The sequence below is a fragment of the Sapajus apella genome, unplaced genomic scaffold, assembly GCF_009761245.1.
Source record: "Sapajus apella isolate SASKATOON/1434 unplaced genomic scaffold, GSC_monkey_1.0 scaffold110, whole genome shotgun sequence".
NCBI classification, from domain to species: Eukaryota; Metazoa; Chordata; class Mammalia; order Primates; family Cebidae; genus Sapajus; species Sapajus apella.
The window spans coordinates 5,506,405-5,647,549 of NW_022437050.1; the positions used below are offsets into that span (position 1 = coordinate 5,506,405).

General features: G+C 53.9%; 3 protein-coding genes and 1 long non-coding RNA gene across 20 annotated transcripts in view; 2 read left to right on the plus strand and 2 right to left on the minus strand.

Moving 5' to 3' along the window:
• The window catches only part of SLC29A4 (solute carrier family 29 member 4), a 28,304-nt gene extending 27,690 nt beyond the window's left edge, over positions 1-614 (plus strand). For all 8 annotated transcript variants that reach the window (XM_032259612.1, XM_032259615.1, XM_032259617.1 and 5 more), the window contains exon 11: positions 1-614. This exon is cut by the window's left edge and continues 558 nt beyond it. The gene's annotated coding sequence lies outside the window, so the exon portion shown is untranslated.
• Positions 615-2,426: 1,812 nt separating this feature from the next.
• On the minus strand, positions 2,427-115,123 carry TNRC18 (trinucleotide repeat containing 18). 10 transcript variants are annotated; one of them, XM_032259622.1, is made up of 30 exons: positions 113,820-115,123; positions 109,550-109,979; positions 89,955-90,110; positions 85,641-85,784; positions 82,853-84,514; positions 71,718-71,820; positions 71,168-71,373; positions 70,654-70,800; positions 69,834-70,024; positions 67,857-68,286; positions 63,959-64,945; positions 55,817-55,992; positions 55,095-55,231; positions 54,792-54,920; positions 52,639-52,810; positions 49,105-49,465; positions 43,554-43,829; positions 37,288-37,533; positions 24,544-24,977; positions 18,464-18,616; positions 17,656-17,797; positions 15,259-15,376; positions 14,681-14,756; positions 14,465-14,573; positions 10,412-10,528; positions 9,189-9,353; positions 6,757-8,105; positions 5,260-5,496; positions 4,993-5,067; positions 3,779-3,985 (listed from the first exon to the last, which is right to left on the minus strand). In XM_032259622.1, the coding sequence occupies exons 2-30, from the start codon at positions 109,734-109,736 to the stop codon at positions 3,779-3,781; spliced, it is 8,892 nt and encodes a 2,963-aa protein (XP_032115513.1). In that variant the 5' UTR covers positions 109,737-109,979; positions 113,820-115,123. The 10 variants fall into 10 exon arrangements, with proteins under 10 accessions (XP_032115520.1, XP_032115516.1, XP_032115515.1 ...); XM_032259619.1 differs by lacking the exon at positions 113,820-115,123 and adding an exon at positions 111,957-113,658; XM_032259621.1 differs by lacking the exon at positions 113,820-115,123 and adding an exon at positions 110,310-110,606.
• LOC116537454 lies at positions 110,608-111,645 on the plus strand. Its single transcript, XR_004263130.1, has 2 exons — positions 110,608-110,772; positions 111,307-111,645. It is a non-coding gene; the product is annotated as an uncharacterized LOC116537454 (long non-coding RNA).
• A 525-nt stretch (positions 115,124-115,648) lies between the features above and the next one.
• Positions 115,649-118,750, minus strand: LOC116537453. Its single transcript, XM_032259630.1, is given in 3 exon segments — positions 115,649-116,316; positions 116,319-116,402; positions 116,405-118,750. Coding segments are annotated over 3 exon segments (678 nt in total). The 5' UTR covers positions 116,735-118,750; the 3' UTR covers positions 115,649-116,052.
• Positions 118,751-141,145: the final 22,395 nt, after the last annotated feature.

The window sequence follows — 141,145 nt, forward strand, 5'->3', positions numbered from 1 at the left end:
TCTTCATGAACCCTGGGGCCCTGAGGAGAGGGGCAGCCCCCCGCCTTGGCACCCTCAGGCTTCCCCCGTCCTTCCTCCCTCTTAGAGACTGCTTCTCTCAAAAAACACGTTAGCCATGAAGAAATAGGAGCTCCAAATGGACCTGCCTGCGGTCTGCGTCATCCTCTCGGGAACCACAGTGGTGCTGCCAGCCGAGCATGTCAGGATCTCCCCACATACCCACACGATGCCACAGGCCAGGGGGCTGTACCTGACTAGGGAACCCCCCATTGCCTCTCTGGCCTGTGATAAGAGGAGATAGCTGTTTGGGGTCTGTGAAGCAGGGTCCCCACACCCTGGCTGGAGTCAGCTTGACCTAGGTATTGACCCTCATCTGGCAAGGGACCCAACAGACCAAAGGTGCTTAGCAACTAGGGAGGGGCTGGGGGTCACTCCAGCCTGGGTCCCCTGGAATGCCAGGCCCTTGTCGGGGGATTCCAAGGGTGTCCTTCCAGAGACCTTCCAGGGGGAGGATGGCCCACGCTTCCAGACCACCCTGCTGTGTCCCGTCACCCGTCTGTCCACTAACTGTACCGCACTGGCCATTAAAAGATGAAGGCAGACTGCTGCACCAACGCCTTGAAGCAGAGTTTGTGCATGGCCGGGGGCTGGGACGGCCAACGCAGGATGCCAGTGGGAATCAACCCGCCTTGCGTAAGCCGGGCCTCGGTCTTCCCATGGGTGAGGTGGGTCAGGGAGCAGGAGGGTGTCCCCACACTGGGTAGGCTTGGTTTCTGGGTAGGGCTGGGTGGTGGGGTGGGAGCTGGAAGCACTTGGGGTTTGTAGCTCACCTTGATGATCCCTGTCTTCATGAGGATCAGGGAGGATGGCCACATGCAGCCCATTTGAAGAGGGAAACAGAGCAAGTGAGGCTTGGCCCCAGCCTCTTGGGGACTGCACTGTGTCCTATGAGTTGGAGGCTCCTGGCCTTCAGCCTCAGCCCTTTCGCTGACCTGTGCATTTTGGATAAATTCCTACACTGTTCTGTGCCCTTTTTTTTTTTTTTTTTTATTTCTGGGATGGACTCTTGCTTTGTCGCCCAAGCTGGAGTGCAGTGGTAGTCTTGGCTCACTGCAACCTACGCCTCCTGGATTCAAGTGATTCTCCTGCCTCAGTCTCCCAAGTAGCTGGAAATACAGGTGCATGCTCCTATGCCAGACTAATTATTTTTGGTAGAGACAGGGTTTTGGCATGTTGGCCAGGCTGGTCTTGAATTCCTGACCTCAAGTGATCCACCTGCCTCGGCCTCCCAAAGTGCTGGGATTACAGGTGTGAGCCACGACACCTGGCCTGTGCCTCATTTTTAAAATTTCTCTGAGTCAGGCTCTTGCTCTGTTGCCCAGGCTGGAGTACAGTGGTGACATCACGGCTGGTCTCAAACTCTGGGCCTCAATAAGTGTTCGTCCTGCCTCGGCCTCCCAATGTGCCAGATTACAGGTATGAGCCAACACGCCCAGCCTGTTCTGTCCTTAGTTTCCCCAAGGAGTGGGGTTAGTCCACATTTTGACGTGGGTCCCTTAAAGGAAGGCACGAGGGCCACCACATGCTCCAGGTCTGCAGCCGTCAGGACCCACAGGGCAGGCATCCTCCCTGGGGCCCAGGCGTGTGGCCAGATGGGCCAAGTCTGTGCCAGGTGACACCAGAGTGTTTCCCAGAGCCCACGACGGGCCCTTCCCTTGCCTGAGGCCAGCTAGCTATCCTCCCTGGGTTACCCTCTTCACAAAGCCCCAAATGTCCTCTGCTGGCCACCCACACTGACCAGGCCATAGTCGCTGGGCAGCCAGACCCCGACCTACAGCTTTCCCAGGCCCCAGTGCAGAGATGCTGTCCACCCCCATCTGGGTGAGGGCTTCAGGCCACTCTTACTTACCATTAGTGTCGTTTTCTTCCGTTGTAGGCAGGGCTGGGAGCATGCAGATGCAGCTTTGCTTTTTTTTTTCTTTTTGAGGTGAAGTCTCGCTCTGTCGCCCAGGCTACAGTGTAGTGGCGCGATCTTGGCTCGCTGCAACCTGTCTCTTGGCTTCAAGTGAGTCTCTTGCCTCAGCCTCCTGAGTAGCTGGGACTATAGGCATCCACCGCCACCACGCCTGGCTAATTTTTGCATTTTTAGTAGAGACGGGGTTTCACCATGTTGGTCAGGCTGGTTTCAAACTCCTGACCTCGTGATCCGCCCGCCTCGGCCTCCCAAAGTGCTGGGATTACAGGCGTGAGCCACCTCGCCCAGCCGATTAGCTCAGATTTAGATGGCTGCATGTGGTCACTCTCCCTGTCTGGGTGGCACCCAACCTCCAGCTGAATCCTGCTTCTCGCTGCCCCGATGCGGCAGAATCCCCCTCCAGATACATACCACCCCTGCTCCAGCCCCTGAAATAAACCACTCCAAACAATTTTATTTTTCCAATTAAATCTTTTTCTTTGCTTTTCTTTTTTTATGAAAAAAGATCACACAGAATTTGCCAACAAAATTCCAAAAGAAACTTAAAAAACAATAATTCCCCCAAAAAACAAACCCAAAGTCTGGCTTCCTTCCCTCAAGATTGTCTGGTCGAGACCTTGGTTTCCCTGGAAGGCTTGGGGCCTGGTTAAGTGCTTTCTGGGGCCCAAGCAGGGACCACGGGCTCGGGCCGGCTCCTGCCTCTCTCCCTCTTCTCTCCCTAACTAACTCTTATCTAACCTGGGGGGCGAGTACAGTACACTTGGCGGGGTTGGGGATTGGGCAGGGAGTGTGCTGGGAACTGGGAGGCCGGTGAGGCCAGTGCTAGACACTACAATCTAACAGGAAATAAAAAATAATATTCTGCACGTCAGAATGTGTTCGCTTTTTTTTTTTTTTTTTATAATTTCATAGCTATTTTTCACAGTTTTAAAAAGTTTATATTTATATATATTTATATATATTTATCTTTATATATATAATTAAAAAGTTGACTCCATTTAAAGGCTTATGATACAGGGGCGGGGGCAAGTCTTTCTTGGTACAATAAAACTGTACAGGTTAAGAAGTGCCACCTCCCTCCTGGGTGGGGAGGGGCTGGACATGGCCGGGCAAGGGTTTCAGCACCATTGGGGTTTTCTGTAGTGTGAGGGTTTGGGCCAGGGTGGGCCTTTGCTGGGCCCCCTCCACCTGGCGCCTTTGATGCTCCCGGGCTGCACCCCGACCCAGCTCTGTTCCCCAAGTCCAGGCCATCCTGAGAAAGTAGGAGCCGGACGCCTGGCACGGTCAGGGAGGCCGGCTGGCATTGGACTGCCCTGTCCCATGCAACGTTGGGAGGCTATGGGGTGGGCTCCGTGCTAAGGGTGCCCGGGAGGCCTAGAGCAAGCGTCAGTTTGGTTCCTTAGAAGCCCCCTCCCCACCAAATCCCCAGTCTGCATGGGCCTCGGGGCCCCTGGGGCCCCACGCAGCAGCAGCCTGGAGGGCCGGCCTGGCCAAGTGCTTGCAACGTGCTGGGTAGGAAGGGGCCGGTTCCGGCCGAGGCTGCCCTGATGGGGACGGCAGAGCCATACCCTGACAGCTGAGAGGGGCCCCTGTCCTCGGGGCGCTGAGGGGTGAGAAGGTGGGGCGGGAGGCGTGTGGCATGCACACGGGCACACACATGCACACACACGCCCGGGCGTCCACGTGCATACCTGGCCCCATGCACACGCCCGCAGGCGCGCTCACATGCACACAACGCACGTGGTCCCCGCGCCGTGGCAGTGATGGAGAGGGGTCCCTGGGTGCCTGCAGGGCCTGGCAGGCTCAGCAGAGCACGGGCACGCCGTCCGTGGAGAAGATCATGCCTGTGGTGGGCTCGTAGGTGCCCGCAAGGTAGTACAGGCCCTCGCTGTCCTGGTACTTCTTGGTCTTCAGCATCTGCTCGTACTGCTCCAGGCCCACCACCAGGCACTTGTGCGACACTGTCTGCACGTCATTCTCGTCCACGTGCGAGGACTGGTACAGCGCGCGCTGCAGGCAAACAGGCACATCAGGACGGCAGGTGGGGGACACAGAGGCCGAGGGAGCCCCAGGGAGCCACGGGGGCCAGGACAGAGACACAGAGACAGAGGGTGAGGGAGATGCAGGAACTGAGACAGAGACCAAGGGAGAGACAGACCAACAAGAGAGAGAGACTGAGAGAGACAGAGACCAAGGGAGAGACAGAGACAGGGTGAGGGAGACCCAGGAACTGAGACAGAGACCAAGGGAGAGACACACCAACAGTAGAGAGACAGAGACTGAGAGATGGAAAGCAGATGAGAGACAGGACAGACCAAGAGATCCAAAGACCCAGAGATCCAAAGACCAAGAGAGACAGAGACCAAGAGAGACCCAGAGACTAAGAGACATGGAGAATGAGAGACAGACCAAGAGAGACAGAGATCGAGAGAGACCCAGAGACTGAGACAGAGACCCAGAGACTGAGACCCAGAGACTAAGAGAGACCCAGAGACTGAGACAGAGACTGAGAGAGACCCAGAGATTAAGACAGAGACTAAGAGATAGAGACCAAGAGACCGAGAGACCCAGAGACTGAGACCCAGAAAGACACACAGACTGAGACCCAGAGACCAAGACAGATAAGCCCCCAGAGACCAAGACAGATAGAGCCCAAAAGAGACAGAAACTGAGAGACATTCAAAGACTGAGACCCAGAGCCTGAGAGACAGAGACCGAGAGAGACACAGAGACTGAAAGACAGAGGTTGGGAGAGACCCGGAAACCAGGAGAGACCCAGAGTCAGAGGACGAGACTGGCCGGAGACTCAGAGAAGGACACCGGGAGAGTAGGAGAACCCCAGAGCCAGATGCAGAGATCGGGAGAGACAGAGAACAGGAGCCAGGCACTCAGAGTGGCAGGGACAGGTCAGGGGCTGAGGCAGACCACGGGGGACAGAGGCGCAGATGCCGAGTCTGGCCCTGCCTGAGCTGCCGGGAAGGAGCCAGCCACCCCCACCCCTCACCACCACCGCCTACCTCCATGAAGTCCTTCCTCTGGCTGGAGACCCGCAGGGCCGCCGGGAGGCTTCGGCTGGACTTCTGGTCCCAGTGCTATGTGGCGGACAGAGAAGGAGCTGTAAGTGAGCCTGGGGGCTGCCACACCTGACCCCAGGTCCCAGAACAGGGCTCACCCACCGGGCGGGGGCACTGATTCTCCAGCAGCTGGAATGCCTGGCCCGGAGGGGTCGGGGGGTCCCCAGGCTGCCCCTCGCCCCCCCGGAATGGGGGGGACCGCAGGCTCACCTGGCCCTGGTGGAACTGCTTGCCGGGGCTGGTCTCCTCGGGGTGGTAGAACCACTTGACTCGGACCACCATGTTGTTGCCCCACGACTCCCACATGCTCTGGATGCGGCCGATGTAGGGCAGGTTGGGGCGGCCGGCGGAGAGGAACACGGCGCAGTCCCCGATCCGGATCATCTCCTTGCCGCGTACGATGGCCTTGTAGAAGAGCTTGCGGGCCTTGCCCTTCATGCCACGCCGCTGCAACAACACGAGCGTCAGGGCATGGGGGGCCCTGGCCCAGCCCCAAGGAGCCTGCCACCTTGCAGGCTTGGCCGCTAGGGACTCCGGGCCCTTGGCCTCTCAGCCAGCCACTACCCAACTCTGGGGAGAGAAGCGCCCCTTGTCTCACTCTAATTGGGGAAGCCTCTCTTCCACCTCTTTGACATGCTGGGTCTCCAAGAGGGCCTTCACTGAACCTAAGCATTCTGCAGCTAAGAGACTTTATTTTTGAGACAGGGTCTCACTCTGCAGCCCAGGCTGGAGTGCAGTGGTGCAATCACGACTCACTGCAGCCACGAACTCCTAGGCTCAAGAACTCCTTCCACTTCAGTATCTGAAGAGCTGAGACTACAGGTGCACACCATGCCTGGTTAATTTATTTTAATTAATTAATTTAATTTATTAATTCATTTATTTCTTTTGAGATGGAGTTTCGCTCTTATTGGCCAGGCTGGAGTGCAATGGCACAATCTTGGCTCACTGCAACCTCCGCCTCCCAGGTTCAAGCGATTCTCCTGTCTCAGCCTCCCGAATAGCTGGGATTACAGGCAGACGCCACCATGCCCAGCAATTTCTGTATTTTTAGTAGAGACGGGGTTTCTCCATGTTGGTCAGGCTGGTCTCAAACTCCTGACCTCAGGTGATCTGCCCACCTCGGCCTCCCAAAATGCTGGGATTACAGACGTCAGCCACCATGCCCAGCTAAAATTATTATTTTTTTTAAAGACAAGGTCTCACTCTATCGTGCAGGTTGGAGTGTAGTGGCACAATCATAGTTCACTGCAGTCTTGAACTCCCAAGCTTAAGCGATTCTCTCGCCTCAACCTCCCAAAGTGCTGGGATCACAGACTTAAGCCACGGCAGCTGGCTAAGAGAGACTTCAACACGGTTCTAGAGCAGCTTTGGAAATGATGCCTGAGAGAGACCACAGACCCCTACCGGAACATGCAGGCACTCCTCCCCCACACCACTGCACACTGGGGGCTCACTGCCAGCCTGTGTGAACCACCCTCTTCTCTCACTGGGTCCTGCCATGTGGATGTGCCTGTGTGTGTACATGTTCGTGTCTGTGTGGGGCATACACATGTTCATGTGCACGCATGCATGTGCCTACATTTCTATACATGTGCAAGTGTGTGTGCGTTTGCATGAGTGTAGTATATTTGTGCGCATGTGTGCCCAGCAGCAAAAGACAAGGCCCCCAGCCCCTCAGCCCCGCCTGGGCGTGAGCTTGGTTACCTGGGTGGGCTTCCCGAACCATTTCCAGAGCTGCCGGGCGGGCAGGAAGGCGGCAATCTTGGGCCGGTTCTCCACAGACGGCAGGCGCTGCCGCTTGGCCAGCTCCTTGGTGGTGGGGAGGTGGACACCCTCTCTCTTCTTGGGTCGGCTCTTGGCCCCAGCCTGAGCCTTGGGCTGCAGAGGCTGTGCGGACTGTGGCGGGGGCGCCTGGGGCTGGGGCGCGGGTGTCTTCTTGCCTGGGGAGTGGGCCGAGGGCCGCGCCTTGCCGGCCTGCTTGGTGGCCTTGGTGGGGAGCGCTGGCTGTGCAGAGGGGCCAGCTGTGGGGGCAGGGGCTGCCTCATCATCTGAGCTGCAGGAAGAGTCCTCATCTGTGGTAGAGGAAGAGGAAGAGGAGGAGGAGGAGGAGGAGGACGAGGACGAGGAAGAGGAAGAGGAGGAGGATGACGAGGAAGAGGAGGAAGATGAAGATGAGGAAGAAGAGGAGGAGGAAGAGGAAGAAGAGGAGGAAGATGAGGATGAGGAAGAGGAGGAAGAGGAGGAGGAGGAGGAGGAAGAGGAGGAGGCCGGTGAGGCTGCCCTGGAGCTGGCAGCGCTGCAGTTTCGGCCCCCGGCGCTGCAGCCCCCGTCCTCGTTCTTGTCGCCTTCCTCCTCCCCTTCTGTCTCGGACCCGCTGCTGCTGCTGCCACTACTGCTGCTGCTGCTCTCCGATTCTTCGGCCCCATCCTGCTCAGCCTGGGCCTTGTCCGGGCTCTTGGGGTTCCCAGAGTCCTCGAACGTGAGCCCCGGCCCGGGGTCCTGGGCGAGGTCCCCATCCACCGCCTTGGGCCAGGGCGCCTTGGGCTCGCTGCTGCCGGCTGTCGGCGGGTAGCTGCCCAGGCTCAGGAGGCTCTTGGGCTCCTGCCAGCCCCCAGTCCCTGGGTCCTCCCGCAGCAGCAGGGCCTCTTTAGCCTTCTTGCTTTTGGGTGACGTGACGCCCTCATGGTCCAGTTTGACGAGCAGCTCGGCCTCCTCCCCTGGCCTCCGAGGGCCCTTGGTGCCCGACTCCTCAGCTGCCCGCGCCTTCTTGGGCTTGGGGCGTGTGGCAGGCATGGTGATGAGAGGTGCTGGGGCCAGGGCGGTGGCAGAGGCTGGCAGCTCCCCAAAGGGCTCGGGTGCTGGGCAGCTGGTGAAGGTGGGTGGCGCAGGGCTGGACTGCGGGGGTGCTGGGCGCGCCTTGGGGGCCTTAGCCCGCTTGTCCACAGGCTCTGGGGGGCTCTTCTTGGAACCTGGGGTGCTGCTCGGCTCCAGGGCTGAGGGGGTACTGGGGACCTCGTCTGCTGGGCTCCCCTCCTCCAGGGTAGCAGCTCTGTCTGCAAAAAATACAAAAGAAAACAGATGAGAGGCTGGGGTGGAGGCTTCCTGGCAGGAGATGACCTGTGGCTTTCATCAGAAAAGGCCTGCTTTCGTGGGATGCTTTTTTTTCCTTGAGATGGGGTCTCAGTCACCCAAGCTGGAGTGCAGTGGCATGATCATAGCTCACTGTAGCCTTAACCTCCCTGGGCTCATGTGATCCTCCTGCCTCAGTCTCCCAAGTAACCTGAAGTCACAAGCATGTGCCACTAAGCCTGGCTAACTTTTGTATTATCATTTTTTTTTTTTTTTGTAGAGACATAGTTTTACTATGTTGCCCAGGCTGGTCTTGAACTCCTAGGCTCAAGTGATCCCCGTGCCTGGGCCTCCTAGAGTGCTGAGATTATAGGTGTGGGCAGAAAGGCCTGGTTGAAACTACACCTGGCAGAAAGGCCTAGTTTCAACCCTGGGCTACTTCCTAAGCAGAACCTGGCTGCGGCCCTCTTGGATCTCCCTGAGCGGCTCCCCTGTATCAACTTTAAGGTATACTGGCCCCAAAGAGGGTCCTCTAGTAGCCTCTGCTTTCAGCTTGCACGAAGCATTTTCTCTGGAATCTGGAAAGAAACACAGGCCACTGCAGCTCAGCTCTGCCTCTGACAAATCAACCTACTTCCCTCAGCCTCAGTTTCCTCATTTGCCACCTGGTCAGAACAGCCCCACAGTGCAGAGTTTTTTATTTTTTTTGGAGACAGAGTTTCTCTCTTGTTGCCCAGGCTGGAGCATAATGGTGTGATGTTGGCCAACTGCAACCTCTGCCTCCTGGGTTTAAGCAATTCTCCTGCCTCCACCTCCCATGTAGCCGGGATTACAGGCGCCTGCCACCACACCTGGCTAATTTTTATATTTTTAGTAGAGACAGGGTTTCACCATGTTGGCCAGACTAGTCTTGAACTCCTGACCTCAGGTGATCCGCCTACCTTGGCCTCCCGAAGTGCTGGGATTACAGGCGTGAGCCACCACGCCTGGCCCAGAGTTCTTACAGAGATAGCAGGCAGGCACGGAGTCCCGCCCCCACCCCTGCCCTGGGGCCCAGGCCAACGTACCACCCTTGGCCTTGGTGCTGGGTTTCCGCCCACGCCCACGGGCCTTCGCTCCTGGCTCCTCCGACCCTGCTGTACCCCCATCTTTGCCCTCCCCGGTGTCTTTGCTGGTCTTCCGGCTGCGGCGCTTGGCACTCGGCACCAGGAGTGCCGGAGATGGCTCAGCACCTGCGGGACAGAGGACAGAGTGGCTCATCAGGCCTGGCTTCCCCAGCTTGGAGCGTCCAAGACCCTAGTCAGTCCCGGGGATCAGGGATGGGTCGGAAGCAACTGACGCCAGGTGGTTCACCCCGGGCAGTCTCCTGCCACAGGCTGTGAGGTCCAGCAGGGGAGGCCCCATCTACAGCAAGCAGCCAGAGGCTCCCGAATAAAGTAAAATAAAACACTTTGTGGAGCTGGGACAGGTGCATAAAGATGCTGGTGTTTTTTTTTTTTTTTTTGAGATGGAGTTTTGCTCTTGTTGCCCAGGCTGGAGTGCAATGGTGCAATCTCAGCTCACTGCAACCTCTGCCTCCCGGGTTCAAGCTATTCTGCCTCAGCCTTCCGAGTAGCTGGGATTACAGATGTGCACCACCACACCCGGCTAATTTTATATATTTAGTAGAGTTTCTCCATGTTGGTCAGGCTGGTCTTGAACTCCTGACCTCATGTGATCCGCTTGCCCCGGCCTCTCAAAGTGCTGGGATCACAGGGGTAAGCCACCGGGCCTGGCCTGTTTGTTTTCTAGAGATTGAGTTTCATTCTGTCACCCAAGCTGGAGCAAAGTGGTGCGATCACAGCTCACCGCAGCCTTGAACTCCTGGATTCCCCCACCTCAGCCTCCCAAGCAGCTGGGACTACAGGCATACACCACCATGCCCAGCTAATTTTTCTGTTTTTCATAGAGACAGGGGTTCACCATGTTGGCCAGGCTGGTCTTCAACTCCTGACCTCAGGTGATCTGCCCGCCTCAGCCTCCAGGCGTAAGCCACTATGCCCGGCCAATAACACTTTTTGATCAGCTTCCCATGGCCTGGGCCAATGGGCCTGGGAATGTCCTCATACACCCGGGACCCAGGACCTGGGAGCCCTGGGATCTCATGGGAGCCCCCACCCATGGTTTCTGCCATTTCCATCCCCTGTCACTCCAAATGACTTCAGACAGAGCCCAGAACTGGGCTGGGAGGGTGAGAGCCAGGGTGGGCGGCTCCTGGCAGGAGCCTGGGTGTCATGAGCTCATCACTTACACTGGATCTTATAGTCGGGGGGCAGGAGGCGGATGTGTGAAAGGGGGATCCTGCCTGTGTCTCCGTCGTCAAACTCCACGGTGATCAAGTCCCCATCGTCCTCCAGGTCCAGTAACCCTATGGGAGGAGGGGAGGCTCAGGAGAGGTCCTTGAACCTCCAGCTCCCTAAGTGACGCACGAGGGTGGGGACAGCAGAAACCAGCCCCTGAGCAGCCCTGGTCTCTATGGCACAGCAGCAGGACATGGGCAGAGGGTATACAGTGGTGCAGAGTGTGGGTGTCACAGCCAGGCCGTCTGGGCGGGAGAACTGGGTCTTCCATTTCTAGCTGACTTACTGAGCACATGAACCTGTGCCCGCTCACACCCAAAGTCCTCCCCACAACCACAGCAAAGGAGGGACATGGGTGTCAACCCTGAAAGACACCAAAAACGGGAAAGCGGAGGGCAGCAGCGGGAGACGGCGGTGTTTTGGGAGAGACGCCGGGATGAACGTGCAGGAGCAGGTTTTTATGTCCTAGGAGAAGGTGGCACCAATGATGAGGAGGTAGTTTTCCCAAGAGAATCCTAAGAAGGCTTGGGCTGGAGAGGCCCCAAGCACCTCCGGAGGCAGGACTGAGGGAGACCTCAACACTGAACGGGCTGAGGGTGGCCTGGCTGGCAGGAGCTGAGAGGTTCATCCCAGAGAGAGGCTCCCAACTGAAGGACGCCGAGCGCAGGGGAGGAAGCTGGACATGCCCCCCACCAAGAGTGACAGCCCAGCCTCCTTCCCAAACGCTAGATGCTGAGACTATATCCCCAAGGATGTGAGTCTTGGGGAATCTGAGCAGAACCTGGTCCCCTAACAAAACATTCCTGCCCACTCGCTGTGAGGACTGGGAGTGCGGAGCTCGCACTGGCTTGCTGACGTCTCCTTCATTCAGGGTCCCCAGACATCTGAGGGATTCTAATGAGAGGAAGAGCACAGCACCCAAAAACAGAAGGAGGGGGCACTGGGAAGACAGACGGAGCCACAGAAAGCTAAAATAAGGCTGGGTACAGGGGCTCACACCTATGATCTCAACACTTTGGGAGGCCAAAGCGGGCAGAGGCCAGCCAGGTCAACTCGGTCTCAAAAAAAAAAAAAAACCAGAAAGCTAAAATGAAAAACAATTCATATCTGCCTCAAAAAAAAAAAAAAAAAATTTGACTCTGTCACCCAGGCTGGAGTGCAGTGGCACGATCACAGTTCACTGAAGCCTTGACCACCTGGGCTGAGGTGATCCTCCCACCTCAGCCTCCCAAGTAACTAGGACAAAAGGGGCACATCACCAAGCCCGGTTAATTTTTTTTTTTTTTTTTTTTGAGACAGATTCTCACTCTGTCACCCAGGCTGGAGTGCAGTAGTGCTACCTTGGCTCACTGCAACCTCCATCTCCTGGGTTCAAGTGATTCTCCTGCCTCAGCCTCTCAAGTAGCTGGGATTACAGGCACCTGCTACCATGCCCAGCTAATTATTTTTAGTAGAGATGGGGTTTCACCATGTTACCCAGGCTGGTCTCAAACTCCTGACCTCAGGTGATCCGCCCGCCTTGGCCACCCAAAGTGCTGGGATTACAAGTATGACCCACTCTGCCTGGCCCAAGCCCGGCTAATTTTTGTATCTTTTTGTACAGTCAGAGGGTCTTGCTATGTTGCCCAGGCTGGTTTCAAACTCCTGGGCTTAAGCGATCTACCTGCATCAGGCTCCCACATTGCTGGGATTACAGATGTGATCCACACCTGTAATTATAGATGTGACCAACTGGTGGAGAATGTTTTAAATGATAGCAGAAAATTTTAAAATTCAAGAAAACAGAAGGGGTTAGAAGATAAAAGCAGAGGAAATCTCTAAGTTGAATAAAATAAAAAATAAACAATAACAGAAAACACACACACACACACACACACCAGGGGCCACGGGACTAGTGCAAGTTCCAGGGAAAACATGAAATTCACAAGAGAAGTTATCCAAGTTGTGCTACAAGTTAAGAGCTTCCGGGACTCAAGGAAATTTGCTTCAAAATCAACCCCCACCCAGCAGATACGCAGATACCCAGCACGATGAGAAAACACACACACACACACACACACACACACACACACACACACACACGGAATTCCAGATCTAGAGATAATGGGAAGATCCTAAAAGTTTCCAGAGAGAAAAAAAACAGCTCTCCAACAATGATTTGGGAATCAAAATGTTGACTGTCTTCAACAATACGGGAAGCGAGATAAAAACGGAAAAATGGCTTTGAAATGGTAAGAGGGAACTATTTCCAGTCTAGAATTTATACCCAGCTCAACTACCTCTAAAGAATAAGGTACCCAGCTCAACTATCTCTAAATAATAAGGGTAGAATGAAAATATTACAAACACATAAATATGTGAGAAATTTACCTCCCATGGACCCTTCCTCAGAAAGCTACTGAAAGATCTGCTGCTTAAAACAAGGAACCGAACCAAAAAAGAGAAAAACATGCAATGTAACAAAAACAGCTCTCAGGAAGAGGGACAAGGAAGGTCCAAGAATCCAGAATGATACCCATGAGGCAGGCCTAGAATCAGTACAGGGGGACAGAGTGTGCCAGGAAATCTGAATCTAAGGCCAACTTCTGCCTTATTAACAGCACTTTTGGAGTTTGGATGATAAATGTGTGACTAATAGATGGAAAAAAATAAATCTTCCCAGCCCAAGATCCTCTACTCAGGCTGGACCAGACATCTGTTGTTTTGCTGACCTGACATCTGTTTCCATCTTCTGGGTATGAATGGATGGTAGGCCAAGGGGTGGACTGTATTTGGCATGTGAGTGGGCTTTTCTTGTGGGGACGGGGGGTGTCTAATCAACATCCATACCCCCTCTCTAGGATACACTGCTTTTGTAAGAGCTAAGGGTTGGACCATTTGAGCATCTGTCTTTCTTGCCTGTCTGATATCCACAACTATATTTCTTAGGGTACCTGTTGTTTTCCTCTGTCCAATCTCCATTTTCTTTTTTTTTTTGAGACACAGTCTTGCTCTGTCATCCAGGCTGGAGTGCAGTGGTGCAGTCTCAGCTCACTGCAACCTCCACCTCCCAGGCTCAAGCAATTCTCCTGCCTCTGTCTCCCAACTAGCTGGGATTACAGGCACCTGCCACCACACCTGGATAATTTTTGCATTTTTAGTAGAGACAGGGTTTTACCACATTGGCCAGGCTGGTCTTAAACTCCTGATCTCAGATTAAGAACATCCTGGCCAATGTAGTGAAACTCCATCTCTACTAAAAATACAAAAAAATTCCTGGGCATGGTAGCACATGCCTGTAGTTCTAGCTACTCGGGAGGCTGAGGCAAAGAACTGCTTTAACCCAGGAGGCAGAGGTTGCAGTGAGCTCAGATCCCACCACTGCACTACAGCCTGGGCAACAGTGCAAGACTTCATCTCAAAAAAAAAAAAAAAACTCCTGACCTCAAGTGATCCACCTTGGTCTCCCAAAGTGTTGGAATTACAAGTGGAAGCCACCACGCCCAGCCTCATTCTCTCTCATTCTTATAGCATCTCCACTTTGCTGGGGAAGCCACCCTTCCATCCTTCTCAGTCCACGAATAAAAGGGAGGCGACCTCACTCCTGAGCCCCAGGGATGAGAATATGATCCAGGCCTGGGTGATCAGACTCACAGCAGTAGGATCAATGAAAACCATGTGGCCCAAGTCAGTTCACACTAGAACTTGTGTGGGAAAACTGGGACTGAGAAATTCTCCAATGATAAGATTTGTTAAGATGGTAAACTACAATCTCCAAGGAACTAGTGTGATGCCAGCACAGATGACAGCATTGATGAGACACACTCAGAGCTGGAGTCCTGATGACATCGTCTAAATGGCGCCTGGATCCAACCATGTCTAAGGCTACACAGTTTTCAGTTATGTGATCCCACAGGTCGTTATTCTTAAGCCAAACAGGGGTTTTATTAGCCAAATGAGTCCATATTGAGACGTTACGTGGCAGAGGAGAGCTGGGGAGGGCTTTAGGGGAGGAGGCACCTCACCTCGGACCACGGTGCCTGGATAGAGGCACCGGTACTGCTGGCTCCAGTAGGCTGCAATCCTGGTCCCTTGTGGCAAGAAGCGAGTGGAGGCCGGCCTCACATCGATGATCTGGGAGGGCATGGAGTGAGTGCCAGGTGTGGGTATAGTTGTGGCCATGGCCTTGGATACCCCAGCCCACCCCGAGCCTCCCGAGGCTCCGCCCCTCCCTCTCTCACCGCCTCCTGCAACAGCTGCTCCAGGCAGTAGATGTGGGGCCGGTTCCCACGCTCACCCTCCACCACCACGCGGTATCTGCCAGGGCAAACAAGGCGTGATGTGGCAGAGGATTAGAGCTCTCCAGAGAGCCCCGACCCCACCAGCACCAGCTCTGCCTCCTAGACCACTGGGAGGTGGCACCAGGACTTAGAGCTTTGCTGACTTGCTAGAAAGTGGGGAGAATTCTCCCCTTTTCTGAGCTCATCTTCCTTATAGAAGTAGGGGTTGCAGAGCACACGCCGGGCCGGTGCAGTCCAGATCCCGAGAGGCCAGCAAGCTCCCTCTCTCACCGCTTCCCGCTGCGGCTCCTGCCATGAAGCAGCCGCACCCAGCCCTTGGCAGGGCTCACTCAGTACCCCCACAAAATGCCAGAGCCTGTCAGCTCTGAGCCCATGCATGCCCCCGCCCCACACCATCAGGGGAAGCCACAGCGCAGGCAGGCAGGCAGGCACAGAGACGGCTGGGGTTCAGGGCAGGTGTGGGACAAGGAGAAGGTGTGGGATGTGGGGCTCTGCGCCGGGCCTCCCTCTTCACTCACATGTCCGGCGAGTGCACAGTCTGCACGTGCCCGGCGTACAGCAGCTTGTCATCCATGGGGATGAGCACACGCAGGCCGTCCTTCAGCTCATCCTTGTCAATGATGCAGGAGCGCGGGGCTGCAGGGGTCAGATTGTGAGGTAAGGCTGGAGCCAGGGACGGTTGCAATACCTCTCCCTCCTCCCGTCACTCAAATGTCATCCCCTTAGAATGAAAGCCCTGGGGCTGGGTAGGCCTGTGGGGCTGAGATGTGTGCACTTCTTCATCTGCCTGTGTGTATACCCGCACAGACCCGTGTGTACCAGTACGCACGCACAGGGTGCGATGGGCAGCCCCTCTCCTCTGCCTGGCCCCAGATATCTGGAAAGACCCCAGGTGGGTGTGAACCCAGGGATGATGACTGCCTGCACGTGCGGTCTCTTCCCACCCCAAGACCAGCAGCCTCTGGGCCTGGCACGAAGCTCTGGGTTTCCAGCCATCGCCAGACAGCTATCATCCTCCATCATGACATCCAGCCCCTTTACCACTGCCCTCAGCCAAACTTCTAGGGCTTTCTGTTTTTGTTCTTTTTTTTGTAGATGTTGCCCCGGCTGGAGTGCAATGGCACGATCTCGGCTCATTGCAACCTCTGCCTCCTGGGTTCAAGCGATTCTCTTGCCTCAGCCTCCCAAGTAACTGGAATTAGAGGCGCCTGCCACCATGCTTGGCTAATTTTTGTATTTTTAGCAGAGATGGGGTTTCACCATGTTGGCCAGGCTGGTCCCGAACCCCTAACCTCGGGTGATCCACCTGCCTTAACCTCCCAAATGCTGGGATTACAGGCATCGGCCACCGCACCCAGCCTCTTCTTTAAAATAATTTTTTCAGAGACAAGGTCTTGCTCTGTCACCCACCTAGAGTACAGTGTGATCATAGCTCACTGCAGCCTTGAACTCCTTGGCTTAAGCCATCCTCCCTCCTCAGATTCCTGAGTAGCGGGGACTACAGGTGTGCACCACCATGCCTGGCTAATTATTTTACTTTTGGTAGAATCAGGGTCTTGCTACATTATTCAACTGATCTCAAACTCCTGGTCTCAAGTGATCCTCCAAACTCGGTCTCCCAAACTACTGGGATTACAGGTGCAAGACACCACACTCCACCTACCTCTGTGACTTGCCATCTGATTTTTCTTTCTAGTGGAAACCAATGGCCAGAGGCAAACTTCCTAAAGGTGGTCAGCCGCCCGAACCCTCTGCTCTCTCTCCCTGTGGGTTCCTCCCTTTCTCTGGAGCAGCCGCTGACTGCTACAGTCTTGGGGCGGCCAGCTCCTTCTCTCACTCGCTCCCCTATCCATACCCATGATCTCACCTCTGAGCTCCAGACCCCTGGGTCTGAGAGCCTCCTGGGCGTGACTTTCCAGGATGCCCCTCCAGGTGCTCCAGACTTCAGCCATCAAAGCCCAGTGCATGACCCTTCCTGGCCCGGGTCTCAGAGACAGGGCCCCAAGCCACCCCAACACCTGATGTCACCCTTCCCTTCCCTGCTCATCTGCCTGCACCCCCAACCCCACATCCCATCCACTCTCCCTCCTACTGTAAACACCCTGCTCCACCTCCCTCCTGCTGCCCCCATGGCAGCCCCAGGCCACGACCCACTCTCACCTGACAGCACAGCCTAACTGGACTCCTCGCCTCTCCTGGGGCCCCCAACTCATTCCCTGTGCAGCAACAGAGCGCTTGCTTTTTTATTTTTGGAGACAGAGTTTCGCTCTTGTTGCCCATGCAGGAGTGCAATGGTGCCATCTCAGCTCACTGCAACCACCACCTCCTGGTTTCAACCGATCCTCCTGCCTCAGCCTCCCGAGTAGCTGGGATTACAGACGCCCACCACCACACCTGGCTAATTTTTGTATTTTTAGTAGAGACGGTGTTTTACCATGTTGGCCAGGCTGGTCTCAAACTCTTGACCTCAGGTGATTCGCCCATCTTGGCCTCCCAAAGTGCTGGGATTACATGCGTGAGCCACTGTGCCCACCTCAGACAGCTCATTTTAAAGCCAATCTGACCACATCACATCCCCACATCTAAGCTCAGAGAGCTTCTCATTTTCCTTAGGGCCAACACGGAGCTCCTTCCCAAGCGCCTCTTGGGAACTGCCTCCTCCCTAAGCGCCTCTTGGGAACTGCCTCCTCCCTGGCTCCAAGGTGACTCTTATGCTCCATCTCCAGTTGACTAAGCTACAGCCAAACCAACGTCATCCACCCCAGGGAACTCGGTCCAGCCTCAGTACCTCTGCTCACGCGGTTCCCTGCCCCTAGCTAGCCCAGGCCTTCCGTCCCAGGCCACACTCAGATCTGCCTCCCTCAGGGGAGGCTCCAGTGGCCCCTTCCGGCACACACCACATCACAGCCACTCACCCGGGGTCAGCGGCCGCTCCACAGCCCCGCCACGTGGCAGGTGCTCATCCTCAGAGAAGCTCGAGTCCTGGTTGGGTTCGAAATCCTCCTCGGCTGCCATGCTCTCCATCAGCTTGCTCACGGCGCCCCCCTTCCCACGGTTCTGGGGACAGAGAATGGCCAACAAATGACTTAGCACCTGGCACGGGGGTCCTGCCAGGCTGGGGACCCTCTCTGGAAACCTGGAGCCACAGTCAGGCCATAGAGGGAATCTGTCATGTGCATGGTGGGGATCCCAGGTGGGGGCACCCAAGAGATCAGGGGGAGGGTGAAATGGGGCTGAAACCCACTGGCCAGGGCTCATTACTCAATACTCAGTACTCAGTGCTCAGTTCTCACTACCATACTTCTGTTCATTACCATTGGGGGGGGTGCCTCAGTTCAGAAACTGCGGCAGCATTTCCAGCCAGACCCAATGGGCTTGAGGGAAAACCACTGGGCAGGGGCTAGCAGGTGTGGGGAGTGGGTACGCCACCATCTCCCACTCAGGCTAAGAAATTCACCCAAGCCTGACAGCCCGTGAGGACCTGATGCTGGGCTGGGGGCCCATCACCCAGGTCTCCTGATCACTGTTCCAGTGTCCCCCGCCCCCGCTAATGCAGGCATCTCCTGAGGACAGGAACCAAGTCCCCCATATCCCCTTATCCCTGGAGCACAGGGACGCCAATGATGTCACCCTTGTCACCCGCAGCCTCTCTCATGGGGAGGGTGAACACAGAGCAGCAGGCAGAGCCCCCCATGGAGCCCACTAGGGCACAGCGAGCCTCACCTCCTTCTTCACTTCCTTCCCTTTGGCCTTGGCCTTGCTCTTCTTGGCGGCAGTCAGGGAGCTGGCATGAGGAGCCCTGGCCTCAGAGGGCAAGGCGGGAGCTCGGGGCGGTGGCAGCCCAGCTCCTGGCCCAGTCTCCTTCCCTTTCTTCTTCTGGAGGAGGAAGCAGCAGAGAGGAGCCATCAGAGGGCAGGGAAGGCGCAGGCAGCACCCCGTCCCCTCACTCACTTATCCCCAAGGCCTGTGCCACCCCAAGTGTGCCCTCCCGGAACAAAACACCCCTTTCTCTCTCTCCCTGCAAGTGTTTTTAGTTTTTGGGTTTTTTTTTGTTTTGTTTTGTTTTTTTGAGACAGTCTCACTTTGTTGCCTGGGCCAGAGGACAGTGGCACGGTCACCACTAAATGTAGCTTCAACCTCCTAGGCTCAGGTGATCCTCCCACCTCAGCCTCCTGAGTAGCTGGACTACAGGTGCATGCCACTACACCCAGCTAATTTTTTATTTTTTGTAGAAACAGGGTCTCCCTATGTTGCCCAGGCTGGTCTCAAACTCCTGGCTTCAAGCGATCCTCTTGCCTTGGCCTTCCAAAGCGCTGGGATTACAGGCTGTTTTTAATGTTTATCATCTTATGGCTAGCATATATTACTTGTTGCCCCCTTAGCCCCCCCAAAAAAAGATAACACTGAAATGTGTGTGTTTATACATACATACACACACACACACACACACACATACATACATACATATATATATATATATATATATATATATATATATATATATATATGCTGTGAGTTATTTTCCAGTGACCCTCCTACCAACTCCACAGAGGCAGCTACCAGTAACAGGATGGTATATCTTTCTAGAACTTTCTACAAGCACACACAACCATGCAAATATGAAGGCTATGCAGACACAACCATGCATACCCAGTACTTTTTTTTTCTTTTGAAGACAGAGTCTTGTTCTGTCGCCCAGGCTGGAGTGCAGTGGTGTGATCTTGGCTCACTGCAACCTCCACCTTCTGGGTTCACGCAATTCTTCTGCCTCAGCCTCCCAAGTAGCTGGGACTACAGGCGCCTGCTACCACACCCAGCTAATTTTTGTATTTTTAGTAGAGACGGGGTTTCATATTGGCCAGGCTGGTCTTGAAACTCCTGACCTCCTGATCTGCCTGCCTAGGCCTCCCAAAGTGCTGGGAATTATAGGCGTGAGCCACTTCACCTAGCCCACAATACTTTTTTTTTTAAAAAGCACAGTTGGGAATTTACTGATAGTCCTGCTTTGCAACATTTTCCTCCCAACATGACTGATACACATAAAAGGAGCTTCGTTTTGTTTTATAACAGCAGCCTAAATGAGCCAAGGTATGGAGAAACCGTAATGAGAAGAGCCTGTAGGCTGTCTCCACTTTGTCACTCTGTTTTGTTGTTGTTTTTGAGACAGGGTCTTGCCCTGTCACCCAGGCTGGAGTGTGGTGGCACAATCACTGCTCACTGCAACCTCAGCCTCCTGGGCTCAAGTGATCCTCCTGCCTCATCCCCAGTAGCTGGGACTACAGACATACATCGCCATGCCTGGCTAAAAAGTCTACACTTTGTAAAAGGGACACATCTAAAACAATGGCCATTAGTCGGGTGTGGTGGCAGGCGCCTGTAATCCCAGCTACCTGGGAGGCTGCAGCAGGAGCATTGCTTGAACCCAGGAGGTGGAGGTTGCAGTGAGCCGAGATCATACCATTGCACTCCTGCCTGGGCAAAAAGAGTGAAACTCCATCTCAAAAAAAAAAAATAAATAAAAACAAACGGCCAAAGCCAGGAGAGGTAGCAAAGTAACAAATAAAGATAATAATGGTCACATGCTACCAAGAAACAACAGAAGTCACAGCGTCCATATCCAAAATGAAAGTCAAAGCAAAGAACATTGAAAGGGACAAAAAATGGCATGTTCTAGAGCATAAGAGTATACAGTTTAATCCCCATTTTGGGGGGAGAAATAAATATATGCATGCATGTCTGTGTGTTTTATTTTCCTGTTTCTGCTGAACTTTCCAATCCAAGTCAACCTTCTGGAATGAGAGGCATCTTAAGGGTGGAAGGAATGCTAGTGGTGCTTCACCCTTTATCTCTGGCATCTGTCATTAAACAGATAGCAGCATCTGCTGGTACATATCCCTGCAGCTGTATGCACAGGGAACAAAAGGAAATGACAGCGGAAAAAAAGTCCTGAGTGGATTTTTTTTCTATCTTCCAAATTACTGTTAGAATCAGATAAAACCAGTAACCGTTTCTTTCCCTTTGATCAGAAAACCCATGGCTGGGAGCCTTCCTCTGCTTTTTTGTAAAAAATAAATAAATAAATAAGAAAATAACTTCCGATGTGACAGAAGTTCTGTATACAAAACAGAAACGCTCACTGCTTTGGTAATTATGATGGCAAAACACCATTGTCACCCAAACCATCACCCGCCGGCAGGGTCGGTGGTGGGAGACAGACAGCGGAATGTCATTCAACCATTTAAAAATACAACCAGACGAGGTTGCTCATGCCTGTAATCCCAGCACTTTGGGAGGCCAAGGAGGGCGGATCACCTGAAGTCAGGAGTTCAAGACCAGCCCAGCCAACATAGTGAAACCCCATCTCTGTCAAAAAATACAAAAATTAGCCAGGTGTGAGGGCGCATGCCTGTAATCCCAGCTACTCAGGAGGCTGAGGCAAGAGAATCGCTTGAACCCAGGAGGCAAAAGTTGCAATGAGCCAAGATCGTGCCACTGCACTCCAGCCTATGCAACAAGAGGGAGATTCTGCCTAAAAAAACAAACAAAAGTACTGATGGCCAGGCGTGGTGGCTCATTCCTGAAATCCCAGCACTTTGGGAGGCTAAGGAAGGAGGAAGATTGCTTGAGCCCAGGAGTTCAGGACCAGCTTGAACAACATAAAAAGACCCAGCCCCATCTGTACAAAAATAATTTTTTTTTAATTAGCCAGATATGGTGGTACACACCTATAATCCCAGCACTTTGGGAGGCCGAGGCAGGAGGATCAACTTAAGCCCAAGAGTTTGAAACCATCTGGGCAACAAAGTGAGACCCTCATCTCTTAATGAAAGAAAAAAAAAAATTAGCAAAGTGTGGTGGCGTGCACCTGTGGTCCCAGCTACTCAGAGGGGACAGACAGGAGAATTGCTTAAACTTGGAAGTTCGAGGCCGCAGTGAGCTCCGATCATAACTGCACTCCAGACTGGGCAACAGAGCAAGATTCTGTCTCTTACAGATAAACACAATAAAAATATTGATAGAAATCCGAGCATGGTTGGCTCACGCCTGTAATCCCAACACTATGGGAGGCTGAGTAGGGCGGATCACCTGAGGTCAGGAGTTCGAGATGAGACTGGCCAACATAGAAAAACCTCATCTCTACTAAAAATACAAATAATTAGCCGGGCATGGCACTGTGTACCTGTACTCCCAGCTACTTGGGAGGCTGAAGCAGGAGAATTGCTTGACCCTGGGAGGCAGAGGTTGCAATGACCCAAGACTCGTGCCACTGCACTCTAGCCTGGGTGACAGAGCAAGATTCTGTCTCAAAAAAATAATTGGCCAGGCAGGCCGGGCGCAGTGGCTCATGCTTGTAATCCCAGCATTTTGTGAGGCCCAGGTGGGCGGATATCTGAGGTCAGGAGTTCGAGACCAGCCTGAGCAACATGGTGAAACCCTGTCTCTACTAAAAATACAAAAATTGGCCAGGTGTAGTGGTACATGCCTGTAATCCCAGCTATTCGGGAGGCTGAGGCAGGAGAATCGCTTGAACTTGGTAGGCGGAGGTTGCAGTGAGCTGAGATGACACCACTGCACTCCAACCTGGCCAACAGATCAAGACTCCATCTTAAAAAAAAAAAAATTTATCCAGGCACGCTGGCACACATGTGTAGTCTCAGCTACTCCAGAGGCTGAGGAGGGAAGATCACCTGAGCATGGGAGGTGGAGGCTGCAGTGAGCCACGGCTGCTCCACTGTATTCCAGCCTGGAATGAGACTCTCGTCTTTTTTGTGATTTTCTCTAGAATATCACTGTTATTTGAGGGTTCCTCCTCTATTAAGGACTCAGGGTGGCGAGAATCAGAATATTGTCAAAGCCTAGCTGTAAGACTGAATGCATCCAAATAAGAGGAGGAAGCACTTGGCCATCAGCTTCCTAGTGGCCGGTGCAAAAAGTGTAACAGGTCCAATTTTCACAGAGTGGTTGAAAAACAAGTTTTCTTAATTTGGAGTGTTCATAGAGAGAATTTAGGGAATCTGTAAAAGAGTAGGAAAAAATAGTCTCACCTGTATTTTCATATCTTAATCTCTTAAAAAACATGGGGTTTTTCCTTCAGGTGAGAGTGGAGGCCACAAACCACAAGAGTACCAGCAACGCCGGTGACTTTGCCACCAACAGAAACTACAGAGTCTCGCAGCACACAATAGTCACTGCAGGGACCTTAAAACATCCTTTACACTCACTGCTTCAGAAGTATAGCATCAGCCAGGTGCAGTGGCTCACGCCTGTAATCCCAACACTTTGAGAGGCTGAGGCAGAAGAACAGAGTCAGATCAGCCTGGGCAACAGGGCAAGACCTCATCTATACTTAAAATTTAAAACTTAGCTGGGTGTGGTGTTATGCACCTGTAGTCCCAGCTAATCAGGAGGGTGAGGTAGGAGGATTGTTTGAGCCCAGGAGTTCAAGGTTGCAGTGAGCCATGAGCACAGCACTGCCTTCCAGCCTGGGTGACTGAGTGAGACTGTCTCTACAAAAATAATAAAATTTCAAATATGGTATTTACTAGACCCACCGCTGGATGTCTTTACTAGTTAAATACATCCCTAAAGGAGCATATAGGCATCATATCACAGACGAGTCTTTCAATATCTTGATAACTGTACTTAATATCAGTGTCTTCCTTTGGGGTCCAGGGATTTTATTTACTTTGTTTTCTTTTCTTTTTCTTTCTCTTTTTTTTTTTTCTTTTGAGATGGAGTTTCCCTCTTGTTGCCCAGGCTGAAGTGCAATAGCACGATCTCAGCTCACTGCAACCTTTGCCTCATGGGCTCAAGCAATTCTCCTGCCTCAGCCTCCCGAGTAGCTGGGATTACAGGCAGGCGCCATCATGCCTGGCTGATTTTGTATTTTTAGCAGAGACAGTTTCTCCATGTTAGTCAGGCTGGTCTCCAACTCCTGACCTCAGGTGATCCACCCATCTCTAACAGCCAAGACATTTTTTTTTTTTTTTTTGACACAGAGTCTCACTCTGTCACCCAGGCTGGAGTATAGTGGCACAATCTCGGCTCACCGCAACCTCTGCCTCCCAGTTGCCAGCGATTCTCCTGCCTCAGCCTCCTTAGTAGCTGGGACTACAGGCGCACACAAACCATGCCTGGCTAATTTTTTTTTTTCAGTTGAGACAGGGTTTAACCATATTGGCCAGGCTGGTCTCAAACTCATGACTTCGTGATCCGCCTGCCTCGGCCTCCCAAGTGCTGGGATTACAGGCACAAGCCACTGCGCCTGTCCCCTTTATTCATTTTTTAAAGTCTTAGACAGAAGAAAAGAGATTAAGGACCTCTGTAAGAAATGTGTGGCCAAACATAGTGGCTCCTGGCTGTAATCTCTGCATTTTGGGAGGTTGGGGCAGGAGGATAGCTAAAGGGCAGGAGTTTAAGATCAGCCTGGGCAACATAGGGAGATCCCATCTCTACAAAAAGTAAATTAGATGGGTGCAGCAGCATGTGCCCGAAGACCCATTTATCTAGGAGGCTGAGGCAGGAGGACTGCCTGAGGCTAGGAGTTGATGGCTACAGTGAGCCATGATCAGGCTACTGCACTCCAGCCTGGGTGACAGAACAAGGCCTTGACTCTTAAGAAACAAAGGAACAGGTGCACAGCTCCTCCTGGGGCTAAGTCCTAGCAGGCAGCTCTGGGTGGACCTGGAGCTGCGCACTTGGTTAACAGTCAGGCCGCTTCCCCAGGCTGGGAGGGGAGAGGGCCTCTCCCTCGCAGAATCCCAGGGACCCTTCCACGGCCCCCTTCCCCACGCAGCCCCTACCTTCCTGGCGTCCTTCCTGTCCCTGGCGCGCCCGGCGTCCTTGCGCGGGCTCACGGGGCCACCCTTGGCGCAGCGGCTGGCCTTGGTGGCCGGCGCGGTACTGGCAGGTGCAGGGGCGGCAGCCGAGGCGTCGTGCAGGAAGATGCGTTCGCTGCGGCGCCGCGTCCACAGGTCGTCGTCGCTGGCCTCGGGCCCCGCCTCGAAGCCGGGTTCCTTGGGGCCCCGCAGCTTCCGGGCCTTGCGTCCCTTCTCCGCTGCCAGCTTGGCCTTGTCTGGGCTGCTGGGGCTGGGGCCAGGGCCGCGGGCGCCAGGCGTGGGTGTGGCCAGGGAGGGCCCTGGCTCCCCCAAGCCCTTCTTGGGCCGCAGCAGCCCTGCGGGCGACCGCTTGCGCACCTTGACTTCACTCTCCGAGTCGGTGTACTCGAACTCTGTGCCTGGAAGCGGGAGGAGGGTGCGCTGGTCACAGGCTTGTAGGGACTCTTTCCCTCCCACCCAGACCCACGGGCCCCATTCCTCCCCTAGGGGACCTCCCTGCCAATGGCAGCCTTTCTCCCCGTTTCCAGGAGAGGAAACTGAGGTCCGAGAAGAAGGGCTCACGGGGCCCACACCTGCCCCTACGCCTGTTCTCACCAGCCTCAGCTGCCCGAACGCTGCTGGACACTGCTCCCTGCCCATCCCCCCACGGGAAAATCCCGGGCCCTTTGAGCTCATCCAGAGCCCCACCTGACTGGTGGAAATCCCAGAAGCCAGGGCAGCTGGGCGGGCCCACACCTGCAGGGCAGCAGCCCTCCAGGGCAGGCAGGAGGGGAAACCCACAGAGAATCCCCATGCCCCCTGGCCTCCTCTTTCCCATTCCTCGTGCTGCCTGTCAGAGCTGGATGGTCCCAGGAATCGTCCACTCCCATTGTCCTCTCTACAAGACAGGGCCTCCCCACAGCCCTCCTCCCACCCCCAGCCCCACCTGTTCCACAGCCGAGATGCTGCTTCCCTCTGCCCTGGATCCTGGGTCCCAGCCCTGCGGGCTCCTTGAATGACCACCCTCTGAGCATAGGCACCCGGCACTTGCCCAGCACCCACCATCCCCACTCATTCCCACCTGCCAGCTTTGCTCTCTGCCAGCCCTGCTGCACAGAGCACCAGCTCCCCCTGACCTCTCCTTGGAATAGTGCTGAGTCCTTCAGGAAGAGAACCACCCCACACCCCGGGAAGTCCTCTCTGGCCACACCTCTGTTGTCACAGGCAATGCCACACCTTAGCATATCTGTCCATGCCAGGGTCTCAGCTTATCCTAGTCTGCCCTGCCCCCGGGGAAGCAGATCCCTGAGTTCTCTGGGACCTCCAGCTCAAGCCCTAGCTCAGACCTGGTGTCCAGGAAGAGCGTGTGAGTGAGGTGTGGACGGCACTGCTCCCTGGGACAGGGGCATCAAGGTGTGTTCACTCACTCAGGGATGGAATGTCTGTGACAGTCCCTTGGGTTAACAACCCCAGGGAGAGCTAGCAGTCTGCTTTAAATCCTCAGCACAGGAGCCGAAAAGCCGGGGCCCAATCCCAGGCCCACTGACTCCAGGGGCAGCTGTGAGAGGCTTGGCTCCCACTGCACCAGTAGATGAAGCCACAGCAACAGGGACCGGCAGGGGATGCCCAGTGGAATAGAATCACTGGCAAAACGTCATGATCCCATTCATTCATCTTTTGCTAACAGACTTTCCAACTTTCCATTGTGCCAGGAGGCAGCAAGGGGCTTTTTGTTTGTTTGAGACACAGTCTTGCTCTGTGGCTAAGCTGGAGTGCCGTGACAAATTCTCCGCTCATTGCAACCTCTGCCTCCCAGGTTCAAGCAATTCTCCTGCCTCAGCCTCTCAAGTAGCTGGGATTACAGGCATGTATCACCATGTCCAGCTAATTGTTTTTCGTAGTTTTAGTAGAGACGGGGTTTCATAATGTTGGCCAGGGTGGTCTCAAACTCCTGACCTCATGATCTGCCTGCCTTGGACTCCCAAAGTGCTGACATTACAGGTGTGAGCCACTGTGCCCAGCCAGCAAGGAGCTTTTGAGGCTAATGTGGGTACACGCCATAGTAAAACACAGGCTTGAGAGTTCTGCTTCTGGGTATGATGGAATGAAGTACCACCCAATAACAGTCCCCAGCAGAGATCCACTGCAACACCTAGCGTATGCAACCCTTATGGGCCCCTTGTGTGTGGTGCAGGGAGGGACAGCGGACAGAGAGAAGGCTCATGTGGGAGGCGGAGAATGAAGTCACAGGAGGCGGATCTCCTCCCTGCACCCTCTACCCCAGCACCAGACATGGTCTTCTTGGTACCAGCAGGGAAGGTGGGGCCCACATGGAAAAGACAGTCCTGCTGACCTCAGCACCAGAAAAGAGAAGTCTAGAAATTGGCAACACAGAAGATAGAAAGTGAGCCAGAGGCTGGGCACAGTGGCTCACACCTGTAATCCCAGCACTTTGGGAGGCCGAGGCAGGCAGATCACCTGGGGTTAGGAGTTTGAGACCAGCCTGGCCAACATGGTGAAACCCCGTCTCTGCTAAAAATACAAGAATTGGCTGGATGTGGTGGTGCGTGCCTATAATCCCAGCTACTCGGGAAGCTGAGGCAGGAGAATCGTTTGAACCCGGCAGGTGTAGGTTGCACCACAAGCCAAGATCGCACCACTGCACTTCAGCCTGGGCCACAGAGTGACGCCCTGTCTCAAAAAAAAAAAAAAAAAAAATTAGAAAGGGAGCCAGAGAGGAGTCCCCATACTCTCGCTCTCTCTCCTCCATGTCTCTGAATGGCCCTGAAACCACCTACACACAGAAAAGACTCCAAACAGCCCAGGTCTCAGCAAAAATGATCTGAACAGAGGCCAGAGACACTACCCAAGAAACAAATTGGACTTCAAGCCCCACACTAAGGAAATAGCTCCTAAAAGAGATATACTCACTGGAAAAAAAGAAAAAAGAAAGGCATTCTGTCTCTCCACAACCTCAGCCCCACAATGCCCAAAATACAATCCAAAATTACTAGACAAGGCCAGGAATGTGGCTCATGCCTGTAATCCCAGCACTTTGGAGGGCCAAGATGGGCAGGTCACTTGAGGTCAGGAGTTTGAGACCAGCCTGGCCAACATGGCGAAACCCCATCTTTACTAAAAATATAAAAATTATCTGGGTGTGGTAGTGGGTGCCTCTAACTCCAACTACTTGGGAGGCTGAGGCACAAGAATCACTTGAACCCAGGAGGCGGAGGCTGCAGTGAGCAGAGATAGCACCACTGCACTCCAGCCTGGGTGACAGAGCAAGACTCTGTCTCAAAAAAAAAAAAAAAAAAAATTACTAGACAAATGAAGAACCAAGAAAATGCATTACATTCTGGAGGGAAAAGAAAACCAACTGAACCTGATCCTGAGATGAACCAGATGTTGGAACGAACAGCCAAGGATTCTGAAATTCTCAAAGAGATGAAACAAAACTTGTTTTCAATACATGAAAATTTCATCAAATAGGAAGGACTAGCAAAGAAGAAACAGAAAAGAGCCAAATGAACCAACTGAAAGTATAGAACTGGCTAGGTAAGGTGGCTCACACCTGTAATCCCAGAACTTTGGGAGGCTAAGGCGGGAGGATCCCTTGAGGTCAGGAGTTCAAGACCAGCCTAGGCAACATAGCGAGACTCTGTCTCTATTAAAAAAAATACAATAATTAGCTGGGCATCATGGCATGCACCTGTGGTCCCAGCTACTCAGGAGACAAAGGTGGGAGGATCACCTGAGGCGAGGAGGTTGAGGCTTCAGTGAGCCATGATTGTGCTACTGCATTCCAGACCCTATTTCAAACCACACAAATAAATCATAAAACTGAGAAGAACAATTTCAGATATAAAATATCCATGGAAGAGATCTAAGAGCTGAATGGATATAATTAAGAGAAAAGTAAGAGAGAGTTTGGATGCAGGGGAACCAGCCTCAGAGACCTGTCGGATAATAAATGGTCAAAAGTATATTAAAGAGAAAAAGAAAAAATAAGAAAACTGCATGAAGATTTCTGTAAGTCTTTCCTTAATAGCTGAAATCTTCCCAAATTTGATGACAAACAGAAACTTGCAGATGTAAGGTGTCAGATGAACACCAAGCAAAATAAACACAAGGCATGCCACAAACGGCTGACAAAGATAAACACAAACCCCCAGAACAACAAGAAAAATGTAACCTATCACTTCCAGAACAATCATTTGATTAATGGCTAACTTCTCATCAGAAACCAGAGGCCAGAAGATAGTAGAATATCTTTTAAGCATTCAAAGAAAAAAAAAAAACTGTCAACCAAAAATTCCATATCCAGTAAAAACATCACACAAGAGTGAAGGTAAAATAGACATATTTTCAGGTAAAACAACACAAAGAGATCAGGCATGATGGCTCACACCTTGCAATCCCAACTACTCGGAAGGCTGAGGCAGGAGAATCGCTTGAACCCAGAAGGCGGAGGTTGCAGTGAGCAGAGACTGACTGCACCATTGCACTCCAGCCTGGGTGACAGAGTGAGACTCCGTCTGAAAACAAAAACAAAAATAAAAAAACACTAAGAAAATTCATTACCAGAAGCTCTACAAGGCAAAACTGCTAAATGAACTTCTTTGGACTGAAACTGCAGGAAAACTGGAATACTCAGAAGAGATTGAAAAGCAACAGAAATAATAATAAATATCTGAATAAATACAAAACACTTTTTTCATTTTTCCTCTTAATTTCCTGACAAGCCATCTAAATGATTAAAACTAAGTTTATAACACTGTCTTCAGGGGTTGACACCATGTGAAGAAGTATTACATATAATGTAAACTGGAGAGATGATAGGAACTTATATATGAAGTTGCAAGACCTCTCTATTTTATGTGGAAAAAAACACATTATAAGAGGATATTAAAAGTTAGGAATATATATTGTTATCTTTATTTTCTATTTTTTTTTTTTTTTTTGAGACGGAGTTTCGCTCTTGTTACCCAGGCTGGAGTGCAATGGCACGATCTCGGCTCACCGCAACCTCCGCCTCCTGGGTTCAGGCAATTCTCCTGCCTCAGCCTCCTGAGTAGCTGGGATTACAGGCACACGCCACCATGCCCAGCTAATTTTTTGTATTTTTAGTAGAGACAGGGTTTCACCATGTTGACCAGGATGGTCTCGATCTCTTGACCTCGTGATCCACCCGCCTCTGCCTCCCAAAGTGCTGGGATTACAGGCTTGAGCCACCGCGCCCGGCCTTTATTTTCTATTTTTAAAAATGACAAAATGATACCAAGAAAGCTAACAGGAAAATTAAAATGAAATTCTTAAACATATTCTAATACATGTGTTTAAAAGGCAGCAAAGGAGAACCAAAACTTAGACAAAAAACTAACGACAAAGACACTAATTAATAAATTGAAAGGCAAAGCATGAAAAAGGTATAGCATGCAAATAGTAACCAAGAGAGCTGAAACGGCTACACTCATAACAAACAGAATAGAGCTTTTAAGACAAAAATTGTTACCAGCAACAAAGAAGAACATTCTAAAATGACAAAAGGGGCCGAGGGTGGTAGCTCACGCCTGTAATCCCAGCACTTTGGGAGGCCAAGGAGAGCAGATCACTTGAGGTCAGGAGTTTGAGACCAGCCTGGGCAACGAGCAAGACCTCTTATCTATAAAAAATTGTAATTGTTTTGGGGCTCCATGACCAGTGCCCATATAAGATGGAAACTTCACTGACAAATGTGTTTCCTTTTTTTTTTTTTTTTTTTGAGATGGAGTCTCACTCTGTTGCTCAGGCTGGACTGCAGTGGTACAGTCTCGGCTCACTGCAACCTCTGCCTCCCAGGTTCAAGTGATTCTTGTGCCTCAGCCTCCCGAGTAGCTGAGATTACAGGTCCCCACAAGCAACAAGCACCCCCGGTCAATTTTTGTAATTTTAGTACAGATGGAGTTTCAACAGGTTGGCCAGGCCGGTCTCAAATTCCTGACCTCTGATGGTCCATCTGCCTCAGCATCCCAAAGTGGTAGGATTACAGGCATGAGCCACCATGCCTGGCCAATGTGTGTGCTGTTCTTTTTTTTTTTCTTTCTTTTTGAGACAGAGTCTCACTCTTGTCACCCAGGCTGGAGTGCAGTGCAGTGGCCCAATCTCTGCTCACTGCTCAAGCAATTCTCCTGCCTCAGCTTCCCAAATAGCTGAGATTATAGGCATGTACCACAAGCCTGGCTAATTTTTGTGTTTTTAGTACAGACAAGGTTTCACCCTGTTGGCCAGGGTGGTCTTGAACTCTTGACCTCAAGTGATCCACCCACCTTGGCCTCCCAAACTGCTGGGATTACAGGCATGAGCCACCGTGCCCAGCCGTGTGATTTTTACATAGCAAGAAAAAAAAAAAAAGGGTGTGTTAACTGCTCTGCCAAGCAGCCTTCCTCACCTCTCTCCCTTTTCTTGGGCCTCCCTATTTCCTAAAGCATAACAATACTGAAATCAGTCAGTTAATATCCTACAACGGCCTCTAAGTGTTCGAGTGAAATAAACAGTCACATGTCTCTCACTTTAAATCGAAAGGTAGAAATGATTAAACTTAGTGAGGAAGGCGGAAGCCGGTCAGAAACCAAGATAGCCTGAAAGCAAGGCCTCTTGTGCCCAACAGCTAGCCAGGCTGTGAAAGCAAAGAAAAAGTTCCTGAAGGAAATTTCAAGTGCTCTGATGACACGTATGATAAGAAAGTAAAACAGGCTTATTGCTGACATGGAGAAAGTTTAAGTGGTCTGGAGAGAAGATCAAACCAGCCCCAACATTCCTTTAAGCCAGGCCAAATCCTAATCCAGAGCAAAGCTCCAACTCTCTTCAATTCTGTGAAGGCTGAAACTCCAAAAGGCAAGTTTGAAGCCAGCAGACTGGCTCACGAGATGTAAGGAAAGAAGTCAATGGCCAGGTGTGGTTGCCCATGCCTGTAATCCCAGCACTTGGGGAGGCCAAAGCAGGTGGATCACTAGGTCAGGAGTTTGAGACCAGCCTGGCCAACATGGCGAAACCCCATCTCTACTAACAAAATACAAAAATCAGCCAGGCATGGTGGCAAGCACCTGTAGTCCCAGCTACTCAGGAGGCTGAGACAGGAGAATCGCTTGAACCCAGGACACAGAAGTTGCAGTGGGCCGAGACTGCATCACTGCACTCCAGTCTGGGCAACAGAGCAAGATTCCATCTAAAAAGCCATCTCCATAACATAAAAATGCAAGGAGAGCCAGGCACGGTGGCTCACACCTGTAATTCCAGCACTTTGGGAGGCAGAAGCGGAAGGATCACAAGGTCAGGAATTCAAGACTGGCCTGACCAAAATGGTGAAACCCCATCTCTACTAAAGATACGAAAAGGGCCGCGCATGGTGGCTCACGCCTGTAATCCAAGCACTTTGGAGGCCAAGGAGGGCAGATCACCTGAGGTCGGGAGTTCAAGACCAGCCTGACCAACATGGTGAAACCCCGTCTTTACCAAAAAAAAAAAAAAAAAAAAAAAAAAAAAGCAAGGATAAGCAGCCAGTGCTGATGCAGCAATTTCTCCAGAAGATCCAGCTAGGGGCATTGGTTAAAGTGGCTACACCAACTAACGGATTTGCAAAATGGATAAAACAGCCTTCTAAGACAATGCCATCTAAGGCTTTCATAGCTAGAGAGGAGAAGTCAATGCCTGGCTTCAAAGCTTCACAGGACAGGCTGACTCTCTTGTTAGGGGCTAATGCAGCTGGGGACTTTAAGTTGAAGCCAATGCTCACTGACCATCCTAAAAACCCCAGCAGCTCAAGAATGATGCTAAATGTCCTCTGTCAGTGCTCTATCAATGGGACAATAGGCCAGGTGCAGTGGCTCACACCTATGATCCCAGCACTTTGGAAGGCCAAGGTGGGTGGAACACCTGAGGTCAGGAGTTCGAGACCAGCCTGGCCAACATGGTGAAACCGTCTCTACTAAAACACAAAAATCAGCCAGGTGTGGGGGTGCATGCCTGTAATCCCAGCTACTTGGGAGGCTGAGGCAGGAGAATCACTTGAAACCAGGAGGCAGAGGTTGCAGTGAGCAGAGATCATGCCACACCACGCCTGGGTGACAAGAGCGAAACTCCATCTCACACACAGACACACACAAAATACAACGAAGCCTTGATAACATCTCAGTTCACAGCATGATTTACTATTTCAAGCCCTCTGTTGAGACTTACTGTACAGGAAAAAAGATTTCTTTCAAAATACTACTGCTCATTGACAATGTTCCTTGTCACCCAAGAGCTCTGAGGGAGACGTACAAGATGAATGTTGGTTTCATGCCCGCTAGCACAGTGCCCGTTCTGCAGCCCATGGATCAAAGAGTAATTCTGACTTTTTTCCTATTCTTTCATCATTTTCTTACTTTATACAAAAATTAATTCAAGAGTAATTTTGACTTTCAAGTCTCATTATTTAAGGAATAATTCGTTAAGGCTATAGCTACCACGGATGATGATTCCTCTTATGCATCTGGGCAAACTAAATGGAAAACCTTCTGGAAAGAGTTCACTTTCGAGGCCAGGTACAATGGCTTACATCTGTAATCTCAGCACTTTCGGAGGCTGAGGCAGGTGGATCTCTAAATAAATAAATAAAAATTAAACTATGCTGGGCACAGTGGCCCATGCCTGCAATCCCAGCACTCTCTAGGAGGCCAAGGCAGGTGGATCACCTGAGGTCAGGACTTCGAGACCAGCCCAGCCAACATGGCGAAACCCCATCTCTACTAAAAATACAAAAATTAGCTGGGCATGGTGGCGCCTGTAGTCCCAGCTACCCAGGAGGCTGAGGCGGGAGAGTTGCTTGAACTGGGAAGGCAGAGGTTGCGAGATAGAACCACTGCACTCCAGCCTGGGCAATGGAGCAAGACTCTGTCTCAAAAAAAATAATAATAGCCGGGCGCAGTGGCTCACGCCTGTAATCCCAGCACTTTGGGAGGCAGAGGAGGGCAGATAACAAGGTCAAGAGATCGAGACCATCCTGGTTAACATGGTGAAACCCTGTCTCTACTAAAAATACAAAAAAATTAGCTGGGCATGGTGTCATGCGTCTGTAGTCCCGGCTACCCAGGAGGCTGAGGCAGGAGAATTGCTTGAACCTGGGAGGCAGAGGTTGCAGTAAGCCAAGATCATACCACTGCACTCCAACCTGGCGCCTGAGCGAGACTGTCTCAAAGAAAAAAGAAAAAAATAAATAATAATAATAATTCACTATGCTCGATGCCATTGAGAACACTTGTGATTCATGGGAGGTGGTCAAAATATTTACATGAACAGGAGTTTGAAGAGGTTGATTCCAGGCTGGGCACGGTGGCTCACGCCTGTAATCCCAGCACTTTGGAAGGCTAAGGCAAGCATAATGCTATAACAAGATCAGGAGATTGAGACCATCCTGGCCAACATAGTGAAACCCTGTCTCTGCTAAAAATACAAAAATAAGCCAGGTGTGGTGGTGCGTGCCTGCAGTCCTAGCTATTTGGGAGGCTGAGGCAGGAGAACAGCTTGAACCGGGGAGGCAGAGGTTGTGGTGAGCCAATATCATGCCATTGCACTCCAGCCTGGGAGACAGAGTAAGACTCCATCTCAAAAGAATAAAAAGTGGATTCTAACCCTCGTGGACAACTTTGAAAGCTTCAAGGCTTCACTGCCGAAGTCACTGCAGACGTCGTGGAAACAGCTAGAGAACGTGAGTTAGAGTGGAGCCTGAAGATGGGACTGTATTGCTGCAATGTCATGATAAATTTGAAAAGATGAGGAGCTGCTTTTTACGGAGGAGCAAAGAAAGTGGTTTCCTGAGATGGCCCCTACTCCTGGTGAAGATGCTGTGAACACTTGAAATGACAAAGGATTTAGAATATTGCATAAGCTTAGCTGATAAAGCAGCAGCAGGGTTTGAGAGGACAGCCTCCAATTCTGAAAGAAGTTCTGCAGGTAACACGCTATCAAATGGTATAGCATGTTACAGAGAAATCTTTCTTGAAAGAAAGAGTCCATTAATGTGGCAAACTTCACTGTTGTCTTATTTTAAGAAACTGCCACAGCACCCCAACCTTCAGCAGCCACCCCCCTAATCAGTTAGCAGCCATCAACATCAAGGCAAGACACTCCACCGGCAAAAAGATTACAGCTCACTAAAGGCTCAGATGATTGTCAGCCTTTTCAGGAATAACCATTTTAAAATTAAGGTATGCACAATGTTTTCTTAGACATAATGAATGCTATTATGGCCAGGCACAGTGGCTCACACCTGGAATCCCAGCACTTTGGGAGGCCAAGGTGGGTGGATCACCTGAGGTCTGGAGTTCGAGACCAGCCTGGCCAACATGGTGAAACCCTGTCTCTGCTAAAAATACAAAAATTAGCCACGCGTGGTGGTATGTGTTTGTAATCCCAGCTACTCGGGAGGCTGAGGCAGGAGAATAACTTGAACCCAGGAGGCGGAGATTGCAGTGAGCAGAGATCACACCGCTGCCCTCCAGCCTAGGCAACAAAGTGAGACTCTGTCTCAAAACAACAGAAAGACATAATGCTGTTGCACACTTAACAGACGACAAGATGGTGTAAACATATGCTTTTTGTTTTGTCTTTTATTTTTGAGATGGGGTCTCACTCTGTCGCCAAGGCTTGAGTGCAGTGGCGCCATCTCGGCTCACTGAAGCCTTGACCTCCCAAGCTCAAGCAATCCTCTTCCATCAGCCTCCTAAGTAGCTGGGCGTGTGTCTCTATGCCACCACAGGCGCCTGCCTCTATGCCCAGCTAATTTTTTTGTTGATTTTTTTTGTAGAGATGGGGTCTCACTCTGTTGCCCAGGCTGGGCTAGAACTACTGCGCTCAAGCAATCCTCCCGTCTTGGCCTCTTAACTGCTGGGATTATAGGTGTGAGCCACCATGCACAGCCAATAATCTACTTTTTAATTAAGGTATGTACACCGTTTTTTCAGACATAATATTATACACTTAATAGACAACAGTATAGTGTAAACCTAACTTTTGTATGCACTGGGAAACCAAAGCATTCAGGTGACTTGCTTTACTGTGGTATTTGCCTTATGCTTTGGAAGCAATCCTGCAGCATCTCCAAGACATGCTTGTGTACCCAAAATAATGAGAAGGAAGAAAATAACAAACAGTAGAAACCAATGAAACTGATCATGTCTAGCCAGAATGACCAAGAAACAGAGTAAGAAAAAATAATCTGTATCAGCAATGAAAAAAGAGACATCACTACAGATCCTTCAGACACTCAACCTATAATAAGGGAATAATTTGGTCCTATGCTAATACCTTAGCTGGTTTGGGTCAAACGGATATTTGGGGCTGTAGACACAGCCTGAGGGTACTAGCCTGGCTGGTGCATTTAGGGACTGTGGACAGGATAATGTTGTCCAAGCAGTCAGAGTCTGATGGTGGAAGGTCAGACAGGTAGCATTAATCAGAGGGCAGTGGGAAGCTATTTGGAGGTTCTGGGCAGAAGGGTGGCTGGCCAAGTGCTCTGAAGACACCCTCCAGCTGCTTCTGTGTGAAGAGTACCTAAGAACAGGTAACCTTGTAGGGGTCTCCAGTGCCTCTTTCCAGGAGAACCAGGCCTGAAGCCCAGCAAACAATGACAGGGCGTGGGAGTAAGAGGGAGGAGGGGATAGGCAGACCCTGAAGCCTGGCATGGGTGCCAGAAATGGGGGTTCCAGGAGACACAGGAGGTTAGGGGTGAGGCTTTGCTCTGTGAGCCTACAGAAAGCATGAAGCCAGGGGCAGCTGGCGGGGGGCCTTCAGGGGCAGCAATGCCTGTTTTCCTGTCCCAGCCCATCCCAGGAGGGCCTCATGCCTACCCCCACTGTGGCTCAGAAAAGGATGCCTGAGGGTCAGAAGGACCCTCCCCTGTTGGGGCCAGGGAAACTCACAGACTAAACACATGTAGGACCATCTCCACCTCCAGCACCCACCCCAGCTGCAGGTGGGCTGTGTCTACGTGAGGGCACTCAGCCTGGTGAGAACAGGGAGGGCCCAGGAGAGGCTCCCAAGAAGGCGGGACCCTGACACTGGGATATGATCAGCTGCTGTAAGCACCAGCTGCCTGCCCATGTGTGAGTGCCCGCTGCCTCAGTTTACCCATCTGGATTGCAAGCAAGTCAAAGAAAGCATGGTACCTGCCCGTCCCACCTGACTCCTCCAGGCCCAAGTCCAGGCCACACGAGGCCTGACCCACCTGCTCTCTCATGTCACAGACTGCACCCCTACTATCCCGTGAAACCATGAACAAGACACCGTCTCTTCTTCCTACTGCGGAGTGGCTGTTCCTTCCCCTGCACCTGTGTCTCAGCCAGCACTCCAGTCTCTCTCATGGGCCAGACTGGGTGTCACCAACCTGGAGTGGCCCCCTGAACCCCAGGCTGGGTTGGGGGCCTCCATGGAGCTCCCGCAGCCCCCCAAAAGCCCAATACAGGGCCATGTTTGTTGGGAGCATGAGACTGAAGGAGGCAGCCCTTTGCAAGGCGAGGAGTCCCCCTCCTTGGAGATGGCAGGCTGGGGCCTCTGTCACCTGCATCCCTGCTCAGGACAGGGCTGGCCCATTTGAGGCTAGGATTCTGCCCATTCCCAGCTCTGCACCTGCATCTCTCTGAGCCTCAGTTTCCTCACCTGTGGCATGGGACGATGGCATTCACCCCCCACAGCCTGCCCGCCGACACTCACCCAGCAGGCTCTGGCGCTCCTCTTTCTTTCGGGCCTTCTGCTTAGCCTCCAGCTGTACCACAGACAGGGACGGGCCCACCGTGGGGCTGGGGAGGGCGCTGGCAGCAAATCGTGCCAACAGGCCCAGCCCGCTCTCCTCCAGACCTGGTGACAGGGCCCGATCCCGGGCACCCAGCCTATAGCCACCACCGCTGGCCTCGTCCTCCTCCTCCAGCTCCTCCTCGTCTTCCTCCTCCGAGCTCTCATCTGGCGTGCAGAAAACAAGGACCAAGTCAGAGCCTTGGCCTCAGCCAGGGCCACCCCCCACGGCACCCAGGCCTGGAGTGGCCTCTGGGCTCCAGCCTAGCCCCTTAGTCCTCACCAGGGGGCCACCGGGGGTGGATGCAGACTCAGCCCATGGGTTTTCCCCACCAAATGACCCAATGCCCCCGGCCAGCTGAGCCCAATGCGGGCATCCCAGACAGCCCGGAGGTGGGCAGCGACCTTGGGTGTCAGGGTGGGCTGCTGTGAAGGGCACCGACATGCACCTGAGCTGTGGCAGGGGCCAGACACACAGACAAGGACTGGAGACAGCTCTCTCCACGGCCACACGCGCACACACCCCAACACACAACACAGAGGCAGGAGAGGAGAAGGAAAGAGGAGGCGGAGGGAGGTGAGGGGGAAGAAGGCCCTGGGGGCTCAGGCCGGGGGTTGCGGGCACAGGTGCCCACGGCAGCTTCGCCAGCTGAGTCCTGGGGGCTGGTGGCAGGAGAAGGTGGAGTTTGGGCTTTTCCTGGGGGCCAGGAGACCCCTATGGTTTCAGCCCTCAGAAGGGATCTGGAGCCTAAAGTTGATTCCTGCAATCACTTGAACCCGGGAGGCGGAGGTTGCAGTGAGCTGAGATCACACCACTGCACTCTAGCCTGGGCAAGAGTGAGACTCAGTCTCAAAAATATAAAACAAAGTTGACTCCTGGCCGGGCACGGTGGCTCATGCCTGTAATCCCAACACTCTGGGAGGCCAAGGGAGAAAGATCACTCGAGCCCAGGAGCTCCAGACCAGCCTGGGCAACAGAGTGTCCCATGTCTAATTTTTTAAAATTTAATTTAAAAATATTAAGTTGACTCGTGGCAACTCCCCCATTCTGAGGAGGCTGAGCAAGTCCCCCGATCTCTCTGAGCCTCTATTTTCTCACCTGCAGCAAAGGGTGACCCCCTCCCAGCCCATTGGCTCAGCCAAGGGCAGGATCCAAAGAGAATCATTTGCAGGGAGGAGAAAGCGATCTGTAGGCTTAAAGACAATCAAACAGAAACACCCCTGGGACTTGCAGGGAGAAACTGTGCTGTCCCGTGCCCAGGCTACAGCTGACTACGACTCTTCACTCATGGGATGCCCAGGAAGGGCAGGGGTAGACCGAGGCCCAAAGGGGTTAAGCACTCAGGCAGCATAAGAGAAGGCTCAAACCCAGAGCTGGTGACTACCTAAAGAAGCCCCAGGGCCAGGCAAGGTGGCCCACTCCTGTAATCCCAGCACTTTGAGAGGCCAAGGCAGGAGGATCTGTTGAGGTTAGGAGTTTGAGACCAGCCTGGGCAACAGAGCAAACCTTGTCTCTACAAAACAATTTAAAATAGTTAGCCAGGTACGCCTGCAGTTTGGCAGCTCCAAAGGCAGAAGCAGGAGGATGGCTTGAACTCAGGAGTCTGAGAGGCTGCAGTCAGTTACGCTGGCACCACTCCAGCTAGAGTGATGACCCTGTCTCAATGAGCGAGACCCTGTCTCAAAAATAAAATATGCCGCTGTGGTGACTCATGCCTGTAATCCCAGCACTTTGGGAGGCTGAGGCGGGTCAATCACTTGAGGTCAGGTGTTAGAGACCAGGCAGGGCAACATGGTGAAATCCTGTCTCTACTAAAAATACAAAAAATAGCCGGGCGTGGTGGCGTACACCTGTAATCCGAGTTACTTGGGAGGCTGAGCCAGGAAAATCGCTTGAAACCGGGAGGCGGAGGTAACAGTGAGCCAAGATTGCACCACTACACTCCAGCCTGGGCGACAGAGCGAGACTCCGTCTCAAATGATAATAAAAAAAAAACTTAAAAAAAAAAATAAAAAAGGCCGGGCGCGGTGGCTCACGCCTGTAATACCAGCACTTTGGGAGGCCGAGGCGGGTGGATCATGAGGTCAAGAGATCGAGACCATCCTGGTCAACATGGTGAAACCCTGTCTCTACTAAAAATACAAAAAATTAGCTGGGCATGGTGGCGTGTGCCTGTAATCCCAGCTACTCAGGAGGCTGAGGCAGGAGAATTGCCTGAACCCAGGAGGCGGAGGTTGCGGTGAGCCGAGATCGCGCCATTGCACTCCAGCCTGGGTAACAAGAGCGAAACTCCGTCTCAAAAAAAAAAAAATTAAATAAATAAAATTAAAAAAATAAAAAATAAATAAAAAAGCCCCAGCCTGTCTCTCTGGTTGGTGACTTAAGACGAGCTTCATCCAGTAACTGGCCCTGCTGGCCTCAGGGTCTGCAGCCCCCAGGAGCCCAGCACAGGCTCTCAGGGCCAGGGTAGCTGGCAGACAAGAGGCTCCCTGCACACAAACCAAACCCTCCACCAAAAAAAGAGGCTGTCTTGAGGCAGAGAATTCCTTCTGACCTTCCCAGGGAGACACCAGGGCTGACCTATGCTGAGGACAGGCAGGTGGACATCAGAGAGCCAACTCTGCCCCGAGATGCCACATCCAAAGTGCCACCCATGAGCAGGTGACAGGGGCACCTGTCTAGCTTGCGGGCCAGAGTGCTGGGACCAGGAAGGTGACTCTGGGGGCCACAGGGCTGGAAGGTGGCCCCTTCCAGCAAGAACCGATGAGTGCCAGACCCTTTCCAGGATGAGGAGCAGTCTAGGCTCAGGGAGACAGATGGAGAAGATGGACAGCCAACTCCACGGTCTCCTGCCAACGCCTCAAGCCGCCTGCTTGCTTAGGCAATTTGTGGCCAAAAGTGGCGGCCCCAGGGGTGCCAATGAGGGCAGAGGTTCTGTCTGTCCACCCGTGTATTGGAGGGAGCCCGAATTTCTGCTAGCCACCTCCGAGAGGAAGGCCTAATGATGATGAGTCTGAGGAGTCCACAGAGGGGTGGAGGGAGGGAGGGAAGAGCCAGAGGGAGAGGAAGGAGGTTTGTTAAGAGGGTGAGAGAGGAGACTGGCCCCTCAAGCGATGGATGAAGCAGGCTGGAGAGGCCAGCGGGGCAGGCGGGGGCAGGCAGGCAGGCAGTGCACACTTGCGATCATTCACATTGCGGGAGTCACATGGCTCTGTCTCCGCCCCAGTGGGCCACAGCGGCAAAGCAGGCTAAGTGTAGGCAGACTTTTGACAGCGCCTGGGTCCCCCACATTGGGTCTCCCTGGGGTGGGCCAATTTGAGCAGGATGGTGGATGGGGGACTGGCTAGGGGCTGGGGTTGTGGGGTTAAACGGTGCGGCTGGGGATCTTCCCTTCTAGCTGCTCAGGTGCGCAGACTCCAGAAATATTTCCCATCCAGAGGAATTCTCAAGCAGCAGGGGCCATAGGGGGAGGGCGAGCTCTGGGTTTCTGGACGCCCACCTCCACGCCAGGGCGTAGAAAGCCGGGAGCAGCCCAATGCCCACACCTCGGTATGGGAGACTCTCCTGGCTCCCTGCGTGATTGACAAGGCCACACCAGCTGCTCCCACGGCAGGTTGTGGGGGGGCTGGTGCACACACGTCCGCAATGGGCTGGGGAGCAGAGGGGCTCTGAAGACCAAGAAAACCTTTCTGGAGTTGTCCGCACCTGAGGCCACAGAGCTTGCTTGCCAAGGGCAGGGGACAGGGAGGGGGAAAAATATCCCATCAAAGAAACCCAAGGAAATACAGAAAAACTCATTTTTGGTTTTTTATTTAAAGAAAAAAAACAACAAAAAAAGATCTTGGCTCAGGACATGGGGTTGGCGGTGACAGGTTGGTGGTAGATGCCAGAGCGATCTGCGGCTGCCAGACCCGGTGGGGGCGAACCCCGAGGAGGGGAGGTGTACGGGAGACAGAAAGAAAAGCGTTTTGCCTACCTACGGAGCAACGAGCCAGGCTCGCACCCAAGCTCAGTGACCCGCTGCGCCGTCTGCCCTACTCCCAGCCTTCGCTTTGCGTCCAGAGTGCAGCGTGAGAGCAATGCAAGAGACCAAAACAGACATTCAAAGCGTCATGGGGAGGGTCAAGGGTGGAGGTATGGTCAGGCTGCTGGAAGAAGCAGACACACCAGAAAAGCCAAGCCAGTTACGGAGTTTAGTACCAGGTCAGCGAGGCCCTATTACCCAAATATCCCTTTCAAGACCTGCTCAATGGTGGACACGGTTGGGGTGGAAGGGGGCACCGAGGAGCCTGGGCCTCCCCCGCCTCTCCTCGACCCCCCGCCCTCCCCTATCTGGTCCCTGTACACTTGGCACTGCGGCATCCAGCCCGTAGCCCCTTCCTAAGAGGCCTGGGGGGCTGCCTGCTTCTCTGTGGGGTCTGAGCTAGGGCAGGAGGGCTCAAAAACTTATAACCAGGAATCCTGGCTTTAAGGGGATGTGAAGGCCAGGGCACGGGATCCAGCCGAGATAGTGGAGAGGGAGGAGGTCGGGGAGGGAGAAGAGGATTGTAAACTAACCCGACTCATCCATGGACAGCCCGGGCAGGGGGCAGGGGCCTCTCTTCTCAGCCCTGGTGGCGTTCGCTCCGAGGGACAGCAGCCCTGGGGAACATGAGCCCCGAGGTACCATACTTGACCCCCAGGGCATCACACTCGCCGTCATACCACCTCCTGGTCACCCGAGTGGATCTCTGCCAATTTGGAGGGGTGTTCTGAGAGGGGAGGCGGGGTAGACCAGGAATTCGAGAGCAGGGCTGGAAAAACAGGGCAGGGGGCAGCATTCTGGTCCCGGGGTCCCTGAGCCAGGTCAGGCCCAGGGACCCCATGACACCCCCAGGCCTTCCTCGGGGAGCAGCTGACATCCAGGTGTGGCTACCCAGGGCCTGGGGGATCCCCTTGGCTGGCCCTAGGGGGAGTTAGCCTGAAGCCAAATCCTAAAACCAGGGCGAGGAGAAAAGGCCAGAGATGCACTTGCTTCCTTTTCTTGGGACATTTCTGGTTGAAGGGCCTGAAAGGCTTAGAGGGTCCTAACCCCAGCAGCACAATTCTGGCACTGGAGAGGGCAGGGCCAGTGGGGCCTCAGGGCCCCAGCAAACTCTCTTTTGAGAAGTAAGGTGGCTGAGGACCCAGGGCTGGGACCAGGCCTGTCTCTCTCCAAACAGAGCACGGCGCTCCATCCCTCCATGCGGCAACCAAGCCACTTTCTATTGAATGACAGAGATCGGGATGTCAAAGGCTTTTGGCCCTGCACTGCCTACACACCCTTCAAAACAGAAATACGCGTGAGAAGACAAGCATTTATAAATAGTACTTTTTAACCACTGGCGAGTAAGGATAGAGCTCTAAGAAAATAAAAGACAAACAAGCAACTAAAAAAACATGATGATGCTGGGAGGTGAAGGCACTTGGTTTTAAACCTGAAAAATGAAATGGATGCCAATTGCTACCAGGGATATTTGAATAACACAGGCAAGCAGCAGGCGGCAAGTCCCGTCCCTACTCCTTCTGGGTGGGGAGGAGGGAGGGGAGGAGGCGGGGGAGAAACAAAATGAGAGGGAAGCGTCAACCTAATGTCTAGTAAGGACACAGCAAGAGAGACAAGGCACACAGGTTTAGTTAAAAATGAACTCGATATGTTTAATAAAGCTTGGTATTACCAAAATCGCGGTACAAACATCAAGTCACACGCCCACACGACAGAATTCCATTTACAAAATGTTCCTCGGGAAGCCTCCACCGGGCGTGCCCAAAGAGAGCCCGACCCAAGCCTGGGATCTCTGGGTGGGCAGAAAAGGTGAGTGCAGGGGTCCGGGGTGGAGGGGGAGGATCTTGGGCTAGGGGGAGGAGGGCAGAGAGGAGGGAAAGTGGAGAAAAATGCAGACTCAAAGCGGTCCACGTAACAGCTCCAAAAGAGCTAGCCGGTGAGATTATCACAATGATACAGTCCAAATAAAAGCAAAAATAAAAATCATTCGGCTGATACAGCAGGCTACGCTGCCAAGAACCCAGATGGCGGCCTTCCTGCAGCCATCTGCGCGGGCCTCCTCACCCACCATCTCTCCCGCGCCCACTCGCTTCCCTCTCGCTCACTCGCACTCACTCTCTCGCTAGGAAACACGGAAGGTATTTTGTGTTTGGAGCTAGTAACCTTGGTCAAACGATTCCTCCGAAGAGTCGCTGAAGGAGGACCGCGCCTCGGCCTCTCGAAGCAGCAAACAGAACGGCTGCTTCCTGCTGGTGGCCGGCTTGGGTTTCAGAGTCCGGGGGGCCGCCAAGCCCCTCTTGGTCAGCTTGGGGCCGCCAGCCGCCTTGCTGTTCTTTGCCACCATGCCACACAGGAGGGAAGGCGTCAGTTTGGAGCTGGAGGGGCCTTGGGCGGGCCACTCGTCCTTCAGGAATTCTTCGTCTTCCTCTGAGTCCGTATCTGCAGTCAAAGTAGTTTTTAATAAAGATAAGTCACAGGGCAGCGGGAGCTGGTGGCTTCATTTTACTGGTTTCAATGGTTCTGAGAACACACTGGAAGGTGCCAGAACAAACGGGTCCAAATGCCTAATAGGCGGCTGTGGGAAAGCCGTCCTCAACATCACCAGCTCCCCTCCCAGGCCAGGACTCTCCTCTGCCCTGGGTACCTTGGGCATCACATGGCATCTTCCAAGTGCTGAACCCTGGCCCTTCCTAGACTGACGCTGCCAGCCTCACCCACCAGTCACTCCAGCCTTTCCAGGCAGCAGGGGATGACAGGAGCCCTATGCTCAGGAATGACTGTCCCCTGGTCACTGCCTGTCCGATGGGACTGCAATGGCCCAAGGGTGACAACCGCAGAGGAAGTGCCTGACCCAGGAGGGTAAGGGCTCATGAGAGCCAATCGTTCATTCTCTTCCCAGTGCCCCGCAGTGGCCTCCCAATGGCATCACAAAACAGGCCATGGTGAGTGTTTACACCATGGAAATGGGCAAATGCTGTGACCGCGAGAGGTTGCCTTGCCCTTCCTTTTTTTTTTTTTTAAATTTTGAGATGGAGTCTCACTCTGTCACTCAGGCTGGAGTGCAGTGGTGCGATCTCAGCTCACTGCAACCTCCACCTGCTGGGTTCAAGCGATTCTCCTGCCTCGTCCTCCCGAGGAGTTGGGATTACAGGTGCCTGCCACCATGCCCAGGTAATATTTGTGTTTGTTATTTTATTTATTTATTTTTTTTTTGAGATGGAGTCTCACTCTGGAGCCCAGGCTGGAGTTCAGTGGTGCGATCTCAGCTCACTGCAACCTCCACCTCCTGGGTTCAAGTGATTCTCCTGACTCAGCCTTCCAAGTCTCTGGAAGAGCAGGCATGTGCCACTGTACCCAGCTAATTTTTGTTATTTTTAGGAGAGGCAGGGTTTCACCGTGTTGGTCAGTCTGGTCTTGAACTCCTGACCTCGTGGTCCACCCACCTCAGCTTCTCAAAGTGCTAGTGCTGGCATTACAGGTGGGAGCCACCGCACCTGGCCCCCTTGCCCTTCTCTCTCTGAGCTGGTTTGCTGGCACACCACTGCTGGCTTCCCTGAACTCTCTGACCTCACTGTGAGATAGAAGCCAAGAGTCTTCAAGTCTTCCAGGGGGATGACCAGCCGGCTCTGGGAGGGGAGCCTGCCAGGTAGGCATTGCTCCAGCCCCCACCACGCTCATGCCATTTTGATGTTTTTCATACTGGGCTGCTGAGCAAGATGGGAAGACACGGGTTGCAGAGCCAGAGACTAATCCCCTGACCTGCTGAAATTCACTCCAAACTCGGGGAACGCGAACCGGCACAGCTACAGCTCTGGCAGTACCTGCCACCTCCGAGTCCAAGAGACACCACATACACACGTGCGCGGCGGGTATTATTCTGGCTGCTCCTGACAACACCTACACTTTCACTCCACCAAGACCCCAACTTCGGGATGGCCCAGCAATTCTGCGGTACAAGGTCCAGATCCGCCAGGCTACTATAGCCCCTGCCCACCTACCAGCCAATCTGGTATCATATATGCTTCAATCTGTCCCTCCCAAGGCTGCGTCCCAGGCTGGAGAAGCCAGTGGGTGACAACCAACTTGGCCTCCTAAAAGCACCCACAGGGAGGCTAGGCGCAGTAGCACGCATCTGTAATCCCAGCACTGGGAGGCTGGGGTGCGCAGATCACATGAGGCCAGGTGTTCGAGATCAACCTGGCCAACATGGCGAAACACTGTCTCTATTTTTTAAAAAATACAAAAATTGTTTTATTTCCTATTTGTATTGTATTGTGGTAGCCAGTGTCTATAATCCCAGCTACTCGGGGGGCTGGGGTGGAAGGATCGCTTGATCCCAGGAAGTGGAGGTGGCAATGAGCTGAGATTGCACCATTACACTCCAGCCTGGGCAACACAGCAAGACATCATCTCAAAAACAAAAAACCAAAGGCCACCCACCCCTACAACCCAAACCGAAAAAACAAGTGGGTGCCGTTCTCGCTTCAACCTCTAACAATCTCAGCCACCTTCCCTGCTGGACACACCCCTACCTCCTTGTGACCCTGCACTCTCAATGACTGGAAGTGCAGAAAAGCAGATTATAGAAAATAAACAGAAGAGCATACTACAGAGCCAGGTGCATCCCACAGCCATCATCTCGCTGGAACCAGGCCCACTGACTTCCTCACTGCAACATGAGTCCGTTTCTCTCTCCGGGGAGAGTAGAGTTTTCCACAAAGGGACAATGGAGTGAGGCTGTCCATTTAACGATTCCCAAGCTGGGAGTGGTGGCTCACTCCAGTAATTCCAGCACCTTGGGAGGCCAAGGCGGGTGGATCACCTGAGGTCAGGAGTTTGAGACTAGCCTGGCCAATGTAGTGAAACCCTGTCTCTACTAAAAATCTAAAAGCTGGGCGTGGTGGTGGACATCTGTAATCCCAGCTACTTAGGAGGTTGAGGCAGAATTACTTGAACCTGGGAGGCAGGGGCTGCAGTAAGCTGAGATCATGCCACTGCACTCGAGTCTGGGCAAAAAGGGCAAAATTCTGTCTCAAAAAATAAAATGAACACTCCCTCACACGCGAAAGAGTGAACACACCAGCTCGGAGCACCCCAGAGACCTCAGGGACAGAGCTCGTCTCTGACCTCCAGCTCTACCCCATCCACGTCCACCTGAAAATGGGGGAAGTGGGGAATTCTTCCAGCTACCGGCCAGACCACATCCACAGACCCCACTCCCTCAGAAGATCAAAGGAATGGCAATCTACCCGCCACTTCCTTGAACCCACTTCACGTTTCCAAAATGAGCAGAGATTAAGAGAGCAAAAGAAAGCTCTTCCCTTCCCCTCATAGTGAAGAGTCTCTGGCACCATCCCTCTCTGCTGGTGCCGACACAATGGCCAGGAGCCTGGGCTGTGCTGCTCTGATCACACCCATCCCAATCAGAGAGGCAGGGAAGCCACGACACTGTCACATGTCCTCAGCACAGAAGGCACAAGCCACCTGCTTCACCCATATCCATGGGGAGCATCAGTCCTGGTGACCTACTAGCCCAGGGCAGACAAAACGCATGCACTCCGAAAAAATAACAGCAGCTTAATTCCACACCAGGTGCCACGTTCAGCTCTCTGCCCACGTGAGCTCACTTAAGGCCCCCAACAGCCCTGTAAAGCAGGTGACGATACTTTAACTCCAAGTCCATAAACACTTTATTTCCTTTCCTTAAGAAAACACGCTTTATTGTATCAGTAAACGTGTCCAATTTTTGCACTTGACATTCCAAGTCCCCCTTCTCCACCCATGAACCGGCCAGGGCCAATGAAAAGCTCCAGACACACAGAACCAGGCAGTTGCCAAAGTAAAAGCCCTCCCTGCCCCAGGGCCTGGGGGTGCCCAGAACAATCACCAGGCACTGGCATGGGCCAGAACCCGAGAAGCTCCGCCTGGCATCCCTGCAGCAACCACAAACTTAGCACCTGATCACCCTGGTCATGAGGCGTTCTGTCCACAAATACTGAGCGAGCACCCACTACCTGCCAAGCGGCAGGCTCTGGGCCACAAAAGGCCATGACCCTGAGGACACGCCAATCCAGCAGTCTCTGGTTAAATGAAATAAAACGCCATTCCTCAGTCCCACCAGGACCGCTCCATTTCGACAGCGCAATAGCAGCTGGGAAAGGTAGCTCACGCCTGTAATCCCAGCACTTTGGGAGGCTGAGGCGGCAGGCTCTCTTGAGCCCAGGTGTTTAAGACTAGCATAGGCAACATAGCAAGACTCAGCCTCCATAAAAGTAAAACTAGATTAGCTGGGTGTAGTGGTGTGCACCCACGGTCCTAGCTATTCTGGAGGCTAAAGCGGGCGGATTGCTTAAGGCCAGGAGTTCCAGACTAGCCTGGAAAACACAGGGAGAACCCATCTCTGCAAAAATAAAAATAAATTAGCTGCACATAGTGGTGCACAGCTGTAGTCCCAGATAGGAGGCTGAGATAGGAGGATTGCTTGAGCCTAGGAGCTTGGGCACCAGCCTGGGAAACACAGCAAGACTCTGTCTCAACAAAAAATTTAAAAATTAGCCAGATACGGTGGTGCACACTTAGTCCCAGCTACTCGGGAGGCTGAGGCAGGATGACTGTTTGAGCCCAGGAGCTCGAGGCTGCAGTGAGCTGTGATGACCCCACTGCACTCCAGCCTGGGGGACAGGGAGAGACCCTGTTTCAAAACACAGGGCACGGAGGCACAGCCTGTAATCTCAGCAATTTGGAAGGCCAAGGCAAATGGATCACCTGAGGTCGGGAGTTCGAGATCAGCCTGGCCAACAAGGCGAAAAGCCGTCTCTGATAAAAAACACAAAAACACCTGGGTGGGGTGGCACGTGCCTGTAGTCCCAGCTACTTGAGAGGCAAAGACAGAAAAATCGCTTGAACCCAGGAGGTGGTAGTTGCAGTTGGCCAAGATCATGCCACTACACTCCAACCTGGGCAAAGAGCGAGACTCCGCCTCAAAAAAAAACAAAAGCAAAGCTCAATGGCCACGTATGTTTTGTGGCTACCGCAGTGGACAGAGCAAATGCGGGACACGGTCATGGTGGCAGCAGATTCCAGTGGATGGTGGGTTAGGCCGAACCGGGTTTAACCCCGAGTCGCCTCTCCGCACCCCAGCGCCCACACTCCTCTCTGGCTACTGGGCCTCAGCATACCGACCAACAACATGGGGGTACCTGCTGTCAGAGACGCCACAGACACCATAACGCCAATGAAGCCCTGCATCCAGAGCACGGTGCCCGCTCCACAAACGCCAATTCCATCAGCACTTTGCGACAAGGCTGCCGTCCACACAGGAACGCGCGCGGCCTGCGGGCAGGCGAGTCCGGTAACCTCTGGGAGCTCCCGGCCTCTCTAGGCCAAACAGCCATAAACTCTGTGGCGCGCAAGGCCTCCGCGCAGAAAGTGTCGGGTAGGCAAGCTGACCACGGGCGAGAGAGAGCAGGCGGATTTCGGCTTCCAACCGCCAATCACAGGCGCCCACCAATCACAGGCACCTGCCCAGCAGCACGCCCGCCAATCAGGCATATGCGCTTCAGATGGCCTCCCTCCCACTTCCGGCTTGGAGGCCAAGCAAAACCCAAGCACCTTAGTGCGCCCCAGAGAGAGAGAGAAGGGAGGAGGAAGGTGGAAAGAGGGAAGAAAAGAGGAGAAGCAGCGGACCAGAGGCGGCGCGGCATCCGCTACTTACTGTAAGAGTAGCTGCTCACTTCCGAGGCGAACGGGGAATGGGCCGATTTGGGCTGGCCTCTGGCCTTAAACCCCACCTCCATCTTCCTGGCTTTGGCGGCCCTTTTGTGTTTACCTTCTCTGGAGGATTTCAGAGACAGGCCGAGGCCCTTGGCCAGCGCCTTCCTGTCCTTGCCCAGCAGGCTGTCGTAAGGAGTCAAGTACCTGCCGCAGCCCCCGCCAGTTTTCGGTTTTCCCCCAGTACTGTCTGAAAACTTGAAGGGCGACTTCAACTTGTCCTGCTTGGTGAGGGAGAGGGCCTTGTCGAGCTTGCTTGCCAACTGCTCCTGGTCGCTGGCCATCTTCTTCTTCTTAATCTTTAGCTGGAGAGGGAAGTTGGGTCGTGGGTTAAAACATCTGGCAAAACAGGGTCCTGGGATTCAGTACACGTGCTCTGCCCAGTCTGGACTCCAGTCCTTCCCCTGCCTGTGATTTAACTTCTCTTAGCTCCAATCTTTTTTTTTTTTTTTTTTTTTTGGTTGGCTTGAGACGTTGTCTCGCTCTGTCACTAGGCTGGAGTGCAGTGGTGAAATCTCGCCTCACTGCAACCTCCACCTCCTGGGTGCCAGCGATTCTCCTGCCTCAGCCTCCCAAGTAGCTAGGACTACAGGCACGTGCCACCACACCCGCCTAATTTTTGTATTTTTAGTAGAGACAGGGTTTCACCATGTTGGCCTGGATGGTCTTGATCTGTTGACCTCGTGATCCACCCACCTCAGCCTCCCAAAGTGCTGGGATTACAGGCGTGAGCCACCGCGCTCAGCCAGCTTCAATCATTTATTTATGTAATTTTTGGAGACTGAGTCTCACTCTGTCACCCAGGCTGGGGTGCAGTGGCACAATCTCAGCTCACTGCAATGTCTGCCTCCCAGATCCAAGTAATTCTCCTGCCTCAGCCTCCCAAGTAGCTGGGACTACAGATGGGCACCACACCCCCCTAATTTTTGTGGTTTTTTAGTAGAGGCAGGGTTTCACCATGTTGGCCAGGCTGGTCTCTAACTCATGACCTCAAGTGATCCACCCACTTCGGCCTCCCAAAGTGCTGGAGTTACAGGCATAAGCCCCCAGCCAATTTTTTTTTTTTTTTTTTTTAAAGACAGGGTATTGCTCTGTCACCCCAGCTGGAGTGTAGTATAGAAATCACAGCGCACTGCAGCCTCAGCCTCTGGGCTCTGTGATCCTCCCACCTCAGCTTCTCTAGTAGCTGGGAATACAGGTGTGCGCTACCACCCCTGGCTCATTTAAACATTTTTTTTTCTAGAGACAGGGTTTCACCATGTTGCCTGGCCTGGTCTCAAAACTGTTGAGCTCAAGCCATTCTCCCAAAGAGCTCAAGCCACAATCAGAAGTGTTGGGATTCCAGGTGTGAGCCACCACGACTGGCCAGCTTCAATGTTTACACTCTATAAAATGGGGATATTTATGTCTGGGCATCCCAAGGTGCTTCTGAAGATGAACTCAGATAAGGTACGCAGCGATCACAGTGCCTGGTACAAGGTAACCACTTATTAAAGCTGCTGCTATGGTTACATTTATCGTTGGCACTGGCTCTCCACGGCACTGCCTGGTGCCTCCTAAGGAAGCACTTCAAGTAAACGGTACTGCCGATGGCCTGGAGAAGGCAGCTGGATTCAGGGAGGAGGAAAGAAATCAAGATCAAAAACCCGCGCGGCTGATCTGCCTATCTCTACCACCTACGGCAGCTGACAAAGACTACTGCACAGTCCAAACCAGCCCATCCAACTAAAGGGGCCAAAAGCTGCCAAAAAAAAAAAAAAAAAGCCTCAAGTGTTCCTTGGATGCCTGAAGCAGAAAGAACGATTAGAGATTTCACAGATTAAATTTCTGCCTGCATGTCGATTGTCAACTATAGTCATTTGCCGAAGTGAAACATGCAGTTTCAAAGCCATTAATGCCCCATGCTTGAACATTTTCTATTTTCTTTTTGTTGCTGTTGAGATGAAATCTTGCTCTGTTGCCAGGCTGGAGTGTAGTGGTGCGATCTTGGCTCACTGCAGCCTCCGCCTTCCAGGTTCAGGCAATTCTTTTGCCTCAGCCTCCCGAGTAGCTGGGATTACAAATGCCCACCACCATGCCCAGCTAATTTCTGTATTTTTAGTAGAGACGGGGTTTCACCATGTTGGCCAGGATGTTCTCCATCTCTTGACCTCATGATCCACCTGCCTCAGCCTCCAAAGTGCTGGAATTACAGCCTAGCCTCTTTTTTAAATAATTTTTTCAGAGAAAAGGTCTTGCTGTGTCACCCAGCCTGGAGTGCAGTGGCATGATGATAGCTCACTGCAGAGCCCCCGGCTATAAACACGTGGCTGAGCTCGAAAGAGAGGGTTGGGCATGGTGGCTCACACCTGTCATCCCAGCACTTAGGGAAGCCAAGGTGGGTGAATCACCTGTGGTCAGAGTTCGAGACCAGCCTGACCAACATGGTGAAACCCCACCTCTACTAAAAATACAAAAATTTAGCCCAACGTGATGGCGGGTGCCTGTAATCCCAGCTACTCGGGAGGCAGAGACAGGAGAACCACTTGAACCCTGAAGGCGGAGGTTGCAGTGAACCAAGATCGCGCCACTGCACTCCAGCCTGGGCGACACAGTGAGACTGTCTCAAAAAAAAAAAAAAAAAAATTACCCCTTTGCACTGGGCTTTATGTGGGGGGGGGCATGACAAGGTACACTGTATTTACAAAAAGCACCTTAAATGGATGATTTCAATGCTCTGCAGAAATAAGAAAAATCAAGGAGTTGGCTCTCAGCCCATTACCCCTGGAGAGTTCAGAGAGGAAATTACCATGGCACCGAGCCCTTGTTTCTCAGAACTACGGAATGGCAGAGCTGCTCATTAAACAATTACACTGCTAACAGAGCAGTTGCATTATTTGGTCAAGAACCCGTGTCTCTGCTCAGCTTTAGCAAAGGGTCACCCAGCACACAGAGGGAGACAGCTTTTAGGCCTCCTGTCTCTGAGGCTGTGTTACTTCTGACCTCCTCTGGGCCATAATTTCCCCTCTCTGTACAATAAGGAAGATTGGAGAAGAGTCATTCTGGTACTAAGACAACCATTCCTAAGGTTTCTGTACAGGAACAAGGGGCCTGCAAAGGAAGTGTGAACTTTTTTTTTTTTTTTTTTTTTTTGAGAGAGAGGGTCCCCCTCTCTCCCCGGCCAGAGTGCAGTGGTGCCATCTCGGCTCACTGAAACCTCTGCCTCCCAGGATCAAGTGATTCTTCTGCCTCAGCCTCCCAAGTAGCTGGGACTACAGACACATGCCACCATGCCTGGCTAATTTTTTGTATTTTTTAGTAGAGATGGGGTTTCACCGTGTTAGCCAGGATGGTCTCGATCTTCTGACTGTGATCCGCCTGCCTCAGCCTCCCAAAGTGCTAGGATTACAGGCAGGAGCCACCTCGCCTCACCAGGAAGCGTGAACTCTTAACATACCCATACCAAGATCTCACACACCTGGAAGACTGGGTTACTGACCTGACTTATGAAGTCAGACGAGGCCTCATGTTCATCCCAAGTCTGGCTCCTCCCCCTGGCTTTCCCCATTCCAATGAGGGCATCGTGTTCCTCCTCGGGCCCTTTGTGTCTCTTCCGTATCCCTGCTCCCAGCTCATAGTCATCTGATGTCAGCAGAGACTTGCTGCTCAGCCTGAAACGCAGACACACTACCGGTCAGCACCCTGGCCAGACATGACTTGCGGGCTCGAGTCCACCCTCGTGGTCCTAAAGGGTTGGGCTCTGGGCGCTGAAGCACAGACAGTGATGCCAGAGTGACGCGCATGGGGAGAGATGGTGGATCTTGTAAAACTATCGTGCTGTAATTCTAGGATATTTTTGAATGAGGCAGAATGAGAGTTTAAGGTGAGAGTTGGAAAAAAGTCAGCGTTTTCGTTCTTGTGTGCTTTCACTCGTACACTCACACACACACATCTCTGTGCGGTCAGATACCTGGTTCCACCAAATCGTGCCAAGAACAAAGATCAGAAATGCCACGGAAATCCACCAGGATGGCAGGGGGAGTTTAGACCACAAAGTTACACAAAGAAGGATTCCAGTCTGCCTTTTCCAGCAAGGGAAAAAAACAAAAACAAAATGAAGGGGCCATTTGCTGGTCTCTGGAATCCCGTGCACGGTGGCAGTGGGGACACAGACGTGGCCCAGAAGCCCCTCTTGCCTGCATTAAGCTGAAACTTCCCAGGTGGTTGAAGCAGCTGATCTGGACCTGGCACTCACTGTGTGTCTTGCACTGTTGTAACAGTGGCTTTATATCTTAGCCACAAATAGCATTTGGTACTGCTATATACATATAGATACATACATATATATATATATATATTTTTATTTATTTATTTATTTATTTATTTTTTTTCTGAGATGGCATCTCACTCTGTTGCCCAGGCTGGAGTGCAGTGGCTCAATCTTAGCTCACTGCAGCCTCCACCTCCCCAGGTTCAAGCGATTCTCCCCTCAGCTGGATTAGCTGGGATTACAGGTGCATGTCACCATGCCTGGCTAATTTTTGTATTTTTAGTAGAAATGGGGTTTCTCCACATTGCCCAGGCTAGTCCCAAACTCCTGACCTCAAGTGATCTGCCTGCCTCGGCCTCCCAAAGTGCTGGGATTACAGGCGTGAGCCACTACACCCAACCTGAGTTACTTGTTTTTTTTACAGATGAGGAAACTGAGGCTTGGAAAAGCTAACACCTGGCCTGGGGTTAGTCACACTAAGGAGTGGCGCTGAGACTCAAGAATGGAAATTCAAACTGTAGGCCACACCCCTGACCACCACGCTGCTGGGCTGCAGCCTCCTGCTGTCTTCTCCAGGAGCCTCTCCACTCCCCTGCTGTGGCCAGTAAGGGGGGTTTTTTTGCAAGACATGGGGGCCCCGGGGCTGTTTCCTCCTGAAAAGACCTGTGGCTGTCCCACTGCCTCTCCTGTGCCCTCTGAAGGCCCCTGAGCTCCTGCTTCCTCAGGGCAGGTCTTGAGCCGTCAAGCGGCTCCAACCCCTTTCCTTGATGGGCTGCATTCCGCTCGTGCTACAGACACCCAGGAAAGGACAAAGCATCTCTCCTGTGCATGCCTTGCCCTGCAGGAAAAGCTCTTGTTCCAACAGGCATTCAGAAAGACCCATACAGGCCCCCTACAAGGCTGTGACCGCCACCCAAGGAGGAAGAGCTTGTCCCCAAAGCGCCTGAAGGAGCCAGCCCCGGTGTCAGGCGGGACAAGTCAGCAGGTCTGGCACTGTGGAGACCAAGTGACAGCCGGGTCACAGCCCGTCCCAGCAAGGCTGGCAGCCCAGTGGGCCCCTCCGCAGGGAGGAGACGCATGGAAAGGAGGAGGAATTAGGCCCTAGGCGTGAGGAGGCAGGCGTGGCAGGAAGACAGGTGAAGCGCTTGGGTTAGGACGCAGGAAATCCTGTTGCAGGAGCCATCCTCCTGGCTCAGCACTGGCCTCGCTCCCTCCTGGCCTGGGCAGCACAAGCTGCACTCCCCAAGGGCCACCACTGCAGGTGGGTCAGAGCCCAAGGGACACGAGGTCCCCCAGCACCCAGAGGCAGGCCCCATGTGGGGCCCGGGCTCCTCCCCTCAAGCTCTGTGCCAGTCCCCGACCCACTGAGGGGCCAGCCTTACTTTCCGCCACTGTTGCGGCTCTTCCCTCTCTTGCGGGGGGGCGACAGGGCGCTCGGGGCGTGGGTCCGTTTCCGCGGCCTGCCAGGGCCTCTGCGTGCCAAGCTTCTATGGGGTTCCTCGCGCCTGTCCCTTAAAAAGAATCACACGCTTGGCTGTGACGCTGGGAGGCGGGCGGGGCGCGGAGAACGGGCACACGATGCGTACACGGCGCCGGGTCCACGCACACCTCGACGGCTGCTGCGCGCCTGGCGGCCTGGCGGGCCGGGGTAGGGGCCCCATGGGGCGGGCAGGGAGCACACTCACTCGGAGTCCCGGCGCCGCTGCAGCTTCACCAGCTCACGCTGCTTCTCCTTGTACTGGCGCTGGACCTCGGCCAGCCGCATCCGGAAGTCCAGCTCCAGGGCATCCATGTCCTCCAGGGAGGACTTCATGGCGTACATCTAGGGGGGCACCAGGAGAGGAGGAAGAGAAGGTGAGGATGCCGCCACCCACCGACCGCCCAGATGCGTATGCTCACGGATAGGTCAGGGGAGAAAGACTACACGGGGAGGCGGGACTCAAATCCCACCGCTGCCACCTCCTAGCTGTGGCCATGGCCTCGTCGCAGGCAAGGGAGCCTGTACCGGCTCTGCGGGGCTGTGGCAACGCTCAATTAGATGGCAGGCCTGAAGCATAGTGCTTGTGTGTGACACCTGCTCCATCACTGAGGGCCATCGTGTCATTTATAAACGGAGGCTCAGAACAGGGATGCTGCTACCCCAGGCACCTAAGGCCAGAACTATGCATGACCCTGGGCTACTCTTTCCAGATGATCATACTGCAGCTTGCCTGTTGTGCCCGACATGCTAGTAGACAGGTAAACTGAGTCCCCAGAAGGGCACCCACTCGCCCAGGAACACACAGCATGTCAGCACAAGGAGCTGAATGTAGCTCAGGCCTCTCTGGCGCCCAAGTCAGCCACGCCCCGGGCAGTACGGCACCTCCATAGAGGTGCGTGAGCTAGGGAGGAAGACACCGCCACTCACCCGCTCCTCCTTCTTGCGCATCCAGCTGTACTTCTTGTTGGGCTTCAGCTCCCGGGGAAGCCGCAGGTTCTTGAGCGGGTCCACCACAGGCCCATCCAGCACCTCCCTCAGCATGTGGCTGCCGGCCGCCAGCAGGCTCTCCAGGGAGGGCCGTGCCACCAGGGCCCGCTCCACACCTGCAGACAGGAAGCAGGTAACAGGGCGCTGCCACCACGCACTCCCGGACCCCAGACCTGGGGGTGCCGAGGCCCAGACCAAATGTAGGCGCAGGCCACACGCCCCCATCCCCCGAGGTGCTGAGTGAACAGAGGCTTTTGTGACAGACAGGAAGTCCTGAGCATCTCTAGACAAGAAGAGAAGTGAAGGCCAGGCGTGGTGGCTCACACCTGTAATCCCAACACTTTAGGTGGCTGAGGCAGGTGGATCACCTGAGGTTGGGAGTTCGAGAGCAGCCTGATCAACATGGAGAAATGGTGAAACCCTGTCTCTATTAGAAATAACAAAAACTAGCCAGATACAATGGATGCCAGGAATCCCAGCTACTCGGGACACTGAGGCGGGAGAATCGCATGAACCTGGAAGGTGGAGGTTGCAGTGAGCCGAATTCGCACCACCATACACCAGCCTGGATGACAGAGTAAGTCTCCATTTCAAAAACTAAATAAATACATAGAACAGGGGCAAAGGCAGCATGCCCGGCACCAGGTCCTGTGCTCTATGCTCAGAAAACACTAGGCACAGCAAAGCCTCCAGAGGAGCACCTCCACAGGGTTCTTCCGCTTATCTGTACGTACATTTTTCCATAGTGAATATGCATGGCTCTTATAATCATAAAAAAAGAGCCCAGGATGAAAAACACAAACCAAGCAGAAAGGTATCCAAAGAAGAAAGCCCTCTTCCTCCTCCAACACACAGGTCCCTCCCTCAGGAGGCCACTGTGGGTGCAGTTTCCAGTAGACAGTTCCAGAAGTGATTATGCGTATTTAGATACACAGGACATACACGGGTATCCTTTAAAATATAAAAATAGGCTAGGCACGGTGGTTCACTCCTATAATCCCAGCACCTTGGGAGGCCAAGGTGGGCGGATCATTTGAGGTCAGGAGTTTTGGGACCAGCCTGGCCAACATGGCGAAAGCACATCTCTACTAAAAATCCAAAAATGAGCTGGGCATGGTGGTGTACACCTGTAGTCCCAGCTATTCGGGAGGTTGAGGCACCAGAATTGCTGAATCTCGGGAGGCATGAGTTGCAATGAGGCAACACAGCCACTGCACTCCAACCTGGACAACAGAGTGAGACTCCAGTTCAAAAAACAAAAATTAAAGTAAATATAAAGTGGCTGCCTGCAGTCCCAGCTACTTGCAAGGCTGAGGCAGGAGGATCACTTGAGTCCGGGAGGTTGAGACTGCAGTGAGCCATGATCACACCACTGCACTCCAGCCTGTGCAACACGGCCAGCCCATCTCAAAGAAAAAACATATATACACATATATATGTAAAAATGACCTCAGGCCAGGCATGGTGGCTCATGCCTGTAACCCCAGCACTTTGAAAGGCCAAGGCAGGCATATGGCTTGAGGCCAGGACCAGCCTGGCCAACATGGCAAAACCCCCTCTCTACTAAAAATACAAAAATTAGCTGGGCATGGTGGTGGCCACATGTAATCCCAGCTACTTGAGAGGCTGAGGCACAAGAATCGCTTGAACCTGGGAGGTGGAGGTTGTAATGAGCCACGATCAACCCACTGCTCTCCAGCCTGGGCCACAGAGGGAGACTCTGTCTCAGGAAAAAAAAAAAAATGATCTCAATCAATACATACCGTATCACACTTTGCTTTTTTTTCTGCTTAACAGCTTTTTTCGTATTAACACAAAACAAACATCTACTTCATTATAATCAGCTTGAACCTTATAAAAACTGCCATCTCTAAAGGTCAAAAACACTAGAATGTCAGCAATTTCAAATGGCCGAACCTAGCAAGCAGCAGCAGCTTATGCAGAATCATAGGGGGGAGGGTGCGCAAAGGGTAGCCTAGAATGTTCTTGTATTGATGAGTGTTTTTTTTTTTTTTTTTTTTGAGAAGGAATCTCATCCTATCACCCAGGCTGGAGTGCAGTGGTGCGATCTCGGCTCGCTGCAACCTCTGTGGGCTGGGTTCAAACAATTTTCCTGCCTCGGCCTCCCAAGCAGCTGGGGTTACAGGCGCGTGCCACCACGCCCGGCTAATTTTTTTGTATTTTTAGTACAGACGGGGTTTCACCATGTTGGCCAGGATATAGTCTCAAACTCCTGACCTTATGATTCGCCCGCCTCAGCCTCCCAAAGTGCTGGGATTACAGGCATGAGCCACCACACCCAGCTAATTTTTTTTGCATTTTTAATAGAGATGGGGTCCTCGCCGTGTTGCCCTGGCTGGTCTTTCTTTTGAGACAAAGTCTCACTCTGTCACCAGGCTACAGCAGTGGTGTGATCTAGGCTCACTACAACCTCCACCTCCTGGGTTCAAGCAATTCTGCCTCAGCCTCCTGAGTAGCTGGGATTACAGGCGTGCAACACCACACCCAGCTATTTTTTTTTTTTTTTTTTTTTTGTATTTTTAGTAGAGATGAGTTTCACCATGTTGGCCAGGATGCTCTTGATCTCCTGACCTCATCGTCCGCCCGCCTCGGGCCTCCCAAAGTGCTGGGATTACAGGAGTGAGCCACCGCGCCCAGCCCCTGGCTGGTCTTACAACTCCCGGGCACAAGCAATCCTTCCGCCTTGGCCTCCCAAAGTCCTGGGATTACAGACATGAGCCACTGTGCCCGGCTGACATTCTCTTTGTAATCTAAAATATCAAATTTTGTGAAGGTCCACATGTGCTTGAGAAGAAAACCGTGTTTTCCATTGGCAATGGGCAAGGTTCCAGGGACGGACATGACTAACGATGCTGCTGAGGGTGGGGCTTCTCTTCCTTGGCACTTCACATTTCACTATTCACTATTCACATCTCTGTTGGAGGCTGATCTCTGCCTTCATTGAAGGGTGTCTCACTGAGTCCCTGCCTTTACCCACTAGATGTCAGCAGTGCTCCCCACAAGCTGTGACAACCAAAAAATGTGGTTGCCAGTGTTCCCTGGGGGAACAAAATTGCCCCAGTTGAAAACTGCTTGCTTTGCTCCTTTTTTTTTCCCCCTAAAACAGAGTCTCACCCCGTCACCCAGGCTGGAGTGCAATGGCACAATCTCGGCTCATTGCAACCTCCACATCCCGGGTTCAAGCAATTATCCTGCCTCAGCCTGCCAACTAGCTGGAATGAATTACAGGCACGATCCACCACGCCTGGCTGATTTTTTTGTATCTTTAGTAGAGACTGGGTTTCGCCATGCTGGCCAGGCTGGTCTCGAACTAGTGACCTTGTGATCCGCCCACCTTGGCCTCCCAAAGTGCTGGGATTACAGGGGTGAGTCACCATGCCCAGCCGCTTTGCCCTTTTTCTTTTTTTTTTTTTTGAGACGGAGTCTTGCTCTGTCTCCCAGGCTGCAGTGCAGTGACATGATCTCGGCTCACTGCAACCTCCGCCTCCTGGGTTCAAGCAATTCTTCTGCCTCACTCTCTTGAGCAGCTGGGACTACAGGCATGAGCTACCACACCCGGCTAATTTTTTGACTTTTAATAAAGACAGGGTTTCACCACGTTGGCCAGGCTGGTCTCAAACTCCTGACCTCAAGTGATCCAGCCACCTCAACATCCCAAAGTGTTGGTATTACAGGTGTGAGCCACTGTACCTGGCCACTTTTCTATCTTTAGGGAAACTGAGGCCACAAAGCTGCAAACCTCATCAGCTCCCAAAGGATGGTGTTAGATTGAAGCTGTCTCGCCCACCCCACAGTGATGCCTCTGTGCCACCTGCCCCCGTTGACATCCTGTGAGACTTAAGAGTCTACAATGTGAGGTAAGGAGGGCTGCCCTGTTTTCCGGTCACCTCCTTCACCCTCCCACAAACCCACCTTGCCGAAGCTCTCAAATGACAGGCAATGTACTCTATCTAGGCCAGCTGTGATGGGTTCAGCAGGTTCAACTGTGTCTCCACCCATTTAATATGCTGGAGTCCTAACCACCAGTAACCTCAGAAGGTAACCTTCGAGGCAGACAGAGTTTTTGCAGAGGTGAGCAAGTTACAATCATGGCAATGGGCCCTAACTCAGCAAGGCTGGTGTCCTGATAGAGTGGAGAATTCTGGGCTGGTTGCGGTGACTCACACTTGTAATCCCAGCATTTTGGGAGGCTGAGGGGGACGGATCACTGAGGCCAGGGGTTCAAGACCAACATGGCCAATATGGTGAAACCCCATCTCTACTAAAAATACAAAAATTAGCCGGATATGGTAGCACGCACCTGTAGTCCCAGCTACTTGAGAGGCTGAGGCAGGAGGAGAATCACTTGAACTCAGGAGGCAGAGGCTGCAGTGAGCGGAGATCACACCACTGTACTCCAGCCTGGGCAACAGAGGGAGATTCTGTCTCAAAAAAAATTAAATTAAAAAAGAAAAAAAGCCAGGCACGGGGGCTCACGCCTGTAATCCCAGCACTTTGGGAGGCTGAGGTGGGTGGATCATGAGGTCAGGAGTTCAAAACCAGCCTGGTTAGCACGGTGAAACCTCATCTCTACTAAAAATACAAAATTAGCTGGGTGTAGTGATGCGTACCTGTAGTCCCAGCTACTCGGGAAGCTGAGGCAGAAGAATTGCTTGAACCCAGGGGGCAGAGGTTGCAGTGAGCTGAGATCGTGCCACTGCACTTCAACCTGGGCAACAGAGCAAGACTCCATCTCAAAGAAAAAAAAGAAAGAAAAACCCAGTACCAGGTGGAAAGGAAGACCAAGGGAGTTTCTTCCACAAAATAAAAAAAAAGTTTTTGTTGAACTATTTTAGTGAAAGAAAAGAAGCAATGAATTTAGGAACACTGCCGCCCAGTGGGGAAGAGTCATCGCTCACACAGATTTAACAGGAGCGTGGCTTCTCCAGGCTTGAGGGCCATCTGACCGAAACAGTCAAAAAGCCTTGAAAACATGGCCTTGTTTGGATGCAACAGTTCTACCTCTGGGAATATAATCCCAGGCAAATCAGAGATATGGAAAAGGATTTTTTTCTTCAAGGACAACCATCACATTATTTGCAATGGTGGGGGGAAGCAGATGAAAATGCCTTAACATCTAACTGGGCCATCGAGGGCCAGGGCCACTGCCAGGCAGAACATTGGGCAGTCTCTAGAACAATGATTTTTTTTTTTTTTAAACCACAGCTTTGGCTGGGCGCAGTGGCTCACGCCTGTAATCCCAACACTTTGGGAGGCCGAGGCGGGAGTATTACAAGGTCAGGAGTTTGAGACCAGCCTGGCCAACATGGTGAAACCCCGTCTCTACTAAAAACACAAAAATTAGCTGGCGTGGTGGTGGGCACCTGTAATCCCAGCTACTCAGGAGGCTGAGGCAGGAGAATTGCTTGAACCTGGGAAGCAGAGGTTGCAGTGAGCTGAGATCAAACCATTGCATCCACTCCAGCCTGGGAGACAAGGCGAGAGTCCGTCTCAAGAAAAACAAAACAAACAATAGAAACACCACAGCTTTAAGCCAGGCGGGCACTCACACTTTTAATACCAGCACTTTGGGAGGCCAAGGTGGGAAAAACCACTTGAATCCAAGAGTTCGAGACTAGCCTGGCCAACATGGCAAAACCCCATCACTACGTTTTGGGGGAAAAAATAAAACAAAAACTTAATTTAAAAAACCCACAGCTTTGAAAAATGTTTAATGAAGAACATTTTAAGTAAAATGGCCGGGCACGGTGGCTCACATCTGCAATCCCAGCACTCTGGGTGGCCAAGACGCTTGAGGTCACTTGAGGTCAGGAGTTTGAGACCAACCTGGCCAACATGGTGAAACCCCGTCTCCATTAAAAATACAAAAAGATAGCCAGGTGGTGCATGCCTGTAATCCCAGGTGCTCAGGAGGCTGAGGCAGGAGAATCACTTGAACCTGAGAGGTGGAGGTTGCAGTGATCAGAGATCATGCCACTGCACTCCAGCCTGGGCTACGCGGCGCGACTAGACTCTGTCTCCAAAAACAAAGAAAAAAAAATTTTTAAGTGAAAAAGGCAGGTTACGGAACACTATTTACAAGAAGATCTTAATGTAAGAAGTATATGTGTGTAGAGAAAGTTCTAGAAGAAATATACTAAAACACTAGCAGGGATATGATCTCTTCAACGGCTGCTGCCCAGGCCTCTCTTCCAAACCAGTTCTGGGTCCAATTTTCTATGCTGAACGTCAGTCATTCTGTGACTGGCCCAGAAGTCACTGCCCTTTCTGCTGAGGGTATCCCATTCTGTTTAAGAACCGTCGCTCCCCTCCCTACACCCCATCCCTTGTCAAAGAACAGGTATGATCACCCCAGCCCGTGTCCTGAAATGAAAGAGGCCACCTGTTTCTTGGTAGCTTTGACAAAACACTGAGATTCACTCTCATGTCCTGAAATGCCAGCAAAAAGCATGAACTGAGGCCGGGCACGGTGGCTCACACCTGTAATCCCAGCACTTCATGAATCAAGGCAGATGGATCACTTGAAGTCAGAGGTTCGAGACCAGCCTGGCCAACATGGCAAAACCCCATCTCTACTGAAACTACAAAAACTAACCAGGCATGGTGGCACACACCTGTAATCCCAACTACTTGGGAGGCTGAGTCAGGAGATTTACTTGAACCTGAGAGGGCAGAGGCTGCAGTGAGCCAAGAGGGTGCCACTGCACTCCAGCATGGGCAACAGACTGAGACCGTCTCAAAAACAAAACAAAACAAAAAGCATGAACACCAGTCAGCCTATGAGAGTGAATCTCAGTGTTTTGTCAAAGCTACCAAGAAACAGGTGGCCTCTTTCATGAGGCTGCTTAGCAGGCCCATGGGCCTGGGAGGAACGGAGACCACCCCCGGCCCCAATGAGGATGGTTAAGTCAGCCTTGAATGAGGCCAACAGAAAGAAAAGTAGAACAGCAAGAGGGACGGAGGGAAGGAGATAGGAACACAGACAGAGAGACTAGGGAAGGGCCTGTGCAGGAAGAGAGAAACTTCGTGTCTTGGCGTGAACACCTAGATCCAGCCATACCTGAAATTACCTAATTTCTGCTGGACTTCAGTTCCACCAGCCAAATTATTCTCGCCCTCCTAAACCAATTTAAATCAGAGTCTCTGTCCCTTGCAACCCTAGAAATCCTGCTAAAACACACCATTGACAGAATGAGAAATTTCACCACCAAGAAACCCACAAATTGGCTATAAAGTGTGAACGTACTTACCATGCTACTCAACCGGAGGCTTAAAATGCTCAAGATGTAACATTTTGTTATGCGTATCTTCCCACAATTTTTCAAAAAATCAGTATGAATAAACCACATTCTGGGAATTTTCAAAATTCAAAAATCTTATTAAAAAACTGTTTAAGAGGCTAGGTACAGTGGCTCACGGCTATAATTGCAGCACTCTGAGAGGTCAAGGTGGGCAAAATTGCTTGAAGTCCAGGAGTTCAAGACCAAACTGGCCAACAGAGCAAGACCCCATTTCTAAAAAAATAACTTTTTAAAAAGTCAGCTTGGCTTAGTGGTAGACCCCTATAGCCCAAGCTAACTGGGAGGCTGGGAAGGGAGGATCACTTGAGCCTAGGAATTTAAGGCTGCAGCGAGCTAAGACTGTGCCACTGCACTCCAGCCTGGGCAACATAGCAAGACCCTGTCTCCACAAAAATAAAATTCAAGAGGGACCGGGCATGGTGGCTCACACCTATAATCCCAGTATTCTGGGAAGCCGAGGTGGGCGGGTCACCTGAGGTCTGGAGTTCAAGACCAGCCTGGCCAACATGGTGAAACCCCGTCTCTACTGAGAATACAAAATTAGCTGGGTGTGGTGGCACATGCCTGTAGTCCCAGCTACCCAGGAAGCTGAGGCAGGAGAGTTGCTGGAACGCCTCCGCTGGGAAGCGGAGGTTGCAGTGAGCCAAGATCACACCATTGCACTCCAGCCTGGGTGACAGAGCAAGACTCTGTCTCTAAATTAATTAATTAATTCATTCATTCATTCCAGAATCTGCATGATTCGGTGGTGCACTCTCACCTCCCAGCTCCTGGCTCCTCCTCTCCAGCTCCAGCTCTGCGATCTCGCTCAGCAAGGTGATCCCGTGTAGGAAGCTGTGCTCCAGGACAAGGCTCTCGGCCACTTCCAGCTTCTCCACAGCCTGGACTCCGGCAACACCCGGGGAGGGCAGAGGTCTGGCCTGGGGCAGCTCCGCAGCTGCCGCCAGGGCATTCATGCCAGCCAGTGGGTCCTCCAGGCCAGGCAGGAACTGGTCAGAGCTTCCCTCTTCCAGGTAGCAAGTGCTGCCAGGCACAGGCAGGGCCTCCTGGGGCTCCAGGCTCGGGCACTGTCCCTCCCCAGCAGGTATGTCACAGTCCATTTGAAGGCTGGGCTGGGGCTCGCTTGGGGTTGCCTGGGCCAGGCCTTCCTCAGGCACTGCCTCTGCCATGGGCACTGCCACAGGCACCTCCACGGGCTCCTCCTTCGTCTCCACCAGTGTCTCGGGTGCCCGCTGCACCCCCAGGTCCAGGGCGGCCGTGCAGGGTTCTGTCCGGCCTGGGGAATCCACCCGTGCTTCAGGCCCCTCTGCAAAGTCTGGGCACTCGGAGGGCTCCACGCAGCCCTGCCCAGTGGCACTCAGCGCCTGGGCCTCCAACAGGCCACCTCCACAACTGCCTGCAGGGCTCGGGGTGGCCATGGCTTCTGCGGCGGACAGTGGCAGCGGCGACTCCAGAGGCGGCAGCTCTGCAGAGCCCTCGTCTATGTCCTCCACCTCCGCCTTCACCTCCCGCTGGGCCAGTGGTTCTTCCTCCGGGCCCTCCCGCAGCGGCTCTGGGATCTTGGAGGGGGACAATCGGATGGGTTTGTCTTCAGGTGAGAGTGCCAGGCGCTCGGGCCCATCAGCCGGGAGTGGCACATCAGGGGCCAGGCCATCTGCGTCAGCAGCCGCCGTAGGCTGCAGCAGGAAAGGGTAGGGCCTCCCGTAGTGCGGCGGCAGGGCTTGGAACGGGTACCTGGTCGGGATATCTGTCAAGGACACAGGGGTCAGCATGGGAGTCCCGGGATCCGGCATGCTGTGTCCCCGTTGACACCTGCTCACCACCCCAGACAGACCCAGACACGTTGCCACCCTCTGCTCTCCCAGCTGCAGGGCTGGGAGCTGTTCTAGGTGTGATCTCAGAGACCCAACGGCCTCAAAATTGGCCCCATAGTGAAAAACTGGCCGCCTTCCTGTCCCCAGGGTCTTGTATTGAAAGCCAAAAACCACAGTGTCTCTCTTGTCCCTTCCCCACTCAGCACCCAGCACAAGGCTAGACCAGAAGCAAATACTTCATGAGATCTGCACAGACCTAATACTGCCTTTACCCACCTTGTGCGGTCTGGCCCCTCGACCCTACAAGAATCTGCCGCTCCACCCATTAAACCAGTTGTTCAGCCGGGTGCAGTGGCTCACACCTGTCATCCCAGCACTTTAGGAGGCTGAGGTGGGCAGATCACGAGTCAGGAGATCAAGACCATCGTGGCCAACATAATGAAGCCCCGTCTCTACTAAAAATACAAAGAAATTAGTTTGGTGTGGCAGCGTGCGCCTGTAGTCCCAGCTACTTGGGAGGCTGAGGCAGAAGAATCGCTGGAACCTGGGAGGCGGAGGCTGCAGAGAGCCAAGAGTCAAAAAAGAAAAGAAAAGAAGTGCAATTGTTCAACCAGGGCCAGGTGTGAGCCACCACGCCATTAGGAGGCCAAAGTGGGATGATGGCTTAAGTTCAGAAGTTCAAGACCAGCCTGGGCAACATAGTGAGACCCCATTCCCTTATATATTAATTAATTTTTTTTTTTTTTTGAGATGAAGTTTTGCTCTTGTCAGCCAAGCTGGAATGCAATGACGATCTCGGCTCACTGCAACCTGCACCTCCTGGATTCAAGCGACTCTCCTGCCTCAGCCTCCAGAGCAGCTGGGACTATAGGCATGAGACACCACACCTGGTTAATCTTTTGTATTTTCAGTAGAGACTGGGTTTCACCATGTTGGCCACACTGGCCTCAAACTCCTAACCTCAGGTTCACCTGCCTCGGCTTCTCAAATTGCTGGGATTACAGGCGTGAGCCACTGAGCCTGGCCTGAAAAAAAAAAAAATTGGCTAGTCATGGTGGCACACCCCTGTAGTCCCAGCTACTTGGGAGGCTAAAGTGGAAAGATCACTAGAGGCTGGGAGATCAAGGCTGCAGTGAGCTATGATGGCACCACGGCACTCCAACCTCAGAGCAAGACCCTATCTCAAAACAAAACAAAACCTAACAGCAAAGCTAGGTGCAGTGGTTCAGGTCTATAATCCCAGCACTTCGGGAGGCCAAGGTGGGAGGATCGCTTGAGCCCAGGAGTTTGAGACCAGCCTTGGAAACAAAGCGATACACAAAATGTACGAATATAAAAAAATAGCCAAGTGCAGTGGCGCACACCTATAGTCCAAGCTGCCTGGGAGGCTGAGGCAGGAGGATTGCTTGAGCCCAGGTGTTCAAGGCTGCAGTGAGCTGTGGTTGCACCACTGCAGTACAAGCCTGGGTGACAGAGTGAGGATCCTATCTCAAAAAAAATAATACTGGCTGGCCATGGTGGCTCACATCTGTAATCCCAGGACTTTGGGAGGCCGAGGTGAGCGGATCACATGAGGTCAGGAGTTCAAGGCCAGCCTGGCCAACATGGTGAAACCCCATCTCTACTAAAAAACACAAAAATTAGCCAGATGTGGTGGTGGGTGCCTATAGTCCCAGCTAATTGGGAGGCTGAGGCAGAGAACTGCTTGAACCCAGAAGGCAGAGGTTGCAGTGAGCCAAGATCGCACCACTGCACTCCAGCTCAGACAACAGAACAAGGCTTCATCTTAGGAAAAAAAAAAAAAAAAAAAAAAAGAGGAATACCTGGCCAGGCATGGTAGCTCACACCTGTAATCCCAGCACTTTGGGAGGCTAAGGTGGGTGGATCACCGGAGGTCAGGAGTTCAAGACCAGCCTGACCAACATGGAGGAACCCTGTCTCTACTAAAAATACAAAATTAGCCGGGCATGGCGGCACACGCCTGTAATCCCAGCTACTCGGGAGGCTGAGACAGGAGAATCGCTTGAACCTGGGAGGCGGAGGTTGCGGTGAGCTGAGATGGTACGATTACACTCCAGCCTGGGCAATGAGAGCAAAACTCTGTCTCAAAAAAAAGAAATAGCAACCCAGTTCTGTCCCAGATATAATCTCCCTGAGAGCAGGCTTGTGTGTCCCTGATTCTCTGCACCACTCCCAGCCCAGCATGGAGGCAGGCAAGCTGGGGGCGTGCAAAAGGGAAACTGACGAAGGAGCGTCAGGCACTGGCCAGGCACAAGCTAAGTACTCAGCCACCACTGGCCTGAGCTCACCCAGCCTTGGTGCCAGAATCGGAATTTGAACTGAAGTCCTCCCAAGCAGGCACTCACACGTCTGATACCCCCCAGGGAAGAAGAACACAGTCCCAGCCCCCAAAGCCACCTGCTGCAAGTCCCCGCTGACACAGGAGTTGGGAAGAGTGGGTATGTTCATGCGACACATGGTGCAGGGGTACAGCTGCCCAGAACCGGCATCCCTGGACTGTCATTGCCAAGGTAGAAGTTAGCGCCGACTGCATGCTGTGTGTGTGACAAGTCTGGCAAGGTTGAAAGCTCAGAACAATTTGTTCTGAAGCAGGTTCTAATATTATGCCCATTTCCCTGACACTACCAATGAGGAGGGGCCGAGCAGAGGCTGGATGTGACTGTGAGCTCCTGTGTTTGTTCCATGTCTGACAGCCAGCCTGGTATGCAGGAGGTTCTCCATGGAGATGGAATGAATGAATGAATGGGTCAATGAAGAGATGGGTGAGAAGTTCTACCACACCAGGGCCAGAGTGAGACCCTGAGGGTCTCAGCTACATCCTACCTGAGAACAAGGCCTGGAAGGGGCTGGGGGCTTCCTTCTCCAACTCCAAGTCTTTCTTCTCGACCACATTCTCAGGGGCCTCCTCCTTGCGGGTGATACCCGGGGTGGGCGGCGGGGAGGCGGGTGGCGGGCTGGTGGGGTGGGAGCGGGGGGTGGCGGGGTAGGCGTAGGCGGGCGGCTTGGACACATCCTCCAGCTTCTGGATGACCTTGGCTTTCAGGGCAGCCACAGGGGATGCACGGGGCGATGGTGGTGGGCTCATGGCCTTGCCATAGGTGCCCGCAGGGCCAGCGGCCAGGCCGGGGGGCTTCCGAGGCAGTAGCCCAGGGCCAGCGGTGGCCAGGCCAGCCTTGCCTGTGGCCTCCAGACCCCGCTTGCTCCCCTTCTCCTCCATCTCCACCCGGTGCTCCTGTGCCTTCAGCCGCTCCTGCTGGGGAGGGGCCAGCAGGCAGGGTCAGTGCAGCATGAGTCCCCCCCACCCCCAGCACCTGCCCTGACCCCAGGGTCCCCCGGTCGGAGGAGAACCTCATACAGGACCTGGGGTCCAGGCTGCCCACCCGCTCCCAGGCCAGAGACGGACATTCCATCCCAGCCTGTGTGTCATAAGCATAGCGTTCCGTGCAGAACCCCGAAAGGCAGGGCTGGGGTGAGCAGCTTTGGTGGGCCCCTTCAGACCAGGACTGATGGGGGAATCTGCCCATAGCTTGGCCTCACAGGGACCCTCACAGTCAGGCCAAGGGGGGCCAGGTGGGAGCACGAGGCCCCACACCTCGATGGCGCTGGGACAGCAGCCTTCACAGAGCACTCACTACCTGCTGAACCTTCCTGTTTCACTGCAGTATCATTTTAGGGTCTCAAAATGCCCCAAAAGAGGGGCAGGAGGAGCGCAGGTGTGCCTTTTATAAGGAAATGGGAGGGAGTCAGCTCCACGATCACCAATGCCTACCTGGGTGGGTCAGTCAACACACAAAACACATCAGAGGCCGGCCACCATGACTCACGCCTATAATCCCAGCACTTTGGGAGGCGAAGGCAATCACCTGAAGTCAGGAGTTCAAGACCAGCCTGGCCAACACGGTAAAACCCTGTCTCTACTAAAAATACAAAAAACTAGCCAGGCGTGATGGCACACACCTGTAGTCCCAGCTACATGGGAGGCTGAGGCAGGAGAACTGCTTGAACCCAGGGGGTGGAGGTTGCGGTGAGCCAAGATTGTGCCACTGCACTCCTGCTTGGGTGACAGAGCAAGACTCCATCTCCAAAAAAAACAAAACCAGTACGAAGCACTCCAAGGACAGGCCACTCTCCCAATTACTAAACAGTCATATTTAGCAACGTGAGGACTAGGCAACACTAGCATTTCTGTTTATGGGAGAGGAAACTTGAAGCCTAGAGAGGTGAAGCCACTTGCTTAAAGGCACACAGCCAGGCCTGGCAGATCTAAGATTCAGACCCAGGGCTCGGGCTCTGAGGGCTTCCTGCTGCATATGCCAACCAGGCCAACTCCTCCAGAGCAGATCCCTCCTGTACCCTATCTTATGGGACCATGCCATCAGGAGGCAGCTGGCCAGGTCCCCGTCATGTGCCTCTCCAAGAGGCCACCTGGAGAGAAGTGGCCAGGCTGGGCTCAGGCAACAGCAGGGGCCCCCTGGGACTCCTTCAGCATCTAGTCACCCTTCCCCAGTCCCCGAGGCTACCTCTATGCCTTGGTTTCCCCCTTGTTCCTGCACCCTGCCCTGCCAGGCTCCATCCACCTCTGCTCACAGCTCCCTCTGCCTGGAGAGCTCTTCCACAGATGGCTGCAGGTCTCTGTTCCAACACTGCCTCCTCCAGGAAGCCCTCTCTGACCACCTGCCCCTCTGCTGTTTTCTGCCCCTCCCCATTAACTGTCTGGAGTTTCTTCTGGCTGACTGACTCATCTGCCTCATTACTCGCAGGGCCTCCGGAGAGGGCTGCACCTCATCCTCCCCAACTTACCACTAGCTGGGCGCTCCTCTGCAGTTCCAGGGCCTGGGCCGCCTGCTGCTGCAGGTACAGGAACTCCTGCTGCCGCAGGAAGTGCTGCTGCGAGAAGAGCTGCAGCTGCTGGGCGTGGTGCAGGGGGCTGCGGCCCGGCGGGTACAGGGCGGGCCAGAGGGGTGGCACGGTGGCCCGCTCCATCAGCTCCGCTGCGGGGACACAGACAGTGGGCTGTACCTGCGGCCTGACACTGCATCACCATGCCCATTTACAGAAGGGATGCTAAGGCCGGAGAGGGGCCTCTCACATAGCAGGGAGCTGAGCTCTGCAGGTTACCCGGCTGCTCCCCAGTGTTTAGGAAGCCCGTCCTGTCCTCCACTGGCCACGTGTACACCCCAGGCCTGGGGAACACGACCCTGTCTACACCCCGGGGTGGGATGACCTCCCCACAGCCTCACAACCAGAGCAGGTCAGCGTGCAGACGTGTACGAGGGCCACTATGGGAACCTAGGAAACGCCTTCTCCCACCCCTCCCAGCGGCCTGCAAGCTGGATTCCTGAGGGGATGGGGGTGCCAGGTAAGAGGAATCCCAGCCCCCACCCAGGGCTGCTGGCCTCACTTCTCTTTATGGAGCTTCTGGGTGGGAACTCACTGCAACAAGAACCCCAAAGCTTTCTAACACTGGCGGCAGGCATCCTCTCTCTGAACCCCTGTCCGCCTCCCCAGCCCCTGGGTTTGCCGGCCACCACCCCTTGGCTGGGAGGCCCTTGCCATCAGAGACCATCTCACTGGGAGTGGCCAGCCCGGCCCATGCTGGCCACATGGAGGGTCCACTTACCGAAGTGAGGCAGGTGATCACTGGGAATGACAACCAGCTGGCCTGACTGGGGGTCCCTGACAAACTGGTAGGCCGACGGCAGGGAGCCCCCCAGGCCAGGTGGAAACGCAGGGGCCATGCCCTGGTGTAGAGATGGGGGGCCCAAGCCTAGGAGGAGAAGCCCATGGCCGAGTCAGTGCTGGGACCCCCAGCAGGCGGTTTTTCCTGGGGAGCCTCAGCCCAGCACCACCCCCCAAGTCCTGAACCTCTTGGGGCCCCCAGTGGAGAAGCGAAGGGGCAGGGGTGCTGGTTGATTACAAAGAGCCTCACAGAGCCACTCCCAGTGGGCATCTGCCCCAAACAGGTAGGGCAGAGGGGCCCCACGAGGCAGATGCCATTATCATTCCTTCTAAAGACGAATGCAGGAGCCAGGAAACGGCAGGCAGGCAGGAGCCAGCCCTGAGCTCTCATCCTGCACCCACGCCCTCCCACCCCTCCCTCAGAGAAGGGGAGAGTTCCCACGTCCCACACTCACCATAGGGGTGTCCGGCGAGCCACATGGACGTGCTGCCCGAGCGGGGCAACCAGGGGTGCGTGGCCAAGTGGGCTGCAGGGTCGGCAGACCAGCGCCCTGAGCCCGCCAGCGCCGGGCCCCCAGTCACCATGAGGTTGGGGTTGAGGCCGTTAGGAGCACAGCTGGTAGGGTGCAGGCGGGCCAGGTCTGCCAGCTCCTTACTCTCTCTGGAAGGAGAATCACAGATGTAGTGGCAGCTCAGACAGCCCAGAGAATGAGAGGAAGAAGGGGGGTTACCCCAAGGAACCACTGGCCACCAGGCCACGAGTCAGGGCAACCACCACTCGGAACAGAAGGGCCGCCCAGGGCCTCCCACACTCACTGGAAGGGGCTGCGGGGCCACCTGGCCTGGGAGGGCTGGCCCGATGCTGAGGACCAGGGTGGGTCCTGCTCTCAGGACCACAGCATCCACAGTCAAGAGGCCAAGCCCACTTGTGGTCATCCAGCTGCCCCTCACACCCAGGGGCTCCCAGACACCCCTCAGACCCCCAGGCTCCCCAGACGCCCTCACCTGAGCAGCTTCTCCTGATCCCGGTCCAGCCGCGCCCCCAGCAGCCGCTCCTCCCGGTGTCTGGCCCGGTCATCCACACAGTCCTCATCTGCTCGGCCGTGCCCTGCAGGGGGGCCGGGTGGAAGTGAGCCCCCAGCCAGCACCCAGCCAGCACCCAGCCCGCCCCAGGCCCACTGGCCCCACTGCCCTCACCCCTCCCTGGGCTCCTCAGAACCCCGATGGTCCTGCATAGCCATCCGCACAGCTCCTTCATTCCGAAACCTTTCCTTATGATGCACCAAGCTCCCCCAAACCCCAAATAGGGTCCTCAGGGCCAGGAATCACCCCTCTACCATTCCCCATCCAAAAGGCCTGTCTCTGTCCCCTGGACAGATAACCACGGTGATAGACCAATGGCCATGGATAGTATTGGAAAATGTCATAAAACCTATCAGAACAATGAAACGTGAGGCCAGGTGCACTCGCTAATGCTATTTTAATGACTGCACGGCGGACTCCGAGCTGGGGTTTGGTGAGGACAGGGCGGAGTCCAAATGGAGGAAAAAACCACAAGCCCAAAATGAGCCAGACCTGGGTCACAAGTAGCCAGATTCTGGAACCATGCAGACATGGTTCCAGAACCATGTCTGGAACCCCAAGACAGTTTAAATACACACGCCTGTTAATTCCAGCACTTTGGGAAGCAAAGGCAGGTGGATCACCTGAGGTCAGGAGTTTGAGACCAGCTTGGCCAACATGGCGAAACCCCATCTCTACTAAATAAACAGAAAAATCAGCTGAACTTCGTGGCGTGCTCCTGTAATCCCAGCTACTCAAGAAGCTGGGACAGGAGAATCGCTTTAACTGGGAGGTGGAGGTTGCAGTGAGCCGAGTGTGCCAGACACTCCAGCCTGGGCTACTGACAGAGCTAGACTCTGTCTCAAAATATATATATATATATATATATATATATATGCACCCACACACACACACACACACACACACACACATATACATATATGGCTAATTTTTTAAAAATCAAGATCGAAGGCACAGTGGCTCATGCCTATAATCCTAGCACTTTAGGAAGCTAAGGCAGGATTGCTTGAGCCCAGGAGTTCAAGACCAGCCTGGGTAACACAGCAAAACTCCATCTCTACAACAAATACCAAAATTAGGCAGGCATGGTGGCATGCACCCGTAGTCCCAGCTATTCAGGAAGCTAAGGTAGGAGGATTGCTTGTGCCTGGAAGGTCGAGGCTGGAGTGAGCCATGAATGCACCATTTCACTCCAGCCTGGGTGACAGGGCAAGACCCAGACTCTAAATGAAAAAAAAAAAAAAAGACAGAAAAAAAAAAAAAAAGAACACTATCTACTTGGGTGGAGGAGGTGGCCTTGGCTCCCAGAGTGGGAGATGCCACCGGGCTCACTCATCCCTGTCCCTCCCCATGGCCAGCTCCCCTGAGGCCCAGGCCTGGCACATGGATAGTCACCAGAGGAGAGGGCAGAGGGAGCGGAGGAGTGGCAGGAACCCTGTCTGTCCCTCCCAGCCCCTCCACGTCCCTGCCACCCTGCCCTGGCCCCTCTTTGAGTGTTTAACACCATGAGCCAGAGATGGGCACATGCTGGACGGGTGAGGGCATGGGAGGGAGCTGAGCACCATGGCAGAGGCCACCAGGTGTGCAGCTGGGAAACCTGTCTGCTGGCTCTGGGTGCCGGAGCATAGGCCCAAGGCTGGCTGACACTCCCCTTGGGGCCGGCCTTCCCAGGGCTGCCAGGAAGAGGGGTGGGCTGGGAGCTAGGTCCTCCTACCAGGGCTACTGCAGGCGGACGCTGGCCATCAGCCCCTACCCCCCAGGGCACAGTCCAGCACCGCCAGCAACAGTGTTGGGGATCCGCCAGCATGGAGACACTATCCTTCCACTGAAGACAAGGTCCCCGCCCTGCTGCCCTAGCTGGGGTCTACAGCAGCACCACAGCCATGACCCTCATGGGTGAGGAACCTTGGAATCAAGCTTCGCCTCTGATCTCTCCCTTCCTGCACTCCCGAACACCAGGAGCCAATGAGCAGCACCTGAGGACCAGCAAAATGGCTCAGGAATGTGCCAGCACTTTGGGAGGCCGAGGCAGGAGGATCACTGGAGCCCCGGAGTTTGAGACCAGCTTGGGCAACATGATGAGTCCCCATCTCTACAAAAACTTACAAAATTAGTCAGGCATGGTGTCATGCGCCTGTGGTCCCAGCTACTTAGGAAGCTGAGGCAGGAGGATGGCTTAAGGCCAGGAGGTAGGGGTTGCAATGAGCTGTGATGACGCCACCACACTCCAGCCTGGGCCACAGAGTGTCTCCCTTTTCCCGCAGGAAGGTGGGAACCCACCAGTCCCAGAAGCGGAAGAGAGGAACCCGGACAGAGGCACAGCCGTGCACGCACACACACCTGCAGGACCGAGTGCACGGAGGGACAGCCGGGCAGCCCGGCATGGGGAGGGGTATGCCGATGGGGGCGGCTGGACATGGGCCTGCAGGGCCACGTGGACCACCAACATCAATGTAGCTCCTGTATCACCGCGGAACCTGAGCCCACCAGGCACCCCTCCCTCAGGACTAGAAGGGGCCCTACCTGTGGACCTCACGGGGAAACTGAGGCCCAGAAGGGCATCAGGCAGGACTGGGGCAACAGAGGGCCACCCGAGTCCTGCAGCCGTGCTGAGAAATCAAAGCATGTGCTCAAGCTTCCTTCTCGCAGGGAAGGTGGCCGTCCCGGCCTACAGAATCCCAGCGGTTCAGCCACGAGGGGGCCACTCTCACGCCCACTGGGTCCTCTTGGCGCCTGGGTCAAGCTCAGGGCACGGGGCTCTCCCACTGCCCCCAGGTGGTGGGAGATACTTGGGAATGCAGCCTGGGCTCGGCCCCAAGCCCCCTGTCCTTCCCACTGTCCCAGCTGTCACTTTGAATGGTCTCAGGGGCTTCCCTTCCCAGGTGCCACCTGCCACAGAAGCCAGTCAGAGCAACTGCGACCCTCAGGACCTCAAAGCCACAGCCCAGCCTGCTCCCTGCAAATGTGGTTGGTCTCTGAAGTGATGTAGTGAGCCCTCTGTCCCCGCCCCCACGCTCAGCCGGGTTCCCGCTCCACCCTCCTCATTCTGTGGCCTCCCATCCGCTCAAAACCCTGGTCCCACCTGTCACCCCACGAGGCCAAGTGGAAACCTGGCCAGCCTCTCGAGGATGCCCTAGCCTCTCTGTGCATGTCACACTCATCCCTTCCCCATACCTCTGGGCCACCCACACACCATTCCCACCACCTGGACCTTCCCCCCATCAGAACTCAGCTTCAAGTCCCACCTCCTCCAGGAAGCCCTCCCTAACCACCTCTCCATCATCACACTCCTTTGATTATACACAGCTATTCTGCTTATTGGTCATTCACTGTGTGTCCTCAAGGCTGCAGTGAACTCTGACTGCACCACTGCACTCCAACCAGGGTGACAGAGTGAGACGCTGTCTCTGTAAATTAAATAAATAAATAAAAACAGAAAAGTAAACCCAGGTTGGGCATGGTGGCAAATGCCATGGTTGTGATCCCAGCACTTTGGGAGCCCAAGGTGGGCAGACCACCCAAGGTCAGGAGTTCGAGACCTGCAAAACCCTGTCTCCACTCAAAATACAAAAATCAGCTGGGCATGGTGACACGTGCCTGTAATCCCAGCTACTCAGGGAGGCTGAGGCAGGAGAATCGCTTCAACCCGGGAGGCGGAGGTTGTGGTGAGCTGAGATCATGTCACCATATTCAAGCCTGGGCGTCAGAGAGAGACTCTATCTCCAAAAGCAATAAATAAATAAATAATAAAATAAAGTGAAGTGAATAAATAAACAAAGGCTGCCCCTGTGCCCAGCAGGGCCCCACGCAACTCTGCACACACAAACCCATTCAATCACCATCAACCCAGGAGGCGCGTCCCAGCTCTCATCCTTATCTTCTACATGAGGAAACTGAGGCACAGGGAGATTAAATAAACATTCCCAGGTCACAAGACTAACACGGAGGCATCACATATGAAATGAGGCTCCGAGTCGGCCCTACTAACCACCGACGCACATAGCCCCAAGTATGAAGGGCCACAGGGCCCTCTCCAGCCCCCGTCATCACTGCCGTCCCCTATCTGCAGGCCGCCTGGAGGCCCAGCCCCACCCCAGGGCCTATGAGGGGGTGAGGGTGCCCTGCAGCAAAATCCCCCCAGTCCACGGCGACAACTGCCCCCCGCCCCGCACAGGTCATGCGCCCCACATCGCAGCCATTACATTACGAGCCCGAGGCTCACGCAGAGGCCCGGTTCCCATGGCAACCCCTTCCAGGCCTCTCTCTGAGCAGTTACAGATAGGGTTGCTCTCCAGGGGTCCAGGAAAGCGGATGGGGCAGGGATGACAGGATAGAGGCCCCAGCAGACTTGTCACCAACACCATGGCAAACACCCAGCTCTGCACCCCCAGCCACCTTCTGTGATGCTGGGGGTGGGGACATTCCCACAGCCCCTCCCTCCAAGACCTGTCCCACCATAGAGGTGCTGGGCCAGTGAAGAGGTGGGATAGACAGAGCTCAGCTCAGGGCTCCCGCTCAGCCCCGCCTCATCCCTGCAGGCCTCGGTCTCCCCATCTGTGAATGGGGACCTTGTGGAGCTGTCTGCTCATAGCGGCTGCTGTCTCAATGGCAACGACTGCTTTTGTTTTGTTTTGTTTTTGAGGCAGGGTCTCACCCTGTCACCCAGGTTGGAGTGCAATGATGCAATCTCACTGCAGCCTCGACCTGCTGGGCTCAGGTGACCTCCCGCCTCAGCCTCCTAGTAGCTGGGACTACAGGTGCCACCACACCACTGTGCTTGGATTATTTATTTGTTTTTAATTTTTTGAGACGGAGTCTCGCTCTGTCGCCAGGCTGGGGTGCAGTGGTGTGATCTCAGCTCATTACAACCTCTGCCTTCTGGGTTCAAGTGATTCTCCTGCCTCAGCCTCCCGAATAGCTGGGACTAGAGGCGTGGGCCACCATGCCCTGCTAATTTTTTGTATTTTTAGTAGAGATGGGGTTTCACCATGTTGGCCAGGATGGTCTCAATCTCCTGACCTTGTGATCTGCCCACCTCGGACTCCCAAAGTGCTGGGATTACAGGCATGAGCCACGGCACCCGGCCTATTTATTTATTTGTTTTTTGTAGAGTTCAGGTTTCATTACGTTACCCAGGCTGGTCTCGAACTCCTGAGCTCAGGTGATCTGCGCACCTTGGCCTTCCAAAGAGCTGGGATTACAGGGGTGAGCCACTGCATCTGGCAAGAATGACTCTCATTGTTCTTGGGTTCTCAGGTGTGCCAGTTCTGACTGCGTGGGGCTCACAAAGGTAGGTAATGCCTGTCCTTCGTCCATCTCAAGGTCCAAGACCCCCTGAGGCCAGACCTAGATCCTTTGTGAGGACAGGGAACCTGGGCTCTCCTGCATAAGCAGGCACATTCTAAGACCCTAATGCCTGAATGTTAGCAGACAAGAAAGAGGCCTGTTTATAACGCACCTACTATGTGCCCGTCAGTCTACCTGGCATCAAGCAGATGAGTCACCCCTGGGGCCCAGAGGGCTGCAGGCTCTTGTTCAAGGTTACACAGCTCCAAAGGGCAGAGCCTCGACTTGAACCCATTCACAGAGGCAGAGGGCCCTCTCCAAAAGGCAAGAGACTAAGGCCGAGTGGCCTCTTGCCAGCCATTAGTTTGCTAGGGTCACCGGGGCAGCAGGCAGGGACTAAGGGTGAGGTCAAGACAGCATTTTTTTTTTTTTTTTTGTGCCAGGGGATGGAGCCTCGCTCTGCTGCCAGGCTGGAGTACAGTGACATGATCTCAACTCATTGCAACCTCCACCTCCTGGGTTCAAGCGATTCTCCTGCCTCAGCCTCCTGAGTAGCTGGGATTACAGGTACATGCCACTACGCCCAGCTAATTTTTTGTATTTTTAGTAGAGATGGGGTTTCACCATATTGGCCAGGATGGTCTTGATCTCCCGACCTCATGATCTGCCCGCCTCAGCCTCCAAAAGTGCTGGGATCACAGGAGTGAGCCACCGCGCCTGGCCTCTCCTCCCTCCTTTCAAAGTTGCTCAGAACTCGGGCTGGGTTGTCCAAAGAGAACCCACCGCTTCTTACAGGATATTTTTTTAAGGAGAGAAAGAATCCAGCCACCTACTTTTTTCTTTTAGAGACTGCACTCCCTCTGTTGCCCAGGCTGGAGTGCAGTGGGACAATCATAGCTCACTGCAGCCTTGACCTCCCGGACTCAAGCCATCCTCCCACTTCAACCTCCTGAGTAGCTGGGACTACAGGCACGCCACATATCCAAATCATTTCTTTTTAATTTTTAATTTTTATTTTATTTTTTTTTTAGATGAAGTCTCACACTGTCACCCAGGCTGGAGTGCAATGGCACGATCTCGGCTCACTGCAACCTCCGCCTCCCAGGTTCACGCAATTCTCCTGCCTCAGCCTCCCAAGTAGCTGAGACTACAGGTGCACACCACCACGCCTGGCTAATTTTTTGTATTTATAGCAAAGACGGGGTTTCACTATGTAGGCCAGACTGGTCTCGAACTCCTGACCTCATGATCAACCCACCTCGGCCTCCCCAAATGTTGGGAATTAACGGGTGTGAGCCACCGTGCCTTGCCAAATTTTTATGTTTTGAGATGGAATTTCCCTCGTTGCCCAGGCTGGAGTGCAATGGCACGATCTCAGCTCACTGTAACCTCTTCTTCCCAGGTTCAAGTGATTCTCCTGCTTCAGCCTCTCAAGTAGCTGGGATTACAGGCATGCACCACCACACTCGGTTAATTTTGTATTTTTAGTTAGTAGAGATGGGGTTTTACCATGTTAGCCAGGCTGATCTCGAACTCCTGACCTCAGGTGATCCACCCACCTCAGCCTCCCAAAGTGCTGGGATTACAGGCGTGAGCCACTGCACCCGGCCTATTTTTACTGTTGGTAGAGACAAGGTCTTGCTATGTTGCCCAGGCTGGCCTCAAACTCCTAAGTTCAAATGACCCTCCTGCCTCGGCCTTCTGAACTGTTGGGATTACAGGAGTGAGCCACCGCACCAGCCCCCCAAACAGTCACCTACTTTTCAAACATCCGCACCAACAGAGGACAGCTTCAGACAAATCCCCAAACATCTCATCCCAAACCTCTAGCACACCCTCGCTCCTCTCACAGTCTCACACACACACATTCTCCCCTCCCTCCCGCACACACATATTCACGGCTTCTTGGACACAGACAGGTACTCGGGGATCTCAGATGGACTCCAGTGACCATGAGCCCCCAACAAAGGTGCCACCCCATGTGATAGGAGCATCCTTCCAGAGAAAGGGCTCAAAAGAGATCTCCTGCCTCCCAGGGGGTCCACAGCCCCAAACCTCTGAGCAGGAGGGATTTTTCCACCATCAAGCTGGTCACCCCCAATCCAAAGGTTGTTGCCCTCTCCCTCCTTCTGTCCCAGAATAAGGCAGGTTCTCACGCAAAGCCCCCAGAGCCAGAGCTTAGCGGGACTTCCCTGCCTCCCAGGGGCTCTGCATAGGGCAGTGTGCACAGTCAGTCAACAAACACTCACTAAGCATCGCTCAACTCTGAGTCAGCCCTGCTGAATGAAGACAATCCAAGACAAGCCTGACAGAGCCCCACCTCCCAATTCAAAATCCAAAGACGGGCCTCATCCAAGAGGATGGGGTGTGTGGCCGTGCAGGAAGCGGGAAGGGCACTGCAGCAGGCAGAACGCCTGACACCAGATACCCAGGACTGGCTGGGGCAGGCATCAGGGTGCTGTGAAAGTGACACGGCTGGCTGGGCATGGTGGCTCAGGCCCGCAATTCCAGCACTTCGGGAGGCCAAGGCAGGCAGATCACTTGAGGTCAGGAATGTGCAACCAGCCTGACCAACATGATGAAACCCCACCACTACTAAAAAAATACAAAATGAGCTAGGCACAGTGGCAGGTGCCTGTGATCCCAGCTACTCAGGAAGCTGAGGCAGGAGGATCGCTTGAACCCAGGAGGTGGAGATTGCAGTGAGCTGAGATCACACTATTGCACTCCAGCCTGGGCAGTAACAGCAAAACTCCATCTGAGGGGAAAAAAAGAAAGAAAGAAAAGAAAGTGCCAGATGCGGTGGCTCACACCTGTCATCCCAGCACTTTGGGAGGCCGAGGCGGGCAGATCGCGAGGTTAGGAGATTGAGACCATCCCAGCCAATATGGTGAAACCTGTCTCTACTAAAAATACAAAACATTAGCCAGGCATGGTGGCACAAACTACTCGGGAGTCTGAGGCAGGAGAATCGCTTGAACCAGAGCCAAGATCGCACCACTGCACTCCAGTCTGGGCGACAGAGCGAGACTGTCTCAAAAAAAAAAAAGAAAATGACACAGCTAGGAGATTCAGCCAGCCAGAGGGGCCCAGGCCCCCATCCTCAGAGTACGGGGTCTGGGTGGACTCTGGGAGGGGAACAAGGAAGGGCATCTATATGGTCCTCTGTAGCCATGGTGTACACGGCCATTGGGGAGGCGGGGCTGTATGGGGGGGGTGGCCTGTGCCCTACTGGGCTGTCTGGGAAAAAAAGAATTGAGACAGTGGAACTAGGAGGTGGTGGTGACCGGACCCAGCCATGCCACTCACCATGGACCAAGGCCCAAGCCCAGGTAGACTCGGAAGACCAGGCCAGGGAAGGTTGGTGCCCCAAGAGATGGGCACCCAAGGTCCCAATGCAGTTGACAGAAGTAAAATCTGAGCCGGGTGCGGTGGCTCACGTCTACAATCCCAGCACTTTGGGATGCCAAGGCGGGCGGATCACTTGAGGTCAGAAGTTCGAGACCAGCCTGGCCAACACGGAGAAACTCCATCTCTACTAAAAATACAAAATTAGCCAGGCGTGGTGGCGCATGCCTGTAATCCCAGCTACTCAGGAGGCTGAGGCAGGAGAATCGCTTGAACCTGGGAGGCGGAAGTTGTGGTGAGCCAAGATCACACCACTGCACTCCAGCCTGGGCAACAAGAGCAAAACTCTGTCTCAAAAAAAAAAAAGAAGAAAGAATGGGAACTCTGTGGGTGACATAAGCAAGGACCCAGACCATGGGACTGGTGTGATCTCCCAGCAGGTGAGCATGGGATGCAGGCTGGGGGGATGTCCCATGAGCTAGGAGGGAGTGGACGTGGCTTCCCTTGCCCTTATCCCAGGCTGAGACCCCACACCATGCAGGCTGTGTTACAGCCTGTCCCAACCGGCAGGCGGGGATCTTGGCTCAGCAGTGGGCCACTTTCTGGACAGACGAAGTCAGGAGTTCCAACAAACACATCTCAAATGTGAACTCCCCCAAATCCCAGAAGGAACCCCAACAGCATACTAGACAAGGGACACAGGAAATTCGACAACCAGCCAAGCTTCGCGGAAATGCCCCGCCTCACTAGAAACGTACAGAAATGTACCATCCTTCCCTACTGAAATTAGCAACGTTTTTATTTTTTTAATTTTTATTGTATTTTTTCGAGATAGGGTCTCATTCTGTCATCCAGGCCTCCCTGGCAGCAACAGTTTTTTACGAAAAATATTAAAACAGAGTTGTGGCCAGCATGGTGGCGCAACCTTGTAATCCCAGCATTTTGGGAGGCCAGAGAAGGACACATGAGGCCAGGGGTTCAAGAGCAGCTTGGACAACACAGCAAGCCCCCAGCTCTACAACAAAAGTGAAAAAATTGGCTGGGCCCGATGGCTCACGCCTGTAATCCTAGCACTTTGAGAGGCAGGCAGTTCACCTGAGGTCAGGAGTTCGAGACCAGACTTGCCATCATGGTAAAACCCCGTTTCTACTAAAAGTGCAAAAATGTACCAGGTGTGGTGATGCATGCCTGTAGTCCCAGCTACTCAGGAGGCTGAGGCAGGAGAATCACTTTAACCCAGGAGGCAAAGGTTGCAGTAAGCCAAAATGACACCACTGCACTCCAGCCTGGGCAATAGAGTAAGACTCTGTCTCAAAAAAAAAAAAAAGAAGAAGAAACAAAAAAGAAAAGATCAGTCAGGTGTAGCAGCACACACCTGGGGTCCCAGCTACTTGGGAGGCTGAAGTGGGAGGATCACTTGAGCCCAGGACGTTAAGGCTCAGTAAAAGCTATGATTGCACCACCACATTCCAGCCTGGATGACAAAGTAAGACTCTGTCTGTAAAACAAAATAATAATTTAAAAACTAAAAAATAAAACAATTCTGAAGAGTCCAAAATATAATAGAGGCTCCCAAACTGCTAACAGGTGCATAAACTGTCTACCTAAGAAGTCACTCAAGTACGGAGTGTCATGACCCTAAGGATGCTGGAATCCTAGTTTCTCCCTGTTCCTTGAACACTCATTCACTCATCCATCAAACCCCTACACTGCCACACCCCAGGCTGGCTAGGTACCAAGGACACTGGAATCGGTAAGGCACTGTTGGGTCCCTTGATGACTTCAAATTGAAGGTTTCATGTTTGTCTATTCCCAAGACCGTCTATTCTTAGGAAATGACTAAAAATACCACGAAGGTGCAGTGCACAAAAAGACTGAATGCAACATTCTGAACACAAAACATCCGAGAGGGAACAAGCTCTAATGCCCACCAAGGGAATAGGAAACTGAACTATAGTACATGCTCTCAACTGAACATTTAAGGCCATTTAAAAAAATGATACTTATTAAACACTTAACAAGAGCGATGGGAAAGGACCCACACTGTAATATACGGGAAACTGCACGGAGATCCTACATGCCCAAGATCCTACGCGCACCAAGGGCTCTGCAGGTAGAAGCAAATCGCACGGTAAAATGAATTCAGGAAACGACACAGAAGTACTCAGGGCATAGGGAAAACATAACGGTTCTCCTTCTTTGTTCTCTTTTTCTGCATTTTACACATTTTTCCATGTGCACAATAGAAAAAGCGATAAACTTCCAAGAGCAGCCACAGCCCACAAGTGAGAGAAAAAACAAACGGTACCTGGAAGGCAGGGAGAGGCGAGGGTGCCAGGGAAGGTGGGAAGGGAGACAGAGAAATGGAACGTCGGGGTGGGCAGGCGGGAAAGGAAGAGGCTGGGGTAGGACCCAGGACCTACCTTTGACGTCACTCAGCGACAAAGAGCGCTCCTGGTCTGCCAGTCCAGGCCCCAGCCGACCACTGCCGCCACTGTCCTTCTGCCGGGCCACGGCCACTGCAATGCCCACGGGCGGGTGTCGCACTTCTGCCTCACCCTGGGCACCAGAGCCCTCACGCCCAAAAGCCTTGGCACTCTCGGGCCTCTCGGGGTCCCGCTTCAGTTGCCGGCTGCCGCCCGCCGCAGGACCTCCGGGGTGTGGGAGTCGGGCCTGGGCTCGGGGGGTACCTGCAGAGGTGAGCGCAGGCTCAGGTTTCATGGTGCCCAAACCTCCAAAGGGGCTCTTCTTGCCACAGCCACCAGGGCGCACGGCCACGGCCTCCCGGGCGAAGCTGCCACTGTACTTTATAAGGCTCTGCATGGCCGAGGCCTCTCCAGGCCCATGGGCTGCAGAGTGCATGTCGGCAATGGGCCGGCCGCAGGTGGCCGCTGAGCGGGGCAGCACAGCCCCGGGATCCAGGTAGGCCTTCTTGGAGGAGGCGGCGACGACCACAGCAGCCTCCTCTTCGGCGCGGCTGGCGTGGTGGTGCTGCGCGGCCAGCACGGCCATCTGAGTGGTAGCGAAGTTGCCCAGCTCGAAGGGTTTCCATTTGTGCTCAGGTCCCGCAGGCGGGGGGCGCCCGGGCTCCAGGCCGAAGAGCTTGGCGGCCTGTTGGGACGCAGGACCGGCTGGGCCGCGGGGTACACGTTCGCAGGGCCGTGGGTCCGCCTCTGGCTTGAGCAGCTCCTTGGCAGGCAGGTAGGCGCGGGGGTCTGGGGAGGCGCGTGCAGCCCGCACCGTGGGGGCGTCTGTGGGGGGCGGCCGCTTGAGCGAGCGGATGACCGAGTTTTTCTCGCGCAGGCCCTCGGACCGGTCCAGAGGCCGCGGGGAGCCGGGGGGCGCCTGCAAGACCCCCGGCCTAACCGCCTCGCGCTCACGGGCCCGGGCATCGCGAGCCTGGGACGCGATCTGTATGGGTCCCGGGCGCTCGTCGAAGGCCTCCACAGAAGGCACGAAGGTGGGCGCCACCACGCGGTGCTCCCGGCCTGGCTCGCGGAAGACTGTGTAGACGCCAGCAGGGGTGGCCGCGGGGGGCGCAGGCGGCCCTTTGGGTGGTGCAGTCGGTGGAGGCAGCGGCGAGGGGCAGGGGCGTGGCCCGGGCAGCAGGGCCTCCGTGCGCCGCAGCCGTGTGCCCTCGTCCTGCCGAGCGGTCTCCTTGGCGCCGCCGCGGCCCGCCTCGGCCACCAGCGCGGGCAGCCCCACGTCCCCGGCGCCGTTGCACAGGGTCAGCACCGACGGCTGCAGCGCCGCGTTCTTGGTCTTAGACTCAGCCAGGAATGGTGACAGGCGCTCGGCCAGGCGCGGGGGTCCACGGTCCTGGCGGCCCTCGGCGCGCGCCTCCTGGGTCAGGTCCACCACGCCGCGCGGTCCCGCGGCCTCCTCGCCCCGTGCGCGTGGGTCCTTCTTGCCGAACAGCGGAGGCGGCTCCCCGCCGCGACCCACCCGCTCTTTGGCTGAACCGTCCCGCGACGACGAGCCTTTGGCCGGGGCACCCGAGGAGTGGCCGCTACCAGGGGTTCGGGCTGAGGGCGCGTGAGAGTGCAGGGCGCCCGGAGCCCCAGCAGTGGGCAGGTAGAAGCCGTCTGCAGAGAAGGGAACCGCAGTGAGGGAGCGCCACCTCCTACCCCTGCCTGGGTAGAGGGGGACCCTGAGAGGGGGCTGGGCCAACCCATGCCGCCTCCAGTGGTTTTTGTTTTTCGGAGATGGAGTCTTGTTCTTTCGCCCAGGCTGGAGGAGTGCAGTGTTTTGCAAACTCAGCTACTGCATCCTCCACCTCCCGGGTTCAATCCTCCTGCCTCAGCCTCCCGAGCAGCTGGGATTACAGGTGCGCACCCTCCGGCTCATTTTTTATGTTTAGTAGAGATGGGGTTTCACCATGTTGGTCAGACTGGTCTCCAACTCCTGACCTCAGGTGATCGACCCGCCTCTGCCTCCCAAAATGCTGGGATTACAGGCGTGTGCACTGTGCCCAGCACACTGTTTTCTTTTTCTTGGAAATTAAACTGTTTTGGTACAGCGAGCCCCAAGGTTTCACACCAAGGAAAGGTATCCCCTCAGGGCAAGAAGAAAGGAAATGGACAGTCCAGCCCTTGAGAATGCAGGAACCAAGTTTAAATCTACCCTTCCTGAGCCTGTTTCATCATCTGTAAAGGGAGAGGCTGAGGGTTTTCAGAGCTGCCCAGAAGGCCTATAGCAGGGCCCCTAAGGGGAGAGTGTGACTAGAAGGCACCCGGGGCTGTGGGTGGGCCTAGGGAGCCTTTGGGGAAGGCTTAGGAACTCGGGTCTCAGAAAAGCATCTTAGGCCACAATGGCTCACACCTGGAATCCCAGCACCTTGGGAAGCCAAGGCAGGAGGATTGCTTGAAGCCAGGAGTTTGAAACCAGCCTGGGCAACACAGCAAGACTTCAGCTCTATAAGAAGTTTAAAAAGTCAGCTGGGTGTAGTGGGGCACGTCTGCAGTCCCAGCTACTTGGGGGGGCTGAGGCAGGAGCATCATTTGGGAGTTGAGGCGGCAGTGAGCTATGATCACACCACTGCACTCCAGCCTGAGCAACACAGTGAGACCCTGTCTCAAAAAGAAAAAAAAAAAAAAAGCAAGCCTCCTGGACAGAGCTGGGGGCTGCCTGGATGCCACCAGGGGCCACAGAAGCTTCTCAAAAGGTTCCTGTGCCACCCCCCCACCCCCGCCCTGGACCCCACAGTCTCACCTCCTCCTGGCCCCTGACCTTTCTGGGTATCAAAAATGCTGGGCTGACCCAGCTGGCTGAGGAGGGGGCTCCCGCTGCTGGGGGGCTCCAGGTGGTTCAGGTGGAGGTAGGATGGGTACAGCCCGCTGGGCAGGTGGGAGAAGCCTGTAAGAAAAGAGAGAAAAGCTGGACCTGGCCAATGCAGCTGCCCACCAGGAGCTTCCTTCCAGCTCCTGGAGATAAACTACTTTGGCAGCAGACCGCTGGTACAGGGAGCCTGGAGGTTTCCAGCAGCTCCCCAGGGCAATGCATTCCCCCACTCCCCAACCCAGGGCCTCTCCCCAGGCCCACCCAGTCCCCGCAAGAAGAGGATCAGAATGGATCCAACTAGCAGGGGCCAATGACAGCCTACCAAGCATGACCGAGAGCTTTGCCACTGTCATCCTCATTTAAACCTCCAAAATAACCTAGGAGGAAGAGGGCTTCATGTCCTCGTTTTAAGGACGAGAAAACTTGAGAAGACCACTTGCCCAAGACGATACAGCAGAGGAGCCTGGCTTTGAATCCAGGTCATCTGACCCTGCAGCCAGGACTCTTGAATTCAGCCTAACACGGGCCCTTTCTCTGCTGTGTGACCTCAGGCTGGTCACTTGCCTTCTCTGAACCTAAGTGGACCCCGAATCTTCAGCTGCTCCATCTCTCAAGCAGGAGCTTCCAGGAAGGAATTCCTCCCACCAAGGATCCTCCCCCACTCCCCAAAGGCCCCCACCAGCAATGGAACTCCAGGCCTCAAACGATCCGCCTACCTGCCTCAGCCTCCCAGGGTGCTGGGATTACAGGCATGAGCCACTGTGCCTGGCCCAGAATTTTTTTTTTTTTTTTTTTTTTTTGTTTTGAGACGGGGTTTCGCTCTTGTTACCCAGGCTGGAGTGCAATGGCGCGATCTCGGCTCACCGCAACCTCCGCCTCCTGGGTTCAGGCAATTCTCCTGCCTCAGCCTCCTGAGTAGCTGGGATTACAGGCACGCACCACCATGCCCAGCTAATTTTTTGTATTTTTAGTAGAGACGGGGTTTCACCATGTTGACCAGGATGGTCTCGATCTCTTGACCTCGTGATCCACCCGCCTCGGCCTCCCAAAGTGCTGGGATTACAGGCGTGAGCCACCGCGCCCGGCCAAGGCCCAGAATTTTTTAAAAATAGAAATAAACAAGGGCCAGGCACAGTAGCTCATGCCTGTAATCCCAGCACTTTGGGAGGCCAAGGGATGGATCATGAGGTCAGGAGTTTGAGATCAGCCTAGCCAACATAATAAAACCCTGTCTCTATTAAAAATACAAAAAATTAGCTGGGCATGGTGGCGCGTGCCTGTAATCCCAGCGACTCAGGAGGCTGAGGCAGGAGAATTGCCTGAACCTGGGAGGCGGAGGTTGCGGTGAACCGAGATCGCGCCATTGGACTCCAGCCTGGGTAACAAGAGCGAAACTCTGTCTCAAAAAAAAAAAAAAAAAAAAAAAATACAAAAATCAGCCAGGCGTGGTGGCAGGCACCTGTAATCCCAGCTACTCTGGAGGCTGAGGCAGGAGAATCGCTTGAACCCGGGAGGTGGAGATTACAGTGAGTCAAGATCATGCCACTGCACTCCAGCCTGGGCGACAGTGCAAAACTCCATCTCAAAAAATAATAATAAACAAACAGAATCAGGGCCTTGCAGGACAAAAGAAGGAAGGGGTAGCCACCAGAGAAGTCATCTAAGAGAGCACACAGAAGCTAAGCATGGTGGCTCACATCTTTAATCCCAGTGCTCTGGGAGGCCAAAGTGGGAGGACTGCTTGAGCCCAGGAGTTTGAGACCAGCCTGGGAAACATAGCGAGACCTGATCTCTATATAAAGAAATTTTAAATAATATATATTTTTAAAGGGTACACAGAATGGCAGCCCAAGAGGCAGGCGGGTGCTAGGGTGCTGGGTAAGAGTCCTGACTACTGCCCGAGCTCAGAGTCCTATGGGATCCCAGGCCTGCTGGAGATCTCTCAGGGGTTCACGTACTCCATACCCAGTGGTCCCTGCTTAGGCCAGGGATGCAGGACCTGAAGCTGGCCCACTGGGCTGATGACTTCTACCCAGCACCGCCTTGTCAATCATGCCATGACAACACCCACAAAGAAAAACGCCACCCAATACCAGTTCTCATCCAATCATTCAAACAGCACTCCCAAGCCAGGCGCCATAGCTCACGCCTGTAATCCCAGCACTTTGGGAGGTCAACTTGGGTGGATCACTTGAGGTGAAGAGTTCAAGACCCACCTAGCCAACGTGGTGAAACCCCATCTCTACAATAAATACAAAAATTAGCCAGGCGTGGTGGCGCACGTCTGTAATCCCAGCTACTCAGGAGGCTGAGGCAGAAGAATCACTTGAACCCAGGAGGCATAAGTTGTAGTGAGCAGAGATCGAACCACTGCACGCCAGCCTGGGTGACAGAGCGAATCTCTCTAAAAAAAAATACAACCCACCAGGCACAGTGGCTCACGCCTGTAATCCCAGCACTTTGGGAGGCTGAGGCGGGCGGATCACAAGGTCAGGAGTTTGAGACCAGCCTGGCCAACACAGTGAAATCCCGTCTCTAGTAAAAACACAAAAGTTAGCTAGGCATGGTAATGGGCACCTGTAATCCCAGCTACTCAGGAGGCTGAGGCAGAATCACTTGAACCCAGAAGGCGGAGGTTGCAGTGAGCCAAGATCGCGCCACTGCACTCCAGCCTGGGTGACAGAGTGAGATGCCTTTTCAAAAAAAAAAAAAAAAAACAAAAAAAACCAACAACAAAAAACCCAGCACTTTTACACAGGCATCAGGTCTCTGCTCTCCCATCTGTAAAACAGACCTAACAGGCTTACTGGGCCAGGCGAAGTGGCTCATGCCTGTAATCCCAGCATTTTGCAAGGCCAAGGCAGGAAGATACCAACCTGGGAAACATGGTGAAACTCTGACTCCGCCAAAAAAAAAAATACAGTAGTTAACCAGGCATGATGATGTACACCTGTAGTCCCAGCTACTCAGGAGGCTGAGGTGGGAGAAGGTCTTGAGCCTGGGAGGCGGACGTTGCAGGGAGCTGAGATTGCACCACTGCACTCCAGCCTGGGCGACAGAGCAAGACCCTGTCTCAAGAAAACGGGCCTAACAGTCCCTCTCCAGGCAGGGCTGGTTCTGAGACTGAAGTGAGCGGCGCATGTACTCATATGAGGTAAGCACCCTCTGTGCTTGGTCATTACTAGGATTTATTGGCCAAAGAGAAAAGGAAGTCTCAGAGAAACAGAGGTAGCCAAGCTGGGGGCAGACAGGCACGGGAGGCAGGCTCTGCTTGTCCAGACCCTCTGGCACCCACCTTGCCTGGTTAAAGTGGGAGGCTCAGGTGGAACCCCAGCCTAGAAGGCGCCCTCTGTGCAGGCTGTACACCCTGGTTCCTCTATTCAGATGCCTTCCCCAAAGCACCCAGAAGGAGCAGCCTCACTGGCCTCATCTGTGCAATGGGCAAAGCGCTGTAAGAACGGGAGGGGTCCTATAGCTGGGGGCGCGAGTGCCCACAGGACATCTGGGAGGAGGGAGGAGGGACCTAGCACCCAACATCCAGAACCTGTCAAAGCCAGAGGGGGAGGAGCTGAGGTCCCCAGACCCATTCCTTTGCAGAAAGAATGAAAGAGAGGCTCTAGAGAAATCCAGAATCCGCTCACAGCCCGGGGGAAGCCAGCTCCAGGCTCCCCTACTGCAGGAATTTTTTTTTTTTTTTTTTTTACAGATAGGGTCTCACTACGTTGCCCAGGCTGGTCTCCAACACCTGGCCTCAAGTGATCGTCCCACCTCAACCTCCCAAAGTGTTGGGATTACAACTGTAAGCCACCATGCCCGGCCTGCTCCTATCATTATTAATGAGCCTACTGTACACCAGGGATCCCGTGCTGAGTAGATCAAACCTGCACTCAGAGCACTCCAGTGGGAAAGCGGGTAGCTCACCAATCATCAGGTAATCTGCTGTCACAAGTGAGTGATGGAAAAGAAGGGGGGAGGAAGAGGGGGTCTCTGAGCTGAGCCAGAGGAGGAATGGGAGATGGCCTGGGGCAAAGTGTCAGGCTCAATGGAGAGAGAACAGCTCATGCAAAGGCCCTGTGACAGTGACAAGAGGAAGCCCTAAGTGTTTGAGGAACGAGAGGCCAGGTGACCTGGGGCCCACTAGCCCCAGCTCACTCAGGGATGACCACAAAGGGCCACATGAAGTTGCCCGAGTGTTGGGGACAACGCCCCAGCAGCCCTCAGCCCCAACCCTGGCACGCTCCTTACCTTCGTGGGCGTGGGCGGCCCACAGCTGCACCATGGGCAGGTTGCTGGGGGTGGGGGAGCGGAAGGAGAGATCAGAGGGCAGTGGCACCGGGCTTCCCTGGGATGAGGCCGAGGGCCCCATCCCGCTGGCCACAAAGCTGCCCAAGAAGGCCTCGCCTGCAGAGAGAAGTTGGGAGGACTGTCAGTTAGCTAACCAGGCCAGCACCGCCGCCCCGGCCCTGAGACCCCCGTCTCTCCCCAGCTGTGTGGAGCTGATGCTGGCCAGGAGACCAAAGAGGGTTTCCCTGCCCCAGCCCCACCCCAGACCACAGGAGGGGCCTGGGTCAACTCAATCAGACCGAGGGCTTGAGGAAACACAAGATGGCAGGAAGCTCTCCAAGAAGCCCTCCACAGCAGACCCTCAGCCCTGCGCACCTTCGGAGGAGGGCCTGCCACCCCGACGCCCAGGCAGCCCAGATGCAGCACAGCGCCATTCTCCCCATCTGCAGAATCCTGAGGTCGCCTTGCCCCGTGGCCTCTGGAAGTCCCACAGCACTGGGACTTCAAGAGGCCACGGGGCAAGGCAGTGGGGAACTCACAGGTCGGGGCTCATGTTCAGCGCTCTGCAGGCCCAGAGAGGACACCCACTCTGTGGCCAGAGAAGGACTTTCCACAGCAGCCCTAGCCAGCCCCATGTGCCCATTTAACAGACAACGCAGCTGAGGCTTGGGGTTGGGAAGTGCCAGGTCACACAGCTAGGAAGCAGTGACTCAGAATGCAGCCCCACAGGGTGTCCCCGAGCCCACAGCTAGCACCACCAGGCCACAGTGACTTAGGGAATGACTCCATGAATGAATGGAACAGCAGGCATGGGAGCCGCTAAGGGAACCCCATCCAGGCAACCCCTCCAGCCAGCAGGTTTCACGCACCCTGGGTCCCTGCCAACAGGGGCAGGGACTGACTGCTGCTCAGAAAGATGATGGACATCAGCTGGGGCCTGGGTGCAAGCCGCAGCCAGCACCACCATGCCCCACATGGCCAGGTCCATATTGGACAGGGCGCCTCCCAGCTGCCCCCCGGGGGCTCTGTCCCGCAAGCCCCAAACGCCACTGCCTATAAGGGAAGACCCTGGCAGGCCTCTGGGTCACAGGTCAGAGAAACATGCAGGAGCTGGGGAAGGGGCTGACCTCACCAGCCTCACCAGGTCTCAGTTTGCACATCAACAAAATGGGGATAAAAATGCCTCCCTTTGGGAATGATAGAGAAGGAAGCATGTGTTTAACCACAGTAACAATATGACAGCTAATAACAGGCCAGGCAAGGTGGCTCTTGCCTACAGTCTCTGGAGGCTGAGGCAGGAGGATGGCTTGAGGCTGGGAGTTGGAGGCTGCAGTGAGCTGTGACTGCAGTTATAACACTGCACTCCACTCCGGGCGACAGAACAAGACCTGGACCCAAAATATAAATAACAGTAGCCAGCCATGGCACCCATTCACTAAAAGCCGGCAGGCACCAGGCACTGTGCAGGTGACTTCACATCCTCCCGGCAACGCCCTCAGGAGGTGGCGGCAAAGCACCCCCAGCCAAGGGATTCTGTGTGTATCCTAGAGCCACCACCCCCTTTAAGCCACTGTTTACAGGTGGCACGGAGAAGTTAGGTGGCTTTGCAGGAGATGCAGGCTCCCAGGTGGCTCTGGTCCAGCCTGTGGGGGCTCAGAGACCTCAGCCCAACCTCTGCGTCCCCAGTACTCCCCTCCTCCCCCACAAAGGGCCAGCATACAAGTGCTCACTGACCACCTCCCAGAGGCATGGGATCCCAGAATGTCCAACCCAGCTTCTTTGGGGTACATGTGGGGAAACTGAGGCAAAGAAGGGCAGGGCCTCCACCTTGGGCCCAGAGTAGAGACTGGAGTGCACAGAGCAGCAGGGGGTGCCCTCTGGCCACATGCCCCATCACCACCGCCCCGTGTCTGGCCCCCACACTCCAGTCTAGCCTGGCCCAGCCCCCTCACCGGACTCCAGCGCCAAGCCCTCGGGCCCCAGGGCCTCGGTGGCCGGTCAGTCCATCCATGCAGCCCAAACCGGGGCAGCGCGGGGCCTCCAAGCCCCGCCAAGCCCCGGGCTTCCGCCTTGCTGTGGCAGGCAGGTGGGTAGAAGGCTCCGGAAGCCGGCAGCCAGGGGTTTGCGCAAGAGCTTACATCAGCCGCCAGCTCTTCCTGCCCCAGGCTGCACGGAAGCCTAGCGGCCCAGGCCAACCCCTGCCTGGGCTTGTGAAACCCGCCCAGCACCACCCAGGCCCGGATGCCAGCCAACGGCTCCTGCCCACCACAAGGGCTCAACGGCACCCAAAGCCCCTCCTCCCGAGCTGGGCGGAGCGGCCGGGAATCCCCAGCATCCCCAGCAAGTCAGTGCCTTCTCGGGGCCTCAGTATGCAACTCTGTAAAATGGACACATGATCCCTACTCACGTAGGACCAGGAGGCCAGCGCCCTCACTCTCCACCTCACTCTCTAGTACAAACGTCCCCCTGGTCACGTCCACATGCCCGCCCCCCTTTCCCGCATGGCCCCTCAGGCACAGCTCCTAAGGCCTCCTAGACCCCTCCCCCTTCACTCCCTCCTCCAGCCTCCCCAGGCCCCAGAGAAGCCCCCAACAGCCACAGGCCCCAAGCAGGCCCCAAGTGACACTGACAACCAACAACCCCTCAAGAAACAGATCTCCACCCTCCTTGTGTATTTCGTGCCTCTGTCTCCCCCGAAAGACAGTTCCCTCCCTGAGGGCGGGGACTCTCCCCTACACAGTGCCTGGGACCTGCCACCCAGCACCTGCCACCCAGGACATGCGTCTGTTTGGGATTACCCAACTGCATAAATGCTGTTTCTTTTCCTTCTTTTTTTTTTTTTTTAAGACGGAGTTTCACCAGCTTGGCCACACTGATCTCGAACTCCTGACCTCCAGTGATCCGCCCGCCTCAGCCTCCCAAAGTGCTGGGATTACAGGCGTGAGCTACTGCACCCAGCTGTTTCTTTTCTTTTTTTTTAGAGACAGCGCCTCGCTCTCTTCATGCAAGCTGCAGTGCAGTGGCTCAATCACAGCTCTCTGCAGCCTCCAACTCCCGAGCTCAATCAATCCTCCAGCCTCAGCCTCCTGGGTAACTGGGACCACAGGCACACACCATCACACCCACCTAAATTTTTTTTGTTTGTTTTTTGTAGAGATAGGGTCTTGCTATGTTGCCCAAGTTGGTCTCAAATTCTAGTCCTCAAGCAATCCTCCCACCTTGGCCTCCCAAAGTGCTGAGATTACAGGCGTGAGTAAGCCACCACACCCAGACTCTTAAGAGACAGGGTCTTCCTCTGTTCACCCAGGCTGCAGTGCAGTGGCTCAATCACAGCTCACTGCAGACTCCAGCTGCTGAACTCAATCAATCCTCCAACCTCAGTCTCCTGGGTAGCAGGGGCCACAGCCACACACTACCACAACCAACTAATGGTTTTCTTTTTATTTTTTTAGAGATGGGATCTTGCTACATTGGCCAGGCTGGTCTCAAACTCCTGGCTTCAAACAATCCTCCCACCTTAGCCACCCCACCTGGCCATAAATGTGATTTCTTTTTTGTTGCTCTGTCACCCAGGGTGAAGTGCAGTGGCACAATCTCGGCTCACTGCAACCTCCGCCTCCAGGGATCAAGCGATTCTCCTGCCTCAGTCTCCCGAATAGCTAGGATTATAGGCATGTATCACCCATTACTGGTGATTTTTTTCTTTTTCATAGTCAGGATCTCACTATGTTGCCCAGTCTGGTCTAGAACTCCTGGGCTCAAGCGATCCTCCCACCTTAGCCTCCCAAAGGGCTGGGATGACAGACCTGGGCCACAGCGCCTGGTCTGTGATTCTTGTTACTATTTATGGTTCCAAACCCTGGAACTCAAGAGAAGCTAAGCACGGATTACAAGGTCACAGTCTGCATGGGGCCACTCGCTTCCACCCAAATGCCATTTGTCCTTGCTTAAAATAAAAATTCAATTTTGAAACCACAGATAGCTGGTGACTGCACAGGATCAATGTACCAAATACCACTGAAGTAGATACGTTTCAAATGGTTAACTGGATGCTATGTGAATTTCATCTCCATGGAAAAAAAATGCAAGCTCCAGCTGGGTGTGGTGGCTCACACCTATTATCTCAGCACTTCTGGAGGCCAGGGTGGGCAGATCACTTGAGCCCAGGAGTCCAAGACCAGCCTGGGCAACATGGTGAGACTCCATCTCCACAAAAAGAATACAAAAAAATTAACCGAGCATGGTGGTTACGCCTGTAACCCAGCTACTCTGGAGGCTGAGGTGGGAGGATCACTTGAGCATAGGAGATTGAGGCTGCAGTGAACAGATATCGCATGCAGCCTGGGAGACAGAACAAGACCCTGTCTCCAAAAAAATTAAAAATTGAAACTGCCATGTGTGGTGGCTCACGCCTGTAATCCCAGCACTTTGGGAGGTCAGGGCAGGCAGATCATGAGGTCAGGAGTTTGAGACCAGCCTGAACAACATGGTGAAACCCCGTCTCTACTAAAAATACAAACTTTAGCCAGGCATGGTGGCATACACCTATAATCACAGCTACTAGGGAGAATAGCTTGAACCCAGGAGAGGGAGGCTGCAGTGAGCCGAGATCACGCCACTGCACTCCAGCCTGGGCAACAGAGTGAGACTCCACCTGGGGCGGGGGGAGAATTAAAATTAAAACTAAGGCCAGGTGTGGTGGCTCATGCCTATAATCCCAGCACTTTGGGAGTGATCCACCCACCTGGGCCTCCCAAAATGCTGGGATTACAGGCGTGGGCCACCATGCCCGCCCCACCAATGCAATCTTTCCCCTGCAATGGTAGAGTTGTGCTGGCGACGACCCTTCAAGAAGCTGACTATAAGGTCAGCACCTGAAGTCCCTGGCTCAAGTCAGGGCGGGAGGCTGCATGTGATCACGGTGGGGGCGAAAGTTCCTTAAACAGCAAAGGACCAGAATGCTTTGTCACTGCCAACGGGCTGGTCCGGAGTAGCTCCAGCCCACCTCTGTGCCTCGCTAGAATCAGGTCCTCCTTCCAGATACAGGGAAGACCCTGCACACTCCCGCCTGCCTATACCCTAACTCCCTCACTCCCTGCTGTTACAGCTCAGGCGACCCAGATGAATCAGGCCTTCCCTAACTGCCCTGTTTACCAATCCAACTCACCTGCCCGCCATGCCCTTTCCTGAAATGCTTTTCTCCACTGCTTATCACTGGCTATCACAGGTGTTAGTTCCTTATTGCCTCCACCCACTGGAGAGTGCAAGCTTTCCTCTGAAAGGGCGTCTGCTGCCTGTCGCAAGGAAAGCACGCAGACAGTAAATGATTGGGCCATTGCTCTGTACCAATAAAACTTTATTTGCAAAAACAGGACGTGGGCCACTGTTGGCCAGACTACTCACCCCAGCATTACCAGGTGGGCTACAAGTTATTTTCTATTCCTAGCCCCATGCTGCACATAGGAGGTGCTCAAGTAGTATTTATGGTACGGGCTGGGCACAGTGGCTTATGTCTGTAATCGCAACACTCTGGAAGGCCAAAGCGGGAGGATCATTTGAGGCCGGTAGTTTAAGACCAGCCTGGGCAACAAGCAAGACACCATGTCAAAAAAAATGTTTTTAGACTGGGTACAGTGGCTCAGGCTTGTAATCCATCCCAGCACTTTGGGAGGCCAAGTCAGGCATATCACTTGAGGTCAGAAGTTTGAGCCAGCCTGGGAAACATGGTGGAACAACATATCCACAGAAATTAAAAGCAATTAGCCATACATGGTGGTGTTCGCCTGTAATCCCAGCTACTCAGGAGGCTGAGGTGGAAGGATGGCTTGAACCAGGGAGGCAGAGGTTGCAGTGAGCCCAGATTGCACTGCCACACTCTAGCCTGCGTGACAGCAAAACCCTGTCTCAAAAACTTAAAAGAAATTACAAAATAGTATTTCTGGTGTAGGATGGGGCGAGGTCCTGATTGGCTGGAGGGAGTCCAGGCCTTCTCTGGGATCTGCTTCTCTGCCCAGTGCCCCTCACTCCGGTCAACTGGGAGGGAGATTGGTGTCCCATTTACAGATAAGGACACTGAGGCTGACTCCCAAACCTACGCTTCTGCACTCAGCCATGCCACCCACACACAGCAGAAGCATTCATTAGACGCCAGCTGCATATTTTCAATCCCAAACACCCCTTTGTCACCAAACACAGAACAAACACATTTTATCTTCACGTTTTAAAACATCTTGACCTCACAACAACTGCATCCCAGACTGGTGTGGTGGCTCACACCTGTGAATCCCAGGACTCTGGGAGACGAACGCAGGAGGATTATGAGGCCACGGGTTCAAGACTAGCCTGGGCAACATAGCATGACCTATCTCTACAAAAAAAATTTTTTTAATTAGCCAGGCATAGTGGTGCACACCTGTGGTCCCAGCTACTGGGGAGGCTGAGGCGGGAGGACTGTTTGAGCCCAGGAATTAGAGGCATTGAGTTATGACTACGACACTGCACTCCAGCCTGGATGACAGAGCAAAACTCCGCCCCAAAAAAAAAAAAAAAAAAAAAAAAAAAAGAAAAGAAAACTGAGCCAAGAAACGAAAAGAGAAAGAAATTCCTATCAACACCCCCACCTCCCTGCCAGCGCCCCCTCGAGTGCTGGCAGGGAGCTCGGCCTCTAACCCCTCACCTCCTGCTGTGGGACCTGGAGCGGGCATCTCACACTCCCTGAGCCTAAAATGGCAAGATTTTGTGCCCGGGCCTCGCAGGGACGTCTGCTTGGCGGCACCCCCCTCCCCAATTCCAGGTGACAGAGCTCGAGGCTGGGGTGGTGGGACAGAGGGCTCACCCTGCACATCACTGATACTGCGGCTGGGCCATGGGACCCGTAGCCACCGTCGCCATCCTGGAGCTCCCATCGGCGCAGGAAAGAGGCAGCTGAGTGTTGGAGGCTGCAGTCTCCTCCAAGCTATCCTAGATCAGAACCAGGACCAAGACTGCAGTAGCCACCAGCCCAGATCAACCAGCTTCCGCCCTGCCCCACCAGGAGGGCCTGGGGGCTGGCCCCAGGGAGGAGGGAAGCCCACCCCAGCCTCCTCGCCCCATCCTGCCCCTCCTATGCTCCGCCTAAGTGTACCTCCTGCCTCCCCTCCAGCAGGAAGCCAGCCCTGACCTCCCCACCAGGTGCACAGATTCCCAAAAACATCTGTCAGCTGGGCTCCCAGTTACTCCCCACCTGAGACCGCAGCACCAGCCAGCAATTCCAGCTGAATTCCAGTCTTTCCTCCATCCTCGAAAATGGGCAGGGACTTTGTCTTGCTCCAATCCGGCCCACAAAATAAGTGTTCTAATTTAAATAAAGGGAATCCCAAAGGCTGCCACAGAGAGGTCAAGGCCTCAGGCCAGCCAAAGACATGCAAATACATCCACCTCAGCCTTGCCCCGAGGGCTCCAGACTTGGTCAATTCTCAAGCAATCACAGAGAATTTCCCCAGTGATTGGTTCCCCTCCTACGGAGACTCCACCTCCTCAGGTGGAAAAAGAGGTAGGGGTAGAGGGATCCGGCAAAAGTTAGAAGACTTCAGATTCCTTGAAGCAGAGACAGAGGAACGAGGTCTCCCAGGCAAACCAGCAAGAGGAGTATGAGCGCACGAGAGGCAGCGCAGCGTTTGATCTTTACAAATCCTTTCCCAAACACCAGAACCTCACAAAAATGACAGTCATACGGTCTAAAAAGGAACCAAAGCAAAACAGGAGAGAAGTGGCAAGGAAACATGCCCATGGCCAGGCGCATGGCTCACGCCTGTAATCCCAGCACATTGGGAGGCCATGGCAGGAGGACCACCTGAGATCAGGAGTTCGAGGCCAGCCTGGTCAACATGATGAAACCCCCATCTCTACTAAAAATACAAAAATTACCTGGGTGTGGTGGCATGTACCTGTAGTCAGGCTAATCAGGAGGTTGAGGCAGAGACTGCAGCGAGCCAAGATCATGCCACCGCACTCCAGCCTGAGTAGCAGAGTGAGACTCCGTCCCAAAAAAAAAAAAAAAAAAAAAACCATTTGGAAGTAAGAAAGCACAGAGACAGGAAGTGTGTGGCTCTGCACGGTAGAGAGCGGGGAAAAGGCACACTTAAGCTTGAAGGAGACGACCAAGAAGCCAGCAATTCCAAAGACTAAACCCAGAGACCCTGGGTACCTTCAAAGCCAGGGTTCACAAAGGAGCTGAGGACAAGAGAGCTAGTTTCACCACAGAAGCACTGATCCCTCTGTTTATAGGAAAGGATGGAACCATTGAGGGTATACGTTCTCAGGGTTAGGGTGCGGACCAAAAGAAAAACAGGTATCGTCAACCTTAGCATGCACACTCAGCTCTTGGGACAGGAACAGCCTGGCTTCAACGTCAACAGGCAAGAAACCAGTGAATTCTTGCCTGTGACATTTACAAGGTCAACAAGGAAAGATCTTTTTACATAGGACATTTGAGAAGTTCCTCAATGGCCAACAAGCCCCACCCTTACACCTGAATCCCATCTCTCAAAGAAGAGGCACCTGAGAATAACCATACACAGATGCCCGAGGGAAGTCTACAAGGTGAAAGAGAAAAAAAGACTGGGAGGCAACAAAGACAATGCATGAAAAAAGAAAACGCCAGGGAATACAATTAATATCCTAGTAATGAGAATTCATATATCCATGAAACAAGAATGGGATGCTATTTAAAAAAAAAAGCACTCAGGTTATAAGAGCTCTTGGGACATAAAAATATAATACCTCAAATTTAAAAATTAAATTCTACAAAAACTAGCCAGGTGGGCCAAGCACAGTGGCTCACGCCTGTAATCCCAGCACTTTGGGAGGCCAAGGTGGGCGGATCACGAGGTCAAGAGATCGTCCATCCTGGCCAACAAGGTGAAATCCCTTCTCTACTAAAAAATACAAAAATTAGTTCGGCATGGTGGCGCATGCCTGTAGTCCCAGCTACTCGGGAGGCTGAGGCAGGAGAATTGCTTGAGCCAAAAGGCAGAGGTTGCAATGAATCAACATCATGCCACTGACCTCCACCCTGGGCAACAGAGCAAGACTCTGTCTCAAAAAAAAAAAAAAAAAAAAAAAAAAGAAAACGAAAATTCACTGATCAGCCCAGGAAACCCAGGGTATCTAACAAATAGAAACACTAGAGGGAACAGTAAAAATACTGGGAAGGAAATTAAACATTAAAACTACTACAAAACATTTCAGACTGAAGGACTTGGGTTTCCAGACTGCTACGGTCTGTGCAGCACCCAGCACAGTAAATGCAAAAAGACCCCATAAGAAAACACATCCACATGAAATGTTAGAACAGTGATGAAGAATAACGATAACTGCGGCCAGGCGCAGTGGCTCACGCCTGTAATCCCAGCACTCTGGGAGGCCGAGGCAGGGGGATCACCTGAGGCCAGAAGTTGGAGACCAGCCTGGCCAACATGATGAAACCCCATCTCTACTAAAAATACAAACATTAGGCCCGGCGTGGTGGCTCACGCCTGTAATCCAAGCACTTTGGAGGCCAAGGCGGGCGAATCACCTGAGGTTGGGAGTTGAAGACCAGCCTGACCAACATGGTGAAACCCCGTCTTTAAAAAAAAAAAAAAAAAAACAGAAAAAAATACAAACATTAGTTAGGCGTGGTGGCACAAGCCTGTAGTCCCAGCTACTTGGAAGGCTGAGGCAGGAGAATCATTTGAACCTGGGCGGCAGAGGTTACAGTGAGCCGAGATCCCACTACTGCACTCCAGCCTGGGCAACAGAGTGAGGCTCCACTGCCAAAAAAACACAACAATAACCTTGAGGCTTACTTTATGGCAGGCAACGCTCCAGGTAATTATGTACATAAACCGGCTTAGTCCCCATCCAACTGCAAAGGTAGGTACTATTATCCATTTTACAAAAGGGCACTGTGGTGATGGTCAGGCAACATGCCCCAGGCCAGGTAACTAGTCAGTGGTCAAGCCTATTTATGAACTTCAGGGTCCGTGTTCTGAACTATTACGTAGTTCTGAAAAATGTTAACCACTTAGAAAAGGAAGGGGAAGCCAGGCACAGTGGCTCACACTTGTCATCCAGCACTTTGGGAGGCTGAGACGGGCGGATCACCTAAGGTCTGGAGTTCAACATCAGCCTGGCCAACAGGGTGAAACTCCATTTCTACTAAAAATACAAAGATTACAAAAATTGGCCGGGCGTGATGGTGGGCACCTGTAATCCCAGCTACTCAGGAGGCTGAGGCAGAAGAATCACTTGAACCTGGGAGGCAGAGGTTGCAGTGAGCTGAGATCTTGCATTTGCAATCCAATCTGGATGACAGAGTGAGACTCTCTCAAACAAAAAAAAAAAAAGAAAGAAAGCAAGCTGGGTGTGGTGGCTCACACCTGTAATCCCAGCACTTTGGGAGGCTGAGGTAGACAGATCACCTGAGGTCAGGAGCTCAAGACCAGCCTGACCAAAACAAAGTATAAAGTTAGCTGGGCGTGGTGGCGCACACCTGTAATCCCAGCTACTTGCTACTTGGGAGACTGAGGAAGGAGAATTGCTTGAACCCAGGAGGCAGAGATTGCAGTGAGCAGAGACCACGCCACCGCACTCCAGTTTGGGCTACAGAGTGAGACTCCATCTCAACAACAACAACAACAACAACAACAACAACAAAAAAAAAAAAAAAAAAAAAAAGGAAGGGAAAAAAAAAAGGCTCACATACAAAGATCAGGAATCAAAATGGCATCATTTTGAAATGCCATTCAAAAGTAACAGTGGAATGTGGAAGGTGATGTGGCAATTCTTTCAAAAACCCTAGAGGGAAGGCTGGGCATCGTGGCTTATACCTGTAGTCCCAGCTACTCAGGAGGCTAAGGCAGGAGAATCACTTGAACCAGGGAGGCAGAGGTTGCAGTGAGCCAAGATTGTGCCATTGCACTTCAGCCTGGGCAACAGAGCAAGACTCTGTCTCAAAAAAAACAAACAAAAAACCTAGAAGGAAAGTATTTCCCAAATAGCACTCGAGTGTGAAGGCAGAACAAAAGCATTTTTCAGGTATACTGGGCCTCAGAAACATGCCCTTTCGAAGAAAGCTACCGCAGGATGCGCTCTACAGAAAGGAGGGAGTAAAACAGGAAACTGGAAGGCAAGGGAATCAAGACACACAGGAGAGAGGCAAAGGCAGTTTGAAGAGCAATGGCTCTACAGCACACGCAAGAACTGGGCTAACCAGACTTCAGAAGGAAGACGTAAAATTCCAGGAAGGAAATCTCCAAGAAAACAAAGCAGCTCATCCAATAGATATGACAAATGAAAAAAATGTATCAAGAGACCAGAAGGCTGGCTGGGCATGGTAACTCACACCTATAATCCCAGCACTTAGGGAAGCCCAGGCAAGAGGATTACTTGAGCCCAGGAGTTCAAGACCAGCTTGGGCAACATAGTGAGAGACCCCCATCTCTACAAAAAATGTAAAAGTTAGCCAGGTGTGGTGGCATGCGCCTATAGTCCTAGCTAGTCAGGAGCCACTGAAGTGGGAGGCTGATTTGAGGCCAGGAGGTTGAGGCTGCAGTGAGCCATACGAATGCCATTGTACTACAGCCTGGGCAACAGAAAAAGACTCTTGTCTCTTAAAAAAAAAAAAAAAAAAAAAAAGAGAGAGAGAAAGAGAGAGAAACTAGAAACCAGATATTCTAAGAAATTCCAAATTTTTTTAAAAAAAGACAACTCCAGAAAATAAATGAATTTGCGGCCAGGCATGGTGGCTCATGCCTGTAATCCCAGCACTTTGGGGGGTCGAGGTAGGTGGATCACCTGAGTCAGCAGTTCAAGATCACCCTGGTCAACATGGTGAAACTCCACCTTTATTAAAAATACAAAATTTAGCCAGGTTTGGTGGCAGGTGCCTGTAACCCCAGATACTCGGGAGGCTGAGGCAGGAGAATCACTCTAACCCCGGGAGGTGGAGGACGCAGAGAGCCAAGATAGCAGCCACTGCACTCCAGCCTAGATGACAGAGCAAGACACTGTCTCAAAAAAAAAAAAAAAGTTAACAAAATAACAAAAACAAACCTCACAACCACCAAATGAATTCATTTGCTCTAATGAACCCATTTTATAGATGAGAAAGTTGAGGTTTAGAAAGTCCTCATATGCCCTGTAACTAACTGGAGGAGCAACATCCACACCTCCGCTTGGAGGCTGTCCTGCCTCTAGATGGAGCCATTTTCTATCTGGGGCTTACAAGGGGCCTCCACTGACCCTCAAAGGGCTCAGAAACATGTCAAATGGTTGGTGAGGATGTGGGAAGCCAGGGTTCCCCCCAGGCTGAGGGTCCCATACTTTCCTAATCTCCTGAAGAAACCTCACATGCAATGGTGAGTGCATCGGTGGCCTGGGAGAGGTAACAAGGAGCTTTAGTGGCTCCCACCTAGTGGCCCTGACTTCCTCCCAAGTCACCTGCAGGGTCTCTGCAGATAGGCAGCAGATGTGTTTAAGGACCCTGGCCCTGACTAGCCACTGACCAGGGCTCCCAGCAGGCCCTGGCCTGGCTCAAGACCTGTCCTGAGAACAGCTCCAGCCAAGTCTCCGAAAAGCTGGGCTGGTCGAGGGTCTGGCTGGAAAGCAAGGCTAGGTATAGGACAGGGTGGGAGTTGGGTCAGTCCACAGACTGGTTCACGCTGGGGAGCCAAGAGCAGCCCCACCGGTCATATCCAAAACAAGAATGCCCAGTCCCCAGCCTCTCCTACCTCTCTGCAAGCAGCTCGACTAAAAAATCCCATAAGTTCTCCTCCCTCCTTCCCTCCCCATCTGTTCATCTTAGCTGCCCAACCTCCACAAGGCACAGAACCCTGGCCACCTCCAGCCTCCCTCGCTGGTCGCCCTCACCCAATTATCTCCTGCTTCCCTCCTCCTCTACCAAACTGTCTCTACCAATCCAGCCTCATTTTTTTGTTGTTGTTTTGAGACAGGGTCTCACTCTGTTGCCCAGGCTGGAGTGCAGTGGTGCAATCACAACTCACTGCAGCCTCGATATCTGGGGCTCAAGCAATTCTCCTGCCTCAGACGCCCAAGTAGCTGGGACTTACAGGCATTTGCCACCATGCCTAATTTTTTAGGTATTTTGTAAAGACAAGGTCTCGCTATGTTGCCCAGGCTGCTCTCCCTAATATCCTGGCCTCAAGCAGTCCACCCACCTAGGCCTCCCAAAGTGTGGGAATTACAGGCATGAGCCACCATGCCCAACCTCTAGTTTTGTTTAAATGCTTACTTTGAAATCATTTCCAATTCGAGAAAAGTTTGAAATAGTACAGTGAATTGCCCTATGACCTTCACCAGATCAAACAACTGTGAGGTGCTCTCACTGGCTTTTTTTTTTTTTTTTTTTTTTTTTTGAGATGGGAGTTTCATTCTGTCTCCCAGGCTGGAGTGCAATGGCATGATCTCAGCTCACTGCAACCTCCACCTCCTGGGTTCAAGCAATTCTCCTGCCTCTGACTCCCAAGTAGCTGGGATGACAGGCACCCGCTGCCACACTCAGCTAATTTTTGTATTTTTAGTAGAGACGGGGTTTCGCCATGTTGGCCAGGCTGGTCTCGAACTCCTGACCTCAGGTGATCCGCCCACCTTGGCCTCCCAAAATGCTAAGATTACAGGCGTGAGCCCCTCGCCCAGCCTCACTGTCTTTTCTGATGTAATACTTGATGTGTATCATCGTCTCCCATGTACCTGTATCTACCTATCTGTAAATTACAGACTTTTTTCCCCAAAATCAATCTCTCTATATATAAATCATAGTATATTTTCCATTCCGGGGACAAGTTGTGGACTGTATGTCCTTTTGTCCCTAAACATTTAGTATTCTTGTTTCCTAAGAACAAGGACATTTTCTTACAGAACCACAGTTATCCACTTCATAAACCTAACAATGTTCTGATACTATCAGCTCATCTACAGTTCATATCCCAGTTTTGCCAATTGCCCGGATGATGTTCTTTGGAGCAATTTCTTCCCCAATCCCAAGGTCCAATTGAGAGCCATATATTGCCTTTAGCAGTAGCATTTTTTCAGTCTCTTTTAATCAGCAACAGTTCTCAGCCTTCCTCTGCCTTGCATACCATTGACATTTTTTTTAAGAGTCCAGACCAGTTCTGTCTAACGTCCCTCAATTTCAATTACTCCTTCCACTTAAAACCCTCCACAGCCTCCTCATTCCTCAGTTTAAAATTCCAATCCCTGATGACTGGCCTTCAGGGACCTGAAGGATCCCACCTCCCCCACATCCCCTCCCACCAGCTCCAGCCATTATGCCAGCTCAGACACACCAGGCGCTCTGGTTTCTGTGTTCTGTCCACCTTCACCACACTTTTCTGCCCTTTGCATGCAGGAGAAAGGTCACCCTCTAGATCAGTCAGGTGGGGGTGGGCTGTGCTGATACAGACCCTCACCTCTTGGAGCAGACCAGATCTTTAACATTTTGTTTTCTGGTCTGGTTTTTTGTTTTGTTTTGTTTTGTTTTTTAAGACGGAATCTCCCTTTGTCACCCAGGCTGGAGTGCAGTGGTGTGATCTTGGCTCACTGTAACCTCTGCCTCCCGGGTTCAAGCAATTCTCCTGCCTCAGCCTCCCCAAGTAGCTGGGACTACAAGCTCCCACCACCATGCCCAAAGAATTTTTTTTGTATTTTTAGTAGAGACAGGGATTCACCACTACTGGCCAGGCTGGTCTCGAACTCCAGACCTCAGGTGATCTGCCCACCTAGGTTACTTTTTAAAATCATTTGCTGGCTGGGCGTGGTGGCTCATGCCTGTAATCCAGAATTTGGGGAGGCCGAGGCGGGCAGATCACCTGAGGTCAGGAGTTCGAGACCAGCCTGACCAACATGTCAAAATCCCGTCTCTACTAAAAATACAAAAATTAGTTGGGCATGGTGGTGGGTGTAATCTCAGCTATTCAGAGAGGCTGATGCAGGAGAATCACTGGAACCCAGGAGAGAGAGGTTACAGTGAGCCAAAATCAAGCCAAAACAGAGGTTGCAATGAGCCACTGCACTCCAGCCTGGGCAACAGAGCAAGACTCCATCTCAAAAAGTAAAAATTTAAAAATCATTTGCTTAGCCAAGCACAGTGGCACTGGACTGTAATCCCAGCTACTCAGGAAGCTGAGGCAGGAAGGGATCTCTTGAGCCCAGGAGTTCGAAACCAGCTGAACAACATAGCAAGACCCTGTCTCTACAGAAAATTTTAAAATTAGGTCAGACATGGTGGCTCACACCTGTAATCCCAGCACTTTGGAAGGTGGATCACTTGAGGCAAGAAGTTCGAGGCCAGCCTGGCCAACATGGTGAAACCCCATCGCTACTAAAAATACAAAAATTAGCTAGGTGTGGCAGCTTACACCTGTAATCCCAGCTACTCAGGAAGCTGAGGCGGAGGAATTGCTTGAACCCAGGAGGCAGAGGCTGCAATGAGCTGAGATTGCGACACTGTGTCCCAGCTACTCAGGAGGCTGAGGCAGGAGGATCTCTTGGGCCCAGGAGTTCAAGACCAGCTAAACAACATAGCGAGACCCTGTCTCTATAGAAAATTTTTAAATTGGCCAGGCATGATGGTACATGCCTACAGTCCTAGCTACTCAAAAGGCCAAGGCAGGAAGAGCTCAAAGCTCCTACAGGAGTTTGAGGCTGCAATAAGAAATAATTGCACCACTGCACTCCAGTCTGGGCAACAGAGTAAAACTCTGTGTCTTAAAAATAAATAAAATTTAAAAGTAACAAAATCAACTGGGCACAGTGGGGCATGCCTGTAATCCCAGCACTTTGGGAGGCCAAGACAGGAGGATCACTTGAGCCCAGGAGTTCAAGACCAGCCTGGGCAACATAGCAAGACCCTATCTCTACTAAAAATACAAAAAGTTGGCAGGGCATAGTGGCACATGCCTATAGTCCTAGCTACTTGGGAGGCTGAGGTGGGAGGATGGACCAGGCCTGGGAGGCAGAGGTTGCAGTGAGCCGAGATCATACCACTGCACTTCAGCCTGGGTGACAGAGTGAGACCCTAGCTCAAAAAAAAAAAAAAAAAATTTCCGTCTCAGATTTGTGTGTTCACTGCCCCTGACTCCCCAGAAGAACGTGAGCTCCAATGAGGGCAGAGATTTCTGTTGGTTGGGTTCACTGCCGCATTCCTGGGATGCGAGCAGTGCCTGGCACGCAGGAAGCACTTGGAAATTATTTGCTGAGTTAATGAGCAAGTGAGGAAAGAAGGAAAGCGCTGGGGTTAGGAGCTGAAGAACCACGAGAGACAGCCCCCCCACCCCCCAGAGGCCCTTCCAGATTCCAGAACTCTCCCAGGGCCTCCCTTGTCACCTCTGACCAGAGAAAGAAGCCCCTTGTAAATTGTCCTTATCTATCACTTTGCCAGCGGTCCTCACTGATAAATCTTTCTAAATCAATCCCAGTATGCTGACAAACTGGATTCCAGAGATGGATCTGATCAGACCCTGGAGAAGGCCCCCTGTTGACCGCTGGCCAGGCCAGAGTGCAGGGCCTCCCCACCCAGATCCCTGGGTCCTACCCTCTATTCATGTACCCTCCCAGGGCCAGCCTAGGGTGTGAGGGCAGGGAGAATAAACATCCAAGTACAAAATCTTACTAATAGCTCTTTAATTGCAGCCTGTGAGGACACTGAGTCCAGGCCTCCCAACCCTAGAGCAGAGCCAAGCCCCAGGTGCCTGTCAGTTACATGTCCATTTCCCGGATCAGGCTGTGACTGTTTTGCTCACAATGTAGCAAGACTCTAATAGGAAACTTTAAAACCACCCTTTCCTGATCCCTAACCCCATTCATTCTCGAGTTCACCTCCTCTTCTGCAGAGGAAGAGGCCAAATCCAAAGAGGAAGAGGCCAAATCCCTCTGTCTTGACCAATAAGGTAAAAACCAGCTCTTCCAGGAGACCCTCCTCAGCAGATGGCTGTCAATACTAGCTTGGATGGGATTCCTCCCGGGGATCTTTCTCCGAGGGCCCCTCCAGCTCTGAGCTCTCTCCAGGGAACCTCCCTCGGCCGAGGAGGGGCTTTAATAAGCCCTGGCAGGGCTCATCCACCTCTGCAGAGCCCAATGGTAGTGTGCCTCTTCCTAGCTGGTGACCCCAAGCAAGTGGCTCAACCTCTCAGGACTTCCCGGTACAAAAATAAACAAATAAAGATGGGACTGATAACGCTAGCAAGACCTAAGGTGGCGACAGCCAAGGAAGAGAGGGAGGTGCGTAAGAAGAGAAAATTTAACACCTGCACCCCACAAAGAAAACCCGGGAAGAGAAGGGTGTGCTGGGCTGAGGAATGTGTAATCCGGCCCAGCCCTAAGCAGAGAGTGAATGGGAGCAGCTCCCACCTCGTGGCTAATGGGATTAGCAGAGGCTTGGCTCTGGGCGTTGGCCTGGGGTCCGAGGTCTCCCAAGCAGCCACTTGAAGTGGGGGAGGAGGGCAGCCAGAAGCGCACTGGCCCCCACCTTTCCCTCCCAGGTGAGCACGGGGCTCAGGGGGCGGCTGGCCGAAGTCAAACAGCTCTAAGCAAGCACAGAAGGTGCAGACAGGCCAGGCTCCAAGGCTACCTCCTGCTGGGCTTCCGAGGCTGAGGGCTTGGCCTTCCCCCTACCTCAGCCTCCCCATCCAGCAAATGGGCAATAGGCCGTCTGACTGCTGCGTCAGATTAGGCGCGGCCCTGGCACGGTGCAGGCTTGCATGAGTAGTGGCTGTTTACACCGCTTCACATTAGGGCACTTTGCCTTGCCAGGCCGGAGCCAGATCCCAGGCAGGGAGTGCACGACGCCCCTTCCCAGCCTCGCAAAAACCAAGCACAGGCTCAGCCAGCCAGGGAGACCCAGGCTCCGATTCCCAGGCTTGAGGGGCCCGCCACCACCATCCTGGGCTGGACCAAATGACCCAGACACACGTGCGCACACACACATCACGGTGGACTTGTGGGAAGCGCAAAAAGGGACAGCTCGGACACACTCTAACCCAGGGCCGCCTCCAACTTCTTCCTCGGGGGTCCCCCGCACCCCTCCCTCGCCACAACACACCACTCGGGAACAAACCCTTGCCCTGGTCGCAGAGCCTGGGCGGAATGAGCCCCTAGCTCCGAAGGAGCACAACAAGCAGGTCCCGGGGCCAAGACCTGGTTCTCTTGCCCCAGTCCGCGGCCGGCGGGGATCTCCACGCTCCAGGCCCCGGGGCGCGCCCCTCCCCCGCGTGGTGCCTCACAAAGGCCCTTTGTCCCTCCAAGCCCCGGGGACTCCAGTTCCTGAAAAGTTCCAGGAGAAAAATCAAAGAGAGGCAAAATCCGTGAGCTCCGCCAAGCGGGCGGGGCAAGGCCGAAGCACCAGCTCCGGGCCGAGGGTGTCTCCTGCAAGACCCTCAAGAAGAAGGGGAGTGTGGCGGTGGGGGGGGGGGCTCCTCTGAATTCACAAAAACCCAAAATTGCAATTGGGAGAAGGGGAGATGGATTTTTCAAGTCGAGACGGGACGCCCAGCACAAAAGCCAGGGGCAGCCTGAGGAGGAGGGGACCGGGTGTCCTGGGGCGGCTGCTGGGCAGGTCTGAAGGTCCCTGAGTCTCCTACTTGCCCCGCCCGGCTGCAGCGACCGCGGACAGACCGGAGCAAGAGTCTCCCGCCCCGGTGCGGCGCCCGCCCGGGAAACGTCCCCACCGCGCCCAGGCAGCCCCTCTCGGGAAATGGCGGACGCCACAGGGCCTTCTTGGCCACCTTCTCCCACGACTCCATGTGAGACACAGGGTTTCCCTCCGCCGCCCGGGCCTGGCCCGACCCACTCTCTCCCTTCCCCCTGGGTTCGGGACCACGGTGGCCCCGTTTCGGCGTCCATGCCGCGCCTCCGCACCCTCTTTCCCGCCAGAGAACAAGGGGTACCCGAGGACCGAGGTCACCGCCCTCCTACCAGGGTACAGGTTCCCAGGGCTGCTGTTCTCCCAGGGAAAAAAGGGGCAACCCACCCGCCCCGAAACCAGGGTCCCAGGGTTGGGGTCACCGTCCTCCCGCATCCCCCGGCGCCCGGGAGCTGCCAGGGATCCGGTTCGGCACGGGTGGTAGAGCTGAGAACAGAACCCAGGGCCCACGGGCGCCAACAGGGGCATGTGCCAAGAAAAAGATTCGAGCTCTGAGAGCGGGTGTCTCACGGGGTGCGGGGGCCGGTTTGTTCTTTTCTTGCCCAGATTTTGAAAACTCCAGCCCAGGCTCGTGCCGCCGGGGCCCCCGGGAATTGGAATCGCCCCCAGTGGCTCCGGTTACGGCACCCGCTTTCGGCTTACGAAGGCCAGGCGCTCCGAGGAAAACGCAGCCGAGCCGCGCGCCCCTCTCCGCCGCCGGATTGGCCTTGGCTCCAAGGCCAGGAGTTACCCCGCTCTGGGCGTTGAGTCCGCCCGGGCCCCTGCGGCCAGCCGAAGGAGAAGAGCTGAGCCCCGGCCGCGAGTGCGCAGAAAGACCCTGCCGAATGGATCTTCCCGGGAAGACAGGAAGGGGGCGGGCACCGCGCGGGGCACTTACCCGGGTGCGGATGGAGGTTCAGGCCGGCCATGTACTTCCCGGGCGGCAGCGGGCCGGGCAAGCCCGAGGCAGGCAAGCGTCCGGCAGTGGCCGCGCCCACGCGGTGGCTGTCCATGGCCAGGCCGGAGAGCAGAGGCGGCGGGGGACCGTGCACGGACCGCTGGGGCCCGAAGTCTCGGCCATCCATCCTCCGCGGGAGTGCCGCGGCCAGACCCCCACTCGGCCCGCAGGCCTTGCTCAGTGGGACCTAAAAGTTCGGCCTCGGCGTAGTCCCAGAGTCCTCGGGCGGCGGGGGCTCCGCGGCGTGCATGGCGGCGGCCAGCGGGGCTTGCGCTCGGTGGCGGGCCGGCGGCCCCGGGCGCACAGGCGGCTGGCGGTGAGGCCCCTCCGGACGGCCAGGCAGAGCTGTGCAAGGCGGCACACACGGCGTCTTGACGGGGAGGAGACGGGCCGCGGAAGAAATAGAAGCGGAGAAAGAAAAAAACAATAAAGTAACAAGTTTCAGAAAGTCGCCTAGCCCTTTTGGATCGGGGATTGCGGACCGAGTGGCTAGAAATGAAATTGGGAGCAGCCCCTTTTCAGTCAAAAGTAAAAATCCATGCTCCTTCCCCAGGCGGCTTCAGACTCCCAGGACCTGGCTCGGAAAAGTGACCCGCAGCGACGTGCTGCGCCCCAGCCCGGACTCTGCCTCAGCGGCTGCCGGGTCCTCCCGAAACCGGGAAGGGCTCCTCGGCTGCGCCCGGACAGCGTAAATACAAACCTCTTAAGTGTATTATATTCCTGGGCGTCAAAGGCTCCGGGGTTTAAAACCCTGAAGCCTTTCCACGAGCTAGCCGAAGTGTCTCCCTAAACACTCTGGCACTATCTAATCCACAAAGTTTAATATTTAACCTTTTGGAGACCTCGCCTCCCTTTTCCGAGTTTGGTTTTTCCTGAGCTCGCCTTGAACCGCTGACGGAATGGTGTTTTTCTGGGGGTGGGAGGAGGGAGGGTCCAAAGCGGGCTTATTATTTTTAAAGAGGCCAGTGGTCCCCCGCTTCTCCCCCCCGGGACACTGTGAGTCCCAGAGCTCGAGTCTGAGGACCCGAGACGTGGCATTCTCGCCTGAGGACTGGAAAGAATCCTACAAAACAAGCTTTGGTTTCATTTTCCAACGCCCTGGCCTGAGATCCTGCAGGCCGAGGACGTGGCCTGGCGTGGGGGATCTGGGGGATGTCAAGAGGGTAAGGAAAGGGATCAAGGGTCTCACTCCTACTCTAGCTTCCCCCTTACCCACCCCCCCCCAATAACCTACAAAGAAAACCTTTGCCGCGCGGGCCGGCCAAGGGGCGCCTCCCCCACCGTTGGGTAAATCCCCCTGTAGTTCCAGTTTAAAGCTGTTTGTTTAAAAGATTTGTCGTTTGCCGATTCTCCTGGGAATGGGAGGGGGTCTCCGAGCCCATCCTTCCTTCCCTCGATCTCTGTCTGCCTGCAGCAGCTCACATTCCTGATTCCGGGAGGCCTGGGCGCTCTCAGAGCCGCCGATCAAGCCAAAGCCATCGGCTCCCGGGTGCCCGTTCGGCGCCCTGCACTCCGCTCCCCGCACTCCGCGCCCAAGCCCCCGGAGCAGCAGACGCCCTCGGCTGCAAAACCCTGGCCAAACCCGCCGGCCTTCCTCTCCAGCCTCCCTCCCCAACTTTGCTAAGGGTGCCTATTTTAACCTGGTTTTGCTTATAAACACCCTCTCCCTCCCTCCCTCGCTCGCTCTCTCCCCTCAGGTTCTGGTTACCAGATCCGCGTTTACTTTGGAAAAATCTAAGATCGCCACATCCGAGGATACATGTCTTAAGGAGGCGATGAGCTTTCCGTGATTTTTTTTTTAAATCAGAGATTCTTTCGGTAGCTTTCTTTTAAAAGCCAGAGCCTCGAGGCATGCCCAGGCGCCCCAGTTTGGGGAAGTCGGGGTGAAGCCCCCTGGAACACCCTCGCTCTGGCAAAGAAGCTGCCTCGGCCATCTGCGGGCTCCGCTGCGTTCTCCCTACTTTTCTCCCCTCTTAAATGCAGTTAAAATGGCTGAATTCCGGCTTTTAATTAAAAACAGCCTATAATCGAAAACGTCTCGGCGTCCCGGGCTCCCCCGCCGCCTACTGGGAACCGAGAGAGGAACCGCCGCCCCTCGGCCGGGCCAGGCGATGCGGAGTGGGGCTAGGGGCTCGTGTGGGCGCCCAGGGCGCAGCAGCCCGCCCCCATCCCTCCCGGGGCGCCCCCTCCCAGCCGGCCCTGGTCCCCGATTCTGTAATCGGGAGCCGCACAGTAGCGGGGATCTCCCCCGCGCACCCTGAGGGGCAGGCGTGGTTGGGGGGCGAGCTGGAGAAGTTTGGAGACCATCGCACCCGGCCGGGGGCCCGCAGGCTGACCGGCGGCGTACCTGGCGCGGCTGGGTTCCCGGCTTCGGGCTCCGGCGACAGCGACTCCGGCGGCGGCCCCGGCTACCGGCGCGGCTAGGCGCCCGTGCTGCCCGCCATCCCGCGGCCGCCGCTCCCCTCCGCCACCCGCAGCCGCCTCACACTTTTTGCCCGGCTTTCCTTTTTTTGGTAGAAAACCGCTCCCCGGGCCGAGCGCTCGGCGCGCCTACTCCTCCGCCCTCCCGCGGCCCGGCTCCCGCAGCCCCCGGAAAAGCCAGCTTTTCTCCCGCCGAGCTCCCCGCTTTTTAATAAAATCCAGGTAGCGCCGGTTTAAAGAATCCCAAATCTCCATATACAGCCCGGGATTGGAAAAGGTACATTACACAACCCCCCTTTCAAGTTCCTCTCGCTGGATCTAAAAAAAAAAAAAAAAAAAAAAAAAAAAAAAAGGGGGGGGGGGGAATTGGAGGGAGTTGGGGGAGGGGAGCACTCTCCGGCAAAGAAACACGCATTGTTCCCGGGCGTCCGCCCCCCCCCCAGCCCGGCCCCTGGCCGCCGCGCATTGGCCGCGTGCGCCGCCAATCACGCTCATGTAAACACCTTGGCCCACAGCCATTCCTATAAAACCAATTACGGACCTAGGGGCTGCAGCAGTTTCCAGGCTCCCCTCGGCGGGGCTGAATGATCAAAACTGGTGGTGAGAATTTTTCCGGGCTGTTTCTAGGCAGCCCTCCCCATCCACCAGCGCGGACCCCCCCCTTTCTCCTTCTCCTCCCTTTTCCTCGTCCCCCTCCCCCAGCGTCTGGGCTGAGTGATCAAAATAGAGGAAGATGGTTGTCGCCGCAATCCAGCGCTTTGCAAGGCGCGGTTTAATGGGCCGCCTGTCAGCTTCCTGCTCGCAGGAGGAGGTGACAAGCCAAGCGAGCCGGGGAGCGCCTGGGGGCCCGGCGGGCTGCACCCCGGCCCCGGGCCCCGGTCCCCCGCCTCCCCTAGGGTGCGCTTCTAGTACGCGCAGTGGAGACGCCAAAACAGACAAGGGCTGCTTTTTCCCGTTTTTTTTCTTCCTTTTAATACAAAGCAGCGATTCATTCCCTCTACCCCAGCAGCGCGGTCGGGTGGGATGGGCAAGCGAGAAGGCCGTTTTCCTAGCTCTGGCCTGCGGGTCCCTCCCTGAAACGCAGTGTCAGATGGTTACTGATTAATATTTTGGAGAGGCCGCGGCGGCGGGCAGCGGGTGAGTCTCTAATCTTCTAAAGGGGGTTCCTATAGAAACGCGGACCCGGGCGCGCCCCCCGCACGGCCCAGGCCCGGGCTGCAGCGCTTCGCACCGTGCGCCCCTCCCCAAAGCCCCTCTTTACGTGGGTGCTCCCCTCTCCCCCCACCAACAAAAAATCAGAGCAGAAAGAAGGATTAGATCGGCTGAGCGCGAACTGAATCCCTCTCGATTCTGACATTTCAGCCTATTAGCATTTCTCCACGGAGCCTTCTGAAACCTATTAAAGTGTAATATTAAAAATCTCTTGGCTGGGGGCTTCTCTCGCCTTCCATCCGCCGCGCCCCCTCCAGGGAGGGCGAGACCGGGAAAAAAAAAATCTGTTGAGCTCAGAGGAAGCAGCCGCCAAGCCCAAAAAGTGCTTGGCTGGCCACGGCGGCCGTAGGGGGAGGGGAGAGGGGAGCCCCAATCCCCCCAGACTTTGTACTTTTATTTTGCGCTTTCAGCAAAATCCTTTCTGGGTTGTGTAGCTGTGAGCTGCCCGCGGCCGACCTACCTGACCGGGGGCGCAGGGAGTGAGGACCACGCCAGCAGGAATGTCCTGGGGGGCCCCCCCCGCACCCTCTCTCCGCAGCCCTGTGCAGGCCCCGGAGCCCAGCTAGGCATTACGTACCCTGGAAAGGAAGCTTGGAGGGGCAGAAGTCCTTCCGCTCCTACCTCGGAGAGCAACTGCGGTGATAAGATTTTAATTAAAATAAGAGAAGCCCGCTCTTTCGCCCCGCGCTGCGGACTCAGCGTTTTCGAATTGCCTGTTCTGTTTTTTTTCAAATCAATTTTTAAGGCAACTTTTCGGGGGGGGGGGGTGGCGAATGAGCGAGAGTGCCCATTCGTTCTATTTTCTTTTCTCCACTTTTAGAAAAAAAAGTGGGGGAGGCTTCGAGAACGAACTGGGGGTGTCTAATTTAATTCCAGGATAAATTTGAGGAAAAAAGTTCAGCCTCTTGAGGGCAGTTTCAAGTTGCCCTTCCTGGAGCTTCCTGCGTTGGTTTCTAGGCTGCCCTCTTTTGGAAGCTGGAGCTTCGCTGGGGGAGGAGGGAGGAGTGAGAAGGAAAGAAAGGAACGAAAATAGCCGGAGCTGAGGGGAACAAGCCACGGTGTCCGCGTTTGGAGCTGGGCGTGCGGGTCTCAGTGGCGGCCTCGGCATTCGGGGCAGCGGGAGGCGCCCGGTGCATCCCCGGGACGGCCAGAAGCAAAGACGGAGAGGAGAGGGGGGTTAGAGAAAGGAGGTATTGTGTCTGTGTGCCTTAGGGGAGGAGGGGACTGCAGGAATCGAATAAACGCAGTCGAGCTGTGCGGGGCTGCTGGAAGTCCAGGCCGGGGAAGGGGGCCGTGTGTGGGGGCCGCCGAGCGCCCTTGAGCCTTACACAGAGGTCTTGTGTGTTCCTAGTAAGCCCTCCCACGCCCAAGACCCCATCGCTTTCTCCCCACCCTCTTTACCCACCAAGATCCCCAGCCCAGACCCTAATTCCCCACCCCATTACCCCGCTCTGGATTTGGGGACTGTTTTAGTATTGCTCAAGGAAAAAAAATATATACTTATCTTGAGAGAGTTGGGTTGGGGAAAACAAGAGGCTTGCAGAGTAGAAAAAAACAAAGGCCTATTTTTATAAATGTTTAATGTTTTCACAAACCCTTGGATGCTCCAAGACGCCGAAATTGTGACGGCGGGGTATGTGTGCCATAAATCATTTAGTTGCTAATAAAAAATTCTGCCTGTTTGCCCTGGATTTGCCAATGGCGTTTGCATTTTTCAAGTGTGCGCCTCGGCGGCGTGACAGACCCAGCCAGTATTTCATTAGGACCGCGGTTCGAGGCCGAGGAGGCCCCCTCACTGCCTGGGCTTTGTGCTCCCAGGCCTCTCGCGCCCCCCCCCCCCCCGCACCCTCTCCACAGTTGGGCGGCCCTGCAGCCACCGGAGCCCGGCCGGCCGGGGCGCAGGGCCTGGAGACACAGTGGTGGCGGTGGCTCCCAGCTCCTGGCCGCCGGGCGGGGCGCCCGGGACACATCCTGCCCCTGCTGGTTCTCCAGGGCTGCCGCGTGCATGGGGGCGCGGACGGGCCACGCAGAGGGGCCGCCTGCCCGGGCCAATCTGTATGCGCCCTGATCTTCGCCCGTTCCCCGGCCCCGCGCCCTGGTGTCCCCGTAGCCGCTGAGTAAACAGCGACTGGGAGCCATCTTGGGGCGGAGGACCGATCCCAAGCGAAGTAGTGGGTGCAGTCTGGGCTCCCCCATTCGTGGAAAGGAGCCTCTGGGACATCCCTAACCAGGCTGCAGGGTACAGGAAAACGCCCTCCCCAGTATGGCGAGCAACATTGAAATGTAAAAACCAGGCCTAGGCGCCATGGCCATAGGGCACAGGCCAAAGGCATACAGGGCCAGCCTCCATCTTCTGCGCCCCACCCCCATTCCATCCCCTCCCCCACCCCACCCCCTCATACTTTTGTTTACCTAGCGGGATAGGTGGCCAAAAACTCGTGTGTGTGTGTGTGTGTGGCCAAAAACGTGTGTGTGTGTGTGTGTGTGTGTGTTGTACCGAGTGGGTGGAAAATCGGCTGTGGGTGGGGGGGTTCTTCCTTGTAACCCCAAACCGCAGTTGCGGGAGAATCTGCCCAGTGTAGCCGAGGCCTGGCCCAGCGCGCTTCTCCGCGGCCAGTCTGGGTAACGAGTGGAGGCCTTTCCCGTGTTCCGAGGCCGCCCGTTCCCTGGACGCGTCCCACCTGACAAAATTCTCCCTCTTTGTTTTAAAACCAAAGGACAGGCCAACCTTGAGCCCGGCCGTCTCCCCTGTCGCGCTTTAGTTGGCGCAGGCTCGGTGCCCCCGCACCGGGCTGGTACAACTCCCGCGATTACACAGCGTCTCCCAGTTCAGCGTTGAACACCGGTTCTTCCCGAATCCTGGTGTTGCTGGCCGCTCGGACCCGGTCTCCCCTTATCCCCCTCAGAGGGGGAAAAAAGCCGGTATCCTTTCGTTGGCTCGGCACCCGAGCCACTCCGCCGGTTGCCCCAGCCCCTTTTCCAGGTGGTGACCGAAGCCCCAGTCTCCGCTGGCACCTCGGTGAAGGGGACCCCGAGGGATCGCTGGCTTCTGCCGCCCTCTCAGAGGCCGTGTGTGGCCGGGTATCTTAAGCGCTTGTTTCCACAGTTGCCGTGTCTGGCGGGCGCGGCTAAAATCCAGAGAGGCTGTGCCCGGGAAAGCGGGAAAGCCACATTCGCCGTCCCCTCGCTGCGACAGGCCCAGCTGCAGTATAGCACCAAGTCGAGGTCAGGCCAACCCAGCCGGGAGCTGCCCGGACCTGCCTGGAAGACCAGGGACGCGGCGCCGGCGCCCCACACCCTATCGAGACGAGGGCGCAAGGCGGGCAGAATTGGGACTGATGCGCCAGGCCCAGCCCCGATGGATTCCAGCTCCTCTCGGCCCCGCCTCCGGCCCTGGCCTCTTCCTCCAGCCGGGGTCGGGTCCTCCACTCCACTGTTTGGCTAGGAGAGGACGGAGACGCGCTTGGTGCGCAGGGGGCCGACTGCGGCCATAAATCTCGGGGCGGGCCCTCCTTCCCGCCGCTCACGCGCGGGTGTTCTGGGCCGGCCTGGCGTCCTGGGCCGCGCCACACGCCCTGCTCACCCCATCACGGGCTGGGGACCCCCGAGACTGCTCAGGGAACCACGCCAGGAGCTTCTCCGTTTGCCAAAGAGAGGGAACGGCCTCGTCCCTCCGTGCCAACACCATCCATCCCTGAGGGCGCTGGACCCTGAGGTGGCCCGAGCTTCACAGGATCACCGCCTTGGGGTAGGGGCGACAGGGCCCGGCATTTCCTCCTAGGAAGGCTCGGTGGGACTGGGATGGGAGCACGGCTGTCTGCTCGAGCTCAACTCCGGTGCCATCTGCACCATGGAGGGGCGACGCCAGGGTCAGGGTTAGAACGGCTTCTCAGAATTCAGCTTGCCACCTCTCCATGGACCCTGCCTTCATCCTGCGCCTCCGCGGAGCACTCTATGGGCGCATGATGGGCTTTTTTTTTTTTTTTTTTTCACCAAGGGGGCGGGTGACTGTGGGCACCATGCGTGGAGGCAGGGGCTCATCTGGTACCCACCCTCTGTGCTGCCGGATGCCCCAGGACTTTCTCAACCGGGGTCCCAGCTTAGAGCCCTTGTTGGCTGCGCGCTTTGGCGCAACCAAGGGGAAAGCGGGAATTGGTCTTGCCCTTGTGGCTGCCTGGTGGAGGCGTCGGTTTTGACACCGCAACAGTCGCGGGGAGCAGATCCAAAGAGAGTGCATTTGCAATAATAACGCTTAGTTTATCTCTGCCAGAGGGGCGGGAACAGGCCTTCGCGCTGGTGGCTTGCACAAGCCAAGCCAGCCATGTGCGCCTTCAGAGCCAACCACTTGCAGCGGGGTTTTGCTCCGGACTTCAGGTGCGCGGAAGCCGGAGTATCCAGCCCTTCCTGGGTGCCTCCCGAAAACCTCACCACGCCAGTGACACGACTGCGAACGGCGGGTGGCAGATCCCAGGGGCTTAGGTTGGGAGGGTTTGGAAACCTCGCTTCAAGGACGCCTCGCTCAAGGAGCCTCGCCTCCTTCCTAGAATTTCTAGAAGCACTGTTAGAGGAACGGAGGGCTTCCGCCTGGGCCCAAAGGAATTTGAACGCTTGCCCGGGCAGGCGGGAGTGCAACCTGGGAGTGGAGGCTGCTGGGCCACATTCCCGCAGAGCTTCCCCGGCTAGGCCCCATTCCTGCCGCGGCGCCCCAGGAAGCGCCTCCGAAAACAAAGCGCTGTGGTTTTAGCCCAAGGTTAAAGTCCACCGCGAGCGTGTTTTCCTCCCCCTCCGGAATCTAAGAGCGATAGCGTTTCTCCAAATAAACCGCCAATAAATCAGTTCTCGGGGGCGCCCACTGTAGAGCTCTGGTGACCTTGGGGGATGGTTTTTCTGCCAGACCATTCCGAGGACAGGCTTAGGGGAGGAGGGCGCAGTGTCGGCCCTATCCTCTCCAGAGAGATGCGGAAGAGGGAATGGCCAAGGACATTGGTGGGTGATTACCGCCGTAGTAGTGTGTACCCAGAGGGGATGGGAGAGGCTGGAATGGGTAAAAGGGGCGACTGTGGTCATCAGGAGGCCTGTTGTATGCGGTCAGGGGGCGTTTATGATTACGAGAGCTGCTTGCTGTCGGTTCAACAATTGCATGGAGCGCCTGTGGTGTCTGCACAGTTCTAGGCATGGGGAAAGAGCCACTGGGGACAGACACGGCCGCTTTGGGGCCCCCGGTCTTTGTCTGCATGGGACTGGATGTGTTTGTGCTGGTGTGACTAATGGGATTTATGGATGTCAGTGCCAGAGTGACTGATGGAGGGCTTGGCAGCACGTGTGTTTGTGAAGAGGCGCTGCACCTAGGTGGGGAGTAGGTGCCCCGGGAGGGGACCGTCCTTTCTCTTAGAGGTTCCTTCCCCCACCCCCTCCCTGCCAGCTCCCTGCTTTGTTTAGGCCTGTGAACCCCTGCTGGACAGGTCTGTGCACGCAGTTCTGCAGCAAATTCCACGGCCAGCCTGGCCCTCGGAGGTGCCTCTGCACGTCCCACCTCCCCCAGCCCCACCTCCCTAACACAGGACACACGTCCCAAATGCAGGCTGTCCCACCCCCCCTCCGAGGCACAGCCTTCCCAATTTCCTCTTTTTCCATCTGAATTTCTTGGGGTGAGCTCTGGCCCCTGCTTCAGGCAGGCATTGACGACCCTATGATTTGGGTACTGGCATACTCAATTAACAGATGAGAAAGTCGAAGTGAGAAGACGACAAGCCCTTGCAGCCGGGAAGTAGCAGGCACTCTGAACTCAACCAGGCAGCGTGCTGGGGACCCCAGTGTGGAGGCCCTGCACCCCTGGGAGCCCCCAGCCTGGCTGAGACCTACTTAGAGAAGGTAGAGGCAAGGGCACTCCCATGACATGTCCCACCACCCATTACTTTGCTAACCATCAGCCCTCTCTGCCACTTGTAAAGGCTGTTTCCTTCCCGGGCCTGGCATGGGGAAGGAGGTGGGCAGTGAAGGTCAGAGGGGTAGCAGTAGGCCCTGTTTTGGCCTGGGGCAGGGTCGAGGGGTGAGGTCACAGGGGCCACCTTGGAAATCAGGAGGTCCTGTCTGATTCCACAGAACCTAACACAGATTCAGGTTCAGGCAAACCTGGAGAATCCAATATCCCCTGTCCCTTGGAATCACCTTTTTTTTTTTTTTGAAAGACAGGGTCTTGCTATGAGATTACAAACCCAAACCACCAAGCTTGGCCTCCACTATTCATCTTTTTGCGATAGGGACTCGCTCTGTCGCCGCCCAGACTAGAGTGCAGCGGTGCAACCACAGTTTGCTACAGCTTCAACCTCTCGGAATCAAACGATCCTCCCGCCTCAGCCTCCCAAGTAGCTGGGACTACAGACATGTGCCACCACAGCAGCCCAGCCTTTTTTTTTTCTTTTCTTTTCGCCCCTGAAATACTTTGTCTGAAACTCAATAGCTTTTTTTTTTAATGTTTTATAGAAATTTAAAATAAATAAATAAATCTTTATAGAGATTTATATAGGGGTCTCATGATGTTCCACAGACTGGTCTTGAACTCCTGGCTTCAAGCAATCCTACCTCCACAGCCTCTCAAAGTGCTGGGATTATAGGTGTAAGCCACCATGCACAGCCGAGCCTCATTTCTGAATCTAGAAGTCTCGTACAAAACAGCACCCTGGTTTTCTCCCCGACACACACATAGACACACACACACACACACACACAGACTCACACACTCTCTCTCTCTCATCACCTCCCTCCCTCCCTCCCTCCCCCTTTTTCTTTCCTTTTTATCCTTCTTTGGCATTTTCTTTCAAGCAGAAAATAAAAACATTTCCCATGGCTACAGCTTTGAAAGCTTCCCTCTCCTCTCAGCCTCCATTCCACACCCACCCCAACGTCAATCCATTTCCAGAGCCAGCGTCAAGTCAAAAACAAACCTGCAAAGATCAAACCTGACAGCCCCCTCCCGGCTTCCCTCCACTCTCTCTTCATGTCGTGGTCTGCCTTCATCCCAGAGAGAAGCAGAAGGTAGAAACCCTCACGCACACACAGGCGTGCACACACACACACATAAACACACGTACACACACACACACAGGCACACACACACACCCAGGCACTCACACACCCAGCTTCTGTGGCCATGGGGACTCTCTTACTCTCTTAAGAACCTTCTAGGCACAGTGTCTCATGCTTGTAATCCCAGCACCTTGAGAGACTGAGGCTGGCAGATCACCTGAGGTCGGGAGTTCAAGACCAGCCTGACCAACATAGTGAAACCCCGTCTATAAAAATAAAAGAATAAAAATAAATAAAAATAAAAATACAAAAATTAGCTGGGCTTGGTGGTGGGCTCCTGTAATCCCAGCTACTTGGAAGGCTGAGGCAGGAGAATTGTTTGAACTCAGGACATGAAGGCTGCAGTGAGCTGAGATCATGCCATTGCACTCCAGCCTGGGCAACAGAGAGACTCCGTCCCAAAAAACAAAACAAAACAAGAACCTTCTAGAGCCACTCCTGCCAGAAAGACCTGCTCACTTGGTTCCATGTGCTGGAGATGTTCCATCATCCCCTACCTGCCCCTTCCCGGCCCTCCTCACGTGACCTGGTTCCCTGGCCAGCCTTCCTCACCTGGCCCCATTTCCAGATCCTCATCTGTGAGGCCATCTGTTGTAGATTGAAGAGAAACACCCTCCCCAAAATTCATATATTCGATTTCTAATCCCCAATCCCTTGAAATGTGACCTTTAGAGATAGGGTCATTGCATATGTAATTAAGGTCAGGTCATCTTGGAGTCTGGTGGGCCCTAATTTAACACGACTGATGTCCTTATAAAAAGAGGACATTTGGGCCAGTCGTGGTGGCTCATGCCTATAATCTCAGCACTTTCGGAGGCTGAGATGGGAAGATCACCTGAGATCAAGAGTTCAAGACCAGCTTGGCCAATATGGTAAAACCCCATCTCTTCTAAAAATACAAAAAGTAGCTGACTGTGTGGCACACACCTGTAATCCCAGCTACTCAAGGAGGCTGACAGGCAAGAGAATCACTTGAACCCAGGAGGTGGAGGTTGCAGTAAGCCAAGATCACGTCATTGTACTCCAGCCTGGCGGACAAGAACAAGACTGAGTCTTTTAAAAAAAAAAAAAAAAGGACATTTGGGTTGGGTGCAGTGGCTCATGCCTGTAATCCTGGCACTTTGGGAGGCTGAGGAAGGAGGATTGCTTAAGCCCAGGAGTTTTAAGACCAACCTGGGCAAGATGGCGAGACCCTGCCTCTTAAAAAAAAAAAAAAAAAAAAAAAAAATTAGGCATGGTGGCACATGCGTGTAGTCCCAGCAACTTGGGAGGCTGAGGTAGGAAGATGGCTTGAGCCCAGGAGGTCGAGGCTACAGTGAGCTGTGATCGTGCCACTACACGTTAGCCTGAGTAACAGAGCAACATGCTGTCATTAAAAGAAACAAGGATATTTGGAGTCAAACAGCTACAGAGGCAAGACAAGGTGGAAAGATGTAGAGTGAGGTGGAACGCCAGAGAGGCCTGGGACAGACCCCTCAAGCCCAGCTAACACCTACCATATTGGATGAGAGGCTTGATCTTGGACTTCAAGCCTCTAGAACAGTAAGAGAATAAATTTCTGTTGTTTAAGACACCCAGTTAGTGACAACCTCACTGTGGCAGCTCAAAGATACTTAGATACCATCCTAAATCTAAGAGTCTGCAAGAGTAGAATAGGAACCATTGATGCTTGTAGCTCCTGGCAGCTCCAGCCAGCTATTTCCAGGGTGCCAGATCTGCTGTGGCTCCTGCAAAGCTGGTGTATCAGTCAGAATAGGCCAGGTTATGCTGCAGTGACAAACATCCCCTACATCTTAATGGCTTGATGCAACACAGAAAAACGTATTCTCCTCTCCACGTTGTCAAAACAGCCTGGGCGCTGCTCCCAGGCAACTGACCTCCATGTGGTGTCTGGCCAACCTGGGCCACCTAGAGGTTACAAGTTGTCCACCTCCACTTGAGGTCACCACAGGGCAAGGGAAGATGTATACACAGACTCCCATGTCACTGGAGCTAACAGCCCACACAATCACACTTAGCCGAGGGGTGCTGGCAAGGAGAGTCTTTCCTGTGCCCGGGAAGGGGAGAAAGCCCAGGTATTGGTGAGTTTAGACAATGTCAGCCACACTTGTAAAGCCACATCTGAGTTGCTAACTTTGGGACCTCTTTTAAGATTGTGGTAAAATACATGCCATATTTACCCAACTTAATCTCCCCCGCTTTTTTTTTGAGATGGAGTCTTTCTCTGTCACCCAGGCTAGAGTGCAGTGGCATGATCTCTGCTCACTGCAACCTCCACCTCCCAGGTTCAAACGATTCTTCTGCCTCACCCTCCCAAGTAGCTGGGATTACAGGCACGCACCACCACAGCCGTCTAGTTTTTTGTATTTCTAATAGAGATGGGGCTTTGCCATGTTGGCCAGGCTGGTCTCAAACTCCTGACCTCAAGTGATCCACCCACCTTGGCTTCCCAAAGTGCTGGGATCGCAGGCGTGAGCCACTGTGCCCAGACACCATCTTAACCCTTTTTAAGTGCACAGCTCAGTGGCATCAAGTACATTCATGTTGTTGTGCTTCCACCATCACCATCCATCTCCAGAGCTGTTTACTATCTTCCCAAACTGGGCCGGGTGTGGTGGCTCACACCTGTAATCCTAGCACTTTGGGAGGCCGAGGCCGGCAGATTATGAGGTCAAGAGATCAAGACCGTCCTGATCAACATGGTGAAACCCCATCTCTAGCCGGGCACGGTGGCTCAAGCCTGTAATCCCAGCACTTTGGGAGGCCGAAGCGGGTGGATCACAAGGTCAAGAGATCGAGACCATCCTGGTCAACATGGTGAAATCCTGTCTCTACTAAAAATACAAAACATTAGCTGGGCATGGTGGTGCATGCCTGTAATCCCAGCTACTCAGGAGGTTGAGGCAGGAGAATTGCCTGAACCCAGGAGGCGGAGGTTGCGGTGAGTCGAGATCGCGCCATTGCACTCCAGCCTGGGTAACAAGAGCGAAACTCCGTCTCAAAAAAAAAAAAAAGAAACCCTGTCTCTACTAAAAATACAAAAAAAAATTAGCTGGGCGTGGTTACGTGCGCCTGTAGTCGCAGCTATTCAGGAGGCTGAGGCAGGAGAATTGCTTGAAGCCGGGAGGCAGGGGTTGTAGTGAGCTGAGATCGGACCACTGCACTCCAGCCTCGCACCTGGCAACAGGGCGAGACTGTCTCAAAAAAAAAAAAAAAAAAACTTCCCAAACTGAAACCATGTCCCATTTAAACACTCCTGGCTCCCCTCTCCCAGCCCCTGGCTAATGTACTTTCTGTCTCTATGAATTTAATGACCCTAGGAACTTCGTACAAGTGGAATCATACAATGTCCGTCCTTTAGTCTGGCTTATTCACTCAAGCATAATGTCCTCAGGGTTTATCCATGTCATAGCGGGTGTCAGAATTTCCTTCCTCTTCAAGGCTGAATAATATTCTGTCTTATGGACAGACCACATTTTGTTTATCCATTCAGCTGTCAATGGACACGGGTCACTTTCACCCTTTGGCCGTTGTGAAGAGTGCTGCTGTGAACGTGGGTATGCCAATATCTGTTCCAGACTTTGCTTTCATTCTATGTTTAATTTTTTGAGAAAGTACCAGGCTGTTTTCCAAAGCCGCTGCACCATTTTACGTTCCCACCAGCAGTGCAGTTAGTGATGCTCTGGTTTTATTGTCTTTATTATTTTAGAGACAGGCTCTCGCTCTGTTGCCCAGGCTGGCCCCAGCCTCCCGAGTAACTGGGACTACAAGCACATGCCACCCCAGCTGGCTAATTTTTTTATTTTTATTTTTGTAGAGCCTGTTTTGTAATCCTCACTTCTCGCTATGTTGCCCAGGCTGGTCTCAAACTCTTGTGCTCATGCAATCTTCCTGCCTTGGCCTCTCAAAGTGCTGGGATTACAGGCGGGAGCCACCACGTTCAGTCTCTTTTTATTTTTTTTATTTTATTTATTTATTTATTTATTTATTTTTGAGACGGAGTTTTGCTCTTGTTACCCAGGCTGGAGTGCAATGGCGCGATCTCGGCTCACCGCAACCTCCGCCTCCTGGGTTCAGGCAATTCTCCTGCCTCAGCCTCCTTAGTAGCTGGGATTACAGGCACGTGCCACCATGCCCAGCTGATTTTTTGTATTTTTTTAGTAGACACAGGGTTTCACCATGTTGACCAGGATGGTCTCGATCTCTTGACCTCGTGATCCACCTGCCTCGGCCTCCCAAAGTGCTGGGATTACAGGCTTGAGCCACCGCGCCCGGCCTTTTATTTTTATTTATTTGCTTTTAAAGAGATAGGGTTTTACTATGTTGCCCAGGCTGGTCTTGAACTCCTGGCCTCAAGCAATCCTCCCATCTCAACCCCTCAAAGTGCTGGGATTACAGGCATGAGCCACCACACCCTATCTTTTTCTTTTTTATTAAGAGACAGGGTCTTGCTCTGTCACCCAAGCCGGAGTGCAGTGGTGTGATCTCAGCTCCCTGCAGCCTTGACTTCCTGGGCTCAAGCGATCCTCCAGCCTCAGCCTGCCAAGTAACTGGGACCACAGGTGCATACCACCACACCTGGCTAATTTTTTTTAAATTTTGTAGAGACATCTTCTTGCTGCCCAGGCTGGCTCAAACTCCTGACCACAAGCATCCTCCCAACTCTGACTCCTGAGTAGCTCATTTATTAAAAAACTTTGTAGAGAAGGGGTCTGACTATATTGCCCAGGCTGGTCAATGTGATCCGCCAGCCTTGGTCACCCGAGTAGCTGGGATCACAGGTGTGTGCCACCATGCCTGGCTTGACCCAACATTTCCTTACCAGGACAGGACCAAAACCAACTGTATTGGTTTCTGGTAGCTGCTATGACTGAGGACTGCAAACTGAGTGGCTTTAAGCAATGGAAGTGTTTTTCTTTCACAGTTCGGGAGGCCATAAGTGCATAATCAAGGTGTCAGCAGGGTTGGGTCCTTCTTGAGGACTCTGATGGTACACTGTTCTGGGCCTCTGGTGCTTTCTGGTGGCTTCCTGGCTCCCAATTGCACCACTGTGATGTCCCTGTCTCTACTGTCACAAAGCCACCTTCCCTCTGTGGCTATGTCTTCATGAGACCTTCTCCTCTCTTATTTCTTCATGTTGTAAGTTTCTTTATATAGAGACAGTCTCACTCTATTGCCCATGCTGGAGTGCTAGGATGTAGCCTCTGACACCTGGGTTAAAGCGATCCTCTACCTCCTGAGTAGCTGGGACCACAGGCGTGCACCACCACACCGGGCTAATTTTTTATTTTTGGTAGACGTGGGGTCTTGCTGTGTTGCTCAGGCTGGTCGCAAACTCCTGGCCTCATGCGATTCTCTGGCCTCAGCCTTCCAAAGTGTTGGGATTACAGGCATGAGCCACCGCACTCGGCCTTAACTCAGATCCTCTGACTGCGCTATGTCCTCCCAGTGACAACCCCTGTTGTCACTGTCCCCAACACGCTTGTCACCTCTACAAGCCTGTAAGGCTATGTGAGCTTCCCAGGGCCCCAGAATAAAAACTGGGTGGTTTACACAACAGAAACTTAATTGTCTTACAGTTCTGGAGGCTGGAGCTCGAGATCAAGGAGTGGGGAGGGCTGGTTCCTCCCGAGGCCTCTCTCCTTAGCTGGTGGACGCTGTCTTCTCCCTCTGTCCTCACATGGTCCTCCCTCTGTGCGTGTCTGTGTCCTAATCGCCTCTTCTTATAAGGACATCAGGCATATTGGATTAGGGCCCAACCTGATGACTTCATTTTAATTTAATCGCCTCTGTTAAAGACTGTATTTCCAAATACAGTCACACTCAGAGGTATTAGGGTTATGAATTTTTGAGGGACATAATTCAGTCCATATCAGAGGCTCTTCACTTTATTGATTTATTTTACTGTTTGAGACAGGGTCTCACTCTGTCACCCAGGCTGGGGTGCAGTGGTACAATCACAGCTCACTGCAACCCCAATCTCCTGGGCTCAAGCGATCGTCCCACTTCAGCCTCCTGAGTAGCTGGGACTACAGGTGTGTGCCACCACACCCAGCTAATTTGTTATCTCTTGTAGAGACAGAGTCTTACTATGTTGCCCAGGCTGGTCTCAAACTCCTAGCTTTAAGCAATTCTCCTGCCTTAGCCTTCAAAAGTACTGTGATGCTGGGCGCAGTGGCTCACGCCTGTAATCCCAGCACTTTGGGAGGCTAAGGTGGGCGGATCACCTGAGGTCGGGAGTTCAAGACCAGCCTGACCAACATGGAGAAACTCTGTCTCTACTAAAAATATAAAATATTAGCTGGGCATGGTGGTGCATGCCTGTAATCCCAGCTACTTGGGAGGCTGAGGCAGGAGAATGGCTTGAACCTGGGAGTCGGAGGTTGCAGTGAACCGAGATCACATCATTGCACTCCAGCCTGGGCAACAAGAGTGAAACTCTGCCTCAAAAAAAAAAAAAAAAAAAAGGGCTGTAATGACAGACATGACCTTCACTTTTATATCACTCTCTCCCCCATGCCTGGCCCAGCAGACCTCAGTGAATGTCCATTCAATGAATGAATGAAGTCACATCATCTGGGTAAGGTTTTCAAGGATAAATAGGAATTTGCTAGGCAGAGAGACAGAGGGCATTCCAGGCTTGAAGAACAGCCTGGGCCAAGGCCTTGAAGCCTCCCAGGGTGTGGCCTGGCTTGCAGGTCATGTGCTAGACCTGGGGCAGGGCAGAGAGCTGTGCCCCCCACCTCAGTCGGCACAGGCCAACCTCCCCATGAGCTGGAGCCCAGCCAGCCTCCACAAGGCCCCGGGTCCAGAGCCTCTGCTCACAGGAGCCGGCTCAAGTGAATTTTGGTATCTCTTTGCCCCTTCATGCCTGGGTGGCTTGAGCGCTATTTATTTAAACTTTCATTGTATTGGTGTTTTTGTTGAAAGTGTAGGAATTATTCATGGCTAGTTTTGGTTCTCTTCTGGCAATGACTGCATCCTCCTATGCAAGGTACAAATTATCTGTCCGGCCAGTTCACCGTCAGTCAGGGGCTATGACCCAGCCCCAAGCCATGCAGGCTCGGCTGCTCTGGAAGCTGGGTCTGGCTGGTCATGGCGGGACCTGAATAGGTCTTGGTCCCCCAAGTTGCCAGCGATAGGGAACATGGATGGGAAAAGGGGATTGGCCCAGGAACAAATCCTTCCTCTCTGATCCTGCTCAGGCTACCTGGCCACTCGGTACTCAGTCTTCCCATCTGTAAAATGGGCACTGGAGTGAGTGTGTGGCATGGCGAGCCATTCACACTGTCACCCACTGGTGTTACCCACTGCCTAGGTGAGCCTGGGGACATGGGTGCCCTCTGTCACCCCCAAGGAAACGGGGCAAAGAGATACTCAGAAGAAAAACTGAAAACAGAAGGAACACAGAAGGGCTTAGAGGACATGTTCTCAGCTAATCTGGCCTCCGGGGGTGTGGTGGCATGAGAATGCAGCCTTAAAATTCTTTGACGTTCCTCCTATTGAAACATGAGGTCATCTGGGCACAGTGGTTCATGTCTGTAATCCCAGCACTTTGCCAGGCCAAGGCAGAGGGATCCCTTGAGCCCACGAATGTGTTTGAAATCAGCCTGAACAACATAGCAAGATCCCATCTCTACAAAATAAAAAATGAGCCAGGTATGGTGGTGCACACCTGGAGTCCTAGCTACTCAGGAGGCTGAGGTGGGAGGATGACTTGAGCCCAGAATTCGAGGGTGCAGTGAGCCATGACCGTGACACTGCACTCCAGCCTGGGTGACACAGCAGGACCCTATGTTAAAAAAAGAAAAAGAAAAGTGGGGTCAGCTGGGCACAGTGGTTCACACCTGTGATCCCAGCATTTTGTGAGGCCAAGGCAGGAGGATTTTTGAGGCTAGGAGTTTGAGACCAGCCAGAACCACATAACAAGACCTTGTCTCCGCAAAAACAAACAAACAAAAAGAATCAGCTGGGTGTGGTGGCTCACACCTGTAGTCCAGCTGCTGGGGAGACCAAGGCAGGAGGACCGCTTGAGCCTAGGCATTGGAGGCTGCAGCAAGCCATGATTGCACCACTACACTCTGCCTGGGCAACAGAGTGAGACTCTAAAATATAAAAAATAGCTAAAACACAGGGTTTGACAGAAAAGGATATTTGAGGCTATGCTTCATAAAACTCCAACGGGTACAGCCCCTAGTCTCACACATTTTCCAGACCTGCCCATCTGGGGACCACAGCAACAAGATGCTGGTCAATGTTTAACAAGTTTGCACGTGGCTGAAGCCCAAGATGGAGGTTGGGGGTGAAGAGGGAACCTGATTTGTAGCCTCTGCCAATAACCATGGTGTACATTCTCCCAGCTTCAAGCTACCAACATGATGTCCCTGAACTCAGACGTGGTAAGAGATGGACACTCGCTCACTTACGCAGCATTTCCACCACAGGTAACTAACACCCGGCGGTACTGGCTTTCCCTGCACGAATAACCCCGGGAGAAAACCACGCAGCTGAGCCCATCCTGACTTCCTGGCCCGCAAAACTTTGCAGAATAAGGGGATGGTTCTAAACTGCCACATTTTGTAGCAACTTGCAGCATAGCACTAGTCACTAGTGAGGCTTAAAGGAGTGGAAGGGCTGGGCCAGGCCAGAGCACCTTTCACCTACGCCTGGCTGGGAGAATCCATGCCAGTCTGACATGCTCCAGCCCTGCCAACATCCTGAGAAAAAGCCAGTGACAAGGCTGACAGCCCTCTGGAAGGGTCTCTCAAGGGCCTCAGTGGCTGCTGCTCCTGGGAGAGAAAGCCCCTGCAGGGCTTCTGCAGGTGCGAGGGGGATGTGCGGGCAAGTTGCCCACCTCCATGCCATGCTGACTCCTGTCACACTAAATACCCACCCAGCCCCATGCCGTCTTAGACACAGCGTGAAGAGGCGAGGTTAGGGCTGACCAGGGGGCCCTGCTTTAAAATAGCAGCCTCCAGTCCTTTGTTTTGTCTGCAGTGCAGCCCTGCCAGTCCAGCTCCTGCTTTGATGTTGGTATGTAAGCGTCTTCTGGGAACCTGAACCTTGCCCAAGCACATCAGAAATCCACACTCAGCCACATGACTACATGCATACACATGCATGCTCACCTGCTCCTCTGAGAAGCCGGAGGAGGTAGCCTCAGGCTCTAGAGCTGTCCCCACCTCTGCCCACGTCACCCTCCAGATCTATGTTTGTGTCCTGTCATAACAAAGCTCCACTCCCTGGAGGCTTCATACAACAGAAATTGGGCTGGGCTCAGGGGCTCACAACTGCAGTCCCAGCTACTTGGGAGGCTGAGGCAGGAGGATGTCTTGAGCCCGGGAGGTCAAGGCTGCAGTGAGCTGTGATCATGCTTCTGTACTCCAGCCTGGGTGACAGGAAGACCCCATCCAAAATATATCAGAAATTTACTCTCTCCGAGTTCTGGAGCTCAGAAATCTGAGATCAGGTTGCTGGCAGGGCCATGTCCATCCAAGTCTCTAGGTGGAATCTTTCCTTGTCTCTGCCCAGCTTCTCGTGCTGCCGGTCATCCTTAGCATTCCTCTGTTGTTTTTCTTCTTTTGAAAAATAGAGGCCAGGGCCAGTGGCTCACGCCTGAAATCCCAGCACTTTGGGAGGCCGAGGTGGGTGGATCACTTGAGGTCAGGAGTTTGAGACCAGCCTGGCCAACATGGTGAAACCCTGTCTCTACCAAAAATGCAAAAATTAGCCGGGCATGGTGGCACATGCCTGTAATCCCAGCTACTCAGGAGGCTGAGGCAGGAGAATCACTTGAACCTGGGAGGTGGCAGTTGCAGTAAAGCCCGTATTGTGCCACTGCACTCCAGCCTGGGCTGCAGAGCAAAACTCCATCTCAGAAAAATAAATAAATAAAAACAGAGGCCAGGCCAGGCATGGTGGCTCATGCCTGTAATTCCAGCACTTTGGGAGGCCAAGGCAGGCAGATCACCTGGGGTCGGGAGTTTGAGAACACCCTGATCAACATGGAGAAACCCCATCTCTACTAAAAATACGAAATTGGCCAGGCATGGTAGCACATGCCTATAATCTCAGCTACTCGAGAGGCTGAGGCAGGAGAATCGCTTGAACCCGAGCCGAGATCGTGCCATTGCATACCAGCCTGGGCCATAAGAGCAAAACCTCATCTCAAAAAACGAAAACAAAAAATAGAGGTCAGACATGGTGGCTCATACCTTTAATCCTAGCACTTTGGGAGGCTGAGGCAGGAGAATCGCTTGAACCCAGGAGGCCAAGGTTGCAGTGAGCCAAGATTGCACCACTGCACTCCAGCCTGGTTGACAGAGCAAGATTCTGTCTCAAAAAAAGGAAAAAAAATTTTAAATTAGCCGGGTGTGTCAGTACATGCCTGTTATCCCAGCTTCTCATGGGGCTGAGGCAGGCGATCACTGGAGCCCGGGTGGTGGAGGCTGCAGTGAGCAATGTTGGTACCACGGTATTCCAGCGTGTGTGGCAAAGCAAGACCCTGTCCCAAAAAATAAAAATGAAAAGGGGGTGGGATTCAAGGCCTCTGGGCCTTCAAGACTCTCATTCAGGTGTGTGCAGGGGAGGGGCATGGGGTACCGATGTCCAGGACGTGGTGGGCTGGGGACACTGGGTTGGCCTTGGTGGCCCCACAGCACTTCCACCTCCTCCCCTCCCTAGAAACACTTTCCAGTTGCCACCTCATGCCTGAAATTCCACCATGAGGGCCCCACCTCTGAAGCCCTAGCCATGTTCAGAGTGTGTGCTGCTGAGGGCCAGCCAGGGCCTCCACACTCGGACCCACCTGGGCCAGTCCCCCACCTTCCAGGGCCTCAGTGTGCCCGTCTGTAGAGTGGGCACTTCCCAAAAGTAATAGAAATCCCTTGAGCAATCATGTTCTTTGCAATCACACTTCAAGCACCTGTCCCAACCTGGGTGCAAGGGACCAAGCCACAGTGGTGAGCAGGACACACGTGTGCCCTCCATGGGCTGTGGTCTGCCAGGAAGAGCCACAGGATACAATCATGGGGGGCAGGTGTGTTTACAGAGGCCTGGCACCTGCCTGGAGGAGTCCCTCCTAAGCTACCTATTGCCCAGGAAGGGGCTGGGTGGGCTTTGTCGAGGGGCGGGGCCAGTCAAGTCCATGGAAGATCAGCATTCCAGCTAAGATTCTTTCTCCAGATGAAGCCCAGCCAGGTAAGGACCCACTAGAGGTCACACTGACTGGGGCTGGGCTGGGTGCACACCAGCCTCTGCCTCTCATCCTGCAGCAGACAGCGTCTGAGGCTATCTGGCCCCAAGTCCATCTCAGCCTGTCAACCAGCAGCATTAGCAAGACCAGCCCCTCCCTCACCTTTTTTTTTAGGAGACAGCGTCTTGCTCTTTTACCCAGACTGGAGTGCAGTGGTGCAGTCATAGCTCACGGCAGCCTCCACTTCCCAGGCTCAAGCCATCCTCCCACCTCAGTCTCCCACGTAGCTGGGACTGCAGGCCCCCACCACTACGCCCAGCTAATTTTCTTTTTTTAGTTTTTGTAGAGATAGGGATCTCAAACTCCAGGCTGGTCTCAAACTCCTGGCTTCAAGCAATCCTCCTGTCTCAGCCTCCCAAAGTGCTGGGTGACAGGCGTGAACCATCATGCCTGGTCTCTTGAGACCTTGACTCTAGGAAAACACACACACACACAAACACACACACACACACCCCTCCATCTGGTAGAGTAAGCAAGTAAGAGGAATGGGACATGGCCACCTCTGACCACCAGAGCCCCAGCCCTTAGTATCTTTCGGGGACAGGGCGTCTCTGGCACAAGGGGCAACAGCTGGGACTGGAGGAGCAGTGCTGGTTCTGCTCTCATCCCCCGATAGTGCACTGGGCCCTGTACCCACACCCCAGGTTGGAGAGAGTCCCTTCACCCCCGGCCTGGTTGTTGGGAAGTCCAACTGGGCCAGGCGGGTTCTGCTGGGAACTGCCCTCCCCTTCTGCCACTCCTCCCGCATGGACCCAGCAGTTGTTTACCTGTCTGACCTCCCTGTCTCCGCCTGCTCTGTTCCCCCTGTCTGTTCCCCCTGCTGGAAGCATGGCTTCCTCTGCTTGGGAAGTCTTCACCCTCTCCCAGCCCCTCCTGGGGCTCTTGGGGTCCACTTCCTCAGCTGTCTTCCCTCCCCCCAGATTGAGACCCCTTTGGGGTAAGACCTGGGTGCTGGGTGAGCTGGACTGATGCAGAGCCTGGGGCTGGCAGGCCTTCGATGGCCTGCTTGTGACCCCACGGTCATCGGAGCCACGGGGCTCTGGGGCTCAAGGGCAGGGCTGGGCCCTGGAATTTCCACAGGTGCAGGAGAGGGACAGAGGGGCCCAAGGAGTCAACAGCACCAAAAGGCCAGAGTGAGGACGTGACAGGAAGCCAGCTGCTCACCCCACCCACGGCCCTGGCCTTTGTCTCAAACCAGAAAGGAGTGTGGGCTATGGGTGCATGGCCCTGAGAAGGTGGCACCGTCATGCTTGCTTCATGAGAAGCCCTGCAAACCCACCTGGAGGGGCACAGCCACCGCCACCCTGCACAGATTCCACCCCACCTGGCACACAGTGGGTGCTGTGCCCAGCAGGTGCACCCCAACATGGCGGCAGAAGCAGCATTAGGCTTAAAGGCCAGAACTTGGGAGAGAAACCCAGTCACCTCTCAAATGCCCTAGACACGACCCCAGGCTTTCTCGGCAGGGAAAGAGAGGGAGGTGTTAGAGGGAGGTGGGGCTGCCCTCTACGACAGAAGAATGTCCCAGCAATAAGAACTGCTCAGTAGTGGCACGTGGGGCAGCCAATGTCCAGGAACAGAGGGATGGACCTGCTGTGGCTTATTCATTATTTTTTTGAGACAGAGTCTCACTCTGTCGCCCAGGCTGGAGTGCAGTGGCTCCATCTCAGCTCACTGCAACCTACACCTCCCGGGTTCCAGCAATTCTCCTGCCTCAGCCTCCTGAGTAGCTGGTATTACAGGTGCCCACCACCACGCCCAGCTAATTTTTGTTTTTTAGTAGAGACAGGCTTTCACCATGTTGGCCAGATGGTCTCGAACTCCTGACCTAAGATGATCCACCTGCCTTGGCCTCTCAAAGTGCTGGGATTACAGGCATGAACCACCATGCCCGGCCCAGTTGTGATATTTTCATACTTGGGAATACGATTCAGCCTGAAAAAGGAGCAAAGTCCTGATCTGTGCTATGCCATGGGTGCGCCTCGAAAACATTCCAGCCAGACACAAAACGCCACCTGTTAAATGATCCCATTTAGGTGAAATGTCCAGAATAGGCAAATAACAGAAGTTGACAGGGTTGCCAGGGGCCTGGGGGATTGACTGTTTAACAGATATAGGGTTCCTTTGGGGGCAGTGTAAAGCCTTAGAACTGATTAGAGGTAGCATGTGCACAGCGCTGTGAATGTGCTAACTGCCACTGACTGGTTCACTTTGGAATGGTGAATTTTATTTTTTATTTTTGAGGTCTTGCTCTGTCACCCAGGCTGGAGTGCAGTAGTGGTGTGTTCTTGGCTCACTGCAACCTGGAACTCCTGGGCTCAAGAGATCCTCCCACCTCAGCCTCCCAGGTAGTTGGGACTACAGGCGTGCACCCCATGCCTGGCTAATTTTGTGTATTTTTTTGTAGAGACAGGGTTTTGCCATGTTACATCCAGGCTGGTCTTGGAACGCCTGGGCTCAAGTGATTTTCCCTCCTTGGCCTCCCAAACTGCTTGGATTATAAGCCTGAGCCACCTGGCCAGCCCGTGAATTTCATTTCTTGGGAATTTCACATCAATTACCAAAAAAGAAGTACAGCCCCCAGAAGTAGTAGGCCCTCACTGCTGGGAGAAGGAAACCAAGGCCTGAACCCTGGAAATGGGCCAAGAGGGTCTCAGAGGCCTTCCTCCTACACACCTGCCCTGTCTTCCAGGCTGTCCCAGAGCAGTTGGTCCCCGTAACTCCATAGCAGCATTCTTTCCCCCAGGGTTGCTGCCAAAGCTGGCCAACCCTCCACCAGATCTCCCCACCCCCGCCCGGCCCCCCCGTCCTCTGCCCCCCCCCCCCCTCCCCCCCCCAGCCCGGCCTCCCCGTCCTCTGCCACCCCCTCCCCTCCCCACCCCAGCCCGGCCTCCCGCTCCTCTGCCACCCCCCTCCCCACTCCCACAGCTAAAGCTGGGACAGCACTGTTCTCCAGCACATCCCAGTCCTAGCCTCCCAGATCTCCCCTCGTGCCATTCCCTCTGCCTGGAAAACCCTTCCCGTTGCCCACCCTGCCTTTTCTTGTCATCCTGAAAGGCCCAGCGTGAGAGACACCTCCCAAGAAAAGCCCTCCCCTGGGCTGGGCAGGTAAGACCCTCTCCCACAGGCTCTGAGTCCCCTGTTCCTGCCAGCTGTAGCCCCAGGCAGCAGTGCCACTGTGTGATCTGTCAGGCAGCAGCTGTCCTAGGGGACTGCCTGCAAGTGGCCTGGGGCCAACATCTGCCTAAGGGTTTCCCATCCCAGTTCAGCCCCCAGCTTTCGGTGTGACCCAGGGTGGACCCCCAGCCCCTCTGAATCCCATTTACTCCCCACAGAAAAAGCACCCCCTACCAGCCTGCCGGGGAAATTTGTGAAGACAGGAAAATATGTTCAGCACAGGGTCTGGCTTGGAAAACAGCAGCCACCATTACTCAAGAGGCCCAGCATGAGGGACACCTCCCCAGAGAAGCCTTCCCTGATTACTCAGCTGATTATAAAGGCTTTCTTTCTTTTTTTTCTTTTTATTATTATTCCTTTTAGAGACAGGGCCTCCCTCTGTCACCCAGGCTGGAGTACAGTGGTACAATCATAGCTCACTGGAGTCTCAACCTCCCCAGCTCAAGCGATCCTCCTGTCTCAGCCTCCTGAGTAGCTAGGAATATAGGCATGCACCACCATGCCCAACTAATTTTTGATTTTTGTGTAGATACCTTGTCTGTGTCTCTTAGGGACGGGAGTCACTGGATTTAGGGCTCATTCTAATCAGACGCGCTTATCTCGAGACCCTGTCTCAATATGTTGCCCAGGCTGCTTTTAAACTCCTGGCCTCAAACAATCCACCGGCCCCAGCCTCCCAAGTAGCTGGGACAACAGGCACACACTATCACACAAGGCTAATTTTTGTAGACTTAGTAAAGATGGGTTTTCACCATGTTGACCAAGCTGGTCTCAAACTCCTGGGCTCAAGGGATCCGCCAGCTTCAGCCTCCCAAAGTGTTGGGATTACAGGCTTGAACCACCACACCTGACCTATTTTATCATATTTTTTTTAATGAAAAATAAAAGGGAGAGGGCCCTCTGGGGATCTGGATGGGTACTTTGATCCATGGCCACAGTGATGTCCCCACGCACTGCAGTCCAACTGTGTCCCATGCAAAGTGTCACCGACAACCATAGCCTCATACCTGTGCTACCTCTGTTCTGGGGATACTTTCCAAAACGGTGTCCCTCCCTCTCAACCCCTCCCCCCCCCCCCCCCCCCCCCCCCCCCCAGCAGTCATGCTGCACCACTGCCTCTGCCCCCCACGATGCCTCCTGAGAGGGAACCTTCGACCTTCAGTCCTGGGGTACCACATGGGTGTGGAGGCCAGAGAGGCCTCATCCCTGCAGCGATCCATCTACCTGCGAAGGGCACCTTGTGTGGTTTAATTTGACTCCCTTCCTGCTGGAACCAGGCTGTCCCTGGAGACACAATCCCTTCTGGGGATTTAAAAGAATCACACTTGCCAAGGAAGAGGCGAGTTTCTGGCCTCAGGCTCTGCCAGCTTCCCATTTTAATTGGGACCATTTTTAGCCCTCAGTGGGAGGCTTCCAAAGACCCCCCCCAGGTGTCTCCCTTGGGGCCCACAGGAGTGACGTGTGCCCACCCTATGCCAGGAGCTCCCTGCCCTCATCTTGGAGCCCCCAATGTCCACACCAGCTACCCTATGGGTGTGGCTTTGCAGCTCTAGAAGTAAAAGGGAGTAGCCCAAAGCAGACCCGAGCTCAGAGCCTGTGTCCTTGGGGGTGCCCAGCATGTCCCCCTCCTCCCACCCAGAGTCCCCCCCTTCCATCCTGAAGTGTTGCCCACCATGGATGCTATAAACCCACATCCCAGCCCTTACTCAATGCCCCAGACTGGCCAACCCCGCGTGCCCGGGAATGCCCCAGTTTTCTCACTCAACACCTTGCGTCTAGGCACCCTCTCATCCCCGGGACGCTGGGTCACCCAACCACTCACAGATAAGCAGGGTAGGGAGTTGGAGGGTATCCCCCAAAGGACATGTCCATTTGGAACCTCAGATAGGATCTCACTTGGAATAAAGGACTTTGCAGATAGAATTAAGGTAAGGCTCTCGAGATAAGCATGCCTGATTAGAATGAGCCCTAAATCCAATGACTCCTGTCCTTACGGGACACAGAGCACACTCCCACAAGAGGAGCGCCTGGCGGCCGGGGCAGAGACTGCATCGAGGCAGTGACGGGCCAGGGAGCACCAAGCGTGGCCCACAGCCACCAGAGGCTGGAGAGGCCTGGAAGGGATTCTCCCTGAGAACCTCCAGAAGGAGCCAGCCCTGCCCACACTTTGACTGGGACTCCAGAGCTGTAAGGCAATAGGTTTCTGTTGTTGAAGCCACCCAATGTGTGGGCATTTGTAACAGTAGCACTAGGGAATGAACACAGTACATGGGCCAGGCACAGTGAGTCACACCTGTAACCCCGGCACTTTAGGAAGCCAAGGCAGGAGGATCATTTGAGGCCAGGAGTTCAAGACTAGCCTGGGCAACACAGTGAGACCCCACCTCTATAAAATGTTTAAAAATTGGCCAGGTGCCAATAGGTCGTATGTACCTATAGTCCTAGCTACTTGGGAGGATGAGGTGGGAAGAGCACTTGAGCTCAGGAGTTGGAGATCAGACTGGGCAACATAGCAAAATCCCTTCTCTACAAAAAATTTAAAAATTAGCTGGGTGTGGTGGCACACACCTGTAATCCCAGCTACTGAGGAGGCTCAGGCAAGAGGATCTCTTGAGCCTAGGAGTTCAAGGCTGCAGTGAGCCTTGATCGCGCCACTGCACTCCAGACTGAGGGACAGAGTAAAACCTGTCTCAAAAAAAAAAAAAAAAAAAAAAAAAAAAAAAGCCAGGTGCAGTGGCTCACTGCAATCCCAGCACTTTGGGAGGCCAAAGCAAGCAGATCACTTGAGGTCATGAGTTTGAGACCAGCTTGTCCAACATGGTGAAACCTTGTCTCTACTAAAAATATAAAAATTTGGCCTGGTGCAATGACTCACACCTGTAATCCCAGCACTGTAGGAGGCTGAGGCAGGCGGATCATTTGAGGCCAGCAGTTCAAGACCAGCCTGACCAACATAGTGAAACCCCATCTCTACTAAAAGTAGAAAAATTAGCTGGGCATGGTGGTGAGCTCCTGTAACCCCAGCTGTTCTGGAGGCTGAGGCAGAAAAATCGCTTGAACTCAGGAGGTAGAGGCTACAGTGAGCCACGATCACGTCACTGCACTCCAGCCTGGGCAGCAGAGCCAGGCTCCATCTCAAAAAACAAAAACAAAAATTAGCCAGGTGTGGTGGCGGGCACCTGTAGTTCCAGCTACTCAGGAGGCTGAGTGAGGAGAATCTCTTGAACTCGGGAAGCAGAAGCTGCAGTGAGCCGAGATTGTGCCATCGTACTCCAGCCTGGGCAACAGACAACAGAGAGATACTCCTTCTCAAAACAAAACAAAACAAAACAACAGTTGCATGTGAATTTCCCCATTGCAAGGGGTTGGATGATGTTCCCCCCAAACTTCCTGTCTACCTATAAACTCAGAACCTATTTGGACAGGCTCTTTGCAGGTGTAATTGGTTAAGTATCTCAAGATGAGATCATCCTGGGCTTAAGACTGGCCCTAAATCCAATGACTGATGTCCTTACAAGAAAAGGAGGGGACACAGAGAAGGCCACATGACGACAGAGCCAGAGATGGGAGCGACGCAGCTACAGGCCCGGGAACACTGAGGATTCCTGGAGCCCCTGGAAGCTGGCAGGGAGGCCTGGAACAGAGCCTCCCCAACGGCCTTCAGAAGGAGCCGGCCCTGCCCACACCTGGATTTCAGACTGCTGGCCTCCAGCACTGTGTAACAGCAAACTCCTGTCATTGGAAGCCACCCAGGCTGTGGCCACCCGCCCATCTCCCCAGGAGATCTGGCTGCTCTCAGTTACCCCGGAGCCTCCCACCTCAGCTTGCTGGGCACTGACCTTCAGTGTCTCTCCCTCAATCTACCAGGCTCCCTGCAGCACCCAGCCCCAGGGACACTAGAGCTGCCCCCGCCACAGGCCCAGGCGCATTCCAGGAGAGGACTCCGCTGCCCCGCCAGCACTGGACAGTTTTCCGTAAACACTTCTTTGAACTGAATTTCATTCTTCCCACCCAAGAAATGTATGGAGAGAAATGCTGAGACCAGGGTGGAGCACTGGGGAAAGGGGAGGTTTTCATGGTGTGTTGAGGGTTGTTTTTTTTTTTTTTTTTTTTCTGGCATCTTCTCTCTCTTCTGATTTCCCTCTAATCGACAGGGAGGAAATGGATTCTGAAAATGGGTTTGTGCCCCCTGGGAGCCCTGAGATCGGAGTGGGGTGGGGCCAGGTGGACAGGACATAGTGCCTAAAGCGGGGTCCTCCCTGATTCCCTCCTACCTTCTCCACCATGCCCCCTTTACCAAATGGGTCTTGGCCAGGAAGGGGCATGACAGGCAACCGCTCCAGGGGGCAGGTTCCAGGACACCTGCCCTGTGTGCCCACCCAGTGAGGGGCTCCTGGCCCAGAGTTGCCCCCTCAGCACATCCCAGGGGGCTGGTGACACTGTAGGCCCTTCCACTTTGCTAAAGAGGACACAGGGAGTGTTGGTGGCCCAGAGCTCACCAACCACTGCTGACCAGGAATGGCCAAGGGAGGCCCACCCTGAACACCCCATCCCACAGCCACCCTGCCCTACTACCACGTGGAGCCTCTCTAGCCACTGGTCCAGCTGCATTTGCTCCCCCAAACCACCACCTGCTTTTAGTTTTTAAGGGAAAGGTTCTTGCTCTGTCATCCAGGCTGGAGTGCAGTGGCACAGTCATAGCTCACTACAGCCTCAAACTCCTGGGCTTAAGTGATTCTCCCACCTGAGCCTCCTGAGTAGCTGGGACCACAGGTGCAAGCCACCATATTGGGTGGATGGATGGATGAGTAGACGGGTAGATGGGTGGGTGGGTAGGTAGATAGGTAGGTGAATGAGTAGACGGCTGGGTGGATGGATGGATGGATAAATGGATAGGTAAGTGGATGGATAGGTGGATGGGTGGGTAAATGGATGCATAGGTGAGCAGATCGATGGGTGGGTGGGTGGGTAGATGGATGGATACATGGGTGGGTGGATGGATGGATAGATACATGGGTGGGTGGATGGATGGATGGATACATGGGTGCGTGGGAGACATGGGTGGGTGGGTGGATGGATACATGGGTGGGTGGGTGAATGGACACATGGGTGGGTGGGTGGATGGACACATGGGTGGGTGGGTGGATGGATGGATGGAGACATGGGTGGGTAGGTGGATGGATGGATGGATACATGGGTGGGTGGATGGATGGATGGATACATGGGTAGAGGTGGATGGATGGATAGATACATGGGTAGATGGATGGATGGATGGATCCATGGGTGGGTGGGTGGATGGGTGGATACATGGGTGGGTGGGTGGATGGATGGAAAAGTAAATTTGTGGGCTGGGCGTGGTGGCTCAAGCCTGTAATCCCAGCACTTTGGGAGGCCGAGGCGGGTGGATCACGAGGTCAAGAGATCGAGACCATCCTGGTCAACATGGTGAAACCCCGTCTCTACTAAAAATACAAAAAATTAGCTGGGCATGGTGGTGCGTGCCTGTAATCCCAGCTACTCAGGAGGCTGAGGCAGGAGAATTGCCTGAACCCAGGAGGCGGAGGTTGCGGTGAGCCGAGATCGCGCCACTGCACTCCAGCCTGGGTAACATGAGTGAAACTCCGTCTCAAAAAAAAAGTAGATATGTGAGTGGATAGGTGGATGGGTGGGTCCGTGGGTAGATCAACAGAAGAATGGGTAGATGGGTTAATGGATGGATGGATGGATGGATAGATAGATAGACAGACAGACTAATGGCTGGATGAATCAGTGCTTTCTGACCCTTCACCTGGTCTACAAATCACTTCCCCAGCTGGATAAAGACAGCAGTAGGGCTCAGGAAACCAGTCTTAGACCCCCATCCCCGCCAGGAAACAGATGAAAGCTGTCTGGTCTTTTTTCTCTCCACCGAGCCTGGGACACACAGCTTTGCGGTGCCTTGTTCCCATTGCTGCAGGTTTCCCCTGCTGAAGGCGGCGGGGCCATGCGGCTGCTTCAGCCCCAGCTCTGCAGGGAGCTCCTCAGCAGCTGGGGGAGTTTTGGGTGGAGCAGGAGACCTGGCAAGAAGCTCATGGGTGCCCCCACCCACCTCGGATAGTCCCTCTTTGCACCCCGCCTTGGGGAAAGAAACACACTGAAGGTCGGGAGGGATGGGCCAGAGCCTGAGACTCCATGAGAAAATCGGAGAGAAATGCATGGAAGAGGGACAGGGGATGGACGCAGGAACTGCCTATTTTTTTAAATTTTTACAGATGGGGTCTCACTCTGTTATTCAGGCACCACCATAGCTCACCACAGCCTCCAACTACTAGGCTCAACTGATCCTCCTGTCTCAGCCTCCCAAGTAGCTGGGGCGACAGGCATGCGCCACCACACTTAGCCAATAT

Coding starts and splice junctions, on each gene's coding strand:
- TNRC18 (XM_032259623.1), bottom strand. CDS start 109,736: ATGGATGGCCGAGACTTCGGGCCCCAGCGGTCCGTGCACGGTCCCCCG. Junction 70,025..70,653: donor TGATCACCTGCCTCACTTCG/GTAAGTGGACCC, acceptor GTGTCCCCGCAG/CGGAGCTGATGGAGCGGGCC. Junction 49,466..52,638: donor CGTCTGACTTCATAAGTCAG/GTCAGTAACCCA, acceptor TTCCCTCTCCAG/CTAAAGATTAAGAAGAAGAA.